This window comes from Gobio gobio, assembly GCF_949357685.1.
Source record: "Gobio gobio genome assembly, chromosome: 6".
Taxonomy (NCBI): domain Eukaryota; kingdom Metazoa; phylum Chordata; class Actinopteri; order Cypriniformes; family Gobionidae; genus Gobio; species Gobio gobio.
This window is the reverse complement of record NC_137102.1, coordinates 10,507,810-10,609,559: the sequence shown is the minus strand read 5'-3', so window position 1 is coordinate 10,609,559 and position 101,750 is coordinate 10,507,810. Positions and strand designations below refer to the sequence as shown.

General features: G+C 39.1%; 1 protein-coding gene across 1 annotated transcript; it reads right to left on the bottom strand.

The window, feature by feature from the left end:
* Positions 1 to 2,883: 2,883 nt before the first annotated feature.
* xkr4 (XK related 4) lies at positions 2,884 to 90,873 on the bottom strand. The gene is made up of 3 exons (XM_079819224.1): positions 89,861 to 90,873; positions 22,708 to 22,907; positions 2,884 to 5,741 (listed from the first exon to the last, which is right to left on the bottom strand). The coding sequence occupies exons 1-3, from the start codon at positions 90,538 to 90,540 to the stop codon at positions 4,789 to 4,791; spliced, it is 1,833 nt and encodes a 610-aa protein (XP_079675350.1). The 5' UTR covers positions 90,541 to 90,873; the 3' UTR covers positions 2,884 to 4,788.
* Positions 90,874 to 101,750: the final 10,877 nt, after the last annotated feature.

Sequence of the window (101,750 nt, the reverse complement as noted above, 5' to 3'; positions counted from 1 at the left end):
TAAAACACAAATATAACAAAAAATTGAGCTGGAAGTGCAAAACATAAACATAGTTGCTGTAACATGATGATAGCTTAAATGTTTTTCACGCAGTGTTGGGCTTCTATCACCACCATGTTAAACTAGGACGTAGGCCTACATGAAGCCCTTTAAAACGTGAATAGCTTCTTGATGTTGGGCCAAATTCCAACTCCCTGCCATATTATTATTAAATTAGGCATGACATTTTCTAATTTTCCAAATCCATAGATCTTATTGTAAACAATTCATTCGGCCTATGTTTCTTTTCTTTCTTTTTAATTTTGACCATCATTTTTAAATGCCATAATTGGATCTTCCAGTGAGTTCTGGTGATGTATGCTGGACTTTTCCACTCATTTAGTCTGTTTAAACCATAGACTGTAAAAAATATGGACGGAGTGTCCGTGACGTCACCCATTTTTGAAGCGTAAAGTAGGGATGAGCTGGCCGTTGCCAGAGCCATAGAAAAATATATTTTAATGTTATAATAGTGATTTGATGATCTATAAAAATTCATAAAAAAAAGAGAGAAAAATGGCTAAGTGTTCCTCTTCCGCCATCTACTGGTTATTGGTAATTTCTTTTATAATTTAAATGTTGTTAACGTCCGAATTTTATGTCTCACATAACATAAGCATACACAACAGGTGTCATGAAGGGTAAAATTAGCCGTATAGACCAAAACCACAATTTGTACCAGGCTGTAAACATGTTTTATTCTGCTGTAAAGTTGGGCATTTTAAGATTATGCTCCCTTCTGGAGCCTGGTTTTGGTATATCCGGCTAAATTTGCCCTTCATGACAACTGTGAGGGGGGTGAATTTGATTCGTTTACATGAACTCATTCGTTTACATTATATAAAGCTTTAAAATCCTGCATAATTAGGGCGTGGTCACTTTGAGTGACAGGTGGATAGCCATTTATCTGCTGCTACACCGCGATTAGTCATCGCGTCACCTCAGCTCCGCCCACGTCCTGCCTCGTTGCCCATTTTCTATTATCCGGGAGTGATGTGCTGACAAGATGGCAACGGCCAGCTCGTCCCTACTTTACGCTTCAAAACTGCTCTTCAGAATCCTATGGGTGACGTCACGGACACTACATCCATATTTTTTTAAACTCTATGGTTTAAACCCATCTGTGCAAGCTCGTGTTCATCTGCTTCCATTTTTCAATGGAAATGTGGCGACATTTCAAAATCCAGTCAGCAACCAATTCGAACCTACATCCTGTCCTACATGTTTTCTTGTTCGCCAATCCGTTACACTCGGATGTAGGTTACATTTAAATTCGGAAGAAAAATCTGCAGCTACTTCCATTTCATCAGGACCAGTGTTCGGGGTAACGCATTACAAGTAACTTGAGTTATGTAATCAGATTACTTTTTTCAAGTATCTAGTAAAGTAACGAATTACTTTTAAATTTACTACAAAATATAATTTACTAGTAACTAACTAGTATATAATTTACAAGTAAAAAAATACTAGTAACTATAATGTAAATGATGGAAGAATTTTCATTTTTCATGGTTAAACTATACCTTTAACCAATGTCTTTCCTGCTGACCTTCAAAAAATGATCCAATACAACCATACTAGTAAGCAAAAATGTGTCTTTTACAGTATGACAGCACAGAAGTTTGTTTGAGCTGTGCCCTCTACTGTACAGGCGTGCATTTACATTTCCTTCAGCCTGAATTTATTTATATCACTGTTAGTGTGAAATTTTACATTTGCCAAAACAACTTTTTTGTTGTTATTAAAAAACAAGCAAGCCCAGCCCAGGTAAGCCAAAGTAACGCAACGCATTACTTTTCATAAAAAGTAACTAAGTAATGAAATGAGTTACTTTTTTAGGGAGTAACGCAATATTGTAATGCATTACTTTTAAAAGCTTTCCCCAACACTGATCAGGACTTTAATGAGAGGCTGCTCACTGCAGATACAGTGGGTGGAGCTTACATCTAGCTCCTCCTCGCTGGACGTCTAGCGAATGTAATTTGGGCCTAATGGGTGGAGCTAGAATATCCGACCCTAATCTAACCCTACCCACAACTCTATCCCTCCGCCATATTAGACGTCCAGAGAGGTGGATGACATAATTTGACCCTGCAGTGAGTACCACTTGACTTTAATAGTATTGTCATTGCTATCAATAATCATGATGAATTCAGCATCTCCATACATCAGCCCCACACAGCCTTTTGGGTAAAAACCTTGATTCATTCCGCTTGTGCTGAACGTATCGCATTGCATTGAGTGTTTTAAATTCATGTCATATTTCAACATTAAAAAATTATCGAGGCCTCGCACTTGTTAACTGGCTGGATGAAGATAAATGTCACCAAAACCCACCAACACAGCCAGTGGAAGCTCCTCTTAATCAAATGAAGAAAGCGTGCAGCATGCCTGGAGTATCACTGAAACAAACAGATCATGGTATTATGGGAAAACTAAAAAAGTGGGATGATTTTGATATATCATTGATGCATGATATCACACGTGTGCGATATAACACTCGTTTTCCTTCAAAAATGGTCTTGTGTAGGTGGTGCAGCAATTTAAATGTGAAAATTGGCAAATTAGTGTGCTAACACAAGTTTTTTTGTGCTCTGACTACAGGGGACAGGGCTATTTTGGAAAAGTTTGCCAAGAGACAAAGTATCATCATCATCATCATCATCCATCATACAGATAAATGAAAGTATAAGACACGTTTGGGAAAAAAAAGGACGAGATAGGAAAGTTGCAAAATAGCTAAAATATACAGGTCTACGTTTCACTGTGGTACTGGTTATAGATTCATACGATCTCATCTAAATCTTTTTTTTTTCTTTTTCTGCTCTATTTTCTTTTTTATTTGCAACACAATTAGGATCTTCATCGCTGCGGGCTAAAACAACTATGCTTTCAGTTCATTTGCCGCCGATGGTAGGACGGTACAACACTTCAGGAGTGTTTCAAAGCTACAATAAAACCCAAATTACATTTCAGATTTGACCAACTGAAGCAAAACGAATCTAAATGTCCTATATCAATCATCTCCACACAGTTAAATGGCATTAAGCAAAATAATGTGCACATTTAAATCAAATATTTCGCAAGACACCTTTAGAATCCATCAAAAAAACAAAGAAAAGCAAAAGAACATGGAGTATATAAAATGTTACACAGAAGAAAAAAAAATTCCCATGTTTTCAAAATCGCAAACTATCCACAACAGGCACATCTAACTTTCTCTGTTGCAGTAAAATTTCACCTTGTCTTTCAACGCAAGTGTAACGACAAACTAATAAATCCTTCATTGTGCTGAGACTCCTTCCTGTGACAAGTTTTGTGCTTGTTTTCCATTCCTTTTTTTATTTTTCCGTCTTCACCTTCACGTCTCCGTAAATGCCTTTAGATATTCGACATAAATACACAGAGAAGCACTTGCAAACAGAACGGAAAGTTTAAACTCTAACACTTTCATATATAAAGAAAGCTTTTGGCAGATTTAAAGATACAGTGCTCTTTTAGGCAGATGTGATTTGTTGAACGGCAGGGCCCGGAGTGTCATTCTGAGCACATTAGCTAGTCTGCGCTCTGTCACAGACTAGTTATCCTGACACATTGATTTGTAGACCGTGAGTTGGCAATTGAAGAGCCCCATTGGGAAAGTCTTGATTGCACTGCAGAGTTTGGAATAGTACACTTTCCTGTTCTGAAAACTGACCCGGTTTATTGTGTATACGTGCACCTTTGACTCACAAAACATATACACAGCAAAACCTGACCCGGCCTAGAAGAACACTGTATCTTTAACCGAGACGATGAAACGCATCCTGGTTCTGTCGAGTACAGTTTGGCGGACACTGTGAATTTGGTGGTCTGTGCCCCCCACTTTGCCGTGAACCAAGCGGATCCTTGTCAGCCCATAGCGGTGAGGTGAATGAGGCCAGATCACCGAAGGGAGCTGCCAGGAAGTGTTTTCTTGGCCTATTGTCTTCTCCCAAAGAAGAAAACGAGTGTGTGTTCTCCCTGTTTTGTCGTCCCAAGTGGCTTGGACTCTTGTGATGGTAGCATCCTTTCTTTTCTCGGCTTTTTTCTTTGTACAGGATTCAAGTAGATGGTTGAAATGCTGCCCTGTTTATATATACAGTTTGTGGTCAAGCCACAGTTCAGCGTGGAGTCTGTGTGAGCGGAGCGTTTGGCACTGGTACAGAGCTGCTGATGAAACACTACTAGTAGGTTACAGCACCCTAAACAAGGACGTCTCGAGTCTAATCAGCATTTTTTTTTTTTATGCGTGTACCATCAATTTGATATTTGGACCACTGTTTCTCTAGTGCGGTCGGTTTTGATGCCGTTTCTGTGCACTGGGTGCTTGGTTTCAAAGGGAATGACCTTTTGCAGTTACAGTAAGAGACAAACCGTGAAGTTTTCTGGATGTCCCCTTGCAGTTTATAGACGTTGGCCCGAGGATGATCAACTCTGGGAATGGAGCGAGGGGTTAGTGGTCTATATCAGTCAGTGCAATGAATTTTAGAAACCCAGATATTCCCTGACAAGACAGAAGTAATACAAAATAAAACGCAACGAGAGAACGGCTTAAAAAAGATCGATTGTTTAATCCGTCCACAAATATGTTGTGCCTATATTTGTTTGTCCATGACAATCAACATCATGGCTAGATGCTATGTACGCAAGGAACGTTATTGCCACAGTCCTGCTGTTTATTCAAGTGGACGGTAATGTGTTCATGTTCGTGTGCTTCCACAGCGCAGGCTACAAGGTGGTCTCGTACTCCAGACGCTCTTGAACCAACGTGTCGTCTTTATACTGGAGGCGCGGCGGGGTCGGAGACGAGTCGATGGCCAGGATGGCTTTACGTATACTCCTGTCCAGCACATGCCTCTCCCAGGCAGGATAGCGGTTCCTGCACAAGTCTATTTTGATGACCGTCTCCTCAAGGCGTGGGGCTCGGGAGGAAGGTGTGGAGGGCGCGGTGGGCCGCACCTGAAAGACGGGCACGCAGCCGTCCCGCTCGCTGTACTTGGCCTCGCGGTCAGCGTCCCTGGCCAGCGTGCCTCCGCGGTTGGAGCGGAGGGAGTTGGTGGCACCCTCAGGGGGCAGCGTAAAGGTAGCGGTTGGGTCCTCGAGCTGAACCAGGCTGGCCGAGCGGCCGAAGCGCGGCCCGTTGGGATGAAAGAAAGTGTAGTACATGAGCATGAAGACGATGCCGGTGAAGAAACTGGAGAAGATGACGCACAGGGCAGGCACGGCGAAGGCGTCCGTGGTGTATGGCGAGCGATAGAGGTACCACAGCGCGCTCAGGGCCGTGTTCTCCAACAGGATCATGAAGTAGTAGATAAAGAGGCGGCAGCGGGTGCGTCCCTCTTTCACATTAAACCAGCTGAAGATGTAGATGATGCCCACAACCATGTCGAAGACAATTTCCTCCCACTTGGTGATGCAGAATTCGGTCTCGCAGTGTACGATCCAGAAGGTCATGATGCACCAGTGCAGCACAATGAAGATGCCGAAGTAGAGCTGAAACACAGAGGCGAAGAGAGCGAAGGTCACCACGCGAGCGCCGATGGTAAAGAAGTGCCAGCAGAACTGAATGATGACGGCAATGTAGCTGACGGGCTTCTTGTCATCGCGGGAATCACGCAAGGCCTTCTGGTAGGAGGCCAGAGCCCAGGCTAGTGACACCAGAGAAGCAGCCGCTGTCATCCCTGAAATAAAAGAAAAGGCATTGGTTATGGCTGAATGTCACAATCCTAAGTATCCCTGTCAATCCACCCAGGATATATGAGCACAAACTACACACAGTTCATTACTTAAGCCCCGTTTCTACCGAAATTACCCGGAACAATTTGTACCAGGAACTTCCCCCCAGACCTGCTACTGTCTGCGTTTCCACTGCGGTCTAAAGTACCGTGAAGATTAGGCAAAATAGTCCGGTGATGTAGGACTGCACGCGACTGTTTCTCCCAGTCACCGACAGACAGTTATCATTTTTGTGCGACACTGTCTGCGACAATAACAAGTATGGAGGAGATTCAAGCAGCGCTGCTTTTGCTGGTTATGTATTGGTTTACTAAAGAGGTGATAAACAAAACAGCAGGAAAGAAAAGAGCACTGATACTAAAGCGTATTCTGAAAGCTCGTAAAGCTAGATTTAAAATAAGACAACGTGTTATTATCAGCTATTACGGACATTGACCGTGAGATGGCTGAGATGAACGCGCGCCATCGGACAGAAAGAGACTGATGTTTACTGAACGCAGAACAAACCTCGCAAAACACTTTTAAAAATGCCGGTTGAAATAAAATGCTGCCTGAGTTCAACCAATCAGCATGTTCAGCGCCCAAGTCCCACCCCCGAAAGTTCCTAGTTCCTGGGGAAAGTTCCTGCGGTGGAAACACGGCTTTAAAGGGTTAGTTGACCCAAAAATGAAAATTCTGTCATTAATTACTTACCCTCATGTCGTTCGACACCCGTAAGACCTTTGTTCATCTTCGGAACACAAATGAAGATATTTTTGTTGAAATCCGATGGCAGCAACGAAATTTACACTCACAAGACCCATAAAAGGTTCTAAAGACGTCGTTACAAAGTCCATCTCACTACAGTGGTTCTACAATCATTTTATGAAGCGACGAGAATAGTTTTTGTGCGAAAAAAAAAATCTAAATAACGACTTTATTCAACAAGTTCTTGTCTTCCGTCTGGGCCTTTGTCTTGAACTCATGAAGCACCACGACGCATGCGCGAGAATATGACGTAGAGCCGGCGTTCTGACACATGACCCGGAAGCGAGGAGCTTTGTTTACAAGCAGAGGAAGACGCACCGTATCTAAGCTGTTGAATTCTACATCGATCGTGCTTTAGGTCTTGGCGTAGTGGTCAAAATGGGGCTAAAGTGTGCATTTCCTGGATGCCCGAACCGTGAGAAACGATCAAGTGCACGTAAAAGTGCCTAATCAAAGCCGCGAAATGAAAGTCATATTTGTGGTGCTTCGTGAGTTCACGTCAAAGGCCGAAGACAAGAACTTGTTGAATAAAGTCTATTCACAAAAACTATTCTCGTCGCTTCTTAAAATGATTGTAGAACCACTGTAGTGAGATGGACTTTGTAACGACGTCTTTAGTACCTTTTATGGGTCTTGTGAGTGCAAATTACATTGCTACCAATAGAAGCCTTTCTGAGCCATTGGATTTCAACAAAAATATCTTCATTTGTGTTCCGAAGATGAACAAAGGTCTTACGGGTGTCGAACGACATGAGGGTAAGTAATTAATGACAGAATTTTCATTTTTGGGTGAACTAACCCTTTAAAAAGTGTCCAGAAGAAACGGTCCTTATAGTGTGCTATTAATCCCCCAGATGGCTGCATTTCATTTTATGTTAACCAGCTATAATGTATCTTGACATGTCAAGCACTTCTTACCCAGATACAACAGGACACTGGTTTCAAACGCAGAATAGGAAGTGCTCACCAAGGCATGCAAATGCATTTATCTCGTTACTACATCTTTATGTATTCATGACTCTGGAGGATACAGTCGGAAGTGGGCTAATAGAGTAGCTTGCGCATGGAAGTGTCCGTCAATGGCTCGCTCTCCAGTGCGTGTCACGTGCAGCCCTCCTGTAATGAATCCGTTCACGAAATGTAATGAATCTGTTCGCGATTACAAATCCAGACCACACCACACCAAGGTTTACAAGCTCCGGCCCTGATCAAAGCTGATAAATGGTGACTCAAGAGACATGGCTCATTTTGACGAGACTTGTGTTTTATTTCCTCTTCAGGGAAAACAGCCTTTTTGGAATTCTGCTGAACAGCATCTTTCCACAGTTATGACTCATTGGCCCATTGAGTGAGATGTTATCCATCATGTTGTCCAAAATACTCGGTTGTGCTTAATGGAGGAGGCTTTACAAGCCATCTGCATCAGATGGAGTACAGTAAAGCAGCCAGCAGTGACTAGAGGTGCGTGAAGCCCATCTTTACCGCCGTGACACACTGTTCTCGAGTTGGCTGCCATGGTTATTATGTGCTTGAGTTGCTGGAGTGATCACTTTCTTGTATGAGTGAGTGAGCCAGAATACAAAGAATACACTCACTGCCCAGTCTCTCCTCACCGAATGAATCATTGCACTGTAAAAAGTGTTACATTCAAGTTTTAAATGAATGCTGAGATAAAAGCTTAATATTGATATATTAAAGGCACAATATGTAAGATTTTTGCATTAAAATATCCACAAATTAATGAGATAAAGTCGCAATTTTAACCAGGACACGGACCGTGTGTCGCATATCAATGACATCATACCCGCGTTACCCTCGATTTATTACACAGGTGAGCAACTGTTTGGATACATTCATCGACAGAAACCTAATCATTGTTATATAGCTCAACACAGTTAGTCTTATTGTTTAAATCTAGTTTTCTTAACCGCGAGTACCATGTTTTACCATGCCTAATATCGATCTAGCTTACTGCAGTGTGCAACCGCAGAGCAAACGCACAGAGAAGGATTATAACATAACTTTCAACACACTCAAATAATGTTTCGACAAGAGGCAACCTCCCCCAGTTTGTCTTGAAGCCAATACGGAAGCGACTTAAACTGCAATTCATCGACTGGCTGCTAGAGACAGGCGCCAAAAGAGAGCAGAATCTCATTGAGCCCCATGTTAAAATGCCCAACTTTACAGCAGAAAAAATATATAACTATATAGCTAATTTTGCCCTTCATGACAATTGTGAGGGCGGTGATTTTTTTTTATAACTCTTTCGTTTAAATTAAATTAAGGTTGTGGAAACTTGAGTGACAGGTGGGTGGCCGTTTGTCTGCTGTTATTTAGCCATCACCTCAGCTCCACCCACGTCCCATCTCTTTGCCCATTTTCTGTTATCCGGGAGTGACGCGCTGCCAAGATGGCAACAGCGACTTTGTGCTTTAAAACTGCTCTTCAGAAACCTACGGGTGACGTCACGGACACTATCGCTGCGTCCCAATTCGCATACTATCCGTAATAAATAGTATTCGAAAAAAGAATTAGTATGTCCCAAATCAAAGTATGTTGAAAGTATTCCTAAGAGTATTCCTAAGATTCCCGGATGGTGTACTATTTCCGGTCATAATTCGAAGTGCAGATCTATGCACACTCTAACGGCTGATATTGCCCACAACCCATTGCGAGATGGATAATGAATCGATTAGAACTACAAACGCGGATAAAAAGTGTTAAAAAAAAACTACAAACATGACGGTTACCTGAGTCTGACGGTTAAGTAGAGAGGATTAGATACAGGGGTTTGAGTGAGCAATTATCAGTATTTAACCTCACAAAAATATATTTATTCAATGTTGGCCACATTATATTTCACCTGCAGCAGCATTGTGAACTTTTGATACGTTTGGCCGTTAACTTTGCAAACACATGAGAGGAGTCTATGCATTAAAGACCCACGAATGGCAGATCAACGTGCTACTACATTTCTCTGCGATACGGTAGGAAATTAAATTGAATGTGGAGGATTTGAACTGTGACGATGATTGACAGGGCAGTTTAAACGGTGACGGGCTGCACGTAACAAAGCAACAGAATCCGTTAAAGATGACGAAGTAGTATGTCCCAAAGCTTGCATACTCTTCTGCTACACACTCAAAAGTATGTACTTTTTCTTCACAAAAAGATAACATACTTTTAGGACGTAGTATAAGTAGGCGAATTGGGACGCAGCAAAAGTCCATTTTCTTTACAGTCTATGATCTAATATGATAAAACAGCGCTGTGTTACCCCACATACGCATGGCCGGAAGAAGCAGAAGTGGTCGTCTTCGGCATAATAAAAGCTCTGTGAAATCCAGGCATCATCAAGCTACACCTTTGTTTTGAATAAGCGACCCCTAGCGGCGAAAAAGTACATATTGTGGCTTTAATATTAGTCACTCAAATCACAGCTAAAGGGAAAATTAAACCAAACTGAAAAATATGGTCATCATTTGCTCCCATGTTGTTCTAAACCTGTAAACCTGTCTTTCTTCTGTGGAACACAAAAGATGTTTTGAGTTTTTTTGTCCATATACAATTGACTTTCAAAATATTGTCTTTTGTTACACAGAAGAAAATCATGAGGGAGTCATGAAGAAATTAAATTTTTCATTTTTGGCAATTTGACCATTTTCATTTTTAAGTAGATTATTCCAGTAACAATTGTTTTTGTGAAATATTTTACTTGAAAAAAAAAACTATTTACAATATAAAATAAAATACAATTTAATGTTTTAATAAATGGCAGTTGGCTGGATATTTAATTAATGCAGAGATATTAATATATTCCATATGGCTTAAAAATTCTAATGCTTTTTGGGGTCACTGCACTTTGCCTTAAAAAAACAAAAATACACTTACGTTCAGGGCCCATATTCATGAAAAATCTTAATGCAAAGAGTAGCTCCTAGTGAAACAATTCTAAGAAAATTCTTTAATTAAACACAAAATCCTAGTAACGAAGAAAGTATCCAGAAAGCTTAAGACCTCTTTTAAGGTTAAAATTGTTAGGAGTACGGATGAGGACTTTTAAGAGGCTTAAGAGTTTCTTTAGCAGCGGAGAAAATGAATGAAATGCGAAGAGGGAGAAGAAATGTGTTGCACACAACGCATGAGTGAGCTCATAAGACACTACACATTAGATCGTGCAGGGATTATGTTTGTGACCGATCTTATTAGAGACACGCTAACATCTCCGATACAGCACAAACATGTCATAGCACAAGAAATGGAAGTAATCACTACATTAACATGTTCGGCAACTGGAAAAATGCAGCTATGCAGCAGTGATGATTTGGGTCTTTCACAACCTTGAACCTTCTATAAGCAAAGTGATCACACAATTTCAGAACCTTCGCCACTGTTTATTTCCTATCAAATACATTAACAACATGGTAAATAAAATAAAATAAAATAAAAAATATATATAGACCCTATAAAAGCGCTCTTTTCTTCCTTCTTGGACAACCAACCAATCACAGTCTTCAAAAGTCATACGTAGCAACAGGGTCAGCCTTGCCTCCGCACTAAGATAAACGTTTTTGTATTTTCCTCGCTGAGTTGCTCTCTGATCGGTCCTGAATCACTCTTAAATCTAAGACTCCTACGTAGAAGTTTGTAAGGTAAATTAGGAGCTTTCTGAGAGGATTCTTATAAGCTTCAAGAATACGGGCCCAGAAGTTTACTTTTTTTTTTTTTTTTTTAAAGAATGCTGAAAGCAAAGATATACTGAATTGATCAAAAGAGACATTTATAATGTCACAAAAAAATGCTGTTCTTTTTGAAACTTTCTATTCACCAAAGAATCCTGGAAAAATGTATCACTGTTTTCACAAAAACATTTTAAAATATATTAATATGGAAAACAGTTGTTTTATAGTGTGATAATATTTCACAATATCATAGTGTTATAGTGCAAGCAGAGGAGAGGTTGAGATAACAGGAAGCTTTAGTGCCAATCAGTTCCTTTCAAACGGCATCAGTAAAAATGCAGAATCTCACGTTGCTAAGATATCACCATCGCGGTCCACGGCCATGAATAATTGAATGAGTCCTCATGTGAAATGATGAATGTGCAAAGATGTGTTAATTTGTGTCCAAATAAAGGTGAGTATTATTTTCATTTCACAGAGGCTGCAGGTTCACCGTTCGTCAAAGGCCGTGACAGATAGATTTGCCGTTTCTATGCCATCTGTAGTCAGATGAGCTGTACATTATGGACACTCTACACCAAACAAAGCAGACGATCAATGGTAAAGATATTCTTTGATGCATAAGATAGCACATTCATAACAGAGAATGCGCACCCTGGGCATATATTTCATGGTCAGAATCCTTATCTGTGGAAAGGACTGTGTGATGTCGACACTCCCAGAGCGAGTGCCTAGTAGTGGTCACGTCCTCTACGGAGCTCCTTACAAGGATGGAGGAGTCACCAATTAACAGACTGCAGTCTAGATCTGGACCCCAGATTTGGATCCATCCAGATCATTATATTATTCCTATGAATGGAACAGATTATCCATGTTTACACAGCTGAATCTGACGCAACATACCAAGACAAGATAAACCATTTACATTGATCAACATTACAATATTATTTGGTTTACAGGCCTTACGATTATATACTGGATCTCGGGGAGAGATTTCCAAATCTTTATTTTTTACTATAACTCAGCTGTCAACATCCAGATTGGCTCAGGCGCATGGCCCATGGCCCATCTCTTATAATAATAATAATGACTTAATCCATCATGTGACACTGAAGACTTAAGTAATGATGCTGAAAATTCAGCTTTACCATCACCGAGCAACTGCTCGAACCAGAGCTGTTCGGAACAATGAAATTGTCAGGGTGGGCTTTATATGATGATGGACAGGTGATCAACAGTAATGTAACCATCCACGTCACCAAAGAGCGCTTGGGTTGAATTCTTTTTTTAATCAGAGAACTTGTTCGTTTATGCATTCACCTTTACTATTTCTCTCCAAAATGATGATCGTGTTGGTAAGTACTCCGTGTATCCTTAAATGATTTTTACAACACCAACAAAGATCGTTTACACTCATCTTCTTCTACTTCTTCCAGCGTGCGGGCAGTTGAGTTCTTTTGACAACTATGTCACTTACTCCGTTGCTCTGATTGGTTGTAGGTTTATCCAATTGAGTGCAGAGGCATTTTCGCCCAATAATCACTGCCCAATGGAGCAGTATCAGGCCCTGTCCAAAATGGCACCCTAAACCCTCACGGTCTTCCTCTGAGTCTGCACTTTCACGACGTAATGCCGCTTTGACTGCCGGGAAGAAGTCCGCTGCGTAGCTCCCACCAGTGCGGGCTCGGCAGAAGTGTGCATATCTATCTCAAAGGGGGCGCTCGCGAGCACCCTTCTGAGACCTAAAATGACAAATGGGACACTCTGCGGTCTCGTTGACTTAACGAACACACGCACACAGCGGACATTGTAAGTCCACAAGACCGGAAGTGCACATGAAGGCCCAATCCCATTTCTACCCATTAGCCCTTCTCTTTCCCCTACCCCTTCGTTTTGCGCGTTCACTCGATCGGGTGTCTCGATTCTCTTTTGGTTGGAGTGGTAGGGGTAAGGGGAAGGGCCAGATAGCCCTTCAAACGAAGATTTTTCAGGACCACACTTCAAACGAAGGGGTATGAGGAGTTTCCCTCTACCGACTCCGTGCTGCTTGAATGTGTGAATGGTGCCACTCGGGATCGATCACTTGTGTGTCGCCTGGTTGCCAGTTTCTCCGTAGCTTGCTAAACGCACTATTTGATTGATTTGAACACATATTAATAATAGTTTAAAAAATATATATCTGGTCATCCTTCATAACGCAGTCGATATTTACATCACATATCGTCTGTAAACTCTTGCGTTACCAAGGCAATGACTGACTTGACGTATACCGTATGAACATTATCGCAGCACCACAGTAGATAACGAAAACGTATCCGTACCGGTCGGCTCGGATCAGCAAGGAATGGAACGGTTAATAAACAAAGAGAACAGTTTGACCCGATGGAAAAAGCAGCTTCACCAGGCTTGTATAATTCTGTATCATCTTAGAAAACTCTGGCTCATACGTTTTTGAACTGAAAATGAGCACCGTTTTATTAAGTCCAAATACAGCACAAAAATCTGTTGGGAGTGAGTAATTTGTTAAACGTGCCTGATTTCTGTTAGATATAGCCTACGCACTTCATTTTGCTGTTTATACTGGTTAAATGTCACAGGACACTAATAAAATAAACGGGGTATGATGACGTGTAACGGTATAGTAGTGGTGTCCCATTTCTTAGGGGAATATTTTCACCCCTACACCTTGGCACTCTGTTTCAAGGGGCAAGGGGAACGCTTAGAAAATGTTAAAATAGAATTGGGATTGGGCCGAAGTGTGCCATTTGGGACAGGGCCTCAGACTCATATTCTGACTAGAATCTGAGTATGACGACATCAGGCTAATATGCCTTGAGAAGGCAGACTAAGATGGCGAACGGGAACCTAGTTTGTTAGCAACACTATCAGTTGTTTGATAACTTGGTCAAGCAAAAGGCTAATCATATTAAAGGACAACTCCGGTGAAAAATGAACCTAGGGGTCATTAACACATGGTTACCGAGTAGATCGTTCTCTGGGATGCGTTTTCATGAAAATCGAATGTAAAGAGTTTTATCTCTAAAAACAGAAGCTAGTCTATGGGGCATAGAATAAGTAAAATTAAATCGAGTCGAGCCACAAATGCTGTGCTAAGCTGCGATAATTCCTATCGACCAGCTCACTTAGCGCAGCGTTCGTGGCTCGACTCGTCGAGACTGTTTTCCAAGATGGCTCCTGTCTGTATACGCGTAATGTTATGTCTTTATAAAGTATCTTCTTAATAAACTGTTTGTACACTTACAAAGTTCTCAATGCTTCGGTTTGCATGTAGGGACCCTCATTATGCTACCGTGTTAGTGTGAGGCTATTTTGTGCCTTGTTAGTGGTAATAACTAGCGATTTAATTGTACTTATTCTGTGCCCCATTTACTCGCGTTATAAGCTAATCTGTTTTTAGAGATAAAACTCTTTACATTCGATTTTCATGAAAACGCATCCCAGAAAACGATCTACTCGGTAACCAGGTGTTAATAACCCTTAGGTTCATTTTTCACCGGAGTTGTCCTTTAATTACTGTTATGTGTCTGATGTTGTAGAGAGCGATACATAAAACGCATTACAATTCTGATACATCGACCTGTAGACATTATGTAGAGGCAATTTGATTGAGTGGAGGCGGGGCTCATTTGCATATTCATAGATTTGCCTATGCTAAATGAAGCAAGGGTGTAGTTACATTCAAGCTATTTTACCGCATGAATTTTTTTTTTCACAGGGAAAAACATTTAAATATGTAATTTGGGTGATCAAAGATGAGATTTAAAGGATAAAATGATTGACTACAGGGGGACTTGCAAATGCAGGTAAGCATAAGACACTTTCAAAAACATTCCAAAAAGCTTACAATAGTGTACAGTCTTTGGAATATTTTAGCTAATAGTTAGTCAATCAAGATTTGAACCTAGCCTGGCTCCGCCCTCCTACGTACTTCCGCTCAATTTTCATTTTCCTTCAGTACTCCGCCTGGGAATGCGGTATATTCTCTGGTTGGGATTGCGGTATATTCTCTGGTTGGGATTGCGTATATATTCTCTGGTTTTCTCCGGTCAAATTGTAACCGGCCCAATCAGCGAACAGAGGGAGTGGCTGAGAACGATGACGTTGATGTCGTGCGCTAGTTTGAGATGACATACGCCACGACCAAACGTTAGCGATTGATTATGGCAGATCCAGAGTGGCTCTGGGCAGATCCAATAGTTTTAAACTTCAACAGAGTACCCGCCTTCAAGGAAGTTAATGATTATCAATGGAAAGTAGCCAGACTCTCTGTACAAATGAAATGTACGAGAGTCTGGTATGACCAGGCTAGATTTGAAAGCAAAGCACATCATCTCATAGCCTGAAAGGGGGTGACATCACCCCTGCAATATCTATCTATCTATCTATCTATCTATCTATCTATCTATCTATCTATCTATCTATCTATCTATCTATCTATCTATCTATCTATCTATCTATCTATCTATCTATCTATCTATCTATCTATCTATCTATCTATCTATCTATCTATCTATACATCCATACATCCATACATCCGTCTGTCTATCTAGCTATTCTATCTATCATCTAGTGTTTGTTTATACTGTGTGTGAGTTTTTTCAATAGTTTATTTACGTGTTTAACCCACTTAGATTAAATCTGGCCCATTAGTAGCTGTAGAGAGCTGAGGGGGTGTAATGACTACTTTGCAAAGTGGGGTAATTAACTGACAGAGGCCAGGCTATAATTCTTATTCTGTGGGCTATCTGGCCTGCGGCTTGGCTCCGGTGCTCTCTACGACAGCGAGGATGCATGTATTCCTCCCTCCCTCCCTCATATCCTGCGCACGTGCAGCGCATCCTGAGGAGACGGTCGCCACGGGAACCTGCCACGGTCCAGCGTGCGAGGCTGCGAGAGCGGCAGCGGTGACGTAATGCTCCTTGCTGCTCCCGCTCATGAGGGCTGCAGTAATTTAGAGAGGGGAGGAGGGCATAGACAGTGTGTGCTGTGTGTTTGTAGGGTGCGTGGTAGCAGCAGGGTTATGCAAACCACAGCATCACTGCAGTATCTTCTTTATCTACTTCTACAGGCCCTTCAAATCCATTCACATTAAAGGAAGAGTTCACAAAAAAAAGAATATTCTGTCAACATTTTTCAACATTTGCTCACCCTCAGGTTGCTCCAAACCCTCCATGTTGTTATTCTATCTGTGTACACAGGAAAAGGAGAATTTGTAATGGAATCTTCCTCACACAAAGCTATTAGATATCTTAAAAAATGTCTGAAATATAGCATACATTCCTTTATTTTTCGCCCTTTTTGTATAAAAAAGAGCTAGGTGAAGGTTCTTCACTCAAACTCGTATTAAGTTCAATATTGTTATTTAGGCTTTCTCATGGCAAATCTTATAATTAATATTATAGTTTCTGTTGGCGTATATAAATGTTTATTATAGCAACATATGGCAGGCAGATTGATAAAAATGTCACAATTGCACATGATCTTGCCTAAAATAGAACTATTATCAAAACAGATGGTTGGGCCAACAACTTGCCTGTAAAATGTGTTTTTGCTCCAAACTGTGAAGGTATACTGGAGGAAACTGTATGGTACAGTAATATGATTTCATCTACAGTGACAAACATTAATTAGAAAGAGAATCACTGGCAAATATCATTAAATAGAGACATTCAATACTTTTGAGATGAACATGAACATACATAAAACATAAAAAGCTTAAAAGGAAAACGCCGACTTTTTGGGACTTTAGCTTATTCACCGTATCCCCCAGAGTTAGATAAGTCCATACATACCATTCTCATCTGATGTGCGTGCCATAACTCTGTCTGACGCACACACCGCTAGCCTAGCTTAGCACAAAGACTGGAGGTAAATGGCTCCAGCTAGCCTACTGCTCAATAAGGGACAAAATAACACCAACCTTTTCCTTTTTACATGTTGTGATGTGTATAGTTACGTTGTGTAAGACCGACAGAAAATGAAAAGTTGCGATTTTCTAGACCAATATGGTTAAGAGCTATTCTCTTAATAATCAAGGAACTTTGCTGGCGTACCATGGGTGCAGCGGCGCAATGATATTACGCAGCGCCTGAAAATAGTCCCCAGCGCGCTCTCTGTGCAAGCAGGTTGTCACGTTGGTTATGTTGACGGAAGTTAGCCTATTTTCATGCGCCTGTGCACTCATGGTACGGCACAAAGTTCCTTGATTATTACGCAGGAATGATAGTATAGTTCCTAACCATATCGGTCTAGAAAATCGCACCTTTTCATTTTCCTTCGTCTGCCTTAGTACACGATGTAACTATACACATCACAACATGTAAATAGGAAAATGTTGGCATTATTTTGTCACTTATTGAGCAGTAGGCTAGCTTGAGCCATTTACCTCCAGCCTTTGTGCTAAGCTAGGCTAGCGGTGGGTGCGTCAGACAGAGTTATGGCACGCACGGAGATGAGAATAGTATGGACTTATCTAACTCTGTGGGATACGGTGAATGAGATAAAGTCCCATAAAGTCGGTGTGTTCCTTTAAATTTAAATTTAAAAAATCTCTGTTATAGGCAGCTACTTCAACACTTTAATCACAGCAACATAGACAGGGGTCTTTAAAGTTGTGCCAATATGATGATGAAGTCTTTACATATCATATAAACTTGTATTTTGAGGACAGTAACATGCATACAGTACCATATCAATGTTTATACATACTTATTATGATTTGTACACTTTGATGGCATTAAAATAATCATAAAAATAGTCAATGAAAAATGTAAGATAAAAAAATGGTAGGTAAAGGACCCCTTGTTTAAAATGTACAGTTGACTCTCATGATGCTTCAATAATAAATTAAGTAACTAAAAAATAATGCATAATTAGCAGAGAAAATACATTTAATGGTATGACAGGGGGACACATGTGTGTTTACGACATACAAAAAAAAAAGAAATATGAAGAATAATTCAAAAGAAAGAGTTGCTTCCTGTAGTTTTCAGCAAAACAATCCACTGAGTACATGTTATGAGCAAGGCTTTTTCCTATGCTGAACTGTTGCAGGAAACGGTTAGGCTGAGTGGCCCATTTATGTTAGCAAGTAGAGAGATTTTATTTCTGGCAGGGGTTCAAAGAGCTGCGTAAAGGAAAATAGTGAGGGAAACAGGCTTACTGACTGACAGTGTCTTTTAACTGCGACAGTTACTGGTAAAGTTAGGGAGGATGCATTTGTAGAGCGAACAAGGGACAGCCTGAGTAAGAGAAACACAAATCAAATGCGTCCTACATTTCACCACTGCGCCTCTGCCGGCTGCCATCAAATGGTACCCAAGCTGTTTAGTCTATTTAGAAGACATTGAGCTTTTGAACCATGACTGTACTGTTGGGTTAAATTTTTACACTTTGCTCAATGTTGTTTTTGACTTGTAAGCGTAAGAGCGACAAATCTCAAAGGAAAGTCTCCGATGAAAGAGTTTAGAGCATCAGAGGGCTCTCCGCTCTGCTCTTCCAAACACCACTAGCAAAACTGCCTCCAGACCCGCTCCCACTGTCACACGGAGCAGACGCTCAGATCCTCGCGCTCAAAAAAAGGAAAAGATTATTCACAGCTCTGTTGCATTAGGAGCTCAGGACCCTTGCTTTCATAAATCATTTCTCAGCCTTGATGGGAGAAAATTCTGACATTCCCTGGGCACTTTTGTTTATGGAAGATTATGAAGAACAGAAGACGGCACATAAAGGCACTGAAGCTTTAAGTGCTAGGCAGGGCTCTGCAATCCACAAAGCACAAAAGCACAAATCAACAAAATAGCCATTTATGAACAACTCTGGTAACATGACCATTTTTTTATGAGCGCTGGTGAATGTGGGCTGACTGAAAGGTCACCGCAATGTCAATCTGAAGGTTTTTAAAGTGTCCCATAAATCGACCCTCGTGTTCTTAGTAGCAATGACAAATATGACAACAGATAATCTTCTGTTCTAAAAGTCCAGCTTTGCAAAACTACGTAACCTAAAGAGAGAATCCTTTTATTTTAAATATTGAAAAAATGTTTGTGTGCTGCTGCAATGATGTATGTAATAAGAAGAGTGTATGCGCGTTGTGCACCCACCTTTAGGTGCATATTACTAACGTGCCCTTTAAATAACACAATAAATACTGCTTTAGACCGGGTTTTTGTTGGTCAATGGCGCAGTTGTTTTCAGTTGCCTCAAAATAGCAACGTGCCAACAATGCGCCTGAACACACCTGGTTTTCAGACCAGCACGCCCATGGGTGAACAGATGGGCATGGCTGCATTTACTATTTAAACAACATGGAGCTGGATGTTGAAATGATAACTGCGTCGGGCTGAAACTAGCAAAAAAACACTTGCGCCTGGCGTCGCATTGCGACGGGTGTATGATAGGCTTCAGGGTGTTCAAAAGTAAAGAAAAAATTGCACAAATGTTACTTTTATGGGTACAATGAATTGTTACAGGGCCAGAATTCTTAAACAGACAGATTTATACCCCTAAAAGGCGCATATTGGTACTTTCCAGTAGTAATATGTACCCTTGATGTACAACTATGAAACTTTTAGGCATTGGTATATAAGATACAAAGTTGTCCCTTTAATGATACTTGCCCAGTTACGAGCTGCTGTACCCCTAAAGGTAAATTGCACATTTACTGTAGCCACATATACTAAAGAAATAATATTTTAAAACTGCAGATATTTTGTGTAATGTTGCCGGGAAGCAAGAAGTGTGCTGCAGCCTGCAAGATGCCAAATATGGCAAGTTCAGCATCTGGTGGAAGAGGCCTATTGTAAGCCTTGGAGAACCAGTGAAATATGCCATACCAAAATCCTAACAATAAAGGGCAAAACCAGAAAGCATGGGAAGCTGTATCCTGTGCAAACCTTACACCTGTCACACATTGGTGAAACAGAGTGGAAAATGTCATGCAACCTGGCTTTAGTGTAATGTAAGCGATGAATAAGGAGGAATAAGGATGTGCCAACAGCAAAGCTAGTCTCCATTAGCCTCCACAAGGGGTCAGATTACCCAGTGCTCCCTTCAGTCAGAACATTAAAGCCCTAATATTGGTGTCCCAATAATAATTTTAATAAAGGACGAGCGACACCAGTGAAGGACGAGAGAGGACCCGGCCTGGAATTTACGCTGTGTTTTGTTTAACGTTTGGTTATGTGTGTGTTACGCTTTTACTTTCAGTTTGTGTTTGTTATTTGATTAAAAGTTGTTGAACGTTTGCCGGTTCCCGCCTCCTTCTTCCCTGAACATACAAACTACGTTACATTGGTGCCGAAACCCGGAAAGAAGGAGGCGGGAACCCGCGAACGTTCAACAACTTTTAATCAAATAACAGATATGGGAATCTAGGAAGAGAAACCATTTTAATTGAATTGATATGCCCAATCATTGACAAAAGGTAGAATTTTCCAATTTTCTATAGTTTGAGTTTTGAAAAGACACTCGACAAAATTCTATTTATTCCCTAACAGAATATTTCCCCAAAAAACAGGGCTATAAATATCAAAGAGAGGCATAAAGTTACTATTTGACAGACGGATAGCCTCCCAAAAGAATCTCTCAGAGTTCCGCAAATACAATATTACATCGTCACCGTACAGACAAATAAGAGCTTCCTGGCCCACACTTCAAGACCCTTGGCCGCAATACATGTATGACGCCTTACACTTAGGGCGAGAGGCTCTATCGCAATGGCATAAAGGGCAGGTAATAGAGGACAACCCTGTTGTACTGAGTGGTACAAGAAAAATCTGGATAACCTGTCTGCATAGTTAAAACTGTACACATTGGCTTGGTGTATATTAATCTGTCCCATGATACAAATGCCTTGCCAAACCTAAAACTTTGTAGCGACCTAGACAAACAATGCCACTCAACCTGATCGAAAGCTTTCTACGCATCCAAGGACAGAATCGCAGCCCCATTAGCTTTCGTATGATTTGCATATATTTTATTGAGGAGGCGACATACATTAGAGAAAAAGAAATCTACCAGGGATAAATCCAGTCTGGATCAGTTTCTAGCCAATTAGTCTTGTCAGGACATCACTTTCCTGCATCTCCAGAGTGAGAAGTCACATGGCATTTACATCAGTGGTCGTTTGCACAAAAAAAAACAAGTTTTTTACCTTAGGGATTTTTTGAAACCAGGCCCTGGTGATTAGAAAAAGAAAAAAAAAACTATCTGGAACTTACGTGCCCATGAGCAAGATGGCAGATTTCAAATCACATTCTTCCAGAGGGTCATGTGTCAGTGGAGTAACTGTTATTGAAATGAATGGGAAATTGAACGGATGGCTTTCTCCAGGTATTATAGACCTGCTTGCATCAGATGGTCAGTAAACGGACTGTGGCTGACACTACAGGATTTATAACATCTATAAAGAAAAGGTGAAGAAAATAGTTTTTTTTTAATGCTAAACAGTGCTCTAAAATATTCTCTCAGAATTCCATTGTAAATTCATTTTCACAATACCCAAAAATGGTATGTCCCCAAAAAGGCGGCCCAACAAAAAAGCAATGATTTGAAAGCTTGCTTTTTCCCCTAATAAATGCCTACTTTTGGCAGTGCTCTTGAAAAAGCACTCTTCTCTCCTCTGCAGCAGTCTTTTAGGTTCGGTGGCAGTTGAGTTTTTCTCACTCTCTGTCCCTCTCCATCACTGTTATACAGACAGGGTGAGATGTGTAAAGTGAAGGATGACAGTAAACCTGGTGTTCTCTCTCCTCAGTACTGTCCTACCCTCACCCTTACAAAGACATATAGCAGAATAATAAAATAATAATAAAATATTGGGATTTGAAAAAGACAGCTTAAACCAGGTAAAGGTGGTTAAATGGTCTCCCAGCCTTGCCAAAAAGGATGGGCTTTTAAATGGCACTTGGACACTTGGATCAGCTGGCAAGGTTGGGTAACCAGCTGGGTGAACAGCTAAACCAGCTTGGCCAAATTGGGAGACCAGCTAAACCAGCACATACCATCTTAGCCCAGGTCAGAGACCAGCCAAACCAGTTCAAACCAGCTAAGACCAGCAAACCACTTTAGGCTGGTTTGCCTAAGCTTTTTTTTTCAGCAGGGGATTCAGCACACATCCTGAGATGGTAAGACTTAAACCCAGAGGTAGAATTGTCACATGCACTTGATTATTCATAATTAGAGTCTCTGTGTGTGTTTGACTCGCAATTCAATAATGTCCTCACAAATATAATGAAACATGTTGAACAACTGTTGAACGACTGGTGAGGCGGAACTCACTAGATAAAAAGACTTTATAAATCAGTCAAACCATTTTTATATGTAAATCTAGTGTTTTGCTCAGATTTCTGTGAGGGTTATGTTTACGGGTAGGGGTCGGGTCTGATAGAAAAACAATGGAAATCTATAAGAAGTCCTCTATATAGTGAAACAAACTGTGTGTGTACATGTGTGTTGTTACCTTGCACAGCCTGGAGCTTGTGAGTCTGTATGATGATACAGAGCTGGAGCACCAGCTGAGGGGCGCTGTCCAGGAACGTGGCCAGTAAGTGAAGCATGCTGACGTCGGCATACTCGTACACCATCCTCCAGTAGAACCTCCAGCGGTCATTTTCTCCGCTCTGCCTGCTCCTGATGCCCAGGTAGATGGTGTGGAAGCACCTGTGCGAGACACAAAGAAAACCACTTTAAAAGCTCTCTCTCTCTTTCTCTGAACTCTCACTGAACTCTCCTTGACAGAGCAGAATCAGCTTCTGCTGCAGACACTCGGCTAGAATATCTCAATGTTTTGTCTGCTTTTCTTTTCAACGTGACCTTACAACCGGACAGACTGTTCCCAGCTATGTTGGTCCCTGCTTTGTTCTGTAAACAAGATCTGCAGTGGATGGACCCGTTTTGAACTGCTGATGAATAATATTAATGTCAAAGCTGATGACGCAACACACCATCTCTATATGATTTAACCAAAAATTGCATTAATGTCATTGTAGCTTGAAGAGTTAAAGGGCTGCCCGACTAAAGATTTGTCTAGTCGACTAGTAGTTGCTCATTAGTCGACTAATTGCAAGTTGATATTCATGTAATTACTTAAAAATATACTGGGGGAATACTAAACCATAATGAGCCTTTAATATACATAGATGTAATAAATGCCTATTCCGTGCTCAAGCACACGTATAAAGCTTGAATGCTTATGAAAAATAGCAAGGAGATATTTTAATTATTTATTCAGTGTCGGCTGCAAAGATGAAGTTGACGATGCTGACTCTTATGTGTACATGAGCGTATGTGCACAATCGAACGCATAGCCTTGCAAAGTATACTTCTTTTGACTCGTTCATGCACACAGGTGTTCGACGCATGCACAGTTTTGAGTAATCTCTCACCACGAGTTACAAAAAAAATTTATGTGCATGTGCGACCTGGCGGCAGTGTGCGTTCAGTACGCTCGTACTCTTCCAATGACGAAATGCACGCTGACCCTCGCGTACGCTTAAAAAGTGAAGTATACTTTGGCCTTAAGAAAGAAATGCACATTTCACACGGATTACATATTCAGAGAGTATTTGTTTTCGATTCAAATTGGTTCGTTTGAAAGTAGTTTCAATTAGCCTGGATGCCAGCCGAAGTTAGCCCCGCCCACAACATTTGAGGTCGGGAAGTTCGGTCAGGACTTGATCCGTTGTGGAGCAACTATGCTCGAACCACAGCTGTTTGGACCAATCAAATTGTCAGGGCGGGCTTTATACGATGATGGACAGATGATCAACAGTAACGTAATCATGCACGTCATCAAAGAGCGCTTGGGTTGAATTTGTTCTTATCCTAAACGGAGAACTTGTTCGTATATGCATTCACCTTCACTATTTCTCTCAAAAATTATGATCGTGTTGGTAAGTACTCTGTGTATCCTTAAATGATTTTTTACAACACCGGTAAAGATCGTTTACACTCATCTTATCTTCTACTTCTTCCAGCGTGTGTACAGTTGAGTTCTGTTGACAACTATGTGTTGCTCAACATATATCACTTGCTACGTTGCTCTGATTGGTTGTAGGTCTATCCAATTGAGTGCAGAGGCATTTTCTTTCCTGGTTCAGGTGGAACATGCCCCATAATCACAGCCCAACGGAGCAGTATCAGACTCATATTTTGACTAGAATATGACAATGTCATGCTAAGTTTCAAGCTTTCTAGATATTTTTCTCATGTCTGAGACAGAGATGGCAGAAAGTGCACCCTGTATGTTTTTCATTATTTTACAAAAGCACAACATTTTTGTTGTTATTGTAAGTTTACCCAAATAGACCTATTACGGTTTCGATTGATGTATTGCTTTTTAAGTTTTTAAGTTGTTTCCGTTGTTATCAGGGAAAAAAAGCGATTGCGGCGGCGCCTCCATGTCATGCAGTTGGATATGCGCACATTCATCTAGGTTAACGTTAAAGCGAGTGGCCAAGTAAAGTTGCTACTACTTACAAGTTTAATATGATAAGCCATATTTGAGATCGAAGAAAGTTAGGGCGAATGTTTGGATTTCCTGCCCAATATACTGTAATTACCACAAGGACCTGCCGTTAACCATCTGTCCCTCACAGACTGCGCGACTTCGCTAGTTATTTTATCTGCGTCTAACCGGCTTACAAAATGTTGGTCGACTAAGCCTTTTCTAGTCGACTAATGTTTAGTTGACTATTAGGAGTTAACCCTACTGCCATGAATAGGGCACACACACAAAAACTGGTTGGAAGTAACTCAACTCTTCATGGGCCTTTCTGCCCCTTTAGACATGCACATCTCTTCATTTGCTTGCTTGTTTTAAAGATCCTGTGCAAAAACTGATGTAATTTAAACTAATCATCACATCTATATTTACCTCTGATCTAATTCTCTAAATCTAAATCTAATTTATCTAATCTTCTTCCTAATATAAATTAATTTGTTTAATGTGCACCTTTGCAATAAGGTAAGGAATACAGATGAGGTTCTACAGTTCTACTTTATATCCTCAAATAGTATACAGGTATTGACCATTTAACAAAGAAACTAAAAACTATTATATTACATAATCCTAAATGCTACTACTATATTTGTTGCAAGTTCACGTTCCTATAAACTAAAGATAATAGGTCAAACGGATTTTGCTTGCTGCACTGGAAGAATTTCTCATACTTGTTAAAAATGCTTTAAACACCAATTAGTATCTGAAGTCATTACATTTTGAAATCGAACAAAAAATCTTGCTAGCAAAAAGGTCTGAAATCATGTAGGAATTGCTATGGCAACACTGGCCTCTTTGCAACAAATCACCAGAAAGTTCCAGGGAAAGCAAAGGCTGAACATGACAGTCTGACGCAAGCGAACACATTCATACCAGGATAAACGATATAAAGGTCTTTTAAAAGCGCTGTGTCACCTGCTAATAATAATGGATTGTTGGTGAATGGTGAGTTACTCTGCTCTGTGGTTTAGTGTGGCGCTAAAGGCATCTGCTTCCAGTGGTGTGTCTTTGCTAAGTGACCTATCCCTGCGTTTCCCCCCAGCAATCCCCACCTTGTAGTTTACCCTCTTGACCCTGATAGGCATCCAGCCAAGAACAGACACACATTTCCATTTACCCACACCTACAGTATTCTCTCCCCAGAGATTCATTGACAGGGTGTTAAGAGCACTGCATCATCTTGGCCGTTTCCGTAACAAGAGGGTTTCCCAAATCCACAAAACCACTGGCAATCAACAGTATGAATATGAAGACCTTCACACACACACAGACAAAAAAAAAAAACACAATGTGTACAAATGCTTATAGTCTTGTTTGACAATGTTTGGTCATTGATTTCTTTGAGAGTGACTGCCACCCACTCTGTCTGCCAGATTCTCCCTGCTTTAGTTTGCACTTTGATCGTTTGTATGCAAAGCATGATTTTATAGTACACTACTTGCCAACTTCAATCAATTCAGACGCGATGAGTTTACAAGTAAAAGATAAAGGACACATTGACTTTTGGACAGAGAAAAAAATTGTTCGCCAAGGTAAATGTGAAGCACTTCCCTCACATCAGAATAATACAGCAAAACTGCCTTGAGGTATTCGTGTTTGTGGAACACATGCTTGAATATAAATGTGTAGATGGCACTGTATCAACATCTTCTAGCCAATCTGTTATTTTGCATGCTTACTCTGGATTAGAAAGTGTTCTAGATCGGTGATTCCCAACAGGTCCAAGAGGTATTTGGAATGCTTTTGATTTTGCTTTGATAAATCTATAAAACAGAACGTATGACTTCAAAAATATTAGGGCTGTCAAATGATTACAAGAATTTCTAATAACGAAAATTAATCCTAAAAAATGTATTTCAATCATGACAACTCTCGAAATGTAATAGGGGTCATGAACTGCATTTTTAAATAGTTGTATAATGTTTCCTGAGGAGCACTTATAATGTTAGTATGATTTTTACATAAAAAAATTTCATAATTTTGAAATAATAGGATATTTTCTACCCTTGGAAGGCACATGATATCTGATGTAAAACTTAATTTTTAATACTGGGATCGGACAACATCTCAGCATATGAAATTATTACACATGGAAGTCTCTCGAAAACTTTTTCTACGTATTTACTATTACAGCTGTCGAGATTAACTAATCATGAAAAGTGTCGATTAGGCTATAGCATTATATTATAGCGTGAAAAGTTAAAGTGATGAGCATTGTTGTCGATGACAGACATGTCTGTTGAGCCATGAATGCAGTGATCTCGTCATTGTAACTCAATTTCGGCACTCGAATGCTTTAAACATAACTAACAGTTCAAACAAGCTGTAAAAAAGAGATTCATTGTGCAGTGAAGACAGTGTCATTGATTATAATGGGAGTTTTGGTGAGAGTCCAGAAAACTCACACTGCGATTGACAGCTTCCGCGATTATAAAGGGAGGGTTCTTTAAAAGCTTTCTGTATATAATCACAATTTAAATAACAGATTATTTTCAGGCTACTAAGAAAAACAATGTGAAGTTGCTCAGTCACTGTCTTGATATACTGACGCATAAACAGCAATAAACGATTTTGAGACAAAGAATGTCTGACTGTCAGAAATCAATGATCACAGATTAGCCATTAGAATGAATAAGGTTACTTACATGTTGTGCCATTAGTTTTGGGTCCATATCTTACAACAAAAGTCAGTTTGCAAAGCCTAGGTCAAAATTGCAACTGATTTTCCAAAGAATCCGCTGTGTAATGTACCGAACAAACAAATAATGCTCTACTGAGACATTCAAATAGTTGAAAATAAATAACCACTTTCCTAGCCTCAGGATCCTTTGGAAGGTAATGTTATTTTTAGTCCAGTGAACCGGTATCGCTCTTCTCTCCTTCTCATCTCAATAAAGCACCAATGGGCGGGGCCAAAGATGTGATAATGTAGAAGTAAGCATTAATCTGATTCTGCAGAGGCGGTCTTTCGTTGCACTACTGCGTCATAATGTGACAAAATCCAAAATGAGTCATTTTCGGAGCTTGGACTAACAAAGAAGTCTTGAGTTCTGAAACATCCAGGATGTTTTAATAGATCAATGACCTTTTGCATGTAAAAATAAAATTCGATTTCTCAATCCACAATATGCATGAAACGTTCTTACGACCTTCCGCAATAATATAAGCCAACTGGAAAACTTCAGAGGAAAAGCTTTAAAAGCATAAATAGTGTAATACTTAGTTTATAATCACAATATAGTCAGGTCTAGCATTCATTTTGTTGTTCAAACGTAGATGAAAAACGTTTCAATTTCAGCATTGTGAGAACATCAGTTTTAACACTGATGACCAACAAAGAAAGAAATGGATCATAAATAAAATGGATCATCCGTTTCTACACAATATATGTTGGTCTTTTTGTTTAAAAGTTGTGATACTCCACTCATACGTCTGGATTGTTATTTGACGTTGGTTCACTTATAAAATGCGGTTGCCTGTCTGTTCTTTTTTTTATTGCTATTTTTTTTTTTTCCCAACTTGACAGGCGGCTTACATCTTTAATGAACATCAGACGCAGAAGTAAATTTCAGTCGTTGTAACACTGATTGAGTGATTACGAGACATGATAAATTTTACAATAAGTCATTCTATATCTTCTAACATACCTTCTGATGTTTATTCATGTTTATTTAAAGAGGAAGAGATGATCAGCTTGCGCTTGCGAGCACCCTTCTGAAACCTAAAATGACAAATGGGACACCCTACGGTCTCATGGGCTTAATGGACGCCGCGCAGGCAGCAGCCATTGCAAGTCCACAAGACCGAAAGTCAATATGAAGTGTGCTATTCGGGCCTAGATCTGCTACAAAGCTGATGCTGTTGATTATTGCTGCTACTGCTGCTGCAGAGCAAGTGTGGAATTGCTATTGCCAATTAGGGTTGGGTACCGTTCACATTTTAACCGGTACCGGTACCTGAAATTTGGTACCGGTACCCAACGGTACCCTTTTTCTGTATTTTAGGGATGTTTACATCAATAACTATAAAGAACCTGTAAGTCGTTTATAGAAGTGTTATTGACATTATGCCAGAGCTGCCCTGGTCGCCGTCTGCCATTGTGTGTGATGTTTGTATACTGTAATATTTACTAGTAAATATTAGGCTACTAGGTACTTAATTTAATTCATAAAAACAACCATATTATTATTTTTTTTCTTTTTAATATAATTTTTATGAAAATATTTCCCACAAATTATGTGTTGAGTGTTTTCTGGTAATCAAATGAAGACAAAAGACATTAATTTAATTTAATTTATCTTTTAATGTAATTAAACTTTTTTTGTCAAACAAATTGCTGCACAACTGAGCTTTATATGGTTAACATGAAAACATAAAGAACACAAAAAAATAAAGTTTTGATAATTTATTATTATTACATTAGTGTTAGTATTATTATTACATTGAGACATATCTTAATTCTACTGTACAACAGTAATGTATTTGTCAAGTTAGTCAAACTTTTATTTTGATGGGTTGCCATGAAGACCTTTGAGTTTCTGTGTGTTTATGACATGACGGTAGTTTTTCTCAAATTAAATGGTAAAATGCTCATAAAGTGACTCTCAATGGCTCTGGAGATGACGTTTGTGCGTTGATGTCCTCATATTACCGACACGCAACACATTTAAAAAAAAGTTGGGACAGGAGCAATTTAGGGCTAGTAATGAGGTAAAATGGTTAAATAATGATGTGATTTGAAACAGGTGATGTCAACAGGTGATTGTAATTATGATTTGGTACAAAAGCAGCATCCAAGAAAGGTTTAATCCTTTAGGAGCAAAAATGGGCCGAGGATCGCCAGTTTGCCAACAAATACGTGAGAAAATTATTGAAATGTTTAAAAACAATGTTCCTCAAAGAAAGATAGGAAGAGATTTGGATATTTCACATTCAACAGTGCATAACATAATTAAAAGATTCAAGGAATCTGGAGGAATTTCAGTGCATAAAGGACAAGGGCGCAAGCCTAAGCTGAACAACCGTGATCTCCGATCCCTCAGGCGGCACTGCATCAAGAATCGTCATTCATCTATAAGCGATATCACCACATGGGCTCAGGACTACTTTGGCAAACCTTTGTCAAGTACCACAATACGTAGTTACATCCCCAAATGCCAGTTAAAACTGTACTGTGCCAAAAGGAAGCCCTATGTTAACAGTGTCCAGAAGCGCCGTCGACTTCTCTGGGCTCGGAGGCATCTGGGATGGACCATCACACAGTGGAAACGTGTACTGTGGTCAGATGAATCAGTATTTCAGGTATTTTTTGGGAGGAATGGACGCCGTGTGCTCCGGACCAAAGAAGAAAAGGATCATCCAGACTGTTACCAGCAACAAGTCCAAAAGCCAGGGTCTGTCATGGTATGGGGTTGTGTCAGTGCCCTTGGCAAAGGTAACTTGCACTTCTGTGAAGGCACCATTAATGCTGAAAAGTACATAGAGACTTTGGAGCATAATATGCTGCCTTCAAGAAGACATCTTTTCCAGGGACGTCCATGCATATTTCAACAAGACAATGCAAAACCACATTCTGCACACATTGCAAAGTCCTGGCTGCGGAGGAAGAGGGTACGGGTACTTGACTGGCCTGCCTGCAGTCCCGACCTGTCTCCAATAGAGAATGTGTGGCCCCGTATTGTTGCCCAAATTAAGACTTGTTTGCAGGAAGAATGGGACAAAATTACACCTGAAACACTTCATCACTTGGTGTCTTCAGTCCCTAAACGTCTTTTAAGTGTTGTGAAAAGGAATGGCAACATTACAAAGTGGTAAATGCTTTACCAACTTTTTTTTAAATGTGTTGCAGGTCTGAATGACAGGAAAGGATGCATATTTACAAATGACATGAAGTTGACCAGACAAAACATGAAATTGTTGTTCATATTGTCTGCAATGAAATACAAGTCAAAGTAAATTTAGAAATCACTTCTTTTTTTTTTTTTTTGCGTTTTCCATGCTGTCCCAACTTTTTCTGATTTGGGGTTGTAATTGCTTAAAGAATAAATAATAATAAATGTAAGTAAATACATAATTTCCATTTGAGAGGAACCCACAGTATTGATTTTAGTGATTTGTTTTTAATGAACTATTGTATTAATGGCCATTTTAATAACATTAATGATCATTAATGATGGTATCCAACCAGTATACGAGTTACCAGGAGCACATTTCTGGTTTGGTGTCAATGAAAGCATACTGTGTCTTACTGATGTGGCTACGTAAAAGACGGTTAGAAAACACTGAACTAGATGTGTCATGTTGGATGTTCACGGTATCAAAACCGGGGGCTTTTTCCCTTCCTTTACTAGGCAACCCAAAAGATAGCATGCAGTGTTCAGCTATAAACAGAAGTGTTGATGAAGCTCTCAAATAAAGCACAATTCACCCCAAGGCACAATAAAGATACTATTCATATATAATTGAAGCAATAATGTCAGATCATGTCTACAGAGGATGTTGTCTGGCTCTGTCATAATGGGAACCGTATCAGCAGTGACCGATTCAAAGGGAAACCACCATGACAAAAGTAGCGCAGCCGCCTTGTGCAGAGCAGCAGGGTCGCCGTATGATCTTCCGGCTGACCTTAAGAGTGGGCGTCTGTCCATCTTCTTTATCAGATAAGCGGGCTGCCGAAGAGGCATGCGCTTACAGACTCGCAGTCTCCTGGCATTTCTACCACTCACCCTAAAGGCCAAACTAAGAGAGGCCTCTCAAATGGCTGCTGTTTGGATTTCAGATAAGCCACTGGTCGTCTCTGTTTCCATCTCTGCAATATGTATCCCATTCTTATACCGTCTACCTGAAACCATCGGTTCAAGAGGTCTGGCTGGCCACTGCATCATATTACTGATGTGCGCTATCTATCTAATCCCCATTCAGAATGGGATTAGACAGATGTTGATGAGCATCCTCTTGCCTTGATTGGATTATTCCTGCATCTCAGCACTACACCAATCAGAGGAGTGGGGGTAACATATAAACAGCACAATTGCTTAAGGAAATTATGATTCATGCAAACATTCACATCACACGTCGTCGGTGAAAGACGGGCATGTGCAGAGGTGTAAAGGCACTGAAAAAAAAACTGGTTAAAGAATGGGTAGTTTTTAAAAAAAAGTAAAAATATATCTAGCCTAGTAAGTACATTATTTAAATGTAAAAAAATATTCAAAAATAGATTATTGATTGGTTTGCTAACTCAATAGTTATTCAAAAATAAATAACGATAAATAAAAACAAAAATCACAAAAATGAATGTAAAAACGGAGCATAATAAAAATAGATAAGTAATGAATGATAATCTTCTAAACATATATTTCGTATTATAAAGGTCTATATGAAATTGTAAGATGTAAAAGGAGGCCAGAGAACTTCAGATCTATACGCTAAAAACACATGCTAACACATAACGCACACACCTGCCCACAGCAATCCAGTGAGAATGACATCATAAAAAACCACATGCCTGTGTGTTAGTCCTGTAAGGGCCCGTCTCCAGCTGTGCATTAAAGCTCTTGGTTTGGTCAGGCTGACCTGAGGCCTGAAGCTGGGCAAGACGCTTCCTCTTCCTCCTGACATTTCTCTTTTTCACTTCAGGCTAGGGGGCTCCTCTTCATCACTGTCTCATTTAAACTCCCCAACCATCGCCACTACTGGCTATCACATACACAAACTCTCTGCATCGTCCCTCGGCTCAGTGTAGAGCTCAGTGTTTCTCTAACCTGCCAGTCAGGTAGTGGAAAACAGCTCTGCGAGAGCTTAAATTTTGTTGTACTGTTGTTGTCATAAGTTGCATCATATTTCACTTAACACAACCTAAGAAACAGCCTTTGGTCCATTCCTGATCTTCACCCACAATATTAAGGCACAATATGTGTTAAAAACAGCTGCGACAACCCATTCAACTATTTTAATGTATTATTCCTTTAAATAGCTGCATGACTAATCATTAAAAGATCGCAAATCTCGATCCAAACACCCACCACATGATCGAATTCCTAAAAGAGGAATACTTGTCTAACAAGTACAATTACAACGGATCATTCAGATCTGCGCTGACCCAGAGAGTGCAGTTGTCATGGACTAGGTATGAAACAACTTCACAAAAAGTCTTCAATCACACAATGTCATTATTTCTTTTACGCCAATTCAGATTATCATAGAAGTACTGGGATAAATGTTTATTATTTGGATACAAGATGTCTATGGAAAAAAAAAGGTACAAAAGCTGTGATTGGGGCAGTACTAGGGCTGGGTATTGACACAAATTTCACAATTTGATTCGATTTCGATTCACAAGCTTTCGATTCTTTTCGATTCAATTCGATTATTTTGGATATGTATCAAGTATAATACATGGAAAATATTCTCAAGGAAAACTAATTTCTGAACTAATGTTGTAAAAACTATGGGAGTCAGTTGATACTACATTAGCCTAATAATATTGAAGGTAAAAATGAACTGATTTGTATACAAACACTTAAATTACACTAAATTATGTTTTTTTATATAATAATAAAGTTATAATATTGACTTTACAATTACATAATCATAATTCTACTCCAATTAGTTTTTTTGAAATATAAACATTTAAAGAGTGGCTGTCATAAAAACTTGCCAGATTTATTAAATATTGAAGAACATTGACAATGAATATCCTATCTAATGTGGTGCATATAATTAGTAAAATGTAAATTTTTCTAGCTGACTAACGAGTTTATGGACACTGGATATGGTTTTTCTGAGGTAACTGTGACGTTACGTGACATTGTTTACAAGCTGTTTTACTGACGTCTTTCTGTGGTTGAAACACTGATCGAGCGATTCTATGTGACATGATACGGATTTCGGTAAGTTGTCCTGTATCTTTTAACACACTTTCAGAAGTTCGTGTTTATTTTGCGCTGTTACTGGTATTAAGGCGGAAGAGAAGATCCGTTCATGTTTGCTCTGCGCTGCTGGTTCTCTTGAGCTGAGCCGCGGCAGAGCGATCTCACACCACAACGCAGAAGCGGTATTTATGTTTTTGAATTTCGTAAAAAAAATTGACTAATCGATTCTTGGGATTTAAGAATCTATATTGTTTTGTAAAAGTGAGAATCGATTAAAATCGAGAAATCGATATTTTTTTACCCAGCCCTAGGCATTACCCTTTCAAAAGTGTACAAATTAGTACCTAAATGGTACATACAAGTTTTTAAAGGGTACCGTCCGTACTGTACCGTGACAGATTTTGTACCTTTTTTTTTGTTGAAATCAAAATATAAATCGAATCACCTTTTGAAAGTAACAACGCTTTAAAAAAAGACTGTATTGATTACATCATTACAGCAGTAGGTGGAGACAAGTGACTGTTAAAAATGGAATTGTCATTGAATCATTTATTCAAAAACGCTCCATCTGAATCATCCAATATGAAACAAGTGAAGTCTAAATGAGTGAGTCAATAACATTTTGTAAGAAGCTCTAGTGAATTACAAGTTTTTTTTTTTTTTAATTTCTATTTTAAACAAAAAAATTGTGATTCTCAATTTATCTAGAATCATGCAGCAAACACACAACACACACTCTCTCTTGAATGATTGATGTGGTTTACGGGGGCTCTCTGTATAACCCGTATTTTCTATCCTTCTACTCTAAAGGTGATGATACATGGGGCATCTTTTTCGAGCAATGTTGCTGGGCAATGTTACAAAGCAATGTTGCTTGGCCACTTTCCCATTGGGAATGGGCAACACATTTCTACCTGGATACTTTAGATCGGTCATGGGCCCTGTGTCTTACCTGGTTGCCCGTTGACGGCAACATTGCCTAGAAACATTGCTCAAAAAGTTGCCCAGTGTATCATCACCATAACCCTACCCCTAAACCAAACTATCACAGAAAACTTTTGCTTTTTTTTTTGCTGAAGTAGACGAGCTCCAGGGGTCAAGGTTAAATCTAGATCCAACTCCTCCCACTTTACATATGAGAAGCGTCTCACTGCAGCCAGCGGTGGACATCCAACCGGCCCACATCCAAGAGTGATGTCTGAAGCCCCGCACTGCAGCCGATTCTTAAGATTTTTTTGGTCATGTCGATCACACTACTGATAGCCTACACCAAACACTGATTCCTAAACCTACCCGTCTCCACCCCCTGGATTTTTGGATCGAACCTCGCCCCCTGGATCTTGTGTACTGCAGTGAGGAGCTACTGATGTTTTTTAAGCGACTGGTTTACAAAGACACTGGAAGTGTCCTCATAAACCATGTTTACGTTATAAACATAATACCCATGTCATTATACACATTTGTGTCCTCATGAACCACCTGTACACACACACACACACACATACATATATGCATGTAATTAGCATAGGAATTAACAGACCATGTGGGTATTCCTATGCAGCACTGTGTGTTTACAAAACTTCAGGATCATGCCACTCTATTCTAAAAGTAGGCACTACATCAAAAAAATAAAAAAGCAATGGCAGGATCTGTAGGCAGCAGATGGTTATTTCAGGGCGAATGCACATCCTCCTGACCAGGGAATGAACCCTCCATAGTACACTTACATTATGAATGGGTATCGGGTCATTGTTTATTCATAACAATTCGATTGAGGTTCCAGATTCTCTCTCTGCACATCAAAGAAGTTTATACACAGACAGGATGCTTCTAGGCAGTGGCACATTTATTTATTTTTTGCACAGTTTCACTTTGGTCAGGATAAACATGTAGAAGTTGTTAAATTGTGTTTTTTTGTGGTTATGTTTGAGCTAATCTAGGCCACCAAGTGAGCCAGAAATGCCAGTGATGCTCCCTCAAAAAATTAGGTTCATGATGCTCCGATGGGAATATCTGTGAAGTTTTATGTACGCTGTCACAGTTCACAGTGTATCTGTTACGGTCAAATCATTCTGCCTCTTCAAACACAGCTCTCGCATCCCTATATAACTCACTTAAAGGTGGTCACTCTTGGAAATTCAGAGGAGAGAAATTCAATCAATAAGGCTGCACTGGTCCGTCATGGTGTGAAATCATTTGCTCTTCTATCCATTGAAGTTATACGTACAATAACTTCAGTGGATTTGGGTTTATACGCTGAGGTTATTGAGTGACATGCATTTCCAGGCAGACTTTTCACGCCTGAGAGAACTTGACCTGTTAATGGTAACAGAAGGAGCAGTGAGTGAGGAACAGGATTTTGCTTTTACAGTGGAAGGCGAGCGGGACTACACGAGTGACAGTTGCAGACGGTCTACAGGCCATGCAAGGGAACGTTACTGCTCTTCATCTCGTTGCTGGGCGCCACGGGTCCACACGCCTTCAAAGGGAGGAATAAGGACCCAATATACTTCAAACTACATTGAAAAACCACCTTCGAAACTGCCACTGGTTCGTGGTTATTACGTAATGGTTAGGTGAGCTCTGAGGCTCCGCCTTCTTTGATGGAGAAATCTTCTCACACTCAAAAAAATAACTCTTTGAATGAACATAAAAAAATCATGGAAAGTATTTCCACATGATTAACTTGCTTTATTTCAGCATTATGCAATTCTGTTATTCCAATTTAATGTACTTACGTTGGGTCAACTTAATGTATTAAGGTTGATTCAACTTATTTACTATGGTTAGGCACAGCTTAATTTAATAGTGTCAACCCAACTAATTTGCAATGTTTTGGACCAACTCATATATTTAAGTTAGCCTAACAAAAGTGCTTACTGCTGAAAGAAAGCCATTTAATCACATGGAAATCCTTTCCATGATTTAAATACATTAATTCAAAGAACAGCTTTTGAGTGCATTTACAAAACCTTTTACAAAATGTTATTGACTAGCCAGAAGATGGTTTTGTTACATCCATGGCATGCCCAGAGTAGTTTTTTATTATTAAAACAACTTTAATAGTTATTAGTACACTTTAAAAAATCAGGTCTCCAATTGAAAATTTTCTAGTGGGCGATCACATTTAAAATTTTCAGTTGGCCAAATTAAATTTCTTGAATTTAAATTGAATAAAATTGCACCAATTCATAGAAATTAAATTTGGCCAACTGAAAAATTAAGATGTGATCGCTCACTAGAAAATGTTCAATTGGAGACCTGAATATTTTTTAAAGTGTAGGTCCTCACCCCAAGCACATGCTCTACACTTCACCACAATGGTAACCTCCAAAAACACTAACATAACACATACTTTTAAATACCAACATAACAAAACATTAAGCATTAAAAAGTCTCTCAATTTTCTCATCTTGTTAAAAATGCATCAAATTGCACTTTATTTAAACATTTACTCTCCGAATTCAGCCCCTTTGCAAAGCATGATGGGAAGTGAAAGTCTTAATTCTTTGGGTTACTTGATTGAAACATGTTCTTTCAAAATGAAAACATCAAGTTATGTCAAAGAGTAACGGTTTTAAGTCAGTTTAACATGAATCAATTACATTTGAAACAGAAACCTAATATAATGGTGTTAAATCAAGATGAATTGCTTAAATAAAGTGAACAGCATCATAAATATTTTTTTTGAGTGCAGGTTATTTTCTTCTGCTCATTCCGTTGAGGTCAGATGCAAGTAAGAACACACTGGAGAGCTGCTTTATAATAAAATTGAAGTCGTAATTCTAATACTATAAAGCTGCTTGCTTTAGAGCAATCTATTGTATAAAGTGGTTTATAAATAAACATGATGTGACCCGACTGGAGTGCAGAATTGCAAAGCTTGTGCGAACATTATCCACATCCATCAGATGCTTTCTTAACTGCCGTTTTCTCACCGCTGACATTTTTGTCGTTTATTTTGTTATTGAGAGGAAAGCGTGCAGCACACAGTTCAGTGTTAATTTCGTTGACGAATAATTTTCGTCATCATTTTCGCCAATAACCTTTTTTTCACTGACGAAAACGAGACGATAACTAAATAAAAACTAGTATTGGATGACAAAAACTATGACGAAAATCAACTGTCATTTTCGGCAACAAATAAAAACGAGACGAAAATGTTAGGGAGGGACGATTAGGGAAGAGATCCAGTCAGAACTGATGTCCTGTGTAACAGATGCGCACATTTGATTTGAACGTGCTGATCTAACCGCTGGAGAACATGGCGCTGTTGCGCTTCTACAGGCTCACGCATCCCCAATACAGCGCTTCAGAGCGGTTCGCAATCAGCGCACATTTATGCCCAGCAATTGTTTATGAACTAATGCTGATGAATAATGACCTTTACTTTACGATGTTTATGTAGTAATATTTTTTAGACGGTTGTAACAACGAATATTTTATCTACTGAACTTGAATGAGCTCCTGCAACTGCAATAGTGAGGCACAGATATTTCAAAATAAGAGTCCATGTGTATTTCGAGCTTGTTTGTAATTAAAAGTCATGCATTATATATTAGTTTTTGGTTACACAATAAACTATATTTTATTTAATTCCCATAGTCATAGTCAGGAAGAAAGACCAGTATTTGACACATATTCAATAAAGTATCAGGGTTATAATAGTTAACTATTACTTGAAATTAAATAAATGTTAACTGAAATAAAAAAAATAAAAAAAAATATTTGAAGCTTTGGCTTAACCTGATATGGCCTACTAACTAAAACAGAAATATAAAGTTATAAAAACTATATAGATGTTGAGCTCGTGAATTGAGAAAGTGAATTGACCTCTGTTTCGTGTATTTTTAATGTCAAAAACAAAATGATGTCAAAATGTCAGTTCAAGTGACAGTCGGTTATGTAATGCTTAAAGGGTTAGTTCACCCAGAAATGAAAATTCTGTCATTAATTACTTACCCTCATGTCGTTCGACACCCATAAGACCTCCGTTCATCTTCGGAACAGAAATGAAGATATTGTAGTTGAAATCTGATGGCTCTGAAAGGCCTCCATTGGCACAATGGCACTTTACACTCTCAAGACCCTTAAAAGGTACTAAAGACGTCGTTACAAAGTCCATCTCACTACAGTGGTTCTAAAATAACTATGAATCGGCGACAATAGTTTTTGTGCGCAAAAAAACCCTAAATAACGACTTACATAGTGATGACGATTTCAAAACAAGGCATCATGAAGCTTCGAAGCGTTATGAATCAGTGGGTCGAATCAGCGGTTTGAATCGCCAAATTTCAGCAGTTTGGCGGTTTGACACGCGATCCGAATCATGATTCGGCTCACTGATTCATAACGCTTCGAAGCTTCATGATGCCTTGTTTTGAAATCGTCATCACTATGTAAGTCGTTATTTAAGGTTTTTTTTGCGCACAAAAACTATTCTCGCCGATTCATATAGTTATTGTAGAACCACTGTAGTGAGATGGACTTTGTAACGACGTCTTTAGTACCTTTTAAGGGCCTTGAGAGTGTACAGTGCATTGTGCCAATGACATGAGGGTAAGTAATAAATGACAGAATTTTAATTTTTGGGTGAACTAACCCTTTAATGTATTACAATTTAACTAAACTCATTAGATTTTAGTCGACTAAAACTGCACTAAAACTTAAAACAATTATATGACTAAAACTAAATGGCATTTTAGTCAAAAGAAAACTAAATAAAAATTTGCTGTCAAAATTAACACTGACTCAGTTACATATTCATCTGCTCCAAGCATTGTGTGCAGCATCAGGATGTTCGCTAACAGTATATCGGAGTGATGAGACGGCCCACAGAGAGGAGGTAAGAACCCTATTAAAGTGGTGCAATGATAGCAACCTCTGTCTCAACATCAGCAAAATCAAAGAGATGATCGTGGACTTTAGGAGGAAATGATATGCAGATGACGTTATGCATAGTAAAACTAGGCGGTGTAAGATCCATATATGGTTATACGCACAATCTTCCGCTGACTGGGTTTTATAAATGGAATTTTGTGCAGGTTCTAGCTTTTGTGCACACTTTTAGGATGAAAATACATCTACGTCAAGTTTTATACAGGAGGCCCACCTCGTCAGTAGTAAAGTCTGCTCGTCACGACCTTCCTATGGAGGCTCAAGAAGTTTGGCCTCCCCTCCAAAATCCTCACAAACTTCTACAGATGCACTATTGAGAGCATCCTGACTGGGCGCTTGACTGACTGGTATGGCAGCTGCTCCCTCAACGATCGCAAGGTCCTCCAGAGAGTCGTGAGAGCAGCTGAACTCATTATATGCAACAAACCTGAGCTGCACTCTAAGCATTTCAATGTACAATTGTCATTGACATTTGTACACAACAAATCAAACTTGTAACTTGAAACAAGAATAAAAAATAACTTTACGCCATGCCAGTCCCAATGCACACAACTTGTGCACACTAAAACTCTGGAAAGAAAGTGCAACTTTCAGGGAAAAACAAACACCTTAGCTCATTGATTTATCGCCAGGCAATACTGTATACTAGTGTTTTAAAAGCAATCTGCTGGAACTAAAAAACAAAACAAAATCAAACCGAGTAACGGCTGTGACAGTGATTTAACAGCCATCATCACTCATACAAGTGAAAGATTACACTCACAGCAATATGCTGGCGATGCATGGAAAGATGCCTGCTCTACTCCGACTCGCTGTAAAGTAATATCAGTATCACTGTGTAGGCAGCATGCTGTCACACAATGGCGGATGGACGGATGCCACACTCTGATGGCATAGAAGAAATGGTCGCATATCAGCAGAATGGGAACAGGCCATGTGTTTGATGTACTGTGTGCTACTCAGACTGCATGGCTTCAACAGTCACATGAGTCAATGCAACTCTGACCTTTAATGGTCTGTTACTACGAGACAAAAAGTCAACAAAGTTGTATTTTTTGTATTTGGAGCATAAAGCCTCTTGACCTTGCTGCTTTTCTGTCCATGTAATGCGAGATGAGTAATCCCAGCACTCAACACAGGACCTTCCTGTTGAAAGCACCGTTTGGAAAATCCATCTTACTCATCCTACCAAGACAAGCTATACTACAGTTATTAACAGAGGCGGACAGTACTCAAGTATTTTTACTTTCCATGTAATATTATTTTTCAAGTATATTTACTTGCAGTGTTCTTCTTTGGAAAACTTTTACTTCACAACCTTCCAAAACATTTCATACTTTTTAATACTGATTTAATACTGAATACTAATAATTTTACTTGAGGTCAAGTAAGAAAGTACTATATTTTTAATGTAATTAAGTATTCATGGTAAAAAAAAACAACAACTTTTATTTATGAAATGTAGTGCAGTAAAAAGTATGACATTATAAAGTATGCTTTGGAATGTAATGAGTTCAAAGTTTTCCAAAGAAAAACACTGATAAAATATATACTTAAAAAATTTACTGTAGAAAGTAAAAATACTTCAGTACAGTCCGCCTCTGGTTATTCCTTTAAAAACACAATCATACTCACCAAGGCTGCATTTATTGGATCAAAAATACAGTAAAATTAATATATATGAATATATTTGAAAATGTATTTGAAAATGTATTGAATATATTTAAAAAATGTATTGCTGTAATGGCAACACTGAATTTTCAGCAGCCATTACCCCAGTCTTTAGTGTCAAGTGATCCTTCGGAATTGATTTTAATATGCTGATTTGGTGCTCAATTTTTTTTATTATTATTATCAGTGTTGAAAAATGTAGAAAGATCAAACATTTATTTGAAATAGAATCTTTTGTAACATTATACATTTATTTTGTATGTTGATTTGGTGTAAGAGTGTACACTAAATTGTAAGCATAAATGTAAGAAATATACATATTTTTATATAGTGCTGGGCGGTATGACCAAAAATTTATATCATAGTATTTTTAAAAAATGATGCTGGTTTCACGGTATATGACGGTATTTTTTTTCCCCATGCATGACTGGGTGTTAACCACTTTTTCTACTGAATGAGAGCAAATACTGAAGTAGATTGATTGACTAGAATGCACTATTTTACTGTCATGATGAGTGAATATTGTAGAAAAATTCCACACTAGAATTAATACAGGTTTGCACAAAATGATGCTGTGGGGAGACAACAACCAATAAAACACAGACCTGCAACTCATTACAGACACATGAATATTAAAATATGAACAAAGAGAGTTGAGGGCACCTTGATGTACAACCCCAAATCAGAAAAAGTTGGGACAGTATGGAAAACGAAAAGTGAAAAAGAAGTGATTTCTAAATTACTTTAACTTGTATTTCATTGCAGACAATATGAACAAAAAATATTTCATGTTTTGTCTGGTCAACTTCATGTCATTTGTAAATATGCATCCTTTCCTGTCATTCAGACCTGCAACACATTTAAAAAAAAGTTGGGACAGTAAAGCATTTACCAATTTGTAATGTTGCCATTCCTTTTCACAACACTTAAAAGACGTTTAGGGACTGAAGACACCAAGTGATTAAGTGTTTCAGGTGTAATTTTGTCCCATTCTTCCTGCAAACAAGTCTTAAGGTGGGCAACAGTACGGGGTCTTCGTTGTCGCATTTTGCGCTTCAAAATGCACCACACATTCTCTATTGGAGACAGGTCGTGACTGCAGGCAGGCCAGTCAAGTACCCGTACCCTCTTCCTCCGCAGCCAGGACTTTGCAATGTGTGCAGAATGTGGTTTTGCATTGTCTTGTTGAAATATGCATGGACGTCCCTGGAAAAGATGTCTTCTTGAAGGCAGCATATTATGCTCCAAAATCTCTATGTACTTTTCAGCATTAATGGTGCCTTCACAGAAGTGCAAGTTACCTTTGCCAAGGGCACTGACACAACCCCATACCATGACAGACCCTGGCTTTTGGACTTGTTGCTGGTAACAGTCTGGATGATCCTTTTCTTCTTTGGTCCAGAGCACACGGCGTCCATTCCTCCCAAAAAATACCTGAAATACTGATTCATCTGACCACAGTACACATTTCCACTGTGTGATGGTCCATCCCAGATGCCTCCGAGCCCAGAGAAGTCGACGGCGCTTCTGGACACTGTTAACATAGGGCTTCCTTTTGGCACAGTACAGTTTTAACTGGCATTTGTGGATGTAACTACGTATTGTGGTACTTGCAAAGGTTTGCCAAAGTAGTCCTGAGCCCATGTGGTGATATCGCTTATAGATGAATGACGATTCTTGATGCAGTGCCGCCTGAGGGATCGGAGATCACGGTTGTTCAGCTTAGGCTTGCGCCCTTGTCCTTTACGCACTGAAATTCCTCCAGATTCCTTGAATCTTTTAATTTTGTTATGCACTGTTGAATGTAAAATATCCAAATCTCTTCCTATCTTTCTTTGAGGAACATTGTTTTTAAACATTTCAATAATTTTCTCACGTATTTGTTGGCAAACTGGCGATCCTCGGCCCATCTTTGCTCCTAAAGGATTAGACCTTTCTTGGATGCTGCTTTTGTACCAAATCATAATTACAATCACCTGTTGACATCACCTGTTTCATATCACATCATTATTTAACCATTTTACCTCATTACTAGCCCTAAATTGCTCCTGTCTCAACTTTTTTTGAAATGTGTTGCAGGTCTGAAAGACAGGAAAGGATGGATATTTACAAATGACTTGAAGTTGACCAGACAAAACATGAAATATTTTGTGTTCATATTGTCTGCAATGAAATACAAGTCAAAGTAAATGTAGAAATCGCTTTTCAATTTTTTATTTGTGTTTTCCATACTGTCCCAACTTTTTCTGATTTGGGGTTGTATAATAAAAATTCATATCATAACAAAAATAAACACCGGTATTTGGTATGAACCGGTATACCGCCCAGCACTTATATATAACACTTTATATTTAAAGTCCCAGTGAACCGGAAGTTGCAACGATTTTATTTCAGTGCTGTGACATATTTCCAAGTGAAACGGAAGGGCAGGGTTTTACTTCAGCGCTCCTCCTCTCCATCTCTCGCTCATAGCAGACTAACAGTTGGAGGGGAGTGGCCGTCAAACTGCCGTCATCGGAAAGGGAACGCCATTCCAGACTGGAAGTTACTTTCCAGATTTTGATTAAAGATTACCACGGCAAACAATTTTTTTCTGTGTATTAACTTGCACGGATGAATTGTTCACCCCAAGACCTGTAATGTGTGCAAACAAAGTAAATAAGATCAATTTCATGAGGACTTTAAATGAAAATATACATGAAAGTTAATTTACTATTCCAAAAGGCTAGTTTATGTTGGTTAGTCCTTCTTTAGTTCCTGTTGAAGCAGTAAAAATATGTTGTTAACTAGCAAGCTAGTTGGTGAACCTGATGGACTAGTTATAAACCTTGAGCATAAACCCTGGAGACCAGAATCCAAAACACATGTTAACACATCCAGTGTTAAACAGCTACTCTGGTCTATTCAGCAGGGCTGGCACTGACTGTGTAGAATAAAATGTCTCGAGGCATAGCTAAAACTCCAGCATGGCAGCAGACATAAGTTTGGACTGAAAATCTAAACTTCCACATGGCCCATGAGGCTCGTTGCAGACAAGAGACCAGAATTCAATATACCTACACAGCTGCCCAAAGCCTATCCAATGATAAATGTCTGCTATCTAGTTGCCAAGAGGGACCGACTCATTCCAAATCAATTGAACCTTGTTATTCAACAATTACGCCCGGCTTTTTGCTGCATGATGACGGAAAGAAGGTCACTGGCACACAACGCATCATAAATACTCACCGACGCTGAATATTGCTGTGTACTAAATTCTTGACATCGCCCATCTTTCCTGCATTTACCAGTCACTGCAGGGACATAAGTTAGAAGCTCACGAGGGGAAACTGCAGCGGCAAAAAAAAATTGTGGTAGAAAAATTTACATGACTGACAGCTACATGGCCAGCCAGAAAAATAAAAATATCAGCAACAATTGTACGGTTGGATTCACAACAGGCCCAATGTGATAATTCAGGAATGTAATTATTAAACTCACAACAGAATCATAATAAACATCCAGTTCCTTTGGATTTATTCGCACACCCACACCACAGACATAATTCAATCAAATGCGATTTGGTTTTGAAGAGCTCAAATTTAAAAATGACTGTATAATATCCTTTAATTATGAGATTAATAATGATAGCAGTTAGTCATGCAGTGTAATAGAAGCTTAAATCTAACAAAAAAAAGCTAATTGGAAGGGGGGAGAATGAACTGAGTGAACTGAGTTTCTGGTTGCCTGAAATAGATCGGTCAGCAAGTCATGGATTCACAGAACCATGTCATTCGCTCATGCAAAAGGAAGATTCAACTGTGGCATTTGAAGAAGTGTGACTGCATTGTTACCGCAGCTTTCGAATGAAGGAGAGAGATAGCAAGAACAATGGAGAGAAAGATGACCCAACACAGCCCAGTGCTGTGTCCCTGACAAATGTAGCCTTCATTAAATGCATGGAGAACCAGTGCTTTCAGGGCAGGCTAAACCAAACTAAGAAACTGGTGAGGGACCGGAGTTCCTGTTTATGGCAAACTCTCAAAAAGGACTTCCTCAATATGTTCAAATGTTTAGATTGTCAAAATATAGGTCTCTCTCTCTCTCTCTCTCTCTCGCTCTCTCCAAATCAGTCCACTCTCCATCCGAGTGAATGAAAAAATTACTTAACAGATTACTGGAACAGTTAGATATTCTGTTATAGCTACTATAGGGCACAACTTTTCATTTCCAGCAAATGCCATCAGCAATAACATGCAGGTAAAACTGAAGTGTGAATAGTGGTCATCTGGATAAAAGGCAGAATGTAATTTCATGTGTGAAAAAAGGTAAATTTCACTGCAAAGGGTTTTATGTGTGAGCATGGCTAATATAAGTCAATGGGGGATTTTCAAACTCCAAAAATAAGTTATGTCATCATTTACTTACTCTCACGTTGGGCTGAATAATATATAATAATATACTGTAAAACAATTATTTAATTTGCCCATAATGCCTATGAGACGCATCAATACAGTGCTGTAAACATAAATCATTTCTTTCATGGCACATAGAACAACTGAAGCACTTGCTTCAAAATTAAAGGGGTGATGAAATGAGGAATCAACTTTCCCTTGAGCTTTTGATATAAAAGGTCATGGTAATATAAGAATATCCTGTAAGTTTCAGATTTGAAAACTTCCTTGTTAGTCAAAGAAAAGTTTTTATAGACATCAGGCCCAGCAAACGACAGGTTTTTCAAAGTGGGGATCTATGACGTCAAAGGGAGGCAAGCACCGCCTCTCCAGAAGAATATCAACGCCTACTTCATCACTGCCTGTTTAGCCCCACCCACCGATTTGCGCGTGTAAAATAGGCCTAGTGTTAAACCTTCAAGCTACAAAGCAATAAACATGCCGTTGATTACAAAATATTGTGCAGTGACTGGGTTCAACAGTAATGCAACATGTAAGTTACTGTGTTCATTCTAATGCCTGATCTGAGACCAGTGATTTCTGAAATGTGATGATTCATGTAGTCAGTTGTTCTTTGTCTGTGTGTCAGTAAATCACCAGTGACTAAACATCAACTTGCGTTGTTTCTCTTAGTATGATGAAAATAATCTGTTATTTAACGGTGATCAAATTCTATTAAGAAAGCGATCAAAGAAAGCTCCCTTTGCAATCATTTGAGCAGCTCGCGCTGAAGCTGTCAATCAAACAGGAGAGTTTATCAGTGACTCCCGTTTTATTCAACGAATCTCTTAACTATGTCACATTTGCACTGTTAGTGAAGATGAAAGCATTCGTTAGTGTACAGAAACTGAGTTGCAATGACGAAATCGCTGCTTTCATGCGCTCAACATGTGTGTGATCGGCTACAATGATCATCCCTGCAACCTTTCATGCCACGATCTTAATATAATGCCATAGATCTAAATGTAATGCAACACTTTTCACGATTAGTTAACCATAAGGCCGCATGTCCACCAAAGCGTTTTTAGCCGGCTGAAAGCGCTATGCGCTCTGCTGAAAACGCCTCGCTGTGGGCGCAGCTGACTCTTTGCTTGTTATGATACGGAATATCCGCGGAAGTGTTACTAGTATCTAATTTCACAGATAGTTTGTTTCTGTATTGATTCTATATAAAAATGCTGATACAATGTAAAGTATTTGCTCTGGCTCTTGTTTTAAAGTATTTTGTTCCGTTATTATACTGCTTGTTGTCATCTGTTGACGTTGTACAGTACAAGCAGAATGTGGCGGTTGGTCGGTGTTGTATTTGCCCCGTGATTGGACAGCTGGGTGAAAAGTGACAGTGATGAGCGCTGCGCTTTACTCAAAGTGGAACATTCTTCAACTCTCGGCGACCAGTAAAAAACGCTGAACGCTCAGCGCTTGGGCGTGAAATACTCGCTCAGCGCCTCGTTACGCTCATGGCGTTCTAAAAACTGGATGCTCCCATTGAAAACAATTGAATACCCCAGCCAGCCGCGTGAAAAAAACACTTTGGTGGAGACACGGCCTAAGAGCTGTAATTGTAAAAACGAGCTAAAAAAGGGAGTAATACTATTTCAAATGCAAAGACATTAGCCAATCACAGCAGTGGGCGTTTACACTGAAGTCTCCCAGTGGACACGCCCCTTAAAACGGAGCGTTCAGAGCAGAGGGCTAAAATCAGGGTAGGAAAAATGCCTTTTATTTATAAATTATGATAATTTTTGATGTAAAAAGCATTCTAACATAATAAGTGCACCCCAGGAAACATCATAAAACAATAAAAAAAATACAGTTCATGACCCCTTTAAGTAATTAAAATATTTTTCATCGTCACACTCAATCATGGATTTCTCTCAAACAGTGTCTATTGCCTGTTCTGATTAAGAGAAATGGCTGTGTGAGGGACACACTGGGAGATCGCAAAGAGAGAGAGAGAGAGAGTGTGTGTGCGCACATGAGTGGTTTAGAAAATTACATTCAGCCTGTGGTAACATCCAGGCACGTTCCAGTGGCCTCACAGCACTCCTCAACTCACTCATCCTGCCTGATTCACCTTCACCACACTCAGCTAACAGCCCCACAGGAAACGCAGGATACTGGGCCACAGCCCCATGAATAACGAATTCAACAGCCCTTAAATACAACAGCGGGCGATTAACGAAATGATTAATATTGATGGGTTGATGCCAGCTGATATATACAGGATACATGCAATAGAGCATGATATCTGCTCTATATTTTCAAGCCGACTGACGTTACACACCCCGTTTGTCCTGGGTTAGACCTACAGTGCTCTGATGCAGATTTTCAGATTTTCTGTAACGGCCCTCTGTAAAAAAGCAAAGATGGGACATGAAATAGAAATGTACATTCATTAACCTTCATTTAAACGCTGCACAATAATTCTTTCAAGTAAACTAAAGAGGACTCGCAGGAATACTCCACTTACGAGAACGAATGAATCACACCGTTTTGTTCGCCTCTGAGTAACAAGGCCTCTGAATAACAAATCAACCTTTTGCCTCCATTTATTCCTGTATATCTGCTGATAAAGAATGCTGTTCATGAAAAAAGGTCACAGTAAAACACTAATCAGAATTCATCCATTTCAAACGTACTTATTCATTCCACCGCTCATCAATCAAGCCCTGTCTGAACTCTTCTTAGCGGTGTGCTGAACACAAATTAGAGCAATTCTTAAGTTCGCATCAGGTTGTAAAATGGAGCACAATTGGCCACTAACTGAAAATTACCAGAGCAGTTTTAGACATATTATACTACCATTCATAAGTTTGGGGTTTGAAAGATTTTGTAAGATTTTTGAAAGAAGTCTCTTATGCTACATTTATTTGATAAAAAATGCAGTACATTTTAAATAGCATTGCAATTTCAAATTAACTTTTTAAATTATATATAGGCCTACATATACATACAAACAAACAAACAATATGTTTTTACCAACTCTTTTGGTGGGGTGTTGGGGTCAGAAATATACGAGAAAGATTTCAAAAAGGTGGTGTTTCCAAAATCCTGTTTTAGTCTATTGAAAAATGTAGCCTAGTGAAATAAAAAGCATGGTGTTTAAACTTCCCTCATTTTGAATTCCAAATTGCCGTTACATCTCTAAAACTACCCCCTGTTGAGGAGCATTTCTTTTTAAATATCTCTGACATAAATATGCAAGCATCCATCCTTGCCTCTGAAAACTGCAGACGCCCTTTAATTCTAATAAATAATTTCCTTTAACTCAAAGCACCCCATCCCCCACACTGTCTGTCCAAGAGCTGTCTAGGATATTGATCAGGACTGATGGTGTTGTCCTGTCCAGCAGTGAAGCACCATCACCAGAGCTCCCGTAGTCTCTCAGTGCTCCGCTGATCCACTCAACAACCAACTGACTGACAGATCAGTTCAACACGTCTGATGATGGGTCCAAACAGAATCATTTTAAAGATGATCGTCAAAAAGATAAAACTTTATAATACTAATAATTTGTTACATTAATATAGCGCTTTTCTCTGCACTCAAAGTGCTTTACATGGAAAGGGGGAATCTCCTCAATCACCCCCAATGTGCAGCTATGGCTGTCACTTATGTGAAAAAATCGATTTTTGAGATATTAGTATATAATGAATCGATTGTAAAATCTAAAGAAGTTTCCATTTTCAACGCCAAAATATAGGCCAATCCACGGACAACTAACAGACATTAGGACGAACATAAAGAGGGCGCTTGAGACGCACAAGTCGGTAATATATCTGATGATTTATTGGCGTAAAGTTTTGTGCACAAATGACAAACAGGAGTGCAACATTCTTAAAAAACAATCAATGAAAAACATTACTGCAGGCTTCAACATGGCAGTGTTTACGATTAGAAATGTCAAACAAATATTCACCTACGTAGGCGATTGTAGCCCATGAAAAGAAGTTGAAAATAAAACTTAAAATTCACTGAAGGACTAGCCTACCTCTACCGGGTCTAGGTATTTGTATTCATCTGGAGGATGAAGCTGCATATGCCCCCTCATAGTTGTAGTGCTGCAGTGATCGCGATCGCACAGTTTGCATACCCCTTTTTCCTTCTTCATAGTTTGATCTACAGTGCAAAACCCGAAAGTGCATCCATATCGAACTCCTCAAGTTATCAGGGGTTATTATCACTCATCTCTCATGTCGCACAGGTGGATCGCCGTTGTCCTCCATTTTCCTGGGAAAACACCAGCAGCAGCCGATTCCAACTGATTGAAACTATAAAATTGGTGAGAATTTTCTTTTTAGAACGCCTACTGCACTTTCGGAAATCCTTATTTTCTTTTTCTGCTTGTGAGTTTTGTTACATCTATTTAAAATTTAAAATTAATAGTGTACATATTTGGTTAAAATCGATTCCCTATTTTCTTTTTCGAAACTTGTGTTGTTAGTCAGATCGATTGTGCTATCAATTTTCGAATGTAAAGTGACAGCCCTATGTGCAGCATCCACCTGGATAATGCAACGGCAGCCATATTGCGCCAGAACGCCCACCACACACCAGCTGATTGGTGGAGAGGAGACAATCAGTATATGGGGATGATTAGGAGGCCATGATAATGGACAGAGGCCAATGGGCAAATTTGGCCAGAATGCCGGGGTTATACCCCTACTCTTTTTTCGAAAGACATCCTGGGATTTATAATGACCACAGAGAGTCAGGACCTAGAGTCTAATCCGAAAGACGGAGACATTTATTTTGAAATACCTACATGAAAGCTGCTGACTCTTCTGTCAGACGCAGTTTAGGTAAGTGTCCGAGGAAATCGCATTGTCCTGATCTGCGCTCAGATGAGATGTTGTCAGAATATATGTCAGTGTCATCATTCTAACGTTATTTTTGTAACTTGTTACAGAATAAAAAATGTATCGCACCTCAGAAAAAAAAACTTTCCGGTATACTGTGCTTGTAGCACACACTGTATATCACTTACATATAAAGAGCAACATTGCGCCATCATAGTCACATTGTAAAATAGTAAGTCATGAAATTACACAAAAGTACCAATAAATTATGTAACATGTACTTTGTGTGTTAGCTGGGAAGGATTTGCATGAAGGTATTTATTTTATTCATCGGGAGCAGCTTCCATATGTTTCATTAAACAGTTCATGTTAGTATTGTTTATTTACCATGGTAGCTATTTTTTCCCAGAATACCACTTAATTTCCACTTTGTGTTATTTTGTGTATTTTTAAATTACTGTGGTGGCTCATACTACATCACTAACTTTACTATGAACAAAAACTAGTTTGAGACTAGTTTTATAAGGTAATAGCCTTACCTTATATTGTTTATATATCAGTAAAATACCATGAAAAGTAAGTTGTTTTAAACATCAAATGGTCCGCCTTTAGTTGCCCTATCCTGCATCCTTTCCATGGAAAGTGTCCCATACTGTACATTGTAATAGATGTAGCTCAGAACAGGAGTGGTGGGTTTTTCTGCTGGTCAGTCTCCTCACAGAAATAAAGTGACTCAAAGATCCTACTTCAAAGGGCACCTGAGGTTCCCGTTACAGTTATCATCAGTACTTCCCTTTCCTTTTCATTACAAATAAACCTAATGAGGCATGAAATTAAGTTCCATTGTCAATGGAGTATTTGAAAATTAAATCTGCAAGAGAACATCACCATGATGGCCTGTAGATGGACGAAGCGATCTTTTGCATGCGCATGTCCTTCCAGTAAAACACTTTTCTTTACTTTTGTGAATTTATTCTGCAGAGTGTAGCACTTAGCACCCTTGACTTGTGCATTCATAAAACGTGCTATCATGTGATGACAGCCCTGGGCTGCTTGGCACATTCACAACTCTATAAACACACATACAGTGTGTTACCAGGACTTCCCAGCTGTGCTCCAGCTGCACACGTGTACCAGCCCAGGCTGTGATTTGTGCCGGACAAGAATGACGTAATTAGCTCACTGCACATACACACACATTCTCAAAGGTGAATGCACTGCAATGCAGCAAGTTCAAGTTGGAATTTGAATGGGAATGACAAGAAGAGGACTTTGTTGAATTGTGATTCAAAGAAATTCGACAGGTGATGTATTCTAGGAAATTAAATGTTCTTCCATCCTGGACTGGTCCACAAAAGTTAATTAAATATGATGAATATAAAACATAAATATTAAAAAGTATGAATATAAAAACTAAATACAAAGTTCTATAGGTGGCATTTTACCTATCTATCCATATTCTATATCTATTCATCTCTATTCACATCTGTCTATATCTATCCATTTGTATCAATCAACCTATCAATAAATCAACCAACATACAGTATCCATCTATCTCTACAGTATCCGTCCATCAATCCGTCTGTCCGTCCATCCATCCAAACATATGCCATCTGTCTATCCACCCACCCACACGTCTGTCCATCCAAACATACATCTATCCATCCACCCATCTATCCGTCTGTCCATCCAAACATCAGTCCATGTCCATCCATCCGTCCATTCAAATACATCCATCCATTCGTCCATCCAAACATCCATCCATCTGTCCGTCCATTCAAATACATCCATCCATCCACCCATCCAAATACATCCATACAGCCACCCATCCGTCCATCCAAACATCAGTCCATCTGTCCGTCCATTCAAATACATCCAACCATCCATCCATCCAAACATACATCCGTCCATCCAAACATACACCATACTTTCAAGTAAACATTCAACATATTGACAAACTTTGCTTTTCTAATTAAAAATGACTTACATTCATACTTCCTTACATTCAAATTCTGAATTGCAATTCTGCATCCCGTTTCTGACTGAATTCAAATCCAATTGGAATAAATTCAAACATACAACCCTGATTTATTTACAGAATATTCAGAAAAGACAAAGTGAAAACCTTCTCCTAGACTATTCCATGCCAACAGTCATACTAAGCATTTTCTGCAAGAATTCACACACACAAACAACCTAATTCCTATTTATACAGGTAAGTATGAGAATGTGTGGATGTAGCAAAGCTCTGCATAACTGATACCCGAGATGAGAAAATACAAGAATAACCAGGTACACATTTTCAAGTATATGCATCTTCATACTTCAGCAAAAACATAAAAATCTCTCATACATACAGAGACACTTTGCATTGCCACTCAAATTTGCAGTGGGGTCTGGCTCGGTTCAGTTTGCGTTGCTAAATGCGTTCTGCATTTACACCTCATCAAGAATGGCGTTAACGGCTTCTTTCTGCATTAAAAGAGAAATCTGGGATTTGTCATTCCTCCCAGACACTTCTTAATCCTCGTCTCTGTGTGCATTCGTCTCCCTCAAGTTTGTAGCGGCCTGCCTTCTCAGCCACCAATAAACGCTGCATCCTCTCTAAGCCTTGAAAAGCTCTGAGGGAAAAGCCTCCATCGAGGCTTTGCATTGTTTACTGACAACAGTTTCGACCCATGAGCACAATTCTCACAGATAACTGAACCACTGCAGGAAGTAGAGCAGCATTCACATGTAGTCCACCTCTGTGACCACACAAATATTGGGTCTCATTCGCTCATCATTTTGTGCAAGATGCATACTTACTAGAAAAAGAAGCTTCTCTGCCAAAATCATAACAGGTGTGTAGTGTGTCATTTTGCCTCATCCGGCGAACTTGTGACAGCTTCAGGGCTTTTGTTAAAACTACAGATCAAACTTCTGCATTTTTGTAATTCCGTCCACAGACAGTCGGATCAACATAGGAGTAGTGCCAAAAATCCCAATAGCATTATGGGTGTTCAAGTTTTTAGCCAAAAGGAACGCCACAGCTCTTATTTGCTATTTTATCTAGTCATGTAGCAATATATTAATTTGTTTGTGTGTTTCTGAATAGACAGCCAAGTTTTATTAAGAGCCCATCTTTTCTAAATCAAGCTATTATACACATAATTTCTGTTGATTTAAAGGTGCACTATGTAACTTTTCCGTCCGCTAGAGGTCGCCTATTCAAAACAAAGGCGTAGTTTGATGACACCAAGTTTGAGCGCAGAATCTTGGGACATGTGGTCTTCACCTCACAGTAGGGATGGGCAACAGTGGTCGAGTAATCGAGTACTCGAACTTGACAGCGATCATCGATCATGAGAACGATGATCGCCCTGACTTTAAAAAAATGTATTTGTCCCTTTTTTATTGGTTATTGCGTCATTTTGCGCGGTACCGGAGGTCTGATTGGTTAGCGTTATACAGCATGCCTCCAGAACGCGGCGAAATAAAGTGAAACTGAGGCGTGCACTGCAGTGATGTCTGGAATCACTGTGATCATTAAATGGTTAGTGCAAGATGCGCCAATCTGTCATAGCCTACATACCATTATAATGAGAACACGATGGAAATAGAATGCTGTAAATTCTCTGTGCTTCCCTGTGTATCAGCTGTTAAAGGAAATCCACAGAGAAACTAGTGAGAACACTCAGACTAGCGCATGAAGTTCATGTGCGCATTCGTGTCCTTTTCTGCAGATGCACGTTGTAAGATTACTTTTATGTTGTCTATATCTGATTAATCTAATATAAGAAGCGTTTGGTTGAGTTTAATAAGCTAGAAAAGCGCTGCCGTTATACCGGCTGTTCATTCTCTTCAGTTTCAGCTCAAATGCATAGTTGCTCGACATGGTTTAGAGACGGTCATATTCTTTTTAGATATAGGCTATTTATTTCTCAGAATCATTGATATTAGTAATGCAGCAGTGCTATACTGTTGTCATATTTTTTAACAGTAGAGCTAGTTTATTTAAAGTTGTTTTTCGTTATGAGTTCGAAAACGAGCAGTGATGTCTGTAAACACTAGATCATGAATAATAAAATTAAGTGCATGATGTGCAGAGTCAATCTGTCAAAGCATTATAATGAGAACACTATTTTAATAAAATGTTGTTTTTGTGTGCTTTCGTTGTCCGTGTATCAGCGTTGTTAAGGGAAGAGCGCATTCAAAAAGGTCCGGTTTCAAACCATAGCCTGTAAAATCTAGCACACTGAAGTTCACGTGCGCATTCACGTCCTTTTGTGTTGATTTAAGTTGTAATAGGTTCATATAAATCTGATATAGGGTGCGTTTGGTTGAGTTTATTAACCAGCTAGCAAGCTCTGCAGGGTGGTGTTATTTCACAGTTTCAGCTCAAAGGCAATGCTCGATATTACTGACTTGGTTATTTGAGACGGTCATTTTATAAAGATGTTTCTTTTTCAAAGACATTTATGCATCATAATCTAGCTGTTATTTTTTGCTTTATATGTTCATGTTTTCATATACCCGTTTTCATGTCACGTTTGTATTTGTCAACAACCATTTTCATAACAGTATTTTCATTATCTCAATGACAGACATGCCCCGCCCCCTGCACATGCCCCGCCCCCGAGTACTCGAGTACTCGTTTTTGAGACCTATCGATGATCGAAATGAGAAATTGACAAAAATGCCCATCCCTACCTCACAGCCAGTGGAAAAGAATCGGGGTAACACTTTATTTTGATAGTCCACTTTAGACATTCTACTAATTATAAGTAACTTTGCAACTACATGTCAACTAACTGTCATTAGAGTATTTGTATACTGTCTGATTAATATTTACTAAAACTTTATTTTGTTGGTCCCCAACAGACATGCTACTGACTATAAGTAACTTGGCAACTACAATTCAACTTATTCTACTAACCCAAACCCTAACACCTAACCATAATCTACCAGTCTACTGACAGTCAACTAATACTCTAATGACAGTTAGTTGACATGTAGTTGCAAAGTTACTTATAGTTAGTAGAATGTTTAAAGTGGACTATCGAAATAAAGTGTAACCAGAATCGGGATAGGACTCGGGCAGAAATCATGTTTATGGATGAGATTATTAACGTTACTGTAGTATGAAGCAGAGCAGGACCGAGTGTTGTGGAGCTGAGCAAGGCCGCAGGAGCGATTGTTAATAAGATTAATGCAACACATGCCTCGCGAGCAGCGGAACTTTTATTATGGCATAGCCGCCGGCGCCACTTCCGCTTTTCCGGTCATAAGTATGAGGTAACGCAGCTCTGTTTATCATATTAGATACATCTGAGTGTGTTGAAAATTATGTTAGGACGTTACTCTGTGCGTTCGCTCAGCGGCTGCTATGACACTTGTTCACACTGCAGTAAGAGTAAAGCGTTTCTGCAAAATAAAACCGGAAACCGAGGGTACCGCAGATATGACGCCATTGACACGCGACTCCCTCACACGTCCCGGTTCCTTGGGTAAAATAGCTAATTTCTCATGATTTATAAATAGTTTGGAACATTTGGGATATTGTAAGTACTCAACTGAACCAAATATATAACACTGGCCTAGTGGTTTTTGGATATTCTACTGCAAAAATGTTACATATTGCAGCTTTAAAAAAGTCACAGTTATTCGGTGTATAATACTAACCCTAATATTACTACTACTACTAATATTAATAATGATTAGAATTACTATTATTGATTCTCTGTGGATTGGAATTATTATTATTGTTAATGACGATGATGATAATAATAAACATGTTTGAGGCCACCAAGAGGGATTTTGCTGCTTTCAATTAGTTTTAAATTTGATTCTAAATCCAAGTAATGTAAGTGATTTATGAATCATTATTTCGACATGAAAGCATTGGCACACACAAGTTTTACATTTATAGAGAATGAGACCCATTGCCACACATTTACTCTCAAGCTGTATAATGAACATTTTCTAATATTTACATGAACAGTCCGTCCGTCCTCACTCACATGAGTGAGTAGATACGAAAAGATGCGTGGGACAGAACACTCAATGAATAAAAGCGGCCTGGACGCTTTCTTGAACTCATTTTGAGTTCACCCACGCAGAGCAATGCACATTGCAAATGAATCACTTTTCACAAGCATACTTGCATTTCAGCCTCTCTTTGAATCCTGCAGCCCTATGACACAACATCTCAAACGAACCATATCAGACGGTAAATGCATAATCAAAACCTAGAGAGCAATTAAGGATATAAAGAAAGGTCAAAGTGATTTTCTGTGTATTGGGAGTGAAATTCAAAATAATCAGAGCTTTGACCCGTTTAATAAGGGCCGTGATGAACTCCTGCATGCTTTCACTGCTTGAGGGAGAAACTCACCTCAGTCCAACTATGTGGCAACTAGACTATAACAGCAGGCATCCTTTAAGCAGAGCAAATTCAAGAGGTGTGGGAAATATATTTAAGAGCTCTCCATTTCAGAGCAACAGACCCAAATGAAATGTTCTCCTTGCACATTAAAGGATGGGTGATTTGAGATATGAACTATGTGTGGACCTAAAATACGGGACAAATCGCGTCCCGTATTGATTTGATACGGGACACATCATTTTGCCTGTAAATACGGGACGATTCCGTATTTCACAGGAGGGGTGGCAGGGTCTAACTTTATAAATTCCGGAAACAGTAGGTGAAAAGTACCCGGTTGACCTACTATTTCTGGCGAGATTTGGAAATACACATCTGATGGACACTTTACTATCTATCCCATGATGCCACGGGTAGAGGAGTTGTGAATGGCAGGGAAGCAATGCAACTGACGCCGTAGGTCACATGACAGTGAGGACATGGTGGATGTACATCAGAATTTAATTCATCCTCCCCTTATTCATACTATTTAGAACATACTTTAGAGGGTCGCAAAGTACATTTCAAACCAGCTGTAGTACCACATTCAGTATGCGATTGCGAGCACAGCTCTAGTCTTACTGATGACTTCACTAGAAGCTGCACCTTCAAAATCTAGTCTCCCAGTCTCCGATTCTGCACATACAGACACAGACACTTATATTCTCAAAGCAAATAAACAAGACAGCCTGTTTTGGCAAAACAGATTAACGCAGGTAATGGAGAACAAGCGCCATGTCATCAAGTCAATGTCTATTGCCATGGAAACAGAGTAATTGTCTAAAAGTCCACCAAGTCTCCTTTTTAGCATCTTCAGATTATTCCTTCATTTCTTCTTTATTTTCTGCTGCTTTGCATCTGTTGTGATACACAAACTGAGCTTTGATGTATACATTTATATATGAAATATATAATGAATATATATGAAATATACATTTATACTATCATACGCTGAAAAACATTTTGCTGGTACTGCAGTCATTTTTAGACCTGGAGTATTGAACTATTTTCAGGCAAAGAATCCATTGGTAGATAGAGAGAGATGAGGCAGGGACCCCCTGTTACTTATTGTATAAACCATATTAACCATATTAATGCATTTGCATATTTTGTTATGATGTTTACTGTACTCACTAATGCTCACCGTACAATATATATTATTACACATTCAAATGCCTACATTTTAATTTTACTTAAAATAGTTAAAGGTAGGGTCTGTGATTTTCAGAGAGGCTAGCAATAGAGTGGTCCAGCAGGTATGACCTTACTTTGTAGGCCAAAATGCGGAAGTGAGTTAGCATTTTAGCACTTTCCGTTCCCTCGTCCCAAAGTCAATGTGTGGACAGTAACTAAGTACCTTTACTTAAGTACACTTTTTGAAAGTCTGTATTTTACTTTAGTATTATTTTTTTCGGGAAACTTATGAATTTAACTTCACTACATTTGAAAGACAAATATACTTTTTACTCCACTACATTTCTATCAAGGTCCTCAAAGTCGAAAGTCGTTTCTGTAGCAGCTTTGAAAGCCAGTGGACGATTTTATTCTTCTTTTTTTGCAGACAGCCTACCAGTTATCACTCTTGTAGGGTCATGTGAAGTGTTTTGAACACTAATCAAAATGGAATATGGTTCCTCGGCGCAGTGTGTGCACCCATAAGGCCACCTAATATAACCGATATGGATGAACATGAAAAAGCATGATGATGCGAAAGAGAGCTCAGTTCAGTCCAGTTTTCTGTGCACACACAGAAAGCTGCCTCTCAGATGCCAGAGCACGAGTACTGAATAGAGCTCTCTTTCACGTTTTTCCTCAGTTGAACAGACCAATACACACAAAATTGTCAAAATGTTCAGGTTTTTAGAATGGGGTTTTGGTTAAATGGCTGAAATAAGGTGAACAAGCTCAAAACTCTTTCACGTTTTATTCTGACATAAAATACATCAGTATTACCCCACTCATGATTAATTGAAGCTGTTAAGTGTCTTGAATAAAGGTGGATGCTAACAAGTGGCTAAATGTAACTACAGAGGCTGTCGAGGAGATTAAGCACCATCACGCTGAAAAGGTAAACTCAGTCAGCTTTTACAACCTTATTATGCTCATAATTGTACTCTTATAAACTATTCGAACTCAAACGTTCTGGGAAAATGTTTTGAGATCAAACTGAAAGAGTTGTCGGAAGCTTAGTGATGGTGATGCTGAAATCACGGGACCGTAGTGTAGTCTGTTTATAGCCTACCTTTAGCCTTTAAACTTCTGGCAACTGCATTTAGGCTTCAAAATTAATAAAAGTTGTGTTCGTCTGTGAAAATGATCTTGATGGACAAAACAAGTAAGTATCACAAACTTTTGTTGATCACAGAGCTTGTTTTTTGCGATAATCAAAAAGCCTATGGGAAAATCCTATTGGGATGCTAACTGTTGGTTGGCCTACAAAGTGACGTCATACCTGCACAACTCTATAGCGAGCTAGCTTTAAAAGCATACAATCCCACCCTCCCTTTAGAGCATCTCCAAACCCACGCCTCCTTCAAAAAACATGAAGGCAATGCACACAGCATGGAACAAACAAAAGCATCACAAGAGACGGCGTTAAACTACCTCATGTCTCAAAGCACATAACATTACAATAATAATGACCAAACAACTTAAAGTCACCTGACTGCTGCAGATTCATTTAGGCGTTGATAGTGTTGCCATTGAAACGCATAAAAAATCGAGTCACTAACCGCTGCGAGTGTAATTTCACAGGTTTCCATCTCTTCCAAATTACAGTATTTATGGCGTAAACAGAGCATAAGCTCACGGTTTTGGTTCAGGATAAACTGTAAAAGGTGGCTGCTGTTTCGGTTGCGGTGCTCGGTGACTGGCGTCTGTCTAACTCTGCATAGCATGAATAGACATGATGACGTGTGATGTCTGCGTGAACAGGGTGCGTGTGGGCAGTGATGGGAATAACGGTGTTACAGATAAATGGCGTTACTAACGGAATTATTTTTTTCAGTAACGAGTAATCAAACAAATTACTGTTTCTCCCGTTACAACGCCGTTAGCGTTACTGAGGAAAAAAATGCGGCGTTAGTCGCGTTACTATAATTGAGCTCACTGAAGCGCTTTTCATCCGAACAGGCTCTCTGTCAGTCGGACCTGCAACGTGTGTGTGTGTTTGTGTGTGTGTGTGTGTGCCTGTGTGCGCGCGCGCACCAGCCTTGCGTGTTGGGGGTGGGTGCGGTGGTACACATAACTGATGATGATTGGTGGGTGGGAGACAAGGTTGAAGTTGATAGGTTGAGTTCACACCTATTTTTTTCACGGTGTATGGTTCACACACACACACACACACACACACACACACACACACACACACACACACACACACACACACACACACACACACACACCTATGACGCACACGCATATGCACATTCAGCGATGGTCCAACGACTTCAAAGGTAGCTTTCGCAAACTGGAAGTATAAGCGCTACTTTTCCCTCGTTGAGGTGAAAGGTACGAATATTTATGTAACGTGCAACTTATGCCCAGGAAGAAAGAGTCTCTCCACGGCGGTGGCAAGTGATTCTGAAGCGCCTCACATCATCATATGCCACAAAATTAGTGGCTAAAAACCCAGGTAATAACGTGAGCTCCACTACCAAAGGAAAGTATAGTACTGATAATATTTAGACAATATTTACACTATAGTAGGCCTACTGATAATATTTACAATAATGCATTGAATTTGATAGGTGTCTCTCACATTGTCCCACAGCAACATTACAATAGTGTACATTAATGTACAATGTTTTATAATAATAATTTATTCTATTTAGTGTCCAATTCATTCATTTAACATATCTAATATTGGGGGCATCCAAGTTATTTGACATATTTGAACAGTAACGCAGTAATTACTTTCCCTGGTAATTAGTTACTTTTATAATGATATAACTCAGTTACTAACTCAGTTACTATTTGTAAGAAGTAACTAGTAACTATAACTAATTACTTCTTTAAAGTAACGTGCCCAACACTGCGTGTGGGTATGTAAAAACATACGTTGACAGACATGTAGGACTTCCTATCGTAGGTCTACGATTGGAACATTTTATGGTCCTACTCCTTCCACAGACGATATAAATACATACACATACATTTAGACCACTTCACTTAGACCAGCATGACAAAAAATGCTTCTGAAGCAAATCACCTACCCTGCCTTTAAGTCACCAAGACTGCATATATCTGATAAAAAAAGAAAACATAAATATTTCGAAATATTATCACAGTTTTAAATAACTTTTTTCTATTTTAAAGGGGTGGTAAACCACGATTTCACTATTCTAACTTAAGCTAGCGTGTAATGTTGCTGCTTTAGCATAAACAACATCTGCAAAGTTACAACGTTCAAAGTTTAAAGCAAAGGGAGATATTTGCTTTTAAAGAAATCAGTTTCTAAGAACTACAGCAAACGGCCAGTAGGCGACTACACACATTCCTCCAGGGTTGGTGACATCACCAGGCTCAATATTTACATAAACCCCTCCTCCGAGAATATTAAATAAGGGGGGGTGAGGCCATTTTGTATCGCGGCGCTGTTGAGGTATAGTTAGGCTGGAGTGTTGTTGCCGCGATGCAGAGGAAACGCTGTTATATTCATCCGGATTGCAGGTCTGGGGTACTTGCTTTGTTCAGCCTTCATAGGGACAGGGGTGCGTTGCAGAGCGTTTAACATACAGCATGTTATATGCACGTGTGTTTGAGACAGAAGGGAACAGGCACTTGCGGGGTTCACGCAGCACATCTCACGGAGGGAAACTTTCACAATGTTCGCGAGTTCAACACCAGATTTGCACAACGTCAGCTGCATAAGACAAACACTGCCAGTGTGTGAATGCACGACGCGCGCGGGGCTCCCTCCCGCAGCACATTTCACGGAGGAAAACTTTCACAATGTTCGCAAGTTCAATGCAGGATATGCACAACGGCTTGACCTGAAAGCTGGATTTACAAACAGAAGCCGTTTACGGGCCACAACCTGTAAGTCTGATTTATTTTTCATCGATGTGTTTTCCTGTAATAGGTTGTAGCAAGGAAGTAAACATGACAACACTGTTCTGCAAACCAGTCTGTTAAATGCTTATTCATACTTAACGTTATCCGACGAACACCTATCGTTACAAACACTAACGTTAAAATCTCAACAGCGAACTTGGCATTAGTGTAAATGATTCTTTGATTAGAGCTTTTATGTATTATTTATCTACAGGCATGCTAAACATGGTTCTGTGTGTGATTTGGCTATAGTAAAGCCAGTGTTTAGTGTTTTGGGTTAATAGTTCTTGCGACAGATATTTGGCTATAATCGTTCTAAAAAATACAAAAGTAACAGTGCCATTCAGTAGCGATCACTATAGATCCGCAGTCTTTACTCATTAGGACTGAACAGGTTCTGCTCGATCATCTTCACTAAAATGTTCTGGGTCTGATTCGGGCTCAGATTGGTGTGGTTTTATTGACGCCATCGTTTCTAATACTGACCACAGTCTACCGGTAAGGTAAGGGGCGTGGCGTTTCCGACAAACATACACTGCGGTTAGCGAATCACAACACACTGGGCCAGCTAACCAATCTGAGCCCATTGCGTATTTTTAAGGGACTGGCTTCATACAACCCGGAAAGCATCAGACCGTTTTACAAGGAGGGACAGAGCAGTGTAGAATAAATGTCAAAAATATGAAAAATAATGATTTTTTTTTTAAAAACGAAGCATTAACACATGTTACAGTGCACCCCACAAACACAATCAAGCCTTCAAAACAATGTGTTTTACCACCCCTTTAATATATTTTAAAATGTACTTTATTCCTGTGATGGTAAAGCTGAACTTTCAGCATCATTACTCCAGTCTTCGTGTCACATGATCCTTCAGAAATAATTCTAATATGAAACTGTGATATACTTATTCAGGATTCTTTGATGAATGGAAAGTTCAAAAGAACAACATTTATTTTAAATAGAAATCCTTTATAACAATGTCTACGGTCACTTCACTTTGTTTAATAAAGTTAATGCATCCTTGCTGTGCAAGGATGAGACAACCCGTCCACTTCTGACTGACAGTCTTGTGAAAAGCCGTACATGTTTTTGAGAGTCCTGCTTCCGGTTGCCCTCACTGTTGAATTCAGCAAAGCAATTGATCGTCAAGACTAAGTGAAGGTGGTAGAACTCAACACCTCAAAGTCTCCTTTTCTGCATATTCACATTTTACTTCTTAAAGGTGGGGTGGTATTTCAAAACTGCTTTAGTAAAGTGTCTCAGGCCGAGTACCAAAACAAACGTATAGCCAATCAGCAGTAAGGGGCGTGTCTACTAATGACGGTGAGAAGAGAGCGCTCAGTGAATGTCATTATTCAAAAACACGACATAGGACGGACATTAGCCAAGCGACGACAGAAAGAGAGAGATGGCTGATAAAAAAACAAATGTGGAAGATGTCTGTGGAACAAAAGAAGGCTTAAGATAAGGCAAGAAGTAGGACCCGTGTAAATATCGGATCAGCTTTCCAGCGCTGGAGAGAACTCAAGGAGCGAAGGCCGGGGTTGCTTTATTTCTTCTCGATAGGCGAGTAACATTGATTTTGTTTTGTTTCACAGAACTAATATATGCTGGCTTTTGCTTGAATATGCTCATGTGTCATGTTTGCTTGTTTGTCCATTTGCGATCGTATTGTCGTTCACTTCAGTGATGATTATTACCCTTTCATTTCCACACCGTATGAACGTCTAAACCTCCTCACTGTCTGTTTCAAGCGTCAGCTCCCAAAGTGTCCGAAAAGTAAGATAATACTCCTAATATATGTTTGTTTCCTTTGGTTCCTCTTTTCGTGATCGATATAACCCTCTAACCTTGTCATAATTGTAATATGTTCGTGCCATTGAGCTGTTCATGAGAACTGTTTGTGTTTTTGGGATGGAAGGGATGACTTTTTCACTGAACATTCGACCTGGATTACCATAGTAACACACATTGCTTTCACTTATTGACGACATCATAGCCTCGGCCAGCTGGCACTGCAGATTCCGTCATAGTCGTTGCCTGGGTTTGTTTTGGTGATTTGAAATCAACATCAGTTACCAGAAAGCACTTACCCCACCTTTACATTGTCTTTTTTTTAAAATACTTTTTCAGTCTGTCTTCATATCTATCTCTCTTTCCCGCTCTCTCTCTCTCTTATATATACACCTCACCTTTGATGCGGAGAGAGCCTAATGGAGTGAGTGTCCTGATATTTTTCACTTGATTTCAAGCAACAGATCAAATGAGGAGTGATGGGCCATGGAGAGCGGCAGAGGGAAACATCCTGATGCTCAATGGACTGATCACTCAAACTACAGTCACTTCTGTCTCCAGACACACCAGAGATCAGCAGCTCATTTTAAGACCCCATAAAATCGCATGACAAGCATGGTTTTCTATAAAAGAAAGACTAAATGAATGTAAATAAATGTAATATAGACCTTAATTTAAGTTAATATATTGGCATGAAAATGACCTCAAAGCTAGCAGACATGGACTAAAAGCCACAAAACTATCAATTTTGATTTAATGAAGTTCTTAATCATTTCATAAATGTGCAGGAAGGTTGCATAATATTTCATGTTAATGTGCAAATATGATAGATTATTCTACTGTTCAGAAGTTTTGGGGTCAGAAAGGTTTGTTTTTTTTGAAGAAATTCATACTTTTATTCAGCAAAGTAAAATTATATACATTAAATTGATCAAAAGTGACAGTAAAGACTTTTATAAGGTTAGATTCCGATTTCAAGTAAATACTGTTAGAACTGCTGTTATAATCAAAGAATTCTGGAACATGTACACGTATCATGGTTTCCACAAAAGTATTAAGCAGCACAACTGTTTTCAACATTGATAACAATAAGAAATCAGGATATCAGATTTCTAACGGATCATGTGAGACTGCAGACTGGAAAATTGGCTGCTGAAAATTCAGCTTTGCCATCACAGAAATAAATAGGGTTACGTATTTTACATAGGTCCACACATAGTTCAATAAACACATACGGATTTTGCAGTGTGGAAAATACTGATAGCAAATATAAAGAAATCAATTTCACAATAAGTAGTAGAGAAGTTAATTTGCGCGTGGTTCCGTTTTAGCGGCTTTGTTGCCATAGCGTCAGAGTCTCGAGAACATGCGCTGTAAACTTGCGCGTTTTTTTTAAAACATATCGAGCTCACGTTGCGTCCACCGTTTGTACGCAAGAGGATCTCCAGATATAGAGCTGAATAGAAAAAAGGTATCAATGGGCAGTGTTGGGGAAAGTTACTTTGAAAAGTAATGCATTACAATATTGCGTTACTCCCTTAAAAAGTAACTAATTGAGTTACTTATTTACTTTTTAAGAAAAGTAATGCGTTACGTTACTTTTGCGTTACTTTTTCTCACCTGGGCTGGGCTTGTTTTTGTTTTTGTTTATAACAAAGAAGTTATATTTTTGTGCAACGGTAAAGACCTCTTCATACCAAAATTGAAATAATAAGCCCCAGGCTGAGGTAAAAATGTAGATTGACGCATGAACAGTAGAGGGCGCAGCTCTGCTGTGCTGCCATTCTGGATAATGGAAGAATAGGACGCAGGAGAAAAAAGTTTTAACAATAAAAACAAAAAATCTAGTAATTTTCATCATCAAAGGTCAGCAGCAAGACATTGGTAAATTAAATATAAAGGTAGATTATGCATAAAAATAGTTGTTTTATTTAACATTTAATTATTTGAGGTTTGCATTGTATTCTGATTTTGCATTTGACTGATTTTATTCATTTTGAGGAGTACAGAATCTTTATTGTGCAAGTGAGATAAATAAATGCTCACATTTAGTCTAGAACTACAATAACCATCATGTTCACACACAACGCCTCTGCACTTATTTTTCTCAACATGGGGGCAGGAGAGCTGTCAGTCAAATTAATGTGAAAAAGTAACTTGCATTACTTTTTTGAAAAAGTAACTCAGATATTTTGTTGTAAATTAGAAAAGTAATGTGTTACTTTACTAGTAACTTGGAAAAAGTATTATTATTACGTAACTCAAGTTACTTGTAATACGTTACCCCCAACACTGTCAATGGGTCTGTCCAGTAACTCGTGATGAACCTCAGGCCAACTGCACACTTTGCAGAGAAGCATTTCAGTTGCTCAGACTGACTGACAGCAGTAGCGGTGACAGACCGGTCTCTGTGACACACACATCCGTGCTTCTAAAGGTGTAGGCCTATTGTTTTTTTAAATGGATAATATATTTATATAATATTCCATACATTATCAGAGCTTGGCAGACAGAATTATTATATATTTTTAGACAGGTTAATTAATAGATTATAGCCTAATAATGTTATTATTAATGTATCATTTAATCATACATAATAAATAACCCTGCCATATAAAGTTTGACATTCATTAAAAGACTATTTAGATAAAAATGGGACAAATAATTACATAATAATATAGTCGTAATTTAAGTAAATTAATACAAAATTAAACATTTTTGAATTTCAGAATTGTCAAAAAAGTGATTACTGGTTCAGAATGACTGGGGACAGTTCAAGTCAAGTCAAGTCAAGTCAAGTCAACTTTATTTATATAGCGCTTTTAACAATGTAGATTGTTTCAAAGCAGCTTTACAGTGTTAAACAGGAAAATAATGCAGCATAGTTCACCCAAAAATGAAAATTCTGTCATCATTTACTCACCCTCAAGTTGTTCCAAACATGTATACATTTCTTTGTTATGTTGAACACATTGGAAGATTCATTCCTACTATGGAAGTCAATGGTGCCACAAAACAGCCTGGGTACAAACTTTCTTCAAAATATCTTCTTTTGTGTTCAGCAGAACAAAGAAAGTCATACAGGTTTGGAACATCATGAGGGAGAGTAAATGATGACAGAATGTTTTAGTTTTGGGTGAACTATCCCTTTAAAGTGCACCAAATAGGCTACTAAAGAGTTCTTTAGAAATAAATTAAATAATCAAATGTCAAATAATATAAAATGTTATATTTTATATTGTCGTGAATGGGTGTCCCTTATTTTGCCACACTGAAGGTGGCAACCCTAGAAATAAATGACATTTTAAACAGAAAACCCAGTTATGTTTATATTTTTCTCAGATGTTACTTCTAAAGGAGAAAAAAATCAATTGATACAAATAAGCCAACTGTTGGCATACAGTAGAAAATTATTAATGTGCACAGCATTGCTCAGATAATTAGCCTTTAAATACATTTGATGAGAGAATTTTGAGTCCATATTAAAATATCTGACTTGAGATTGCAGACTCTTGAGCAAGTCTTAGACACACTGCTGCAATCTCTTCTGAAACTCTAAGGCAACATACAGAAGATTACTGAGGCCTTTCTCAGGAGAAACATCTGAAAACCTAAAGACACGGATGGTCATTTATACATTTCCTTTCCTACAAGTGACTTACTTTCAAAGTCGCTGCTCTGATATCTACTCATACTGGAGATGAAATGGTGCAAGCTGGATTCATTGTCTGTGTTTTTCGTCACTTTAAGCAGTGAGGTAGTGATGGAGAATGGCACGCACCGCCTGACAAGCCGGAATGTGGTAAATAATTCAAGAGGTGGCAGTCAGGGCTCTCACAGCATGCAATGTTAAATATTCATCCAAGGTGGGCAACCCACGCCGGGCCTTGCTCGTAGTTGTGGCAATAGAAGGATCGTTCCCTTGTCACCAGCTTTCAGCCAAACAAAACAAAGTGTTTCCATGCAAACATACACCTGGAGAGCATCTAAAGGCACCCGCACTACAAGATAATCAGGCCGATTTAGGGCCCAGTTCCCCCCTTCCAACAATCCTAGGTAAAGTCCAGATTATCTTGATGGTTCTACAGATTATTTTATCAGATTTCCCTGTGGTGTGAGGTGGGTTAAAAGTGATTGAATCTGCTCGAAAAATATATTGAAAATGTTGAAAATTTACGATAAAAAATACTGTTGTGTGGGGGGAACCCCAAGGACAAATGTGCACACACTCTGTAAATTGTCACATGGAATGAAACAATACCCAATCAGAAAGCGAGCTGACGGAAGACAGAAGCATAACACAACTTCATCCAAACCTTTTTTTTTGGCAAATTTTCTGTAAAAAGCAGTCCAATAACTATAATCGCCATTTATTTTGCCAGTTGTCCGCCATGCTTGTTTACTCTAAAGTCACGTTTGACCATAAGAGTTTTTTGTGAGATGTCCCGTGTTCACAGTCGGGTCTCTGGTTGTTTGTGAATGGAGTCTGTTAGTGTGTGGCGTTACATCACGGCACTTCACACACTATAGGAACAAAACTGTTAAATCTATGATTTGTGGTCTCTCGCATTTTGAAAATATGATACGATTTTAAAAATCTTTTAGTGTGGGCCAGCCTTAAAGGGATCATGAACGGCATTATTTTATAATGTTTCCTGGGGTGAACTTGTAATATTATTTTTTACATCAAACATTTTCATAATTTAGAAATAAAAGGCATTTTTATGCATTTTAAAAAGTAGCGGGACGTGGGCGGAGCTGAGGTGACGGGATGACAGACAGCAGACAAACGGCAATCCACCTGTCACTCAAAGTGGCCACGCCCTTAATTATGCAGAATTTAAAGCTTTATAATGTAAACGAATGAGTTATAAAAAAAAAATCACCCCCCTCACAGTTGTCATGAAGGGCAAAATTAGCTATATACACCAAAACCACAATTTGTACCAGGCTGTAAACATGTTTTTTTTTCTGCTGTAAAGTTGGGAATTTTAACATGGGGCTCAATGAGATTCTGCTCCCTTCTGGAGTCTGTCCCTAGTGGCCAGTCGATGTATTGCAGACAGTTTAAGTCACTTCCGTATTGGCTTCAAGAGAAATTGGGGGAGTTTGCCACTTGTTTAATCCCTCTGATTTGAGTCTCTGTTTGAAGGGGCGTGTCTGCTGTGAGACTTGTAAACGCCCACTGCCGTGATTGGCTAAAATCTTTGCATCTGAAATAGCTAAGTATTACATGTTTTTTATTACAGCTCTCAAGGTTAACTAGTTGTGAAAAGTGTTGATTATAGCATAATCTTTAGATCATGGCATGACAGGTTGCAGTGATAAGCAGTGTAGATGATCATAGACATGTTGAGCGCTTAAATGCAGAGATCTCGTCATTGCAACTCAATTTCTACACACTAACTAAATGCTTTCATCATAACTAACAGTGCAAACACGATGTAAATAAGAGATTCGTTGATTATAACGGGAGTTTTAGCGAGCGTCCCGAACTCAGTCACAGATAAACTTGTGCTGTTTGATTGACTGCTCCAGCGATAGTAAAGTGAGCTTTCTTTGATTGCTTTCTATATTTCATTTAATAACAGTCTTAATTAGGGCTGTGCGATATTGAAGAAAAATGCGATATGCAATACCTTGTTAAATAATGCGATATTCGATAGGCGATACAATATTGCTTTAAGTGTGTAAAATCTATTTAAATTATATTAAAAAAAATATTTAAAAACTGAGAATGATACCATTTATGTGCTTCACATTTTTTCTGGGAAAAGAAAGCATCGCGACAACTTCTGAAAGTGACCAGCAGTGTTTTAGCAAAAACTTATGTCACAAATCTGACAATACAATTTTAACATCAATGCAAACAAACAAACAAAGTGATGCCAATATTTAAATACCAAAAACTCTGCTTTGCTTGATAATATATAGTTATATCAACCTAAAACTTCAAGAACATCCAGGTAAACAAAGATACCTGAACTAGGGGTGGACAATTATTTTTGTTATTTTAATTTATCTTTGTTATTAAAAATAAGAACTAATAGTCTTGGACTAATAGTCTAATGAATTAAATATACACTGATACATAATAAAGCTAAAAAGGTTATTCAGCCAAGAGCACTGAGTGTTTTTCTCTTTTTCTTTTGTTGTTTAACAGACAGTGGCAGGTTTACTGTATTAGCAGGTTTGCTGTATTAGCAGGCTATCACTTTAAGACCTAATGCACGGATCCTATTATTTTCCCCAACTGATATTGTTCACTTAAAGCATAACCGTCCGTGTTTACATGAATACTCATCAAGACGGCCGTTTTGACATAACTGTATGTGTGTTCGAGTGTGTAACAAGACACGAAACAGAACTGAAGGTATCACATGCTTTCAGAGGGGCGGCTTGTGCGCACGTTTCGGTGTGTGTGTCAGAGAGCAGATAACACAAGACTGCAAGTTATTGTTTTTCGCAAGTTATTGCGATTAATAACTCTTTTTAGCGTCAAGCAAGTCACATAAGTAACAGTCGTGTGCCCAGTCTATTCTCTGCTATATGCGTCGACCTAAAACATACACTTTTCACAATGTTGAAGTAGCCCATTAAAATTCTTCAGATATTGCGTGCCATTGTGATATGCATATCGCGATATGTACATTTGCGATATTTTGATCATTTTGATATATTGTGCAGCCCTAGCCTAAATAACAGATTATTTTCATTGTGCTCAATCCAGTGTTGGCGTCATGTCTGTTATTTACCTACTACTTGTCATGCGTGAATGAGTGGGCGGGGCTAGAGTGGTAATTAGGGATGCAACAATACAGTTAGTCCACGGTTCAATACATACCTCGGTTTTTAACCACGGTTTTCAGTTCGGTTCTGATGGCTTGTCACATCAGTTTTTTTGCTATTCTATTCTTAGGCGACAGGAACAAAGACTGTTTTTATTGCAATACTCGTTCTTTATTTTACTTAAAAGAATTGAAAAACCTTACTTAAACTTAAAACTTTACTTTAAAAAAACCCTTGTACACATTCCTAGTGTATTGTATAAATAAAATAAATATATATAAAGTATGTATGTATGTCGGAGTTGTTCAGTATATTGGGATGGAGGCAAATGATTGAATGTGTAGAAAAATAATTAATTAAATGCAAAACCGAAAAAAGCAATTCACAAGCGCGTATTGAACCGTGAATGCCGTACCGAACGGTTCAATATTATATTGAGAATTGTGGCATCCCTAGTGGTAATGATGTAGAAGTAGGTGTTGATTTTCTTCTGCGGAGGCAGTCTTTCAATAAATAGGCACATTCCCAAACAAGTCGTTCTCTGGGCTTGGTTTCGATAAAAGCTGTTTTTGGACTAATGAGAAAGTTTTCAGTTCTGAAACGTGAAGCATATTCTTATAGTATGATGACCTCTTATATTTCAAAAGCTCAAAGAAAATGTGATTTCTCAATTCATGACCCCTTTAAACAACGTCCGCTTGGGGAGCAGGAGAGCACAGTTTCTCTTCTTTTTGCTGAGTCAACAAATAACCTGACAAAAATGAGGCGATAAGAAACAAATTCGTCAACTGAGTAAGATTTAACTTTCTATGAGCATCTTAATCTTCATCTGATCACCGTCTACAAGCTCATTTTTCAGAGAAACCCATCCTGTAGTCGAATCCCAGAGGATCTGGATATGGTAGGGCACAGAGCTGTTCTTTATTGACTTTGGCTGCTGAAAGGGGCTCCATTTCCACCTTCTCACTTATTTTCAGCTTAGAGTGAAGCAAAGGCTGTTAACATCCTGGTGTTGAGCCCCAAACAGCTTTTTTTCATTATTATAGGGTTCAACAAAGGTCATCTACTGAACATCATTTATAAAAGTTCAGTTCCAGAATGCAATTGTCTGCCATTTTAATGTCTGAATGTGTAGCAGTTTTACAGCTTATTAAACTTTTTTTTTGTTTGTTTTAACCCCTTTACGTACAAAGATCATCTACACAGCCACAGATTACTGTTGTTCAACATTCACTGCACTTTAAAACATCAAACCGAGTATCATTAGAAAGATTAAAGACTTCGATACTTGAGCACTGTTTATGATTAAACTAGGTTGCAGTGACATTAATTTCTTAATTTGAGTCAGGAGTGCAAAATATTCAATCTGTATTTTTTTTCTATTTTGAATAGAATATCAACATGCATAAATTCACTCATGTCTGCTCATGTGTGTCAGCGTCTGTTAGGGCTCTTAGTCCAAAAGTGCGCATATTTGGAGAAATATTGATTTATTCTCACGTTTGCAAAATATTTTGTCAACAATTTCTATTAATTTCCCACTGAACGCTCTTCAGATCACATAATTCAGAGTGCGCTCTGTCTCCCATGTTCCTGGTTTGCGTCAGTTATGATCTCAGCGCTTTCTCATAAGCCGTAGAGCTGTCAATCATCTTACGTGGCATAACTCCAGTCTTTCTTGATGACACTTGTCATCTGACTGAAACATTTCTACACGTGAAACAAGAAGCTAATAAACACACAATTACGATAGCATATGGTTTGTGTGTGATTTACATGCGATTTGTGACATATGAATAAAGATGGTTTACATTATACATGCTAAGCAGGTGTAGCGATTAGCTGTATATAAAATGCTAAATATAACATATTTCAACATTATTATTGAACTAAAATCCACATTAGATCACGATTGGAAGTTAATACCAACATTCAATGGTGGTTTAAAGTGAGTTTTGATTAAAGGTGTAATATTAATCTTTTAAATTGTGTTATGTAGCTTGATGCTAATGGTAGCTCTAATGATGCGTTCACACCGGACGCGATTCACGCGAGTGATTTACATGTTAAGTCAATGCAGAGACGCGAAATGGCATTCTGCGGCGCGATTCGCGCGATTGAGGCGACGCGAATTGCGCGTTTTGAACGCGCGATTCGCGCAAATCGCTCAAATTGAAAAATCTGAACTTTGGCGGATATTTCGTGCCACGTTAACCAATCAGGAGCTTGCTCTAGTAGTGACAACAATGAGGAGAAAATCTGTTTATTGATATCTGGTTCAGACAATATGATTATCACTGTGATAACATTAAATGACATGAAACACAACCCAGTCTCTTTTTGTTAAATGCAAGTTTATGTATGATCAATAATACAAAAGTATAAGTAATGTATGACAAGCTATACATGAAATAAAGCAAACAATGCAGTCAAACATTCAAAGTCAGTGCTAGTAGGCTAACGTTACAACTTCAACGTACAGTTATAGCCTAAAAATATAAAGTAATGAAACTTATCTTTGCCCTCAGCCTAAACGATTTGCCAGGGAACAAATTATAGATCCATGAGACCAAAGATCGGCCGTTACAAGACGAATTATAGCTGGAGACACACCACAGAGACATCAGAGCCAGCGGTAGACGGCAGAAGGACTGGCCGAGGAAAGGTTGCCCTCGCCGGCTTTCACGTGCGCTGACCGCCGCTGTCCACTGGAGCTCACAACTCCGAAAACGGCAGATAAAATGTTCAAATAGGCACTCTTTATATAAATAAACCACAGATTTGAGCTTTAAACAACTACATTATCGACTGAAAAAGTCTTAAAACTACGTTGTCACACATTAACAGTAGATTTTAACAAAAAAAGACATGTAAACACAGCCCATGTCAGCCATTTCTCAACGAGACGAGCTGCTGGCGGAAGCCCCGCCCATGACGCGAATTCGCGTCTGTTGTGCACTGAATAGGTGTGTTCGACATCGGCTGCGGCTGGATGCAACTGATCGGCGAGAGTAGCCGCGTGCAGGCGGGGAGAAGCTGCAAACGCAGACGTGAAGTCGGACACTTTCTGCTTCCCGCGGTGACGCTCGCGCTGTGTTTGCACACTTTATCAGCTGAAGTGAAATAAATGCAATATTTGGCAATACACAGATGTTTCAGAGACATTATTGTCATGTAATACTTTATGCACTGCTTAATACAGCGTGTGTTTTTACAAGAATAAAGTTCAACATATAAGCCTACACTATCAATGAAGTGGGGTCTATGTTTTTAATCAGTTATATTTTGATAAACATGAAAATATAACATCGCGACTACATGAAACAGATTTGTGCGCATTAGTGGAGCTGAAGGTTTTAGAATAAACACGAAACACACATGATCGCTGTCATGCGGTGAATCTGGCCAATCGTGGAACGGCTGTGTCGTCATCAGAGCCCGTGCAGCCTCATGCAGTCGCTCTCGAGAAACTGCACCGGCTGTAATCACCGGCTGCTCTCGAATTGCTCTCGCGGCACTTTGTTGACATACGTCACTGTCACGTGGCGTCGGCGCTGCCTCAAGTCGGACAAAATTTCTAACCGGCATGCACTGCTTCAAGTCAGCCGCCGATCGGTCTGCGCATCGCTGGGTGAAGTCGAACAAGCCTAATGTCACGCGCGATTCGCGCGAGTAAACTCAAAATGTACACGCGTCCACCTTCGCGGGATTAGAGCAAATTATTCGCGCGAATCACGTCCGGTGTGAACGCCACATAATGCACCTGTCATGCCAGGAGCTATTCTATTCCATAATCTAATTTCTTAAAAGAATTCACATAAGGTCCCATGAATACTTTTTTGTTTTGTTTTCTAGAAACGCTTCAGATACTAGGTAGATTAATGTATAGTGGGATGAAATCGGTGTAGATGGAAAAGCCATGTAATGCCAGAATAAAAGGATAATAATGGCTGAATACAACCAAAAATTATGATGAAAGAATAATTAAGATTAAGTCTCATACCGGGAGAGATGTGAAAGGTTCATCGAGTGAGAACAATGGAACATGATTGGAGCAGTTCTCCTCGCCAGACATTAGACAATAGGCTGCAAATAGGTGTTTACAGGGAAATAAAATATTTTATTAACATCTTATCAGCCTTCTCTAAAAACTCACATGACATGGTCTTAGAAAGAAATTTGTCATAAAATTAATAGTTTTAGAGATATAATCCTCAGATTTCAAGCATGAGCGGACTTGTGGCTTCACTTTTATTGTGGTTATAAATTGTTATACCACATCCACATAACATTTTTAAACATTTAAAAAATATATTCTTAATATTTTTTATTTAAGTTTTTATGTTTTGAGCTTATATATATCCATATTAATAACAGTCTAAGACAAAACCGTAACCATGTCTTGAGGGGGGGGGGGTAATTTTTTTTAATAAAAATGAAAAATTTATTTTATTTTTGTAAAGCATAAAGAAACAGAACAATGAACGAAAATCTAGGTCTAATTCTAGTAGGAAAATAATCATTTTGGGACTTTTGCAAATAATATTTGCGTTAATTTGCGTCAAATATATCGTTAGTCTCGAGATTTTTCCCATTAGAATAAATACATAAATCCGCTGTAATCACTCAAGTTCCTTAGTGGTCTGGAGCTAGAATTTCTGTAAACCGTGTCAAAGGTTACAGGTTCTAATACGCCCATATCGTTTTTTTCTTCATTAAAATCAAAGATGTTGAAGGATTGTATATTAAGAGCATGGACACGTTTGTGTGCAATTTGTTCTGTGATTTCACCGGACAGAATAGAGTCCCCACAGTGGCATTAAGCGAAAGATTGACGCACTTGTCTGTGTGAAGACTGTGAACGAGCCAAAAGAGAATGTAAACCCCGCCTACTTTGATATGATTGGCCATCTCAATCATTTTGACATTGACGAGCGCCGTTAGACCTGAGGCAGACCAGACTAAAAATGTGACCTTTAAACATTTTTGTCATCCTAACATACAGAGCGCTGCGTAATGGAGTGCAGGAGAGCAGGGCAAGAATTGCAATTTGGCCATTGAATTGTCCCCCTCAATGTCTATGGTGGTTAGTACGGCCCTGGTCTAAGTAATTCTGTGTCTTGAACTGTAAACTCTCAAGTGTTGGATTTCTAAATATATGTTGGTTATGGGTCTCCTCAGAATGACATATGAGCAGAAAGATTTTTATTTTGGGTGTGCAGTAAGGGGTTAAACTCAGTAATCAGCAATAATTCTTTACCACCCACATACATAATCAGGGCAGAACAGTGTATTCAATACAATTTTAGTCAATAAGCATTAAAGCACAACGGAGGGCATAAAAGCCAGTAAGCATGTAGAGATTGTAGAAATTGCGGGCACATAATGAGGGTCAATTATCATCCAATCTGTATCACACAACATACCTAGAGGAAACAAAAGGGGGATATTGGTAGATATGCAATATCAGACTTCATATCCATCCACAGAAAATGACACAACCTTACTACAATAAAAAGACCAATAAACGGACTTCCTGAGGAAAACACGGTTAAGCCTGAGATAATTCAGAGAGTTTGACAAGTATAAAAATACATATCATTAACACATAACACCCTCAGTCACAAGTCATAATTTCTCAGATAAGAGAAAGGTGAGGAAGGCGAGAACATCAGTCCACTAATGCTTCCACTCAGGTCCTGTTCTGCATAAATATACATTACAGATGGCATCATTTTGAACTTGTTTGTTTGTTAAATGAGCCATGCTCACATTCATAATTGCATTTTCCAACATTAATTATAATTGTGCGGTTGGGTGTGGGTGTGAGAGAGGACATGCCAGTCGACGGTGGACCGCAGGGCGGCATCTGGTGAGAAGCCTCCTGATGTCTCCTCTCCTGAGCACCCAGCTCAGAGACTAGAGACTCAGAGACAGCATCAGCACTAGCACACAACACACTCAAACAATGGCTGCCGGTGGGACCTGTCATGCCCAGTGCTCCGAGCAGATGCATTTTGAGGATTTATTACCCAAAAATTTGAAACTATGAGAGATACTATGCCTTACTTGCATCAACCTGAGCATTTGGGCCCTCCAATATAGTCATCACTTCTCAGATTATTAAAAGCAAGAATGTATCTTGAGAGATGACACGGATTCTTTCTTTACCGCTCTACAAAGGCGAAAAAAATCAAAAGGAGCCTACAAAGCTTTAAAACGTCTCAACCAACAACTGTAGCATTTCATCAATATTTATCAATAGTGACAGGAGACATAATAGCCAACAGGCTTGCACAGAAGCATCAAGCCAAATCAAACTAGAGATTTTTTTTTTTTAAACAAAGACATTTATACTCTGAAATTTTTTATAAATGCTGATATTTTAAACTTTCTATTCAACAAAGAATAAAAGTGAAAAATCCGAATTAGGAAGCCCAGCAATATTTCAATATTTATAACACGAAATGTTTATTGAGCACCAAATCAGCATGATTTCAGAAGAATCATGTGACACTAGATTAAAGGCAGTAAGCTCATAACAATAAATCATACTGAAAAAGAATATTTACTGTATATTTCGTTAGACATTATTCTCGCAGGTCTAAATTTAGTCAGTCAAGCGTCATTGCCGCAGTTCTTCTGGATTAATGCTGCCGCGTTCCAGGCAACCCGTGTTTTTACCTGTGAAAGTGCACTGAAACGGCAGTCAAACCCGTGACTTCCCACCCGTGAACTCGTATAAGATCGATGTACTCTTAGTTACGCGCTCTGACGTCACATAGCCCGCCAAACAACAATGGCACGCCCTACGGATGCAGTGTTTATGAAATTCGTACACGGTGAGAAATAGACTTTAGGACAATATAACGTTGGAATCAAATAATGATAAATAATACACACACGATTATGTATTACAATCAGTCTTGGGCAAGTTACTGAAAATTAGTAATTAGTTACAGTTACTAGTTACTTCTTTTAAAAGTAATTTAATTACTTTACCAATTACTGAATATCAAAAGTAATTAGTTACTAGGGAAAGTAACTTTTAAGTTACTTTTATGTCTGCTTTTTAAATGTAAATATGAACAGTACTGACCAGTCAAACACAATAAACATAATTTTTCCTATTTATTGTAATCAACAGGGCAAAAGGCCTTCAAATCAAGCAGTAGTAGCCTACAGTGTTTAGTGTCCACCAGCAGCGAGCGTTCCCTCGGCGCAGCTGGGAGAGTATACTGGGAGAGTTATGGCATTTTTACACCTGCTCACTTCATTCGTTTTCCCTGACCAGATATCTATCCGATTGTGAAAAGACCAGAAGTAAATGCCATCTGAGATTTTTTCGAGACGGATTTAAATCCAATCACTCAAACAACCAATTCAGAAGGTGCAACATGCGTCGCCGCAAATGAGTAAAGCAAGCCAACACCCAAAGTGCCGCTAGTGAAACTGAAAGTAAGCCTTATATGCTCAAAAACACAATCATCTTCATTAAAACTAATGAGACTAAATGATCTAAGCAGTGCTTAGTTCGCTCTCTCATATTGCGGTCTTTGATCTTTTAAGGCTAAATAAAATGCAGCTCATATCTTTTGCTTTCGTTGACGTGAACGCTGTTAAATGTGCATATACACTCTACAGGTTCTATATGGCACCAAAAATGGTTCTTGGCTCGTAATCATAGGGGAACCTTTTTTAGTGCTATATAGCACCAATTTTGGTGCTTCAGTGGTTCTTCAGCGGTTCTTCAGAGGTGCTATATAGCACCTTAGTCAAAGAACCGGCACTGAAGCACCAAAATTGGTGCTATATAGCACTAAAAAAGGTTCCCCTATGATTACGAGCCAAGAACCATTTTTGGTGCCATATAGAACCTTTTTTTTTTTGAGCATAGCGAGGGAATTGAAGATCCAATTATATTCGTTTTGCGGAGAGGTGTAAGGTAAGACAACCAGCATGTTTTTATTTTTATTATTTTAGATTGTGTAGCCCGTTTCATTTGCTAGCGCCTACGCCTAACCTCAGCTAAATAAAAAATGCTTTTTTGGTGGTGGAAAAAGTTATACCTATAAAAATACCTTTATATAGGTATAAACTATAGTAGTTTAAACTAACATTGTGATGCTTGAAGTGTTTGATATCTATGGATTTTATTATAGGCAAGACAAGTCAAGTGTTGATTTGAGATGCTAAAGCGTTGGGTTAACTGGCCACTTGGTCGTCACTTTGAAAAACAAAAACTTAAATTTAACAAACAAAAAAATGCTCCAAACTTTTTTTCTAAATTGACTTAATAAAGAAACGAAAGGAAATATAACTACTTTGACATTAAAAACAAAACTGAACTATTTTAATGGCAGAAACATGTGTAATAGGGAGGATAAAAAAGAAAGAAAGAAAAAAAAACACGGGCCAGGCTTGGGCCTAGATCTGAGCTTCTTGTCTGCAAGCGTTTATTTTTCACAAAAAAGAGTAACGTGAGTAACAAACTCATTTAAATTTCAGTAATTGTAATTGCGTTACTTGAATAAAAAAATTATTTAGTTACTTGCGCGTTACCGCTAAAAGTAGTGGAATTACAGTAACGCGTTACTTTGTAGTGCGTTACTCCCAACACTGATTACAATGTTATGTGTCTGAAACTAAGTATTTCGAGAAAGTATATCGCCACATGGAAATGTTTGGCATAGCTAACGTTGACCATGCGCTGTTTTTTCTCCTCCATTTCCCTCAAATCAGCCAGGAGTAAGCACCTTTGGCGATAGAAATGATTGTAAATGAGCATAAGCCCCATACGGTCCGCCATGCTTTGTTTACATCTAGCTACCACAATTACTTGCGCTCATGCAGTTTGGCGCGACTTTGCCTGAAACACTACAAAGTCGTGAGTCGTGGTTTGAAGTCATAACTTACAGGCTTATAAACCTGCCTGGAGCGCAGCATTAGTCTGTCTCATAATCACAGACAGACTCGATGATGGTGAGATCAGATCCGTGTGGAGCATACGGGCTGCTCACTCCTTGTGCATCCAAAAATATCACTGGATTATTACAAAATGAACGGCAAAAGGAATGTTTTGAAATGTAAACTGATATGTCCTACTGATACACTACACTTAAGATAAATAAGTGGCTTAAAACCATTTTCTTGGGTGAAAATACTAACGTGAGACTTTTGCACAGTACTGCATGTTAGGTTGGGACCTCACTCAAACTATCCACATTTGGTTGTGTCTCATCTTGCACCACAACAAGAAGGCTTCTGCAACCAGCCTATCTGCTGGATAATGTCTCCAGCCACACACTCCTCTGAAACCCAACTGCAAAGCTGTTTGGTATCTCTAATACGGATGGAATGATATGACCCCCTCACATACTCTATTATCCCGTTTCTCAGTGGAATTCCAGTTAATGGCACCCAAATTGAGCTTTGTTAAATGTTTGTATTGTTAGATGTGTGTTACAGTTCAATGAAAATTAGATTCTCACTTCAAGTTCATAGCTCAGCTGCAAGCACCTATACACAGATCTGATCTCACTTACGTCTCATGTGAGAGCAGCTTCAAGACAGCCTGGAGTAATCCCAACGCTATCTCACGACCAATTCGTACTAATTCATACGAGTGAATAAAAGGTGTCTAATTCGTACGAATTTGTATGACCTCACTCGTACAAATTCGTACGATTTGTCTAAACCCACGTGATGGGTAGGTTTAGGGGCGGGGTCAGGGGTAGGTCATTCGTATGAATTCATACGAATTTGGTAACTCGTAAAATATGTACGAATTAGCAAAAATCGTATGAATTCGTACAAGTGAGGTCGTATCAATTCGTACGAATTAGCCACCTCGTAAAATTAGTACGAATTGCCGTGAGATCGGGCTGGTAATCCTTGTTCTTAAAGAGACTCTAACTTTGATACAGCCATCCTAAGCAGTTCAAGTCATTCCTGTCATTTTATTTTTATTTTGTGATTAACAAAAAGAGTGACACTATGAGCTTTTATCTCCTCAGGCTTGGTTTACTCAATATAGTTTTGCCATGTAGGTTCCCACTACTACAAACTAGAGCGTTTTTGTGCTTTTTATGTTTGCTTTTGTTCATTGTATTTTGTTTTGATGTGAGTGCTTTTGCATTATTGTGTTTCAGACAGTCCTCCGTTTTGATCTACTGTTGAGTGTAATTCATGACAAGTGCAATGTGATATTAAAACATCTGATCATTAATACTCGCCTGACTGGAGTGTTGACATCTTTCAGAGAAAGGATCTCGGCTCGAAATAAGGGCAGAATTAAATGAGTAATTATGAAATCAGGCAAAGTGTTCTGCATGGATAAGCGTGACGGCTCTTTAATTCGACCCTAAAGTGTAAATTCTGGACTGTTTCAGTGCTCGTTCCTCCTTGCCGATACCTGCCACCTTGCATCTAAATTATAGGCAACATGTTGCCTTTACTCTCAGTGAGATGTGGCAGACAGTGTGGGTGGGAGCATGGGTGACATGGATAAAGCTAAATAGCAATGGCTTGGTTGAGGTGTACCAGTTGTTTGCATTACTGTACATAAAATCACACTCATTGGAATAAATCTCCATGTTTAACTTAATATGGTAATTTAGGCTTTGTTCACTGGAGAGCGGTTGCTTCGAGAGGAGCCTCTTTATAGGAGAGATAAGGACCCCATTTTACAGCTTCATAATACAAGCAGTCACCCAGCTAACAAAATATGTTCTAAGAACGTTTTGCTAATGTTCCCATTGAGTTATAAAAACATAATTTCTTAAATGTTCTCTAAACATATTAAAAAAAAGTTTTTCTTTTTTTTCTTGGTTAAGCAAACATTAAGGAAACATTCAATTTGATCATCCTCCAAACATTTTGGGAATGTTACTTCTGAATGCTCTCTGAACATTCTGAAACAAGTAGTAACATCTTTTCAGGAAACAAAAACTCTCCAAAAAATAACATTTTGGCTCTAATGTTTTGAGAACATTATTAAAGACCAGAAAACTTTGAACAAATGTTCTATGGATGTTATTGGAAGAATGTTTGTTCACACCTTGCCAGAACATTAGCTAAAGTTCTGAGAACTTTCTTTGGTTACTTTCTGTATTAAAGGGATAGTTCACCCAAAAATTAAAATTAGCCCATGATTTACTCACCCTCAAGTCATCCAAGGTGTATATGACATTCTTGTTTCAGACGAATACAGTCAGAGTTTAACAATGTCCTGGCTCTTCCAAGCTTTATAATGGCAGTGATTTCTTGGTTCATTTTTGAAGTCCATAAAAGTGCATCTATCCATCATAAAACTGCTCCACACGGCTCATATATATATATGGGGGCAATATCCATATTTAAAACTTTATAGACTAAAATAACTAGCTTCTGGCGATCATCAGTACGCAAGTCGACTTATGGCGAAAGAGTAACCCTTGATGCATGCGTATTGACGATCGCATAAGCACAGAGGATAGAGCAAAACACTGGTCATGAATTAGAAGTCTAAAACAATAATTTTTACAGAGAACTGGCGGAGGATTTCGATATAAGAGAAGAGGGGCTTGCCCTATCCACGAGAGACGTCAACGCTTGCGATGCTCCTATACATCGTATAAGGGGATACTCTTTTAGCGCATTACAAGCATTTACTGCCGGAAGCTAGTTATTTTAGTCTATAAAGTTTTAAATATGGATATTTTTCTTACACGAATGCGCCACTTCACTTCAGAAGACCTTTATTAACCCCCTGGAGCCGTGTGGAGCAGTTATATGATGGATAGATGCACTTTTATGGACTTCAAAAACGAACCAACAAGTCAATGCCATTATAAAGCTTGGAAGAGCCAGGGCCTTTTTAATATAACTCCGATTTAATTAGTCAGAAAGAAAAATGTCATACTCACCCTCAAGTCATCCTAGGTGTATAAATCATGGTCTAATTTTCATTTTTGGGTGAACTATCCCTTTAAATCAATATACCATCAATAAAATGTTAGCTGAGCAACTGCAATGAAGTGCAGTGTCTATGTGACCAGGAAGCATTTTTTGACCAGACGAGTATATGGTCATCATGGAGGGGAAAAGCACGGGCCGTTAAGTACAGGCGTGGATTATAACTCCAGTGCCAAGAAGATTCCTACTGTGTGACTATAAATGTTTCATACTTTATTCAGACCCATATGCATACATATACACAGCATGTAGTCAACAGCAAGTGGCATGTACACAGTGGTTTGGTGCATGCTCATTTGCAGTGCAATCATGTAGACCGCAATCAGCAAGACTTTACATGCAGAAACATAGATACAGAATCGCTTTCAAAATTATAAGGGGATTAATTAATAACCTGCAATTAAATATAATTAGCTTGTAAGACATATGAAGGAATAAGAGGGGTTTATGTGTAGATATGCATTTGATAAATATGCAGTGGTCTTACACTAAAGTCAGGAGATATGAATTCCATCTTATGTCTACTAAAGGCCAATTCACACTGCACAACCAACGCAAAAAACAACAATCACCAGATTACACGTCACTTCTCAGACATTCCACGACCTGACCATTGAAGCACTGACCGATGACAACAGACACTGACACACATGAACCAAAAATCTGTTGCCGCAGTGTAGGGTTGCCACACACAACTATTTTTATATCGATTAATCTATCGACTAATTTATCGATTAATCTATCGACTAATTTATCACCATAATTTTCAACAATTTTACTTACAAATATTTAATTTAACTTGCAACGTTGGCCTTCAGCAGTGTACTATAAAAAAGTATAATGTAAACAAGCCCTTGACAAAATGTAAAACTAAAAGAGTAAACATGTAAAAAGGTACAACTTTGTAAACCAACATAACAAAAAAAGAGAATATCAGCAAATACTTTTATATAGAATAGTGTTTGTCACAATACCAAAATTATGACTTCGATACAATACCAGACTAAAATACCTCAATACCGATACTGAATCGATACAATGGCAAAAAATTGTAAAAGTAATTGAATAATATGACAGAACTTACTATTCATTGTTTTATCATTGTTTTAGCGTTACAAAAAATCCTAAAAACTCACTTGGCCGGCATGTTCATGCCCTGCTTCACACAGAATATTAGGTCCGGCCCTTTAAGAGCTGCACGGACCAAATTCATTGTAACACCCGATTTCTCATTCAACTCTGTATATACGTTCACTAAAGACATATCCGACTGTGTTTACCCGAATACTCGCCATGACGTGCATTTTTACATATTTTTTACCATTCAAACCCAATAATCCGCGAAACTGGCGTCACGATCTGTCTGAGTGAAAGGCGTGTGGGCGGCTGCGTATTCAGGTCAGAGTCCGGCAGCGCGCGAGCACGTCTCGGCCGCGCCGCACTTTTCTGTTGCTTTCTTTTTTCCTGAGCTGCGCGTATATATTTGACTGTTCTGCTTTCATTGTTTAGTGAACGGTGGAAGCTGAGCTCACACACACGTCCTCACTCCTGCTGACACACATCGACGCAAATGAAGAAAAACTGCTCTTATTACAGTGCTGTCATTTTTAAAGTAGCCTACCGGTACTAATACAATTTCATATCGTACCCAACTTACCCAGTCGACTAAAAATATTGACGTCGACTAATTAACAGCGTCGACGCAGTCGATTGTATCGACCAATCGCGACAGGCCTAGTGCAGTGCGAATCGGCTGTATGTCTGAAAGCAGTAAATAAAGCAGGCCATTTATGTAAGGTCATTAGCATGTACATATAATCCAGATTAATGTGTGGTAATAAATTTACATGTTTATAGTAATCTACTGAAGACTGAGAGTGCATCCTTTACTTGCACAATGACTGTGAGTGTAATAATTGCAGAATTTAATTATTTAAGCTTTATCTTTCATTTTAAAGGACAACACAGATAAATTGAAAAGTTATGAATCAGATCAGGATATGCGCTCTACCCATTGTCCCACAGCTCTAACAGTGTTGTCAGTGAAAAAACTGAAAAACTGCTAATCAATCTTGCTAATGGAAATCTTTTAATGTTAGTTCACCCCAAAACGAAAAAAAGTTCATCATTTGCAAACTCTCAAGTCATTCCAAACCTATAAGACTTTTGTTAATCTTCAAAACACACATTAAGATGTCTTTAATGAAACCTGAGAGGTTTCTGTCACTCCATTGAAAGTCCAGGTAACCAAAATGTAAAAGATCCAAAAATTTTATAAAGGCCCCATAAAACAAATCCATATGAATTCAGCTAGGGCTGTCACAATTCCTCAATTAAAGGGTTAGATCATCCAAACGTTATTCCATGATTTACTCAACCTAAAGGAGTTGTATTAAACATGTCCTGGATCTTCCAAGCTTTATAATGGCTGTGACTGTTGGGTCATTTTTGAAGTCCATAAAAGTACATCTATCCATCATATAACTGCTCCACACGGCTACGGGGAGTTAATTTTTACGGCACCTTTATGACATTTTTAAGTTTTGGTTACCTGGATTTTTAAATGGAGGGACAGAAACCGTCTTAAGCCCTATTCGCACGGGATAAGTAGATAGATAAAGATATTCTTCGTGAAAGATAAAGATAGAAATGCGCACAGGAAACAAAAACCTTGCAAAAATTATATACGATCCGCCTAATCCTGGCCAAATCACAGAGATGCCGTTTCGCACGGGACTAATATTATCACAGGACCTCTGTGTTTGGCGAAATATGGTAGGTAATTTGCGGGGGAATTTTTACTTTACAAATTACAGACATGGCCGATTCGCACGGGATTAAGATCACAGACATTCTCTGCAATTATTACAAATCACCAGAGGTCCTCACATAATACTAATCCTGTGCGAATAGGGCTTTAGGGTTACATTTGTAACCCTGGTTCCCTGAGAAGGGAACGAGACACTGTCACATTGCCATGCTTCGGGCATGCCTGAGCATCTTCCTTCAGATCATTTACCTTAAAGGGATAGTTTAACCTGAAATCAAAATAAAGCCATCCTTTACTCATCCTGTTGTTGTTCCAGTGCCCATCTTTTTCGGACCTCAAAAGCAGAAATAAAAAAATTAAAAAAATAGTCCTGCACAGGCTGCACGCGCTCCTTCCTTTAATGGAAGTGAATAGCTAAAACATTACAAAAATGATACAAAAGTTAAAGTATCACGCAATGATACAGTGAGACGCGCGCCATATATGGAAAGTGTTCAGGAGGCATACTATAAGATTTTGCGAGAAAGAAACCGTATTATGCAGTTAAAACACTGTTACTCTGTGCGGGTTCCTATGAAAGTGTGTGCGAGCTGTCAGCAGGCGCCGGCGCTCATGCTTACTATAAAGGCTGGAATACACTACACGATTTTTGCCCCGATTTTCCCCCCGATTTACAGTCTGATCAAGTTGACACTAGTTGACAAGAGTCAGAGCCAGTCTGCAGATTTGAGCTGACAGATTCCATGGAAAATCGCGTAGTATATCATGGTCATAGACTCCGATTTTTTAGCTTCAGATTTTGATTCCATCCAGTCTGAGGATATCAAACATGTTTGATATTTTGAGCTGATTTTAGAACACGTGTGAACGTGATTTGCGAGGCCCGCCCGGGGGTGGGTGTATATATATTAACGGGGTATACCGTTGCTGGTGTATATCACACACACACACAAACACACACCCACACACACACACACACACACACAAACAGCATTAGGTTCAACTTCTAGAAGTAAAACAGAATTGCGCAATGTGCACATTTTGACGCTTAAATTATGTTCTAAATTATGAATGGGTCAATTTTGAATCCATTATTTTGGAGCGCTCTCTCACGGAATCATCTGAAGTAGGCTATTGAGTGAACAGCGCTGTTTTTCAGTTGTTTTCCTCTGTTAACATGCGCTAAATGGATGGTGACAATTGCGTTGCTTTTTGGCAGTTTTCAGATTTAAAAACGTTGTCTTGAGATTGACTAGGCTACACTCATTCTGCAGCACTGTTGCTCACTGATGCTCCGACAGGTGCGTAATAGTTAGGCTATATGCTTATTTAACTTTAATGTTAAATGAAAAAAACGTTTGTGCGTACAGTCAGATGAAATCCTGCAGGTGTCCATCTCCGTGCAATAAATGCACATCCTTAATGAGCGGAGCGCGGATTTCTAGCATATTTACTTGAACTTCTATGTAATATCTTTGACCCATTTCAGAGGCAGCCAAAATCAGAATTTGAAGCTGTGAATAAAACTCTCTCTACGAGCCTGACTGACATGTATGCGCATGAATCACTGTCACACGCACAGTTTCAGGAAAAGAGAAATAATGAATGATGCATAATACATTTTTAACAAGCAAAATGTAAAAAAATGCAAAAAGTCTCATTTTAGCTATGTATTTGATCTATTACAGTATAGTATAGCCTATTCGAAGGACAAAAACATGAACTTTATTGGCTTTTACATAGAGTCAGCTGTCACTTTGCGCGAGGTTCTTGCGACGGTATACTGCCTAGCAACCAGGCGCTTGTTTCAGTTTGTGTTCCGAACGATTTTAAAGTCTGGTAGTGTATGATGCCCAGCTTTTATGATGCCTAGTGTTTTAAAAATCTGTTCAGATTTTAAAAATCGTGTAGTGTATTCCAGCCTTAACTCGCACTGTCGTCATGGTACCCATGATAAGCACACACACACACACCATTTTGAGAAATCAGGCTCAATAGAAACAAACGCGTCTTTCGTCTTTTCTATAAAAGTATATGATAAGAAATAATTCAATAATACTAATAATAAAACCTCCTGAAGTGAATGTTGTGTACCGGTTGTAATGACAACATTGCATGAGGCAGCTCGGAGTGCGCACACACAGGAACGCGTACAGAGTAACGGCCAAGCTCAGTATTTTGACTGAATAATGCGGTTTCTTTCTCGCAAAACCTTATAGTATGCCTCCAGAACACTTTCCACATATGGCACGTGTCTCACTGTATCATTGCGTGATACTTTTGTATATTTTTTGTAGTGTTTTAGCCTGGTCGCTATTCACTGGCATTATAAGAAGGAGTGCGTGCAGGACAATTTTTTTAATTTCTGCTTTTAAGGTCCGAAAAGGATAGAAGGACATAGGGCACTGGAACAACAGCAGGGTGAGTAAAAGATGACTTTATTTTCATTTCAGTGAACTATCCCTTTAAGTGCAGGAAGGATTGAAGACATGTTTTAGTCCATGGAAAAACAATGCAAATTACAAAATTAAAGTCCTAAAACAATAAAAAATTAAAACTATTTGCAAAGTGCATTACGTACAGTCTTTAATACAGTCCAAGTAACAGTGTTGCTAACTGCTGTTCAAAAAAGAAAATATTTCACATGTGGAGAATTTTAAATGACATTAAACCATTTGTTAATAGCAATTGTTAATAAAACCTTTTGTTGTTGTTGTACTTTTCAGCATAACTTTATGCATAATAAATACTAGGACTTTGTCTAAAAGTGCTTTTCCACCATTGGAGCCGAATAATTTTGAGCGCAGAGAGTAGCGGTACCAGTAGCACTTCCATCAGAACATGGATCGGTACAGATTTCCTAAAGATAACCATACTTTAGTGATGTGGAAACTCACAATATATGTTCACATACATTCAAATCTTAATTTCGCAACACCACAATAAAAAAAAAAAACTGTGTCAAAGTGCCCAGATTGGTACAGGATGGCATGATTCAGCAACAATGGTGGAAAACTCTATTATGTCAACCTGAAATCTCTTCATGCATGTAGGTGTATTCCTCTGAATTAAAGGTCATATGTAAGTGCTTGTAAAAAAACTACTTTAATGTAACGCAACATACCTATACCTATGTATATTACATCAATAATATATGACAACTAATTGTAGACCTTCACCTTGCGCAATCAATCTCCAATTCTAGCACTCCGCCTGACACATTTCCTTTGTTGAATATCAAGAACTTTATTAGTGAAGCAAGCTATTTTTAAATTGCTTTGCTTTGTGAGATGTCCCCAGACTGGCGGACCTTTTGCACAGTGCCACGTGCAGCGCATGTCTCAACAATCCTCCCCCTCCGAGAGAACACAACTACACAACCGTGTCAGCTTCATTCCCGTCACCCTAAACCATGTGACACCAACAGGATGACACCAAAAAAGAAAGAAAAGGAATGTAAGAAAATAACCCACCAAATCGATACTCGGTTGACAAAAATACCCAGATCAAGTGCTCAAGCATTCAAAGCCTTCTGCAGGATTTGGGCTGTATTGGTGTGGTTGTTGTGGCCTAGTTTTGTGAAGTAGGCTATTAAGTCATTCCATTCAGCTTTCCCACTTCTGGCTTTTATGTAATTAGCAACTCTCTCCGAACAACATTCTTTCAATTCAGAGCTGACTGGACACAAATATGGGAGGCGAAACCAAACCAGCTGTAAGACAGCAGATTGCATCCATTCAAATGCCACATCTGTAAGTAACGACAGCACCGCACGATTTCATAATGGGGTCTTTAAGGCTGATCGCAATGTACATCATCTTTGCAATCACGATTATACATTAGAGGTTAGACCAAAGCTTTGATGGCCTAATTCCAATATAGAAATCCCACATCCTTTACTGTTTGGACAGCATCCAAATACAATCCTCAGGGTCAAAGACTCAGAGTAAATGGAATATCACTCTACTGAACATGCTGATCAGAACTCATTCAGCTTTCTGAAGACCCTGACCGGCTGACGCTGTGAAACTGAATAGGTTTTCGTGATCCCGTTCATTAGCTCTGTCACTGATGTAAGCATTGAGTACAACTATGGGCAAATGAATGCATTGACATGCAAAGACAATGTAACTTCATGGGTAAGCCAATAACCACATGCACTGTAAGACGCCACCTGGGAAATATTTGCAACTACTTTTCATAAGAGGCGATCAATCGCCCCACTAATAGCCTTTGGTTCTCTATGAGGTTTATTCTCAATTACATTAATAATTGATTTGAAAGAAGCGAGTCAATGAACGTCTATACTATTCTCATGAACTCTTCAGTCATTCAAGCTTGCTTCAACCCAGTCATCTACAAATAAAACACTAAGTGCTTACATCCAGCATTTTATGCCAGATCATGAATATGAGTTTTACAGTGAAAACAGGATGATAAATTAGCTCTCCAGCCTACACAATGTGTGTGTGTGTGTGTGTGTGTGTGTGTGTAGGCCTTAACGTGTCAACCGGTCCAAACTCAAGAACATTCTTGGAGTGTGTCCTTCAACCACGCTGCTCTAAACAAAATACGTGCTGAATTTGAAAGAGGACAAGCAATAAATGCGCGACCTCTGCTCTTCAAATCACAAGTGCCATTAAAAATAATGCGCCGCTCGAGCTTACCTCCAGAATTGTCCCAGCTGTAAGATGTGAATGACGGACTGCAACAGCCAGATACAGAGGGAACAGGACGCTGAGCGTGTCTTACTAGTCCGGGCTGCAGTAGCGCTGTTGCTGCTGTTGCTCGTGGTGTTGCTCTTGCTCGCTGTGGACGCCTGTCTCTGAGGCGTAGACGGGTGGGCTCCAACGTCGCCGTGCGAAGCGGAGCAGCTGAGCAGCTTCCCGTCCATGTGTGAGCAGCTCGCCGCGCCGCCACCGGAGCTCTCCTCGGTGCTGAAATCGTGGACGAACCATCGGAAACTGAAGACCTGCACTGAGAACGAGCCGAGCACCACAAAAAACAGCGTGAGCCCGAACCACCAGTATTCGCGGCGGAGGTAATAGTCGACAGAAAGCCAAACATCAGTGCCCACATCCGCGAAATACACCGTCACTGCGGCGAGGATCCACAGAAAGTCCCAGAGCGTGTATTTCTGCTGCTCCCTGCTGAGGCGGAGGCATGTCGAATTCGAGCCACAGCACCGCGACTCCCCGTTGACGAAGTCCGCTTCTCCGGTTCCAGAATCCGGCTGCGATCCCGGAGCGAGCCCTTGGACCGAGCCCGAGTGATCCGAATTCTGCAAAGGCGTAAACGCTACATCGCTTTTCTTCATCTTTAGCACCCCGTCGGATTTCGCGGCCATTGTAGCAGCTTTGTCTTCCCACCGTTTTCGCGTCTTCTCCTCGGCTTCTCTATTCCAGGCGAAGAGACACTGGGCTGGGCGACCTCCTCTTCCGCCAGCTACAGCGCCGCCTGCTCATAACAAAGCAACACTTCCTTTCGGTAGCGGGTACGAACCATATGCTCTCCCATGGCTCCTACTTAAAACTATGACATCATTGCTTTGCAACTCTTCTTCAGGCGCACATCATGGGGTTCAATATCCAGCTATTGCAGCACAGCCTTCCGCTAACTCCACATTCGCGCATAGAAATAGCCCAATGTCTACAGCAGCGGTACATTTAAAGATGTGACTGCTCGGTTGCTATGGCATTTGTAAACGTGCGGTTTCGAATTCCACCCCGTCTACAGCGGACGCAAGCGACGCGTTAAAAAGTAAATCGCTCATATGATAAACGATAGGAAGCGTCCGTTGTGGCGGTTTTCAGTTTTTTACACAGCTACTGCAGACACTTTATTATGCCTAAACCGTCCGAAACTAAATTATTTTAGTTACAATATTATGTGTGAATTTTATTAGTTACATTTTTAAATAACTTTCGACCTTTCAAACCCAGCTGGGGACGTTTCTGTTAGTTTCAGATCATAAACAGGTGTAGCAATGCTAATAACATTAATACTTATTATTATATAATAATTAAATTTGTATTTCAGTTTAATATAAAGTTGGATACATAGTCCATTTAACAGTTGCTGAAGTCATCGAGCTTACAACTGATTGGTCCGTGTTCTAGGATGACGTGCAGCTTCGACGCTCACTCGAGGCGTTGCGGCCCCGCGCGTAATCGGTCGCGTCCGGTGCGACCTGAGACTGTAAAAATAGGACTACTTTTTTTTTTTTTTTGTTTTTTGCAAGCGTTGTATGTCACATTTAAATCTAAACAATTGACATTTTCGCCACTGAAGAGGCTAGCCTGTAATAAAAATGTTATCTTCTCGTCTCGTATGGGTAAAGGTTCAGCACCACGGAAAGCTCCCAGTCTCAGTTCATTATCATGTCTCACGCAGAAGGTCCGCCATAAACAAGAAGTCGCGTCTGAGCTCCATATATCACTAAGGACGCTCCAGTGCCATCGGACGTATTGTGCTGGGTGGGCTAACTGGCGTCATTACTGGATTTATTGGCACCCTTGAGTACGGCGCTGTATTGTCGACACGCCCTCTGCTCGCCGGTTACACATAAAGCGTGTGACTGCTTTGAAAAACAGCCACTGTGAGAGGCACACACACTGAATGGTGTTAAGCTATTGTATCGATTCAAGTCTAACGGGGAGAAAATTAGCATATTACACCAGCAGATGCTGCCAGGTAAGGATCACATGAATTAATGAGGCATATCGCCCACAAAAATACGTTAGAAAAGATAAATCAGCAAGGCTCCGACGTACGCAGCCCTAACACCGATTGCCATGAGCTTATTACGCCTCAGGTTTTAAACTTCACATGCCGTTTGGGATTGGGCACTGGAACAGATGGCGTCAAACCGTCAACGTAAGTGGGCTGTCGTGAATCGACTTCAATAATAGACTTGCATCAGAGATGAAAATACACTTGCAAGCTAACTTTGTGCTCACTGGAATATTTAAACACTGCTGAAACTTTTGAAACCTCTTCAATGACTTATGGCCACACCTTCTGGCACCTGAGCTTCAGAAATGATGCCATCTGTCTTCATCAGACAGGCAGGGGTAAGCAGCCTGTCGTGACTTGTGGGCAGTGTTTTAGTAGGTCCATTTCAAGCCCCACTGACACACAGACTACACAGTTGTGGGTTGAGTTGGTTCAAGCTCAGGGCCGTGCACATGGGGGTGGCCCGGTGGCTAGAGCCACTGCCCCTCTGCCCTCATCAGCTGAGGTGCCCTTCTCGCAGTCTTTGGTCGCCACCCATCCCCGCTAAAAGTGTTCTGTTTTCCCTCCGCTAAAGACCCACCGATTCCGCGAATCCGCTACCGTGTTTTCCCGCTCGCTCCCCAGCGTCACTCAGAAATCTGGAAAGCGGAGACGACGGTTCCAGAATGTCGTCGCATTTACAGTATGCATTACAATCCGCGGAATTTGTCATTTGGTAGTTTGTTTTTGTATTTCTGGCGGTATTATTTAGCTTCTGATCTTCTAATAGTGTTAACAACTTGTACAAAATACACATTCTTGGAAGAGAATGATAATTCTTGTCTAATACAATTTTTGTACCGATCTAATATAGGCCTAAATAACACCAACTTTGTTGTTGATGGCACACTTTGTAGAATATATATAGGCCTAATTTCATAACCCATAAACTGTTAAAGAATGTATAAATTACTTTTAATATAATTCTTATTTACTATAAATATATCTTTTAAAGTGTCATTAATGTAAAATACAAAAAATATTCTACTTAAAATTTTATTTTGACTGTTTAGTAGAATAACTGAATAACTGATTACAGAAAAATCTGAATCCCATTAAAAGATAATCATCTGAAAGGTAAAAATGTTTATGACTTATGTGCAAGCATCAATATTTACTTATTTAATTGCTCATATTTTAATTGAAGATATGTCATAATAAAAAAAAAAAAACATAATAGATTTTGTCATAATAGAATTCACTCAATTGACCGTTTTAATGAAAGTGAAGATGCCACATCTAATTCATGAAAATATTAAACAATAGCCCCGTTTATTACAGTAAGTATTACATTTAAAAACAATAATGCCACTTGGGGCCTTCTGTGCTAAATATGTCTGGGTCATCTTACCCCAAGAGTCTAATTTTATCTTTTTGCTTCAAAATAAAAGCTATAACATTTACTCCACAAAGCCAAAAACATTGTGTCCACAAATCCCTCATTAACAAATAGACACAAAAACTTTGATATTCAACATAATACAATGTCATATATCACTATTTTCGATAGACACAAAATTAGATCAAAACTGTTTTGACTGACTAGTAAGAGTAAGATGGATAATTTGAATGGATAAGCACCCAATCCTTGCCCCCAATGCCACCCCACCCCAGTGCCCTTTTTTTGGTTTGGGCCACTGCCCCTCAAAATGTCTGTGCACGGCCCTGTTCAAGCTTATAGGCTGGTCCTTCTTTCTGAATGAATGAATATCAGAGGCTGTCAGTGTTAGCTATTAAGAAGCGTTTGCTGCTCAGTGGAGACCGGCCTCCCTGTGCTACCTCGATATAATTACAGCTGTCTTCGCTTATTGATCTGAACAGGCTCTTTGCGAGAAGACTCTGCCCAGCTCCACAGTCCTTCATACACTCACGCCAGCCATTAAAGATTTAATCTTAATAACATCAGCAATCAGAAAATCAGGCGGCTATCATGCAATCCAGCATTTTCAACAATTGTTTCAGCCCACACAGTGCATCCGGAAAGTATTCCTTCACTTTTTCTACATTTTGTTACGTTACAGCCTTATTCCAAAATGGATTAAATTCATTATTTTCCTCAAAATTCTGCAAACAGTACCCCGTAATGACAATGTGAAATAAGTTTGTTTGAAATCTTTGCAAATTTATAAAAACATAAATAAATAAAAATTCACATACATAGTATTCGCAGCCTTTGCTCAATACTTTGTTGGAGCACCTTTGGCACCAATTACAGCCTCAAGTCTTTTTGAGACATGATGCTACAGGCTTGGCACACCTATTCCAGTAGAGGTCGACCGATAGTGGATTTTACCGATAACTAGGTTGGACCGCACTTGCCGATAACCGATTAATCGACCGATAGTTTTTAAAATGGATACTGGATATAAAAACATAAGTAAAACAGTGCCGAACTTTAAAACAATAAATAAAAAAAACCCAGTACTGATCCATGAAAATGTGCTAAATTAAAAACATTTAAATATGAATATTAAAATGAGAAGTTCTAACGGAACAAATTCTTCAGATATTACAGGTCAAATTTATTTCTTTACCCATAACCTAGAAACATGCATGTACATTTCATAGGTAACACTATGCAAGTAAGTCCCTATGCAACAATGATGTATTAGCTTACATGAACTATATGCATTATGCATACATTTTTACAGCATGTATTAATATGAGCAATACAATTGTACCTTGATCATTCATGTTAGTTCATAGTGCATTAACCAAGGTTAACAGATAAAAATAAAAATTCAAACTCAATTTAATGTTGAAATTAACATAATAACAATGAACAATACTTCCACAGTGTCACATGTCTGTCCTGTCTCGTTGATCACAGGTGGGGTTTTGTTATTTTGAGCATGTGCTCTTGTCCTTGTCTGACTCCACCCCTCTTGTTATCCAATCATTGATTATTTGCCCCACCTGTTGTTCCTCATCACCTGCCTTGTTTGTCCCTTATTTAAACTCATTGGGTGCATTCCATTCGACCGTAAGTGGACTGCGAAGTGGACTTCAGAGGGTATTGTACCATCTTAAGTGAGATTCCAATCCAAAGGGAGCGAACATGTTCAGTCCGAAGGGTACTGCGAATGGCGTAGGGAAGAAGGGAACATCGATACATCACTTCACAGGAAGTAGAGAGTGAAAATCACCCAAATGTCTGCGCGTCGCATGCATCACCTGTCTGAACTAATGATGGTGCAGAGCCGTTGGTTGGAAGAGTTTTTAAACAGCTCTGCAATGGAGGAGTTTACATGTGCATTTGAATATTCATAGTTATTATACAAACTAGAGTATTTATGAATGGTTATGACAATAACGGTTACATTCGTATATTATATTTTCTGAATATGTTAACCAATTAAAAGTGTTGAGAAGCAGCTGAGGGCTGTCATTTTTTTATATTTTACTTTATTTACCTCAGGAATGTTATATGCAGCTGCACTTGGGAAAGAAAGCGCACAAGATGAGACCGCAACAGAGAACATTGATTAAGAATAGCCTACATTTTATACATCGTTAACCAAATCAAAATGTATTTTCATATTGAATGACAGATGCAGCCTCAAATCTGTTCACAGTCAATACAGGTAACTTATAAGTAAACTAATAAAACTAATGGACAATGTATTGGCTATATTTTTTAGATACCTACTGTGTGTTTTGTAAATGTATATGCTTATTATATGGTTTTCAATTTGAAAGTAAAGTAAATTACAATATTGATTTATGTCATATCATAATCTGCACCCGTCGTTGCCTTTCTTTTATGACGTTGCAGGGCATTCCAAATGAGTGATTATTGTCAGCGAAGTCCACTTCAACTGTGCTCAGGGAGTAGGGAGCAGTGAACACTGCATAGGGACCCTGTCGAATGGAATGCACCCAGTGTGTTCTCTGTCCTGTGCTGTTACGTTGTTCTATGTCATGTCAACGTCTCCCTTTTCCCCGTGTTTGGTATGTTTCGAGTTTGAGTTTGATTAGGTTTCGCCCCATTGTGGGTTTTGTTTTGTTTGTTTATTTTGTAATAAATACCTTTTTCCCTGCACTTGAGTCCTCGCACCAGTTTTCCTTTATTTTTGACGTGACACACAGCATTTATTAACCTTAGTTAATGTTACAAATGGAATCTTATTGTAGTGTTACCATTTCAATAAATCCAAACAGTCTGCTTTTTTAGAAGGTGTAAGACCGCATGAATTCGCTCCAAGGATCGGTAGCGAACCGCGGTGAAGGCCGCACGCGTTCAGTGTCTCAGCTGGAAGAATGGATTTGATTATAATATTCTTTATCTGACTCCATTTATCATAGTTGTCGCATTTAGAAGAGAATCCCAACCGATTGTTTGGTCATCTATATTTGATAGTTAATCATACATTTGACCGTTCCGTTTTAACCCTTTGTTACAACAGGATCATTGCAATCTGGATGTTTTACTATTAAACTCCTTGCTAAGAGGCTGCTAGCCCGCTCGCAAGTGACGTCAATAGCTGAAGGCCTTGCATGAACACTGCAGTTAGCTCACTGAGAGTTTTACCTGCAAATGAGCGCTGTTCTTTGCCTTTAGAAAGTAATTTCCTATTTTTCTGAAAATACGGCGGAGGTCGCCCGTTACCCAGTGACCAGCATTTTCCCTCGACATGACCGATTTTCTGACAGGATCTGCAAAACCTGTTCTCCTTGCCATTGGGTTGTCTGCTACGTTCTCCTGGAGTTTCAGTATATTCATGACTCTCGGATGCTTGCAAATCATCCTGCATCCCCTTAAGAGCTAAAATAGACACACTTTCTTGTGCATTTTCTGAACTAAATGCTTCAGATTCATTAGAGCAAGTCACCTCATCTACGAAGGGAACATGCTTTTTAATCCCATTGCTGTTAAGCATTATGGGAGTCATGCACTTTTCAGCATTTAGCTTAGATTTCCATCTATTTTCTATTCTTGAGCCCCAGTCTACTATGGATTGGAATGTGTTTTTAACTGGATCGACGCCAGAGGTGTCAAGTAACGAAGTACAAATACTTAGTTACCTTACTTAAGTAGAAATTTTGAGTATCTATACTTTACTGGAGTAATTATTTTTCAGCCTACTTTTTACTTCTACTCCTTACATTTTCAAGCAATTATCTGTACTTTCTACTCCTTACATTTTAAAAATAGCCTCGTTACTCCTGTTCCATTTCGGCATGTTTTCATTCCAGCCTGTCATAAAAAAAACTATCCAGATAAATCGCGCCATCCGGACAGAGGGAATTTGATTGTGGTTGGATGAGAAGGATAAACTCAAACCATTCTGACACCCTATTGGGTTGTAGGCGATCAATCACGCCTGCACCTGCACAAATCACACACCATGTTGCCAGATAGGGCGGGTTCTCGCCGAGGAGCATGCACTTTCAGCCAATCAGCGATCAGCAGGCAGACGTGCTCATTCATGCCTTTAGTCGGGTTTTTAGCACGATAACTCGTAGCTGTATATTCCAGTGATCGCTATGCCAGTGGCATAAATATACAGTAAGTTGTATCTACAGTAAAGAGTGGGAGAGTGACTCAACTCTCAAACGTGAATTACACCTGTGACTCGAAGACTCTTTATAAATATAACCGTGACTCCTGTCCATCATCATATACACACTCAGGACATCTGCAACTAGCAACCCCGACAGATGCTGAAAGAGGTTTAAATAAACGATTAATCCATTTTGACTGTGCTAAGTGCATGTGCCATGTACTTCACGAAAGACATACTGTAGTTTTGACAAAGCAAAGTGTAACACAAAGGTAAGCGCATTGTTGTTATTTATTTGTTGACGGATTATTGTACAGTAGCTATCAATGAATTACGCATTTTGGCAGTGGTGTATATGCATTAACATGTGAAATGCCTGTTAATTACATTGCTTTTTCCAATCTCTATATTGGGCACTTTTTGCACGTAAATTGGCTTCTTACTGTTGACATTGAAAATGATGTATGTGTTTTTCTGAGGGATAGCCGTTTTGACAGTTTCTACCTGGACATTATAGTCATTTATAGTCATCCGTTTTACTAGGATTTTTTTTTTTTAATCATCAATGTTATGTTTTAAGGAGATAAAATGGTAACTCACTTATCAACATTGATTGGTATGGCAATAAAATAATATCATATTATTTTGGCAGTTAAAGTTTTGGGGGGGTTTTCTTGGAGTGACTAGTTGCCTATAAGTATTGTAAAGGTGCAAAAAGTCAGAATTGTTATCAATAACCAGGCATGTTATCAATAACCATTTTTTAAAAATATAAATGTACATTTGGTGAGGTTTTTGGGCTGGAAATCGTCTACCAAATCTGACCACACAAATCACACATTCAAAAAATGGTTATTGATAACATGCCTCTGAATTTGGACTTTTTGCACCTTTACAATATTTATAGGCAACTAGTCATCAAATCATCCGCTCCATGAAACACGTTAATGCTCAGTAGTAAACATATGGTTCTTTAATGTATTTGCATTGTCCTAAAATGCGTTCATTTTCAATGGGAATATATGCGGCTGAAACGTGTAGCCAAGTGCATCTAAAAATTTTCAACATTAACTTTTTAATATAACATTATAGTCATTATGGCCTTTAGAAAAATGTTTTTTTGAGGAGGTGGGGTATGCACTGTGGCGCGGCCTAATCTTTTGTCCTTAAAGGGATAGTTCACCCAACAATGAAAATTCTGTCATCTTTTACTCACCCTCTAGTTGTTCCAGACCTGTATGAGTTTCTTTGTTCTGAAGATATTTTGAAGAATGTTTGTAACCAAGCAGATAGAGCAACCATTGACTGCCATAGTAGGGGAAAATACTATGGCAGTCAATGGTTGCATATAATCTGCTTGGTTACAAACATTCTTCAATCTTCAGAACAAAGAAACTCATACAGGTTTGGAACAACTTGAGGGTGAGTAAATGATGACAGAATTTTCATTTTTGGGTGAACTACCCCTTTAATAGCATTTTTTCCCCTTACATTACTTTTACTTTTATACTTTAAGTAGTTTTGAAACCAGTACTTTTACACTTTTACTTGATTAAAAAGCTTGAGTTGATACTTCAACTTCTACAGAAGTCTTTTTAAACCCCAGTATCTATACTTCTACCTGAGTAATGAATGTGAATACTTTTGACACCTCTGATCGACGCCATTTGACAAAGCCCGTTGGATTAGGATGCCAGCATTATTTTTCACAAGTTGTAATAACGCGTCATGGTCTCGATCTGCATTTTCTAATCCTGAGTGTTCTCTGTACGTTACCCATAACCGCTCGGCGTATGTCTCAAATGTTTCATCACTCGCCTGTTGGATTTCTAGTATTTTGCTCCAATCTGTGTCGGTCAACTCATTTCTAATAATGCCTGTTTTAGTCGTTCATATATGGCTTCGTCCGTTTCGTCACGGATTCGGTCTATTATGCTGCCCGATTTCATGCCTTCGGTTAGTTTCGGTCTGAGCTCTTCAGGGAGAGTGAGAAGTGCTATTTGCCACACGTCCCTAACTTCTAGCTTAAACACAGTGGCCTGTAACATCAATGTTTCCCAGTAGGGTTGAAACGGCCCTTTTCTTGGCATTACTCCAACGACTTGTTTGTGTCTAGAGCATTCTTCGCAGGTTAATGGGCGGCTGATCGTTGTGATGTCGTCGTTCGCATTAGTCATAGTTTTAAGCACGGCAACCTTAACAGATTTCTTCGCTGTGTCGTTAGCTTTTGTGCGAGTCTTTATCAGGCTTCGTTGTTTTGGTTTTTCAGGAATTAACACAGGGGCTCGGTTACGAGTTTCTCTCTGTAGCCTGTATCCTAACACAGCATCATCGTCATCATTATCATTTGGCTTCGCTAGCTCAAAAGTTTCATTCAGTGCTGCTTGTTTTACCGCGGCCACTGGAAATCCTGCATTATCACAACAATCTTCGAGAGCAGATATGTAATTATTGCCGGTTTGAAGTTTTCCTTGTAACTGATCAATTTTTGTTGCCATTTCTTCACGCTGCCTAGCCCACTCAAGTTGCTCGTATGAGACTGATTCGACTTTTGATCTTAACTTCTGTAATTCGTCAGATCGCAATCTTTCAATTTCTTTGATATTTGCTATCGTTCGTTCGTTCTCGACCGTTGTCTTGAGATCGTTACGACGAAGCAAATAAACAATTGCAGCAGGGATTTTCTTGTATTTTGATTCAGATTTTAGTTGTGCGCCCTTAGCAGAATACCAGGATATGATTTCGTTGTTACTCCATGTCAGGTTCAATCCTTTATCGTTTAATCGAACGAGGAGATCTTGTAATTGTACGCCTAAAATTGCCATAATTTCCTCATCTGCACTGCTGCTGTTATTTCCCTGAAAAGTCTTGTTTCACGTCTAATTCTTACACAATATCGGATTTCTGCGGTTCCGATCTATAGTGGGCATACCGACCCGTTCTAGAAATGTGTCTATATGTGTGAGTTGCAAATGAAACTTTCCCTCAACAATTCTAAAAGGCAAAGAAAGTTTACTTACTCATTCACTGGTCGGAGGGTCAACTTTAATCCATTCACAAGATCAACAGAACAGCTGAAAAAGAGAAGCTCAAATCTCTTGTTGATTTTAAATCCAATACTTCGCTGAAAACACGTTGCTCGTCTGAGTCGCAACATCACGTATTCGGGGTCACCAACTGTAAAACCGCATGAATTCGCTCCAAGGATCGGTAGCGAACCGCGGTGAAGGCCGCACGCGTTCAGTGTCTCAGCTGGAAGAATGGATTTGATTATAATATTCTTTATCTGACTCCATTTATCATAGTTGTCGCATTTAGAAGAGAATCCCAACCGAATGTTTGGTCATCTATATTTGATAGTTAATCAAACATCTGATCGTTCCGTTTTAACCCTTTGTTGCAATTATACCGTTCCACATTGGAGATAGTTAATAATTACAGATTAATTCAGAAAGGATCAAAATGTAACAATTTATTAACAATCAAGTAAATGTAAAATGTCAATTACATCATAGACATACATCTCTTCTAAAAGGAAACACAAATACTAGTTATGGTTACACTTAAAATAGTTTCAAATAAATGTAAAACATAAACCCTTAAATATGCTCTGTAGGCCTCTGTCTAGAATGTTACCTGTGAGAGAGAGAGAGAGAGAGAGAGAGAGAGAAAGAGAGAGAGAGAGCTAAAGAATAGCTCTCTCCAGAGAAAGCAGAGAATCCAAAAAACGCGAGCTACAGATTAAATTCTCTTTTATCCTCTTCCCTGAAGTCACCAAATTCAAATCTGACTCTTGTAAAACTGACCAATCAGACCAAACCGTGAGACATTTGAAAGTAACCAATCAGACAAAACTTCCCCCATTGTATCAAAGGTGTTAACCATTTGGCCAGCCAGCCAGTCATTCTTTTGTTCTATCTCCAAATGGCCCCTCTGATGGCGTTAAGGGGGAAGGGGTTGAGTCAATTTCAATATCTTGATCACGACGATGGCTACAAACAGCAAAGCAGATGATTTTGTTCCATTTCAAATATCTTTGATTATTTTCCACCTTACAAAGGAGATTATCTAATAAAAACGAATGTGTTTCTGCTTTGTTTATGTCGGCAGCATGACGATACAGTTTGCTTTCTCACATCACTAATTTTATATATGCAACATTAAGGTCTGACTTGCATGTGTTTTTATCACATTGTTTTAACTGCTTGAGGTAATGCTAATGTTAGCGTCCTCTCAGCCTCGTTGACAAACATACACACTGCTGTTATTTACCTGTTAA

What these genes read in the sequence shown, in the direction of transcription:
- xkr4 (XM_079819224.1), bottom strand. Translation starts at nt 90,540, where the DNA reads ATGGCCGCGAAATCCGACGGGGTGCTAAAGATGAAGAAAAGCGATGTA. An exon ending in CAGCTGGGACAATTCTGGAG is followed by an intron (nt 22,908 to 89,860) that starts GTAAGCTCGAGC and finishes TGTCTCGCACAG; the next exon opens with GTGCTTCCACACCATCTACC. An exon ending in CAAGCTCCAGGCTGTGCAAG is followed by an intron (nt 5,742 to 22,707) that starts GTAACAACACAC and finishes CTTTTATTTCAG; the next exon opens with GGATGACAGCGGCTGCTTCT.